The sequence below is a fragment of the Hakea prostrata genome, chromosome 3, assembly GCF_041222555.1.
Source record: "Hakea prostrata isolate BN-2017 chromosome 3, UWA_Hpros_2, whole genome shotgun sequence".
NCBI classification, from domain to species: Eukaryota; Viridiplantae; Streptophyta; class Magnoliopsida; order Proteales; family Proteaceae; genus Hakea; species Hakea prostrata.
This window is the reverse complement of record NC_142602.1, coordinates 72,083,109-72,225,819: the sequence shown is the minus strand read 5'-3', so window position 1 is coordinate 72,225,819 and position 142,711 is coordinate 72,083,109. Positions and strand designations below refer to the sequence as shown.

The 142,711-nt window shown below is 40.1% G+C and overlaps 6 protein-coding genes across 12 annotated transcripts; 2 read left to right on the top strand and 4 right to left on the bottom strand.

Moving 5' to 3' along the window:
• Window positions 1-4,432: 4,432 nt before the first annotated feature.
• LOC149022987 (uncharacterized) lies at window positions 4,433-5,575 on the bottom strand. Its single transcript, XM_089147742.1, has one exon. It carries the CDS (start codon window positions 5,573-5,575, stop codon window positions 4,433-4,435), a length of 1,143 nt encoding a protein of 380 aa, XP_089003868.1.
• Window positions 5,576-8,121: 2,546 nt separating this feature from the next.
• On the top strand, window positions 8,122-11,366 carry LOC149022986 (uncharacterized). Its single transcript, XM_089147741.1, has 2 exons — window positions 8,122-8,961; window positions 9,003-11,366. The coding sequence occupies exons 1-2, from the start codon at window positions 8,122-8,124 to the stop codon at window positions 11,364-11,366; spliced, it is 3,204 nt and encodes a 1,067-aa protein (XP_089003867.1).
• Window positions 11,367-11,893: 527 nt separating this feature from the next.
• On the top strand, window positions 11,894-13,111 carry LOC149022985 (uncharacterized). Its single transcript, XM_089147740.1, has one exon. The coding sequence runs from the start codon at window positions 11,894-11,896 to the stop codon at window positions 13,109-13,111; it is 1,218 nt and encodes a 405-aa protein (XP_089003866.1).
• Window positions 13,112-62,199: 49,088 nt separating this feature from the next.
• Window positions 62,200-64,543, bottom strand: LOC149022984 (dynamin-related protein 4C-like). The gene has a single exon (XM_089150871.1). The coding sequence runs from the start codon at window positions 64,439-64,441 to the stop codon at window positions 62,396-62,398; it is 2,046 nt and encodes a 681-aa protein (XP_089006997.1). The 5' UTR covers window positions 64,442-64,543; the 3' UTR covers window positions 62,200-62,395.
• Window positions 64,544-68,556: 4,013 nt separating this feature from the next.
• Window positions 68,557-117,523, bottom strand: BNS (bonsai). 6 transcript variants are annotated; one of them, XM_089150866.1, is made up of 6 exons: window positions 105,385-105,624; window positions 104,781-105,230; window positions 104,339-104,567; window positions 93,833-93,946; window positions 93,647-93,700; window positions 68,557-70,508 (listed from the first exon to the last, which is right to left on the bottom strand). In XM_089150866.1, exons 4-6 carry the CDS (start codon window positions 93,906-93,908, stop codon window positions 70,447-70,449), a joined length of 192 nt encoding a protein of 63 aa, XP_089006992.1. In that variant the 5' UTR covers window positions 93,909-93,946; window positions 104,339-104,567; window positions 104,781-105,230; window positions 105,385-105,624; the 3' UTR covers window positions 68,557-70,446. The 6 variants fall into 6 exon arrangements, with proteins under 6 accessions (XP_089006992.1, XP_089006995.1, XP_089006996.1 ...); XM_089150869.1 differs by having other exon boundaries at window positions 104,781-105,202; XM_089150870.1 differs by lacking the exons at window positions 104,339-104,567; window positions 104,781-105,230; window positions 105,385-105,624 and adding exons at window positions 117,091-117,147; window positions 117,291-117,523.
• Window positions 117,524-126,268: 8,745 nt separating this feature from the next.
• On the bottom strand, window positions 126,269-137,870 carry LOC149022982 (uncharacterized). Of its 2 annotated transcripts, XM_089150863.1 has the most exons (4): window positions 136,943-137,870; window positions 135,171-136,828; window positions 133,737-133,806; window positions 126,269-127,125 (listed from the first exon to the last, which is right to left on the bottom strand). In XM_089150863.1, the coding sequence occupies exons 1-3, from the start codon at window positions 137,607-137,609 to the stop codon at window positions 133,747-133,749; spliced, it is 2,385 nt and encodes a 794-aa protein (XP_089006989.1). In that variant the 5' UTR covers window positions 137,610-137,870; the 3' UTR covers window positions 126,269-127,125; window positions 133,737-133,746. The 2 variants fall into 2 exon arrangements, with proteins under 2 accessions (XP_089006989.1, XP_089006988.1); XM_089150862.1 differs by lacking the exon at window positions 133,737-133,806 and having other exon boundaries at window positions 126,274-127,125; window positions 136,943-137,869.
• Between the last annotated feature and the right edge of the window lie 4,841 nt (window positions 137,871-142,711).

The window sequence follows — 142,711 nt, the reverse complement described above, 5'->3', positions numbered from 1 at the left end:
AGCTTCTCAGTGAGGTGGCTGTGCTAAAGGGGAGGAATGAAGCTGTTGAGCTTGAGAAAACCTCTCTTTAGATATCCTTGGAAGAAACGCAAGGATCCTTGGTCGGTAGGGAGGCTGAGATTTCCAGTCTCCGAGCTAAGTTAGAGAGCTCGGATCATCAAGTTGCTAAATTGATGAAGGTGGTTGAGGAGAAAGCTCCCTGCGTATTTGAAGATATCCCCCACCAGCTTCGTATTGAAGTTATAAAAAGGTGGGTCAAGACAGTTGGCTGTAGGAAATTTATGACCAAGGTAGCTGCGCTAGGATATATCTATGCTCGGCGTCATACCTACCAAGGCCTTATTGCAGCTTTCAAGGATTTAGATTTAGAGAGATTTCAGAACTTGATTGATCCTGGAATCTATGACGATCTCAAGATTCCCCGACCTGTCTGGTGTGTTGATCGACCAAGGTTTCCCAAGCCTCAAGAGGTTGAAGTAGTTGATTTTCTGGATAACTTGGATCCCTTGCCTGAGGCTAGCAGTTCGGACACCTCTTCCTCAAAAGGCAAAGTAGCTCAGAAAACAAAAGAGAAGCTTTAGAGCTTTGTTCTGTCAAAGTCTTTTTTGTATGTATGGCCTTTTGGCCTTCACTTTATTTTCTGTCTTTGTACTTATACGACCGACCTTGACCTGATCGGTTTAACGTGATCCAAACTGGTTGGACTAGGCTCAAATCGAACTGGTTTGATTCCGAGTTGGTCGGATTGGGCTCAAACCGAACTGGTTTAAGTTTATTTATTCTTTCCTTATCATAAGCCCCCCTTGTTCGGAATGAAGCAATTTATTTAAGATTTCTCAGTTTGATCAATGCTTTTGTCTTTTCGAACATAATAGCTTGATTGTTTGTATTTTTGATAAAGAGTTAAATCTTTTTTGTGCCTAAGTGACTTAGGGCTTTTTGTGCCTAAGTTGCTTAGGGCTTTTCTTCCCGACTTTAGTAGGTCGGTGGCCTAAGTGACTTAGGTCTTTTTGTGCCTAAGTGACTTAGGGTTTTTTGTGCCTAAGTGACTTAGGTCTTTTCTTCCCGACCTTAGTAGGTCGGTGGCTTAAGGGACTTAGGTCTTTTGTGCTTAAGTGACTTAGGGCTTTGGTGCCTAAGTGACTTAGGGCTTTTCGTGCCTAAGTTGCTTAGGGCTTTTCTTCCCGACCTTAGTGGGTTGGTGGCCTAAGTGACTTAGGGCTTCTTCTTTTTTTTTTTTTTTTTTTTTTTTTTTTTTCGATCTTAGTAGGTCGGTTACCTAAGTGACTTAGGGCTTTTCGTGCCTAAGTTGCTTAGGGCTTTTCTTCCCTACCTTAGTAGGTCGGTGGCCTAAGTGACTTAGGTCTTTTTGTGCCTAAGTGACTTAGGGCTTTTTTTTTTATTATTTTTTTTATTTTTCGATCTTAGTAGGTCGGTTGTCTAAGTGACTTAGGTCTTTTGTTCCTAAGTGACTTAGGGCTTTGGTGCCTAAGTGACTTAGGTCTTTTGTGCCTAAGTGACTTAGGGCTTTGGTGCCTAAGTGACTTAGGGCTTTTCTTCCCGATCTTAGTAGGTCGGTTGTGAATTTTAACTTATGTTGGTACTCCCTTGATCATCTTAGCTAGGTATTCTAGCTTGAGCTGTGATGATATGTTGAAACTTCAAAAACTTTATTCAATGGAAGAAAAATTCATAATGTCTGAATCACGGACTACTGTGTGAAAATCTAAACTGAAAGAAAAAAATGAAAAGAAAATTCCAAGATTTGTTGAGGAATTTATACTATTGATAGTATTTCCTCAAGTTGTTTGAATTCCAGGTCCGGGGTATTAGTTGCCCGGTCTCTGGATCTCGCAGCTTGTATGCTCCCAAGGCAACTTGTTGCACTACAATGTACGGTCCTTCCCAGTTTGGAGCAAGCTTTCCTTGATTTGTAGGATCAGAAGCAGATGATTTACGAAGGACTAGATCTCCAGGGAGATATTGTCGCAGTTTAACCCTTGTATTGTAATGTGTTGCAATGCGTCTTTGGTATTCTTCCAAGCGATATTGCACTTTATCTCTGACTTCCTCAATGAAGTCTATGTTTGCCCTCATTCCTTCGATGTTTGCTTCTTCATTGAATTCTTCTTCTCTGATAGATCCGACCTTAACCTCAACGGGAATCCGAGCTTTGACTCCATAAGCTAGTTGGAATGGAGATTCGCCGGTGGTTGTTCTGGCAGTAGTTCGGTAAGACCAGAGTACTTTAGGTAACTCTTCTACCCATCTGCCTTTAGATTGGTTCAATCTTTTCTTCAATCCTTCAAGCATTGATCTATTAGAAACTTCTACTTGACCATTACTTTGTGGATATGCTACAGAGGACCAACGATGTTCTATGCCTTGCTCTTTACAGAATCGTTCGAATTCAGCATTTTTGAACTATTTACCGTGGTCGGTGACAATGATTTTTGGGATACCATATCAATACATGATATTATGTGTGACGAATTTTTTCATCTGGTCGGTATTAATGGATGCCAGTGCTTCAGCCTCCACCCATTTAGTAAAGTAATCGATTACCACCACTAGGTATTCTCTGCTTCCTGTGGCCTTTGGTAGTTTTCCTACCAAGTCTATCCCCCACCTGGCGAAAGGAATTGGAGAGATGGTTGATGTTAGAGGCATTACGGGGGCATGAGATATGTTGGCGTGCGCCTGGCACTTGTCACATTTGCAGACATGAGCTTTCGAATCTTCTTGTATTGTGGGCCAGTAGTATCCTTGCCTTATTACCTTGTCTGCTAAGGCTCTGGCTCCTATATGACCTCCACAGTTTCCTTCATGAATTTCTTTTAGGATGATAGCTACCTCTGGAGCCCCTACACATCTTAACAATGGTTGGGTTAGAGACTTTTTGTATAACTTCTCGTTTCTGACGGTGTATCTGACTGCTCTTTGCTTTACAGTTCTAGCTTCTTTTGGATCTTCTGGTAGTAAATCACTTTCCAGATAATTGATTATTGGAGTCATCCAACCATGCTCGGTCTGTATGTGCATCTGGTCGGTCAGACTGATGCTTGGAAACTGTAATTCTTCCATATATACGACTGGGTTTGCCTCCAATTCATCCGTAGCCAACCTAGATAAGGCATCTACCTGCTCATTTTCTGCTCTAGGGACTTGTTGGATTTTAATGTCTTTGAAGAATTGTCTGTATTGGTTGACCATGGTTAGATATTTAGTCATCCTCTTTTCTTTTCCTGAAGATACTCCAAAAGCGCATTTTTCTGGGTTGAGCTTCTTTTTGTATGCTCGGAGTACCTCAAAGACTTCTGCTAGGTCTTTGAGGTGGTCGGATTGAGATGTGCTCTTTATCAGTCATCGACGTATACCTCCATATTTCTGCCTATCTGCTGCTCGAAAATTTTGTTGACTGCTCACTGGTAGGTTGCCCCGGCATTTTTTAGACCAAAGGGCATTACTTTGTAGTAGTAATTGTCCCTGTCTGACATGAATGTTGTGTGTTTCTAGTCGTCTGGATTCATCAAGATTTGGTTATATCCTGAATAGGCATCCATGAAACTGAGCATCTCATGACCGGCCGTTACGTTGATAAGCAGGTCTATCCTTGGTAAAGGATAACAATCCTTTGGACAAGCTTTGTTGAGGTCGGTATAGTCTGTGCACATTCTCCATTTTTCGGTTGCCTTTTTTACCATTACCACGTTGGCCAACCAAGTTGGGTGGTCGATGGGTTTAATGAATCCGGACTGCTTTAGCTTCTGAGCCTTTGTTCGGATGGCCTCATGCTTTTCCAAAGAAAAATTTCTTCTCTTTTGTATTACTGGAATCGCTTGAGGGTTGATGTTTAGCTTGTGCTCGGCTACTTTTCTGTCTATTACGGGCATGTCTTCTGCCGACCATACAAAGACGTCAGTATTTTTCTGTAGAAATCAGGTTAGACTATTTTTGAACTCTTCTTCTTGTTTGCTTCGATCATAGTTGCCTGATCTTCCCTTGAATTCAGCATAATCTTTTCCAATTTTTCTATTGGTTTGGCTCTTTGCATGTTTTCTTCATCACGATCATCTTTAACTTCGACCGCCATGGTAGAGATTGTTTTTACTCTTTTTCTCATGTAATTGGCGTAGCTCTGCCGGCTTCCTTTTTGATCGGCGGAACATTCTCCTATTCCCTTTTTTGTTGGGAATTTCATCTTCATGTGTAAGGATGATACTACCGCTTCCAGAGTACAAAGGGTTGGTCGTCCTAAGATCATATTATAAGCTTACAAATCTCGGACGACCATAAAATTCGTTTGGATGACCCTGTCTCTGGGGTATTTGCCGATATGAAGATCTAATATGATGGTGCCCTCTGCTCGGGTTGAGGTTCCTGTAAAACCGTATAAGTGCGTCTCACAGGGGATCAACATTTTCTCGTCTAGCTATAATTTCTTGAAAGCTTCTAATGACAAGATATCTGTTGATGACCCTGTATCTACTAGGACTCTATGGACCTCTGTTCCGGCCAAAGTGACTTTGATGACAAGGGCATCGTCGTGGGGAGTGTTTACCCCTTGTTTATCTTTGGATGAGAAGGTGATCGGTTCTGAAGTGACCTTCTCATCTGGTTTCTCAAGCTCGGCATTCCCCACGTATCGTGCTTTTCTTTTCGCTTGTCTACTTGACTCCTCAGTTGGGCCACCGAACACGATAAATATTGGTGGTCGTTTTTTATTGTCTCCTCTTTCCCATGGTCGGGACTTGTTTTGACGTCCTTCTCTGCTTGGAGATCTATGCCTCTTCCTACCCCCTTCTATTTGCTTTTGATCAAGTTGGGTAGGTCGGAGGTATTTTGTAAGCTGTCCTTGAGAGATGATCCTGTCAATTTCCTCTTTTAGCTGTCGGCAGTCATCTGTCCAGTGTCCGTGATCTTTGTGGAACTCGCAATATTTGCTTTTATCACAATTTCCTGGACGAGAATGTAGCTTCTCGGGCCGCTGGAGAATTCCTCGATCTTTAATTTGCATTAGGATTTCCGATCTCCTCATGGCCGGTGACCTTTCCCGTTCAGGTCGACCATCCCTGGTTGGGTCTATGGTCGATCTTCTGATAGGTTGGTATTTTTCTTTGTATGTTCTTGCCTCAGTGGTTGGATGCTCCTTCTTTCGAGATTCGATTGTTTCTGATATCTCTGCTTGTTTGTGGCATCGCTCTCTGAGATCATCATACGTTTCAGGCATGTCAAGCAAAAGTCTTGCAAGTAGGCCTTCATGGCTGAGTCCTTGGTACAAGGCGTGGAAAGCTATCTTTTCATCCAGATTTTCAATCTGCATGGTCAGATTATTGAATCTCGCAAGGAAATCTCTAATGGACTCCGTTTGCCCTTGTTTTACAGCGAACAAGGTATCCTCTCTCTTTTTGGTTTCTACTCCGCTTTGGAAACGCAATAAGAAAGTCCGACCTAGATGGTCGAAACTTTTTATTGTGCCACGAGGCAGAGCTTGGTACCAATCTAACGCTGCTCCAGTCAAGGATGCTGGAAAACTGTGGCACATAGCTGCTTCATTGTGTCTAGAAGTAGACATGATAGATTTATAATGGGTGATGTGATGCTTAGGACACTTCGATCCGTCATATGCCTTGAAGGTCGGGCATTTGAAACCTATTGGCATCTCTGCTTTCGAGACGCTTTTGATGAAAGGATCTTCTTTCAAAATGGCGTATAGCTCGTCTTTTCCAAGCTTTAGCGCTTTTTGACTGTTTCGTTAAGGTCGGTGATGCGCTTGTTCATCTCTTCATCCCGCTTCTTTGAACCATTATGGTTCTTTTTGTCCTTTGAAGCTTTTGCTGGATCTGTGCTGCTTCCTCGATTTCCGTCTTCGTCGACTAGAGGATTCTTCTCTGGAATAGCTTCTTTCGAGGTGTTGCCTCTCTCTGCAACTCCTTTTGAGATCGTTGATGTATCTGGTCGATCACGGGTGGTCGGTCACTCCTGCTCCCTTCGGGACTTTTTCGGTTTTTCTGAGAGTCTGTGTGGGGAGCAATTACGTGTTGCATGGCCGTCCTGATCAACTCGCTTAGGGATGAGATTTCTTTTCTCATCGCAAATTGTTCTTTTTGAACCTCGACAATTTGATGCATTGTCGCGTATTGACTTGCTTGAGGATCTGAAAGAGTTGGAGGATCTTGCTGAATCTGGAGTTCGGGAATTTTCTCCATTCGTGGGAGGTTTGGAATGCCCCCTAGTTGCCTTGGCTGACCTCCTTTTCTTCGTCAGACCCATCTTCGATTACCAAACCTGATCTCGTCTTCATAATAGCTTTTTGATCAGAGTTTCCCACAGACGGCGCCAATTTTTGCTGCACAATCCTGTTCGTCCCTTCAGCCGATTGAACCTGCAAGGATGAGCTTTACCGTGGAGGTCGATTTTTCACCTCCGACGATCTAGTTAGGAATTCGACTAAGGAAGGCAAGAAAGTAATGAACAATAATAATACGAATAGTGATAGTTCTATTCAGCGTACCTTTCTCTTGTGCTCCCTTACCTTTTTATAGGTTTTCTATGTATGAGTTTTGAGTGAGACTCAAACCTTATTTAGGTTGTGATCCAACTCTTAGTCATTGAGTCCTACTCAAACATGAGTAGTTGAGTCATGACTGAATACTGCTTCTTTGGCTAGAATCTTATTCAGATTTACCTTATTATTCAGCCTTTGTACTTATACGACCGACATTGACCTGATCGGTTTAACGTGATCCAAACTAGTTGGACTAGGCTCAAACCGAACTGGTTTGATTCCGAGCTGGTCGAATTGTGCTCAAACCGAACTGGTTTAAGTTTATTTATTCTTTCCTTATCAGTTACTAACAAAATAGGTAGGTGAAGGAGGAATCCTTTCACCTATCTTCTTCCTCCACCCCCTGGAACCACGCCAAAACTATTGTAGGAAATCACCTTGTTGAAAAGCACAAAAATAAAATAAAATTACACCACCATATTTACCCATCTAGCGGTCGTCGGCTCCTTGAAACCCCTCTTTTGGTCGATACGGCGCCTTCTTAAGATAAGTAAATTAGATTGTCTTGAAATCAACCAGTCCACATAATATTTTTCAGAATTAGGAGACGGACCAGATGGATTCGTATTTGAATTGATTAATCCAACCCAAATATTTCTAAACAGTGATGTGATTTGCATGTCACTTTTTCACTGGTGCTCCATTTCTAGGGGTGAAAAAAAACAGGAAAAAAGAAAAAGAATGAGGTTTTTCTTTTAATTATTTAATACTCCCTTTCAAAGATTGTTCCAACTCCACCCCTCCCCCCTCACACTAACCGTGGTGGTATTTTATGTTTTCTTTCTTTTTCTTTTGTGGAGAAGTAGTTCCGACAAGGCAAATGAAGAGGATAATGGGTGAAGGAGAATTCCGCCACCCACCTATAGATTGATAACAATAGAATATTGAGGTATTCTAATCTTATCAACGTATTAAATAACCTAAGAGGCATTTTGGTCCTTCTAAGTTTGAAATTTGAAAATACTTAACAGTAACTAATAGTGTTAGTTTGTGATACGGAAGTTTCATACATAATCGGGTATGACCCAAACGCATTATATGACTGACCTATACTCGTCCCCTTGTCCATCGAGTTATACCCGAATTGGGCTTTGCATGTTATCGGGACATAGCCGACTAAGTTGACCAAGGCGCAATGAACACTCAAACCAATATGGTAACCTTTCTCTTTTAAGAAAGTCAACTCCATCAACGATCGCATGGGGCTAATGATAGAAAGGCGTAATCCCAGGAGATACGATAGCTCCTGTGGGCAGACTTACCAAACACGTATAAGGTAAGTTAATCAGTATAAGATAGGGGATGCACCTCCTTGGTAAGCAATCCAATACACTCTGAGTATAATCTTGTGTAGCTTTTGCACGAGACCTCAATCTGTTCATTATCTAACTTTGCCATCGGAGGCGGCTGCCCAGCACACGAGCCGGCCCACATCTAACCTTTCTTGCAGGACTCATCGTCCCGGATACGAGAGGAGGCTCAGTCGGATCCAGAAGTATAATTGATCCGCATCAGTTTGGCGTCGTTTGTGGGAACGACAAAACTCTGAAGTCATGGTAAGACGAGTCATCGGACTTTCCCAACAAGAAAACACCAGGGATGATCGAACAATCCTCGAGGAGGGGGTTGACCCTTCAACCCGAGTAGAGCAAGAAATACTCCAGGACAACCTAGTTCTTGAAGATCCAAATGGCAAAGGAACTTCAAAGGGTCCCCAGGGCAATGCTACTGTAGCAGATGTAGATGAAATCAGAAAGGGGATGCTCGAGATGCAAGGTGTGTTGCGTAATTTGGTCCATCAAATTGGAGTCGAACAAGGACCAAGATGCAACACTCAGGCGGGAAGGTTGATAAAAGCCTTCCAGACGATAAGAAGCTCCCGACAAGCAAGGCCTATCCCGAGAGTTAGACAAACTCGAGAACAAAAAGAAACTCGTCCCGACCGAAACAATCGCCAGACGAATCCTAACGGAACAAGAATCAGTGCATTGGATCGTATTTCGGTACCATCCAAGACGGGATCTCTACCCCAAAGGAGTCGTTGGGAGGAGGTCGAACACCAAGGGGAAAGCCAACCTCAGCCTTCACGTTCGAGAGCATCCACGTCTCGGGTACATCCCCGAAGAGAAGAAGCGACTATTCACCAACGAAGGAAGGAACCTGTTGAATCTGACAAAGATAAAGCAAGGCAAAATCGACTCCGAAGGCGAGTAGCGGAGGTCGAGCAAAAATTGGAGGATCGAGACCACGATGAGGATCTGGACGTGGTTGACCAAGAACCTTTCTCGGATGAGATTATGAACATGCCTCTTCCACGAAATTTCATCATGCCCACATTCACCCCGTTCGAGGGAAAGATGAACCCGAAGGAGCATATAAGCTACTTTAAGTCAGTAATGACCGTGCTAGGTCGGGAGGATGAATTGCTCTGCAGAACGTTCCGGCTTCACTTAAAGGGCCAGCCATTAAGTGGTTTAGCAGCTTGCAACCCGGATCCATTAACAACTTCCGGGAGCTTGCTCGAAAGTTCATAGCTCGATTCCAAAGCGCAATTGGGAGTAAGAAGACGTCTGATGGCCTATTTGCCATACGGCAAGGAAGAAGCGAATCCATTCAGGATTATCTGGAACGATTCGACAAGGTTGCCATTGAGATCGAGGATCTTGATGATCAAGTTGCGTACAGTGCACTTTGGAGTGGCATCACTCATCAAAGACTTCTGGAAGTTTTGCTAACAGATAAACCCAAAACGTACGGGACACTGTTACACAAATGTCAGAAGCAAACCAGCGTTTATGAAGTTATAAACGCTCGGGTAAAAGCCGATCGGGACAGAAGATCAGATCGAGATGTGGATGAAAGTTCACCGAACGGTAGAAATCAGGGATCTAAAGGTAAGTGGAAATGTGATCTGGTTCGAGTGAATCACACCCCCCTTAACGCAAAGCCATCAGAGATCCTGATGAACACCCGGGACATGAAATCTTTAAGGTGGCCCGAGAAGTTACGTTCACTATCGGAAGATCGGGATATGACAAAATATTGTCGTTTCCACAAGGATTACGGCCACCACACAGATGGTTGTCGGATTCTGAAGTCAGAAATCGAGAAACTGATCCAGCAAGGCAAACTTGGTCAATATGTAAGGGACTCGAGAAAGTCCCGTACCTATTCACCAGAATCAAAGAAAAGAGCCCGATTACCAAGCCCTAAAGAGGCCATTAAAAAAGCAGACAAGGGAAAGGAGAAAGTAGATCGAGAAGAAACATCCATATACGTGATTATGGGAGGCCCGACTGTCGAGTCAATCAGGAGGGCGAAGCGAAGGGCCCGGTTCTTGGGAGCTGTTCATTTGCCTAAAAAGAGACAAAATTCAGCATGCCCCGAACCAATAACTTTCACGGATGCGGGCTTAAACGGTGTTGTAGCACCACATGATGATGCGATAATCATCAAGGTCAAAATAACTAATCGGGAGGTTCACCGAGTCTTGGTTGACACAGGATCATCCGTTGACTTGATCTCATACGAGGCTTTCAAAAGATTGAAGTTGGCTGATGATTTGTTAACCCCGTCATCGACTCCATTGTATGGTTTTACAGGATCCTCCACAGTGGCTGAAGGAACAATCCATTTGGATCTAAAGATCGGGAAGTCACCCCGAGACACACTGGTACGGGTCAACTTCATGGTTGTAAAGGATCTGTCGGCATACAATGTGATCCTAGGACATCCGACACTCAATGCACTTGAGGCAGTCGTATCCCCTAGGCACATGAAACTAAAGTTCCCGACCGAGGCTGGAGTAGGGGAATGTTGTTCAGATCAATCAACTTCCCGACAGTGCTACACCAATTACTTGAAGGAAAAACGAAGGCCAGAGAATTCGGGGACCGCTCTGAATGTTGAAGTCCGAGATGACCAGGATGAAGATAACATGCAGCGAGCTGAGCCAGTAGAAAAACTGGAAAGAATACAACTCAATCAATCTCTTCCCGACAGAGGAACATTTATCGGTTCGGAGCAACCAAAAAACTTCAAAAAAGAACTTACTCGGTTCTTATGTGATAATGCAGATATCCTTGCATGGTCGGCAAGTGACATGCCCGGGATAGACAGGAGGGTAGCAGAGCATAAACTCTGGATACAAAAGGATGTTACCCCGGTCATCCAAAGGCAAAGAAACTTCTCAATAGAGAAGCATGAAGCAATCAGGGTCGAGGTAGAAAAGTTGGAAAAATCGGGTTTCATAAAACCGATTGAATCTCCAACCTGGCTGGCCAACATAGTCATGGTCAAAAAGGCGAATGGAAAATGGAGAATGTGTACCAACTACATAGACTTAAACAAGGCCTGCCCAAAAGACTGTTATCCTCTCCCGAGGATTGACCTTCTGATCGATGCAACTGCTGGGCATGAAGTCCTCATCTTTATGGACGCTTACTCGGGATACAATCAGATCTTGATGAGTCATGATGATGAGAGGCATACCTCATTCATGACAGATCGGGAGAGCTACTACTACAGAGTGATGCCTTTTGGTCTAAAAAATGTAGGGGCCACTTATCAGAGAACAGTAAACAAAATTTCCCAACAACAGATCGGGAAGAACATAGAAGTTTACGTTGATGACATGCTCGTGAAGAGTTTGTTTCAGGCAAGGCATTTGGCAGACTTGGAAGAAACTTTTGATGTACTAAGAACGTACCAAATGCGTTTGAATCCTGAAAAAAAAAGTGTGCTTTTGGGGTTTCATCAGGAAAGTTCCTCGGGTTCATGGTTTCACAAAGGGGAATAGAAGCCAACGCAGAAAAGATCCAGGCACTGATCGAGATGGCACCACCTGTCACGATAAAGGAAATCCAATGCCTGACAGGAAGGGTAGCCGCATTGAACTGGTTTATTTCCCGAGCGGGAGAAAAATGCAATTCTTTTTTCAAAGCTTTGAAAACTACATCCAGTTTGGGAGCAATCACTTGGACAGAAGAATGCCAACAAGCATTTGAACAATTGAAAACATCACTCGGGACAACACCTGTTTTAGCCCGACCAATAACCGGGGAAACTCTCACAGTTTACCTTGCTATTTCACTAACTGCAGTTAGTGCTGTACTTGTGAGAGGGGAAACCATTTAGAACCCGGTCTATTATGTGAGTCATGTACTCATAGACACTAAAACAAGGTACCCGGACATTGATAAATAGGCTTTGACGCTTCTTGTAGCATCACGAAAGTTAAGGCCTTATTTTCAGGCACATCCGATAATAGTCCCGACCAACTTCCCATTAAAAAAGATACTTCAAAGACCTGATGTGGCCAGGAGAATGGTCAAGTGGGCAGTGGAGCTCAGTGAATACCAGATCGAGTTCAAACCAAGAATGGCCATAAAAGCTCAAGTACTGGCTGATTTCATTGTAGAAAACACCCTACCACAAAGGGAAAATCAAACAGCCTCTACTGAAACATCAAACTTGTGGATTCTGCACGTTGATGGCTCAAGTAGTGTTTCAGGATCCGGAGCGGGTTTGACCCTCAGTAGCCCCGAGGACTTCACAATTAGCTATGCTATAAGATTCAATTTCCAGGCTTCAAATAATGAAGCCGAGTACGAAGCTGTCATAGCAGGCTTACATGTAGCCCGAGCACTCAGGGTTCGGGAATTAGAATTCAGAAGTGATTCCCAACTAGTTGTCAACCAAATCAAGGGAGAGTACAGTGCAAAGGACGAGAGAATGGCTAAGTATTTAGTCAAGGTTGAACAGTTCCGGGTCTACTTCGATCGGGTAACTTACCGACAGATACCCAGGAAGGAGAATGAAAAGGCAAATGAACTCTCCCGGCTATCCTTGGCAAATTACAAAAATTTGGACTCGGCAGTTTATATTGAACAATTAAGCAGCCTGAGTATCCAGGAGATAAAAACTTTTGAAATCAGTAACGAGCCCGACTGGACAACACCTTTGGTTCAATATATTCGGGATGATGTCCTCCCAAATGATCCAAAAGAAGCCAAAAGAATCAAAAACCAGGCGGCTCGGTTCACCATCATCGGAGACCAACTATATAGAAGGTCATTCACTGAACCTCTCTTGAGATGTGTTGGACCTTCCCGAGCATGCTATGCTTTAGCAGAGATTCACAAGGGCATTTGCGGCTCACATATGGGTGGAAAGGCATTAGCACAAAAGGTATTGCACTCGGGCATATTCTGGCCTACTGTGCAAAAAGACACTATCGAGTATGTTCGCAAATGTGAACAATGTCAAAAGCATGCCAACATTCCGAAAGTACCAGCAGTTCCCATGATGCCTATCTCAAGCCCAACACCATTCGCAATGTGGGGAATGGACTTAGTCGGAAAATTACCGAAGGCTCCGAGAAGTCGGGAGTACCTGGTGGTTGCCATAGACTACTTCACAAAATGGGTCGAGGCTGAACCTTTATCTTCCATTACAGAAAAACAGATGGAAAAGTTTTTCGAAGAAAAAGTTATATACAGGTTCGGGATACCTCGGATCCTGGTAACAGACAATGGAAAATAGTTTGAAGGAGCAGGATTTAAATCCTTCTGTAAGCGGTACCACATAGAACATCGGTTCGCCTCAGTTGCCTACCCTCAGAGCAATGGGCAAGTAGAAGTCACCAACAGAACACTTCTAGACGGGATTAAGAAGAGATTGGAGGATAATCGAGCACAATGGGTCGAGGAGCTCCCGAGTGTTCTATGGTCATACAAGACCACTGTACGAACCCCGACTGGAGAAACTCCATTCTGCCTGGCTTATGGAACTGAAGCCTTAGCTCCCGTAGAAGTGTTGGCCGGGTCGTTATGATACGACATTTTTGATGAAAGTCAAAATGACCGGGGCCTAAGGGAGAACTTAGACCTTTTGCAAGAAGTCCGAACAAGGGCACAACAAAGGAATCAGTTGTACCAAAAAAGAGTAGCTCAGCACTACAACTCTCGGGTCAAAAGTCGAAGGTACCGATCGGGAGATCTGGTACTAAGAAGAACTGGAGCTTTGGATCCAAGGAATCAAGGGAAATTGACTCCAACGTGGGAGGGACCTTACCTGGTAGACAAAGAAACGAGACCAGGAGCATACCGGTTGAAAGACTCAACTTCGGGAAAACCGATTGATCAGTCATGGAACTCCACCAATCTGAGAAAATTCTATCAATGACTATCTTTTTTAAGATCCACACGGGTTCATCCCGATCTATTTTGCACCTTTTTTAAGGACTAGCACTTTTTATAAAGTTTGAACCGGGTCCTTCCCGTTCATTTGCACCTTTTTTAAGGACTAGCACTTTTTATAAAGTTAAAACCAGGTCCTTCCCGCTTGTTATTTGCACCTTTGAAAAGGACTTACATCTTTTCCATAAAAGATAAAGTTTACTCGGGTCCTTCCCGTTGTCTACTTACACCTTTTTTAAAGACTAGCACTTTTTATAAAGTTAAAACCAGGTCCTTCTCGCTTGTTATTTGCACCTTTGAAAAGGACTTACATCTTTTCCAAAAAAGATAAAGTTTACTCGGGTCCTTCCCGTTGTCTACTTACACCTATATTAAGGACTAGCGTCTTTCGTTAAGAGGGCAATCATCCTCGGGTTATTCCTAAATACCCTTGAAGTCTTTAGTTACTTCAATCCCGAATGGTTTACAAAAAAGCTGCCGCGCATGACAAAGGCAACAAAAGAACAATTCATTCATTCACAAAAAATATTAAATTGTTCGAAAAGACATATGAGTCGGGAAACAAAAGATTTGGAAATATTCAGTCAATCTTCACGGAAGGGCTTGCGGGGAGGTCCTCGAAGCAACCAGGCTCAACCAATCCATCGGTGGACACCTGAGTATCAGCAGCAGTATTAGTTGGGGAATTCCTAACTCCTTCCTCAGCAAAAGACTTCTCTGGACCGACATCCTCAGCGTCTTCCTCAAAATCCCTAGTCTCTTCCTCATTCCCTGCTCCCTCTTCATTTTCCTCTTCCACTTCCTCCTCGGGATGGGGTTGAGGCAAGGATCGATATAATCAGTAGCAACCGGGAAGGGGAAGAATTCAAGTTCGGGAAGACCTTCTGGTCGTGGAAGCTTGAGCTCATCATATATCATAGGGTCCAAAAGATTCTCCAGCTCCTTGGGACGAGGGAGTTTTGTCTGCTCTAGTGCCTTCTTGAAAGCTATACGCAATCCTCTTTTGAAGGCGGGAGTAGCAATGGCCAACGATAACTTTTTGAACTCCTCGGTCTCAAATTATGATTCTAGCACATCCCGCCTGAAGATTTGCGCTCCCGAGGACTTCAATTCTACTAGCTCGTCCCTTAACTGCGCATTCTCATTCCTCTCATCCGCCAAGAGAGCCTCAAATGCCCTCAAGTCTTCGGTAACTTTCCCGAGCTTCTTCTCAAGATCACCGACTTTTCCTTTGTATTTACCTTTGCAAAGGTAAATACAAAGGAAAAGTCATCCCTCTCCTTCTTAAACTTGGCCATTTTTTCTTCGGCCTCCTTCAATTTCTTCTCTGCCTCTTCTGCTCGAGTAATGGCAGTACTGACCCAAACGTTTGACTCCCCATGGAGCTGCTCGGCCAGTGCTAACTGATTGGCCTGGTCCCGAGCCCTGCGAAGAGACTCGGAAAAGATATGGACCGCCCCGGCCACATATCTAAAGAAGAAGTGTTACACGAAGAATAAAAAAAAGGGGGGGGGGAAGAGGAACTTAGGATAAGAGTTACCTAAATCCTTCCGCGAAAAACTCCCTATTCGGGAGATTTTGCAAGTACACCTGATCAGCATCATTAGTGGCCCGATTCAGCCATTGCTCGGCATATCCCGAGTTGCTAAAAACAGTATTGAAGCCGGGATCTCCGGCAGAGGAAGAAGGCGCAACTTCACGTGTAGGCTCGTCGATACGAACCCTCTTTGGAAGACGAGGAATCCCATCCGCCTTTCATTTTTCAGCTCCCGAAGAAGGAGCTTTCTTTTTGGGGATCTTCTCAACCCCGACTGTCACAGCCGCCGCCTCAGTAGCCTGGCCCTTGGGTGCAGAAACCTTGGCTGGCACAGAACCCTGAGTGGGAGCTTTGGTTTTCAAAACTCTAGAGGACGAGGACTTGTTAGCTGTTACAGGTTTTCTTCTTCGGGCCTCGTCCATCTTCCCGAGGGCCATAGCCATTAGGTCATCCTCAGAGATATTGTGACTCATTGCGAAACAGAGAAGATGTAATCAGGTCAGCATAGTAAGTACAAAGGAAAAGTAATAGAAACAAAAACTTACTCAGGGAGAAACCCCATATCTGAAGCACTGACTCATACTCCATGGAATACCCATGGACTGCAAATTCATCATCATCCACATGGTTAATGATCCCGACATATTTTTCCTCCTCGGGATATAGGACGATTGGGGTATTTAAACATTCAATTTTCTCCTTGGGCACTTCCTGGAACTGAGTAAGGAAAGGCTCGGGAGCAGGTGGATGGGAGAGAATCTTTCAAAAGAAAGTTTCCCTGAAAGGAGGAGGAAATTATTTTCGAAAGAAAAAACCAACCACGTTGGCTGTGAGGATGAAGAGAATAAAAATGATGAAACAAGCCGAAGGTCGAGAAGACTCCCAAAGCATGGCAGAAGCCGACGAACCCGATCATGATTCGCCAACTGTTCGGGCTCAAGTTAGACGGGCTAAGCCCGTAGTGATCTAGCACATCAACGAAAAGATAGTGCAAAGGGAGACGCAGCCCCCCGATGAAGGCATCGTAGTACAAGGGATAAAATCGCCTAAGTGGATTGTTCACCCTCTAACTATCAGTCAGGAGAATAACTTGGTATCCCTCGGGTATACCAAAGCTGGACATAAACCTATCTAAATCCTCAACAAAGAAGGAACAAAGGTAAAACTCTGGTCCCGAGGAATTCTGAACAAAATCAACATGCCAAGGACTTAAGGGCTAGGATTTAGCCAATGCCAAGGCAGCAGGATCCAACATTTTACGATCTGGCTTACGGGGAATAGCTCCCCGAAAACCACTGGGACGCTGAAAAGGTGGACATGGTGGGGCTTTCCTACTGGACACTCGGGACATGGAGGGAACGTCTGTTCGCATGAAAGCTTGAGAAGATAAAACTGGAGGATCCCGAGAAGTAGCAGTGGACTCGGGTCTTAAAGCACTCTGAGCGGAAGGAGTGGCAAAATCAGAGGCAGTGGCAGGATTAAGTTTGAACCCTGATCGGGACCCTCCCAAGATTCAACGCTGGGAATGGCCTCTACTTCATCTTGAGCAGATTGAACGACCTGGGTCTGAGCTTCTTGTTGTTCCTTATCCTTACAAAACATCTCGTGTATTTCTTCAAGAAGCCGAGGATCATCATCTTTGGTGGAGCTACGACAGTAGCTAGATCGTTCCTCATCTGAGGATTGCTCATGAAGGTCTTTTAGACGCTCCCCGGTCAAATTATACTTTTTGGTCTGATCACTATCACCTTCACTAGCATATCCCTCATCCCGACGACGTCTTTCCCGATACACAGGAATGGGAACCTTAGGTTTAAATCTAAAACCTCTCAAACTCACTTTTGGCCCCTTAACCTTATACTTCCTCAGGGCCATAAGAAAGAAAAAAGAACTTACTACTTGAAGACTTGGAAGACTTGGAGAGCTTAATCGGGAGCGCTTCTTAGTGGAGAGCAAAGGAAATAGTAAGTCAACAGTGAAGAAGGAAGGTCTCCATTTATACTGCCGGAAGAGGCGTTACATTTCCAGATCGAACGGTTACATCCATTGATGATCGACAGTTCGAGAATGAAGACGGTTTGTCTCCCCGAAGCGCTCATTATGAGCCTACGCATAGCTATTTGACGTGTCACACTTAGATTGGACGAGGAACTCGAGGAAAGCCGTTAACGGCTGACGGCTGGTCACTTCATTGCAGGCATTTAATGCACCCAAGTTAAGTACTACCTCATTACCCAAGTAATGAGAAACGACTCTCGGGGCAAAAGTTTGCTCTTTCATTCATTGGTTAAAGCAAAGCTTATGTGTGAAGAACATCCACCTTTTCCCGAACAAAGTAATGATTGGGATAAGACGGTCAAATCGGGCATTGGAAATTGTCCTCAAGCAAGAATGTCTCCCACTCCCGACTCTATGTGCACTCGGGATAATGCTCGATTGACACCTCAGGCATGGATAGCCACTACTCTCTCAGGAACTTGGTAGCTCTGAAAGGGGTATCATTCCTATATACAGTCGGGATTATACTCGATTGCTACTTCAATCGTGGATAACCGGCACTTCCTTGCTATCCCGCATGTTGTGAACAACGACCGGGATAGGGGGCTTATGATACGGAAGTTTCATACATAATCGGGTATGACCCGAACGCATTATACGACTGACCTATACTTGTCCCCTTGTCCATCAAGTTATACCCGAATTGGGCTTTGCATGTTATCGGGACATAGCCGACTAAGTTGACCAAGGCGCAACGAACACTCAAACCAATATGGTAACCTTTCTCTCTTAAGAAAGTCAACTCCATCAACGATTGCATGGGGCTAATGACAGAAAGGCGTAATCCCAAGAGATACGATAGCTCCTGTCGGGCAGACTTACCAAACACGTATAAGGTAAGTTAATCAGTATAAGATAGGGGATGCACCTCCTTGGTAAGCAATCCAATACACTTTGAGTATAATCTTGTGTAGCTTTTGCACGAGACCTCACTCTGTTCATTATCTGACTTTGCCATCGGAGGCGGCTGCCCGGCACACGAGCCGGCCCGCATCTAACCTTTCTTGCAGGACTCATCGTCCCGGATACGAGAGGAGGCTCAGTCGGATCCAGAAGTATAATTGATCCACATCATTTGGTTGAGACTCACAGGTAATATATTACATTAAGGGAACCCAATATTAATTTATGGTCCACTAAAAAGTCATATGCATAAAAAACTCTTTAAAAAATTAGGAGACACATTAAAGCATTTTTGTGCCTAAAGTACAATTACCATGCTAAATATATAGGCTCCACATACCTTACAAGACATTAAAAAGAAAAACCAAAGCCAAATTGTTTTTCAAACAAAAGATATCTTACTCCTTTTACTTTTTTGAAAAAAAAAAAAAAAACAAAAAAAAACAAAAAAAAAAAAAACAAAAAAACAAAAACAAAAAAAAAAACAAAAACAAAAAAAAAAACAAAAACAAAAACAAAACAAAAACAAAAACGGATGGCTTTAGGACAACAAAGTGAATGATGGTTTCCAAATCTTGAATAGATAACCAGACTCCACTAGAAATTAGGGTTGCAACTGGGCCGGGCTTTTGCAATCCCAACCCTAGCCCTATATGGTTAAATTGAGCCCATTCCCGCTCTGGCCCTAGTTCAGGGCCAATGATTATTGTCCACGGCCCTAAGCCCTACAGGGCCAAGCCAAGCCCATTCCCTCCCTAATTGGGCCGGGTCGGGATGGGTTGGCCTTGATTAGCCCTGATTGGCCCCCATTGGCCCCGATTGGCCCTGTCCCCTAGCCCTACAGGCCAGCCAAGCCCATTCCGCCCTAATTGGGCCGGGAGGGTTGGCCCCGATTAGCCCCGATTGGCTCTTATTGGCCCTTGTCCCCGGCCCCGATTGGCCCCGACCCCGATTGGCCTTGATTAGCCCTAATTGGCCTTGTCCGTAGCTTTAATTGGCCATATCTTTGGTCGTAAATATCAAATGTAAGACAGGTAGTAATTAAAATACATATTAAAGTAATTAAATACTTAAATTCCAAACTTAGTTCTGGAAAATAAAATAGTAAAGATGTCAGCAAATAATCCAAAACTTATATTCAATATGTATTTAACTATTTATACCCATTTAGATTTTAGAGAAATAGAGAAATCCAAATTTATAGGGTTTTTAAATTTGCTATTCGATGAAAATTATGGTTATTATATGTAAGCTCGAAGGGAAAAAGAAAAAGATTTATCTCAATTCTCAATTAATTTGTAGCTTCTAAGACAATGGTCAAACTTCATTCCAAATTTCCAATTTGTCTTTCCCCCAAGTTTCTCTCTCACTCTCTTTTATTCTGTTTTTTCCTTTGGTTTTTCTCCAGTAGCAAAGAGTTAAAATTATTCATGAAATAGAATAAGTAGAGAGAAGAATTGTAATTAAATTTAGGCATATTTGAAAGTCAAGTCAATTATAGAGAATGTCACACAAACTCCTTTTGTAAACTTAGAAACATCAGAGATTCAGAATTCAAAAGGAATCTGATAAATGCAAATTTTATCTTCAAAGTCAAGAACTTAAGCTGTAGGTAGGTATGTTTTCATTCACAACTATTCAATAAATTGATATCTTTATTCAATACAAAAAAAATCATATTCAAAACCTTGTTAACAAGTAAATCGACGATACTTTAGTATTCAACAAAAATTTTTTTCCATAGTTAAAGAAAATGATGTTTTAGTTACAAACATAGCTATATGTTTTTAATATATTTTTTTGAAATATCACAGTAGATTTGTTAGATATTCATGATGGGAAGTTGGGGTATAGATTTGTTAGATATTAATTATTTATTTAATAGTTTTTATTATTTATAATATATTATCTCACCTTAGTCAAAAAACAAAATCAATATTTTATTGAACTAAAAATGACTTTGTTGGAAAAATAAAAATTACCTTAGAAATAATATAAAAAGTGAATTTATAGTCTAATATGATCAAAGTGACTAAATGTCAAAATCAAGACTCATATCAATGTTAGTATGAAGATCAGGGTAAAAATCTAGTACTGTAGTTCATGATAATCGTCAAATTAATATTAAGATTAGAGCCAAAATTGGGGTCAGGATCAGGGCCAAAATCAAATAGATGCTTATTATATTGGAATGAGGTTATAATTTATTTTTATTAATTTTCTACAGAACATGATCATGTTTCTAAAATTTGACACGTGTCAAGTATCCACCTATATGTATTACAATTAATTCCTCTCCATGTGGGTGGAGGGTCCAGAGTCTTTAGACTCAAATCAGGGCCAGGTTCAGGGCCAAGATCAGGGCCAGGATCAGGGCCAAGATCAGGGCCAAAATCAGGGCCAGGATCAGGGCCAAAATCAGGGCCGGGTCGGGGCCAAGATCAGGGCCAAGATCAGGGCCAAAATCAGGGCCAAGATCAGGGCCAAAATCAGGGCCAAAATCAGGGCCTGGGTCAGGGCCAAAAATCAAGGACGGGCCGGGATGGGCTGGGCGGGCCAGAGAGTAATCCCAGGCCCGCCCTTGGCCCTAGTTCAGGGCCAGAATATTTTGGCCCTAACCCCCCTTAGGGCCAAAATCTTTAGCCCAAGCCCTATTCGGGCTCAGGGCGGGCTTAGGGCGGGTCAGGGCCGCCAGGGCCAAACTTGCACCCCTAGTAGAAATCATCAGCATCCATAGCTTCTTTGTCCATGCAGCTCTCCTTTAGGTTGATAACGATTTCTCTACTCGCATAGATGTTATATTTCAATCTTTCCAATATAATGTAAATGTGCATATGCAGATTTTAAGATGCAATCATGCAAATATCACACAATCTATCCACAGCTGGAGGGAGATTTGGATTCTCCTTTTCCTAGGGTTGCATTGAGTGGTTATAACTAACCTTAGATCAAAATCAAATTTACAAAATCCGTACGGTGATTTGGCAAATTAAAGCGGCAGGATAGCTACTTTAACCCTAAGTCTCTAACCATAGATCCAGTAAAGAAGAAGAGTAAAATATGTTTTTAATGATAGGAAACTTCAAGGGGATGCAATTGAAAGTTTTCTGGGTCAAAGGATACGATTCTATTTCTTGTGTAAGAGGGATTTCATTGCAATTACCCGATTATTTGTTGAAAAGGAGTTCACATTCCTTGTGAACCAAGAAACCTAAATTCTAGTAGAAGACAAATAATAATTGAGCTTAATCCGATATTTTGGCTCGACAGTTAATAGAATTAAGAGTAAATTACTGATTGCACGCTTTAGTGAGGCTTAAACTTTGAATTGCACGCTTCAGTATCCTAAATTACAGACTGCACATTCTGAAAATTATGATTGTGGATCATCTCCTCTGACGGGGAGAGGGTGTTACAACTACAAATTATGTAGGATCCACAAGTAAAAAATAATAAAATATTTAAAAAAAATAAACTCCATCACCCTAACCCTGTAAGGACCCCTGTAATTCGTGGTCAACAGCATGATTCAAACCCCAAAATTACAAGTTACACACTTTAATATTCCATCTAAGATTATGTTAAGTTATGAGTAAAATGATCATATTATCCTCATTAGAGTCAAATGACATAAGTACCCCCATCTGAACCCTCCCATACCCAACCTTTAGGTGGGTGAAGATTCACCCATCTTTTACCTGCAGTTCGCCTATAACCACCCTGGCTAGAAAATTTCTCTGCCCACCATCCCCTGTTGGAAAATATATCTCTCTCGGAAATTTTAATTTGGGTCTTCATCGGCACGATTAGAATCTATTGCAAAATACCATGTCAGCATTGCCACATCAGCCTCCATTAGTTTTGATGATAACAAACACGAAATTACTAATGTCCATATCAAGTTGTGATCGTTTAGTTATTATGGAAGTAAGTTGACCAAATCCAACTCTTTGGACCAAACTCACCGGATGTCTAAAGTCAAGGCCAAGACCAAGCCAAGATAGACATGAAGTCTAAGTCAAGATAAGCATGAAGAATGGAGTACAAGAAAACTCAAGAACATCAATGATCATTAATTTAAGCTCAAGCAAGAAGACTTAGCAAATTAAGACTTAAGTCACTTCATGTACACCCATATGTAATTGCACTCAAGTATACACATATCATGTCATTAGACTGACCTAAGACATGTTAGGAAAGTATATGAGGCTTAGGGTTGGCTATAAATACCAAAAACCCAATCAACTCCCTGAATGCACATTACTATATATGCACTTTGTGTTGTAGACGAACGTCCGTCTAATCAAGACAGTAATCCGTCTGGTCACAAAGTGCCCGACGGTAGTTCATCTAGTCACAAAGTGCCAGACGGAATTTCCATCTGGCCAGACGAAAATCCATCTGGAAATTGAAAGCCAGACGGATGTGCGTCTGGTTTAAAGTATGCCTTAACAACTACTTTTTTTATGGATACTTTTCAGACGGAGCTCCATCTGATTCAAACGAATGCCCGTCTAGACTGAAATCTAGACTAAAAATCTGTCAGTTTTCTATCCATTAGGGGTTGGGTTAAGGCACTCAAAGGCCTTCTATATAAGCTCAACTCACCCCATTTGAGACCTTGAACCTTGCCAATTAATCAACTACTCCCCAAGTACTCTCAAGCTCTCAAATTATAAGGAATCAATTGGGTTTTGCCTCTCATCCTCACTCAACCTTGAAGAACATACGAAGGTATTAAGCAAGCTTGTGGAAACCAAGCTTGAGGTGATTGAAGGCATTGGTGGTGCATTCATTTCCATTTGAGCATACTCATATTGCATCACACTCACACTAGAGGTAAAGTGTCTCACCTCTTGTTAGGTGACATCCTTCTCTTGTATATTGCTTGTCCTCAATTCTAAGTCTAGGTAGACTAGAATTGGTTTTGAGTGCTCTTGCCATTGAACAAAAATTGTTTGGGTGCTCTTGCCCATGAACAAAGATTGAAGAGGATACTCTTGCCCTAAGATATACAAAGATTGTAAAGAGTGTTCTTGCCCCGTAACAAAGATTGTAAAGGGTTTAATCTCTACCCATTGTATTGAAAGAGAATCACTAGTGTAATACTCTCTTGAGGCCAAAAGAGGAGTAGACGTAGACTTGCAAAGTCGAACCATTATAAAATACTTGTCTTGTTGTTGATTGTTATTGTTTAATTCATTTTGAATTTTCAATTTACCTTGTATTTCCAATCAAATCGAAAAATTGAGACATCCCACTAGTTGCAACCAATTCACCCCCCCCCCTCTAGGTTGCACCAACAGAACCCAACTGTTGTTTCTTGCTTTTCATTCTCCTCTTTATAAAAGCAATAAATCCAAAGACAAGCTTCAACGTCAAACTCAGAAGCAGATTACAAGTTTCAAATCGGGCAGTATAATTTTCAGTTAGACGAACCTCCTTTCTCTCTCTCTTTCACCTGCTCGCACACACGCAAGCCACTCATCGAGAATTCAAGAATTATGTTCATCTTTAGTTTCTAGGGCAATCAATTTCCACCCATCTATCAGTTGATCATACTTGTTCTTTCTGAAATCTGAATAAAATTCTGAGAAAATGCAACAAAGAAATTTCAGCTATGTGTATTACCATTAGTATCATCCACCCAAAATCCAAGCCCTAACCCTAGCCCAATCGATCCGTAACCCAATTTGTTGCTGACAACCTACGCTTCTTGTCATGGATATAGTGTAAGTGTAGTTGAAAGAAGGTCAGGGGTTAGAATGTAATTGTGAGACATGGGTCTGGGTTAGGGAATATGAGAGAATATAGGGGTAGAGAAATCATACGACTAGAGGGATACCCTAGTCTATAAATGTACTGAGAAAGATACTTGAAAGATAGAGAATGATATTCTTAATCTCTTAACTTCCTCTGTGCGTTTCTTCTTCTTCTTTCCCAATTCCCTCTTCTAAATTGTTGATCTTCCCCTCTAATATCCCTCTGCTCTAAGCTTCAAATACGGGATCGTGACACTTCTGCTGAGATTCTCATTCAGGGAGCTTAAATCAGCGACAAATGTATTCACTAATGGTAATTCAATTGGGAAAGGTGGGTTAGGTGCGGTGTTTCGAGGTATTATTCGTGATGGCAAGTCTATTGCAATTAAGAGACTTGATGCGACTTCTTGCAAGTTGAAACAAAGTTTCATACCCAAGTTGCAAGTTCTTGGGAGTATTCAATTGCCGTACGTAGGGTTACTGGGTTGAGAAGAAGAAGATTTTTAGTTTATGAGTATATGCCGAACAAGAGTTTGCAGCAATTGCTTTTCGTAGAGCCGGTAAGATGTGGCCATATTGAAGGCGCCATTGCAATAGTACTCAAGGCTCCGAAATGCCTCACATGCACTTTTATAAGCATCTCTGCTGCTCACCTTCAACTCCATTTGGCATTGCTAGTTCAAATTTGAGGCGCATCCAACCTATTCATGGGCACCCATGCCACCCCTAACATCCACCATCATGGGAAGATTATACCCATCTACCAAACTCACATTGTAGTTCCCACCTTTGAAGAAATCGTTGCCCTAATCTTTTATATAGAGAGAGACGTGGGCGGAGAGATTTTCCGGCTGGGGTTGGGGTGGTTTTCGGCGAGCTGTAGGTAGAAGATGGGTGAAGGAACAATCCTTTCACCCACCTAAGGATTGGGTATGGGAGGGTTCAATTGGGGCAGTTATATCATTTGACTCTAAGGAGGGTAATATAACAGAATCTTAGATGGAATGTTAGAGTGTGCAAATTGTAATTTTGAAAGTGTGCAATCTGTAATTTAGAGTATTAAAGCATGCAACCAGAGTTTAAGCTCCACTAAACCATGCAATCTGTAACTTACCTTAGAATCCATTCGCTCATTTTTATGTATGAGGTTTGTATGTGCAGATTTTATTCTCTCAATTTCTCTTCCTTTCTTTTACCAAATATTTCTCTTCTTTCAATTCCTTAATTTGTATTATGGAAAAATGACGGATGGGAATCTTTACAGTGTGCAATCCTGCAATTTACTAAAGGTAATTTAATAAGGATTTTAATTGTGACCATTGCTTACTTTATTAGCACTTTTTTTTTTTTTTGGGGGGGGGGGGCAATATTACCAGGTGATATGGAGAGTTTATGATCTGACCGGGTTCATACCTGGTCCGACCCTCGACCCCGGTCGAGACGGAGAAAACCGAATCGCTCCCGAGCGAACCGGGGCCGGAGGATGGCTTGCTGAAGAAGAAAGATTACTCTGTTGCAAGCGTGCCCTAATCTTACTTAACTAGGGTAATCACCCTGATGACAGCAGACTCAAACTGACGGCTGCAGATAATCATCATCAAAGGGATAACTATCGCATAACCTACCGGTTATCTCAGGAGTCCTCTACTAGCCCAAACTAGTAGAAGTCTATCGCTCAACGGATCTTATTGATGAGATCCAACGACTACCCGAAGAAGGCTCAAGTGCATCCAACGAAGGAGATTCGAAGGTACACTCTATATAAACCTCACTACCATACAAGGTGAGGGACGGATCAATTGATCAAAAAGAATACTATCCGAGACTCGAGTTCATATACATCTTGATAGATCCAAACTATCGGCGTCCCGCTATCTAGATCACCTTTCCCGTTTCTTCATTCATTAGCTCTGTGCTTCTAGCGAGCCGTTTGTGATTAAGTTCATCAAGCGACTTAGCCTTCGGAGGTGGACTCCCGACCCCGGCGGTCGGGCCACATCCGACGCTTTTGTTTTTGCGAGGACATCACGTGGAGATCCAAGGGTGAGCAGATTTTGGACGCATCATTTGGCGCCGTCTGTGGGAAAGACTTGAAAAAGCCATGGTGACTAGATCCAGCAGCGACACTGCTGCACAACGCAATTCCGGTGTTCGGATACCACGGGTGAATAATCCAGATATTCCCGGAAAGCCAAAATCCTATCGAGGTGGATGATGGCCGGGGAGGACGTAATCTTCCTCCCGATACAATCCAAGATCAATTGGATCAGGTAAAGATTCAACTCTTGGAGGTGAGCCAAGCACTCCGCTTCCTCACCAGACGAGTGGTTTTACCACAAGAACCGGATCAACACGATTCAGAGAGACGTGCATTGCCACGTGACCAAAGAATGGCTGAAGACCGGAATGTTGATCAGAATTTCCGTGAAGGAGACCGAGGACTTCGGAGGACTGATGATCAACCAAGGCGAGGCGATCGGTTCGACAGGACCACGAGAGAGTACGAGCGATTCAAATACAAGGTTGGATACTGGGGTAAGAACTCACTCACCTCATCGGAAGAACCGTTCGTGATGATCGAGCGAGTTCGTGACGAGAGAAACGTTCGTGAAGGACGGGCTGTTCGTGATGATCGAGTAGCACGTGATGATCGTGTTAATCGAGGCCGTGATCGTATTGCTGAAGATCACCCGACCCATATTGGTCAAGAATTGGCCAACATCAATGAGAAGTTAGGGCAATTGGCTAAGGGAAGAATAGCGAGGATATTTACTCGGTCATTCGGAAGACTCCTTTCTTGAGCCAATTGCGGGATATCGGTTTCCCCATAACTTTCGTTTGCCTACCTTCTCAACATTCGATGGCTCAGGAGATCCAACAGCTCACATCGGCTATTACCAACGAGACCATGGCGGTTTCGAGGTAATTCGATGAAATTTAATGCGGGGTTTTCGGTTCATCTCTAAGCGGAGCGGCACAAAAGTGGTTTTCTAACCTCCCCTCGGGAAGGATCGTAAACTTTGCGAATTGGCGCGCCAATTCATAGGCGATTCCGGAGTGGGATACGGGTTAAGAAACGGAAGAAACCTTGTTTCTTGTCAAACAAGGAAAGAACGAATCGATCGGAGAGTTTCGAAAAGATTCAACAAAGTGACGATGGAGATAGAAAACTTGGATGAGCAGTGGCTGAACCGCTCTATTCACGTGACTCACAAATCGGAAACTCCTGGAGTTATTACTACGGGATATACCCACGACTTATCTTTGAGTTGGTACGGAGATGCGAAGCAAGCTGAAGTCATGGAGATTCCGGATGCGCGCCAAGGAGATAATAAAGTCTCCAATAAGGAACAAAAGGCTCTGACGGGCGAAGCCAAAGAAGAATGTTCGCGATCGGGTTGGAAGATCCCAACCTTGGCGCCAAAGATCCCCGGTAGAAGTGAGTACACTCCATTGAATGCTCCTCGGGCCGATATTTTGAATATCCTCAAAAGGAAAAATATTTTGAGTGGCCGCCTAAAATTCTTTTGAAACCCGGAGAGCGGCGGGATAGGGAAAAGTATTGCCGATTCCACAAGGACTATGGTCATTACACTAATGATTGCCGTCATCGAAGGCGGATATTGAAAGATTGATATCTCGGGGACATCTGTCCAGTTTTGTTAGCGGGGAGAAGGGAGGAGCCACGGGGCCACGTGCGGCTGCCCCTAAAAGGAATCGTTCGGTTAGTTCGAACGATCGAGGGAGGCCCCGAAGTCTAAAAAAGGCAAGGAGGTGATTGAAGCTGCTACTCGGTCACCGATTCTTACCATCTTCGGGGGCCAGAGCCCAAATCATTCGGAGTCTGAAAACCAAATCCAAATTTGTTGGAGCCGGAGAGTCGCAGAAGCGGAAGAAGCTGAATGGTGAAGATTCTATCACCTTTAGTGAAGAAGGCGAAAGAGACGTTTGTTTACCTCATGATGATGCTATAGTCATCAAGGTAGAGATTGCACGGCGGGAAGTGCATAGAGTTTTGATTGATACGAGTCTGCGGCTGACCTAATTTCTTACGAAGTGTATCAAAAATTGAAGGTGGATCGGGACTTGATGAAACCTTCATCTACACACCTATATGGCTTTGCGGGGTCATCTGCGGTAGCGGAAGGATCGGTTGATTGGATCTTTCCATTGGAAGTTTTCCTAAAGAAACAAGCGTCCGAATCAATTTTTGGTGGTTCGAGAACTACCAGCCTATAATATGATTCTCGGGCGACCATCTTTATCCAAGATAGGTGCTATTGTTTCGACAAAGCCCCAGAAGATAAAATTCCCGGCCGATATGGGAATCGGTCGAGTCTCCTCCGACCGGAAGATCTCTCGGCGGTGTTATGTTGCCTATTTAAAAGACAAGGAGGGTCCGAGGAAGGCTTCTGCCCTCCCCATAGAAGTTCGAGATGATCGGGAAGAGACGAGAGATGCAAAGGCCCGAACCGGTGGAGAAGCTGGAGCAAATCCAGGTGTGTACCGAGGATGAGAAAAGATTACTTATGTCGGGTCCGAGCAGCTGGAAGAGTTTAAAGATGAGTTGAAGTTATTTCTTCAACGAGAATAAGGATGTATTCGCAGGGCTGAGGACATGCGGGATCGATCGAGCCATTGGAGCACAAACTCGGATAGACCCTAAGGCGAAACCGGTGATACGAAAAGAAGAAATTTCTCTATTGAAAAGCATGAAGCCGTTCGGAACGAAGTTGAAAAACTTAAAATTCTGGTTTCATAGAACCAATCGAGTGCCCAACTGGTTGGAAGTGGTGATGGTGAAAAAGGAGAATGGGAAGTGGAGGATGTGTACGGACTACACGGATCTAAACAAAGCTTGCCCAAAAGATTGCTACGTTGCCTCGGATTGACCTCTTGATAGATGCTCTGCGAGGATATGAAACTTTAAGTTTCATGGATGCCTACTGAGTATAATCAGATCCTTATGAATAAGGAGGATGAGAAGTATACGGCTTTCATGACTGATCGTGAAAGCTATTATTACAAGGTCATGCCTTTTGGCTAAAGAATGCGGGAGCAACATATCGGAGGGTCAACAAGATTTTCAAAGAGGTGATAGGAAAGAATGTTGAAGCATATGTTGACGACATGTTGGTGAAAAGCTTTACAAAAGCAAATCACATTGCAGATTTGGCGAGGTTTTCTCGATGCGAGGAAACATCAAATGAAGTTGAACCCCGAAAAATGTGCCTTTGGGTCTCCTCGGGCAAATTCTTGGGTTTCATGGTATCACGAGAGGGGAATTGAGGCAAATCCTGCCAAAATACAAGCTCGATTGATATGGAGGCTCCCAAAACCGTTCGGGATGTACAATGTTTGACGGGGAGAGTTCTTGCCTTAAATCGATTTATCTCCAAGTGCGGAGAAAAATGTTTGCCTTTCTTCAAGGCGCTTAAAGACTGAAGGGCGATAAGGAAGCAAAGTGGTGAAGAGTGCGAGAAAGCTTTCGAGGAATTAAAAGAAGCACTTGGACAACCAGATCTGTCCGGACCGGAGAAGGGGAAATATTACAGCTATATCTAGCGACATCCCTTTGGCGGTCGGTGCGGTACTTGTTCGCGAGAAAGATAAAAACGATGGGATTTACTATGTGAGCCACGTGTTGCTAGATGCGGAGACGAGATATTCGCAGATTGAGAAGCGAGCTCGGCTCTCATGATGGCCGCCAGGAAGCTAAGGCCATATTTTGAGGCTCATCCAATTGAGGTATTTACAACTTTTCCTCTTAGTAAAGTTCTTAACAAACCTGATTTGTCCGGAAGGATGGTATCTGGTCGGTTAAGCTAAGTGAGTTCCAAGTGAGTTTTAAGCCCCGAACGCAATCAAGGCTCAGGCATTAGCCAACTTTGTAGTAGAAACTCTGCACCGGTGGAACCCACCATTGAGGATCCCATCATACCAACCACTTGGGAGGTATATGTGGATGGTTCGAGTAATAAAGATGGAGCAGCGCTGGAATTCTATTAAAAAGTCCAGCGGGATTTATTATTCGATATGCTTTGAGATTCGCATTTGATGCAAGTAATAATGAAGCGGAATATGAGGCCACGATAGCGGGACTTCGGTTGTCAAAGGCATTAGCTATTGCGGATGTTACTATTTATAGTGACTCTCGCTATAGTCAACCAAGTCCGGGGGAGTATGGCATTAAAGAACCACGCTTGCAAAAATATCGGGAGATAGTGCGGGCATTTCAGAACCAATTTCGAATTTGAAGATATCTCGATTTCGAGGAATGAAAATTCAGTGGCGGATGAGCTATCCCGACTAGCCAATGCCAAGGAAAAGAATCTAGACCCTTCGGTCTACGTTGAAGAGATAACTTTTCCAAGTTATCATGAGAAAGAAATTTCTTATATTGAAGCGAACGTTCTTGGATGGATCCAATAATCGAATATCTGAGAGATGACAAGTTACCCGAGGATCCGGTAGAGGCAAGGTTGATCAAGATTCGATCAGCTAGGTTTGTCATTGGAATGGGAGACTATACAAAAGATCTTATCTGGACCCCTTATGAGATGTATAGGCCCCGAAGGAGCAAAATCAGCTTTGGTGAGGTTCATGAAGGAATTTGTGGCGCTCACATGGGTGGCGAGCCCAGCCCACAAAATTCTAAGACTTGGGTTATATTGGCCTAAGATCCAAGAGGCTGCTATGGACTACGTTCGTCGATGTAGTAGCTGTCAAATTCATGCTACGATATCGAAGCGCCCGGCGGAAATTATGACTTCAATTCTAAATCCCATTCCCTTTGCAATGTGGGGAATTGATATCATGGGCAAATTCACCAAGGCATCGGGCGGACGGGAATATATGATAGTAGCAATTGATTACTTCACAAAATGGGTAGAAGCGAGTGCTGCTGGCGACAATTCTTGAGAAAAAGTGGAGAAATTTGTGCTTGAATCAATCATATATCGCTTTGGGATTCCAAAGATAATTGTCCTTGACCATGGTACTCGGTTATTTGTCCACAATTTGAGCAATCTGTGGAACATATATGATCGAGCATCGTATGTCCTCGGTGGCATACCCCCAAAGCAATGGCCAGTAGAGGTTACTAACCGAACGCTCTGGAAGGAATAAAAGAAGACTCAAGTGACAAAGCTTCTTGGGTCGAAGAACTACATAATGTATTGTGGGCTTATAGAACTATGGTTCGAACACCTACGGGAGAAACTCCATTCGGGTTGGCATATGGATCCGAAGCATTGCCCTGTGGAGATAATGGCGGGGACGTTACGGGATCGTGAGTTCGAGGAAAAAGCAAATGAACAAGGACTGCTTGATAGTCTTGATTTGTTGGACGAAGTTCGGGCAAAGGCAATAGCACGAACTCAACATTATCAAAGAAGGATAGCGTCTCATTATAATACTCGAGTGAAGAATCGTCGGTGCTTAGCCGGAGATTTGGTGTTGAGAAACACCCTAGCTTCCGACCAGCGTCACCAAAGAAAGTTGGACCCTTCTGGGAAGGACCCTATATGGTTGTGAAACCGGTCGGTTCGGGAGCTTACGGCTGAAGAACATAGATTCCCGAAAGAGTTGGATCGTTCGTGGAATGCTAGGCATCTCAAAAAGTTTTATCCTTGAGGATGATTTCAATTTTGTTCGCGATGTAATCATTTTCAACTCAATCAATGCAATTTTTGGCTTTCAACAAACTATCTTTTGATTGGGGGCATCATACACCACATTCAAGAACAAGATCCAACTATAAGCATCGGATGAAAATTCGTGTGGGTCCTTCAACACTCAACCTTATGGAAACTTTTTGAACTTTCTTAAGTGGGGCATCGGATGAAAATCCGAGTGAGTTCCTTTTGCAAGGCGTCGGTTTGAAACCGAGTGAGTTCCTTCGAGACTTATTGAATTTTGAATTATCCTTAAGTATAAGGCATCGGTTTAAAACCAGTGAATTCCTTCTACTTATTGTATTTCTCCGGAAATCCTTAAGTATAAGGCATCGGTTTAAAACCCGAGTGAGTTCCTCTCGGACTATTGTATTTCTCAAATCCTTAAGTATAAGGCATCGGTTTAAAACCCGAGTGAGTTCCTTCTCGGACTTATTGTATTTCTCCGGAAATCCTTAAGTAAAGGCATTGTTTCAGACAACTAAGACCTAATGCAACGGCGATTCAAGTGGCTAGCAAAGTTCAAAGATAAAGTAATTTCTTATTTCTTTGGAAGATCCAAAGAGGCCGGTATCAAAATAATTACAAGAGCTGGATACAATCTCCGATCAAAGAGGAAAGTCATTACTGGTATTGTTAACAAGTTATACAAGATCGCGCGACTTTGCTAGAATAAACATATGAGTCAACCATTGGTGGGGAGTCAAGGAAAAGAAGAGAAGAAATGAGGATTACAAAAATATTTTGATATTCGAGAAAATCCTCCGCAATTTCATACTCTTTGTCCGGCTTGTCCAGGAGAAGAATGGTCCTCGACCAAACTCGCATTCGGTACAAGCTCGTCATAATTGACTTCTTCCGGCGGAGAATAAGCGAGGAGAGTCTTCCGGATATTGCATAATATCTGGATCGGAAGGTGGAGGATCAATCTTGTCCTTGGTCCGGTCGGGAGGAGGAATACCCGGGTCGGTAAATACTTCGGGATGGCAAACGCGACTATAGGGAGTCGTATCAAAATGAGGATCTTTCCTTAATATTGATTCCCATACTTCGTTCTCACCATCCCGGTACGCCTGCAAGTTATAAGCATTCAGCATATCAACAAAAGGCTTCTTGTGTAAATACTTGAAGGCGAGGCTCTGCGAACATCGGTTGGAAGGGATTCGGGCAAAGGAACGACAGCTTGCCTTTCGGGTAATGTTTGAGATCCTTTAGCTCTGACTTTCCAACTGTCCGCTCCGATCGCCGGATCTTCTCCCTGGCATTATCCAAGTCCGACCGAAGACGACCAATCATCGAATTCTTTTCTCCTGCCACCTCCCAAGCTAGATTCGAAGGCGAGCAATCTCAACATCTTTAGCTTCAGAGATTTCCCGAAGCCTAGAAACTTCATTGCTCAACCTCTCGAGTCTAGTGCTTGCTTCCACTTGGTTGTGGAAGTTACCAGCAAGACTCCTGCAAACAACTTTCGAGTTAGCGAGGAGCGAGAAAAGTAATTTTTCAAAATCGAGAGGATAATGAAGAAAGACTTACATCACCGGTGACTTCGTAAAGACTTCATTTGGAAGTTTGGAAAGAAGCTGCGCTCTCGAAGTCATTCGAGCAGCGGTACACCATTCCAACGCTCTGTCAAACTCGTTTGACACTAATTGAGCGAAGGATGAGAAGGATGAGCTACACCAAGCAAAGGTGAGCTTCATCACTTGTCACCCGACGGCGCTTCCTGGTGGCAAAATCCTCCAACTCAGAAGGAGAGGAGGAGGATGCCAAACAAGCACTGGAGTTAGAAATAGGAGCAGCACCTGCTGGGACCACACCTTCATCAGACGCCAACATAGTTGCCTCGGATGCCCGAAGAGTCTTCTTCGGGGGTGCACCATGAGCTCCCAACGAGCTCACCCGGCGGGAGTGCCGGCAGCACCATCGGCAGCGGGTGATCAAGATCTTCTGGGAAAGGCAGCGATCACTTCGGGCAAAGGAGGCGTAGGGACGGCATCAACGAAGCTGCGGGAATCGACTTGAAGATTCACCGCCCGCGATCGCCTTACGCTTGGAGGATTCACTAGCTGAAACCACCACACTGGCCCCAACCACCACCGACGCAACCCTTTTCTTGCAAGCTTTTGCTCTGATAAAGTTCGGGTTGATCTTGGGAGCCACTATGCAAAACAACAAAAAAACCAGCCGTATCGATCTGAAATAATAAACGGCAGCAACAATGGGAAACCCTAGTTTTCTAAAGCACGACAGACCAACAAACTAAACCCCAAGTATAACTACTGTGCGGTTTACTTCGGGGGAAGTGGGGAAAGAGATGAGAAATCAAAAAACTCACTTGTTCGGAAATGGATAGAGCTGTCGTTGGAGTACGAGGAATACGGAAGCGGGCCGAAGGACGAAAGGTTGCTTTGGCACTTTAGCAAATCTATCTTGCGAAGTCGGGATAGATGGAGAGAACACACGAAGGCTTTAAATAGCCTAAGGTACAAGCACGTGCCCCCCCAGATCAACCCTCGAAATCCAAAAAGCAAGATCAACGGTCGAAGGGATGCCACATGGAAACATGTGGAAGCGAGCACGATGCGAGAGAAACCTCCAATCGTCGCACTTGCCATTAAAATAATGGATGTATTTCCGATTCATTGGAAACAGTGAATGGTATACAAAAGCGGAAAACGTTTGAACTTGCGAAGGGGAAACGTGCGGACTTTGCAATAAATGAAGTAGTGGGGAAGATTAACGCATCTTCCCGAAACGCATCTTCACAATATTTCTATAAGATCATTATTCAGCGAGGAATGAAAAGTGAAGTGATAAGTTTTATCATTAATACTTTGATATTCAAGGCAATACTTCGACAGGAGACAGGGAAATTTTGAGGCCAACATGAATAAAGAAATTTCTATTCATTAAATTGAGGGTACATCTTTACAAAAGAACAACTCCCTAAGCCTTTTCTTCATTGTTGCCCGAGGGGACCCTGGTCGGGATGACTTTTCTCAGGACCATGAGAAGAGCCTTCCTCAAGAGTGGCATCGGCTGAATCCTCTACAGCAACAACTTGAGACTCGGCATGTGATTTCTCCTCTGGAAGTGTCGGCTCGTCATCTAGATATGCCTCATATTGAGGGTCAGCTAGAAAAGGATCATCTACTCCCTGGGCCCATTCTGGGAGATCCATACCAACTTTCCCGAAGACCTCTGGGTGGCATACCTCGCGAAAAGGAGCAGTGTCGAAGTCAGGGATCGTTCCAAGGATCTGCTTCCAAACGTCGTTCTGCCCCATGCGATAAGCCTGAATGTTGTAGAAACCTAGCAATTCGGAGAAAGGTCGCTGTCCAGGTATTTCCGAATGCACTCCTTCCGAAGGTCTAGCTTTATATGCTCAGGCTTGCTAGGGATTGCCAACTTCAGATGTTCTTCGAGAGCCCTACTTTTGATTTCAAGGCTGTCACCAAACAACGTGGCAGCTGCCTTTTGCTTCTGGCCTCCGCTCGGCAGCGAGAGACACGAATTCTCGAAGCTTCAAGAGCTTCCTTGAGGGAGATCACTTCTTCCTCATGCTTTTTCTGCAGCTCCACGGTAGGCTGCGGTCGGCTGGTCTATTTCAGAATTGCCCTTGGCCAATTTCTCTTCACAAGTTTGCGGCAAGGAGCTGGTGCGACCAACCCGGCTCAATGCTTCCATGTGTTGATAAAAGCTCAACACGGCATTCTGGGAAGACGGAAGATATCGGAAGAAGCCATAAGAAATTATGAAAACATAAGTAAGCAAGAAGACCAATACCTTGTAGATTGACTAACAAGGGAGGTATCATCCAGGGGCTTCAAACTCCTGGCGATCGGAAGGAGCAAGGCGAGGAGCTCCACTCTGCGGCTTTCTCGGGATCCCGAGTGACCCTGTCGGTCATCTTCGGGGTCCCTGGGGGATGAAGACCTCCTCACCATCCGCCGAAGCTTTGGATTTTTTGTTGGAGGGAGCATCAATTGTGTCATGCCTCCTCTTGGTTCGGACGGAGGAGGAGACGTTAGCCCTCTCCACCATTGGTTTCTTCCCTTTACCCGAAGCATCAACTACGGGCCCGATATTCCCGATACCCTGTAAGAGGGGTCGGGAGAGGGAAGAGAAGCCTCTTGATCTGCGATCAAGACCCCAGGCGATCGTTGCTCGGCTGTCACAACGGCCCTAGCGGCCTTCACCCTGAGGCTTTCGGGGTTCGTTACACGGGAGCCTTGCAAAGAAGAAGGACAAGAATCAGAATTCAAGACATATCACTTGAGTCAAATCAAAGGATGATGGTTAGAAGCTCACAATGAGCCAAGCCCCGATCTTGAAGGATGGAGTTATACTCCATTTCATATCCATGTATCTCTTGATACCACGGAATGGATTTGATCTTCCCGATGGCCGCCTCGTCTTCTTTGGATAAGGGAAGGCCCCGGTTACTTTCGGACGAAGAAGTAAACCTCCCTCCAGGTGGTTGGGAAGTTAAGATCTGATGGAGGCGCTCGACGGAAAAAGTATCGTTCGCGCCATCTTTTGTGATTAGAAGGGCAAGTTCCTTTGACAAGGATGCTGCCCCTCCAATCAAGTTCAGCCTTATTGCGTTTGGAAAGAAAGACCCATCCGGGAGGATGGGAGATAGAAAGAACATGAAAATGTACAAAAAGAGAAAGAGATGGCGTAATGCCAAGCTCAAAACACAAACCCAAGAAGCCGACGATGAGACGCCGGCTATTGGGGAGGAGCATTCCGGGACAAATGTTCCAGTGATTCAAAGCTGCGGAGAATAAAGGATTAAAAAGGGAAAGCGAACCCCGCTTTCCGGTGCATCTATGTACAGAGAAAATTCACCCGAAAGGGATGAATCAACCCTCTCATCAGGATGGGGAGCCCTAACTTGATAAGAGGAAGGAAGGTCAAAATCTTGGACGGCTGAAAGAAGGGTTTCTCCATTATAAATGGAAGGAACAGAGCCAGGCCCACCATTGGACCCGGAGGTTTGAGGTTGCCTAGAAGAATCAACAATCTTGGAAGATCCGGACTCGAGAAGGACGGAGAAGTTTCGGTTTTTCTTTCAAAACCTTTTTGAGAAACTTCAGCGAACTCTGCGGAGGACGGTTAGGGTTTTGTTATGACTATCCGACTGTTCGGGAGCGGGGAGAGGCAAAAGCATCACTGCTATCACCAACATGGGGTACTAAAGAAGCCCTATCGTCCGCCATTACTCGTTTCAGTAAACTACAAAAAGAAAAGACCGGTAAACTTACTGATTCGGTGAGACGGAAGCTTGAGAGCGGGAAGGTGCGAAGCGGACAACAAAGGTTCAAATTCCAGACGGGAAGAATGAAACCTACGAAGACAACGAACCGCTTTTAAAACTCCCGCACGAGTGTTCGGGAATCTGAACGATCGAGATTGATTCAAAATCAACGATTAGGATTGAAAGACGTTTTGAAAGTTTGAACTCACGAATCCGAAATAGGCGTTCGGAAACCGTCGCTTGGATGACGTGAGCCACGACAGATCAACTGCAACGAAGATACGTGGCCTTACACTCACAACGCTCGAGGAAAAGTGACCACCGCATTAAATGTGATATGACATTCAATGAAGCACGCAGAGATCATCACCGACGACGAACCCGGTTAAAAACCAAGCCCTCGGGATCGACCGAACGCTGGTCCGGGGGCTCGTGATATGGAGAGTTTATGATCTGACCGGGTTCATACCTGGTCCGACCCTCGACCCCGGTCGAGACGGAGAAAACCGAATCGCTCCGGAGCGAACCGGGGCCGAAGGATGGCTTGCTGAAGAAGAAAGATTATTCTATTGCAAGCGTGCCCTAATCTTACTTATGGACTAGGGTAATCACCCTGATGACAGCAGACTCAAACTGACGGCTGCGGATAATCATCATCAAAGGGATAACTATCGCATAACCTACCGATTATCTCAGGAGTCCTCTACTAGCCCAAACTAGTAGAAGTCTATCGCTCAACGGATCTTATTGATGAGATCCAACGACTACCCGAAGAAGGCTCAAGTGCATCCAACGAAGGAGATTCGAAGGTACACTCTATATAAACCTCACTACCATACAAGGTGAGGGACGGATCAATTGATCAAAAAGAATACTATCTGAGACTCAGGTTCATATACATACTGATAGATCCAAACTATCAGCGTCACCGCTATCTAGATCACCTTTCCCGTTTCTTCATTCATTAGCTCTGTGCTTCTAGCAGAGCCGTTTGTGATTAAGTTCATCAACTGACTTAGCCTTCGGAGGTGGATTCCCGACCCCAGCGGTCGGGCCACATCTAACGCTTTTGTTTTGCAGGACATCACGTGGAGATCCAAGGGCTGAGCAGATTTTGGATGCATCACCAGATATCATAATCCTAATGATTATATATAGAGAATTACAAGATTGCGGATAGTAGAAGATGTGAATCCAAAAACATGACAGTGAGCTTCTCAAGATCCTAAATAATTTTCAAATTAAGTTTTTTAAGTCAAACATATCTCTAAAATCTCTTCACTATTCTCTCTCGCCCTCTCCATAGACTAAAATCAAATCCACTACTCTCTCTCTCCCACATAGGTAATTTATTCAGAGCTTCTACCCAAAAAAAAAAAAAGGTAATTTGTTCAGAGTGTTTGCAAATGTTTGGCATTTGTAGAAACTTCGATATGGAGATAATAATCTGTTAGCATCACTTTAAAGTAGAGACAAGGATCTGTTAACATTAAAGTTGGGTGGACGGTGGGAGATGGGTGGAGGAAACCCAAAAAATCTTGTTTACAAACTTAGATGACAGAATATCACATTAGTTTGGATTCTTTTTACTTATCTTGAATTTCGTGTCTCCAATGACATGCCCTTTACAGAGGGATATTTATGTGCAGTAGTGATGGCTACCAGCCACGAGCCATTGTACTCACGCCACGTGTATAAAAACAAATTGACAGCCGTGGTAAAGAATATAAGAGTTGTAAGTGTAAATATAGTTTTCTTTATTCTACAAAATCCAACCTAATCTTTTCAATTTTTTTTTTAAACAGAAAATCTTTGTGCTTGGAGCTTAACTGAAACAAATTATTCCAGGAAAACAAAGGGTTGGAAAAGAGCGAAGAACTGGGTTTTGAGGTTTGTCGAGCACAGTTATCTAAAAAGAAAAAGGTTTGTAGAGTTCAGAAGGGGAGAGAAGCAGAAAAACAATCTTAAAAGTTAAAGCTTTTCTTTAACTTGACGAACGTGCAGATTTCAGGTTCTAAGCGTTAGTAAAGATGGTAATTTTGCTTGGGTCATGTGCCTTAAATGCGCATGACCATCCAGCCGAAATTTCGACCGTCCGATCTGATATTTCGGTCGAGATTTCGATCTCGACAGTTGAATTTTGAGGGTCGAGATTGAAATTTCGACTGGAATTCCGATCTGACTTCCTGAAATGCTTGGTTTGATGGTCATGAGCATTAAATGTGCATGACCCAAGCAAGGTCCAATGATGGCTGTTTTACTTTACACGTTTCAAGTAGTCATTGGGAATAGTTTCTTTTCAAAGCGATACTCGTCACACCTTCATATTTAGCCTATATTTGCCAATCTTCCCATCTTTCATTTTTCTTTTCAAATGCACTTTCTTTTTTTTAGTAAAGATCTTCATTCAACGAGGGGCAGAGGCCCAACAACAGAAGACGACAACCCATCAAGCCATGGGGAGGACAATGGCCACTCGGTCCTAACAGATATGGTGAGTGCCTTCCTAGCTAGGGAGTGGACAAGCCCATTGTAATCCCTACAGAGATAAGAAAAACTACAACTTTTAAATTCTTCTAGTAACAACCCAATATCAAACAAAATCCCGACCAAAGATGAGAGGGGGGGAGATTATGATCTAATAGTAACAGGACAACAGATTCATTATTAGAGTTAATATCTGATGTTTTTGAAACCCAGGTGCTTGCACTCCAACATTGATGATCTGATGTTCAGGGCTTCACCTACACTCGCTTCCCCAAAGGTCATGGGCTCCTAAGTTGCTTGGATTATGTGACCCAGCTGATCCCTAATAGCAAAACCGACACCACCTTGGATTCCATCAAGGGGAAGGGTCACATCACAGTAAATAGTATAAGCCTGCTAAAGTGGGGGTGGGGCCTGCAAAGGGTGGTTATGGCAAGTGTAAGATTAGGGAATCGAAGTACCTAATGCCCAGAACTTAGCCCATACTTTCTTAGCCTGTTCAATCACCTCCTCATGATTCCAAGTGTGTCTTCCAAATGCATGATCGTTCCTAGCAATCTACAGGTACCAACATATATAGACACATAAGCTTACCACCTCCTTCTTCTCCTTCTTAGATGATAAGTCCAGATCCCATAAAGCCTCCATCCATTTATACACTGAGGCAGGTTGATCAATTGGTACAAGGTATGACAATGGGCTTCCAAACCATACTGTCTTTGCAAAATGGCAACCCAAAATAACATGATCAGTTGTTTATACTTCCTCACCACATAACTTGCATGAGGGATCAACCTTTATTTGATGCTTGCCTAAATTCTCCTCTATAGCCATCCCCTCTGTGCGCAACCTCCAAATGAATGACTTTATTTTGGGAACAAAGGCAACATTCCAAATAAGCTTCCACACTTTTTCCGGCACCTTCTCCCACATGTAATTCCTTGAAGAAGATGCATGTTCAGCTTGCTCTTTCTCTCTTTTGTTGACAAGAAGGTGATATGCCAATTTCACTGAATATATACCTTTGCAAGCTAAGCCCCATATCCTCTAGTCTTCCCTCAAGTTGAGACTAAGCTTAATCCTACGGATAGCCTCTTGATCATTCCTATTGAATAATTAATCCACTACAACAAGATTCCAATCCCTGTTGTTTGGAGGAATTAAATCGCCACTTTTGTAATCTTGACAATTTAAAGGTTTCATAGATGTAATCTTAAAACCTTCATTTGTTGGAATCCAAAGACTACCCCAAATATCAATCTTGTCTCCACAACCGACTTCCCACATGAGTCCTTCCTCTAGAACCTCATGGCCTACAAGGGCACTTCTCCATGCCCATGAAGGTTTGTTCCCCACCTTAGCTTGCATAAAGTCGGAAGCGGGATAATATATAGCCTTAACAAACCTTGCCCACAAGGAATCAGGATTTTGAGTTAATCTCCAAGCCACTATTCCCAATAATGCACGATTATGGAGTAAAGGCTCTCGAAACCCCAAACCGCCCTTCTCTTTGGATTTGCAAAGTCTAGTCCAAGAGACCCAATGAACTTTTTTTCATCTTCCCTTGGACCCCAATAGAAGTTGTTGATACTCTTGCGTATTGAGTCATGCACAACCATTGGAATGGAGAAGTGAGAACCTACAAGATGCAATAGATTTGATTAGTACTTCACGACCCGCATGGGAGAGATGAAGATTCTTCCAACCCTGTGTTTTTGCACTCATCCTTGTTGCTAGTTCTTGAAACACCTCCTTCTTGGACACCCCTATCTTCAGTAGGTAGCCCTAGATATTTTGTTGGACCTTTGTTTTGCTTTATTCACAGGATCCTAGCGAACCATCTCCTAAAACGATGTGGGGTGTCAGGACTGAAAGTGATGTTTGATTTCTTCTGATTAATGACCTGTCCACTTGCTATGCAAAATAAATCCACCCCTTCCTTCAAGTTGAGCACTTCTTGGAGCTTCAGATCTGAGAATAGGAGGCAGTCATCGGCAAACAAAAGGTGGGGATGGGTGGGGCCCTTCCCCTAACCCTGATACTACGAATCAACATGTTGGTTTTAGCAACCTCTAGTATCTTACTTAACACCTGCGAACACAATATAAAGATAAATGGTGATAGGGGGTCCCCTTGGCGAATGCCTCTAGTAGGAATGAAAGGCCCCTTTTCCACCCCATTAAGAAGCAAGGTGTACGACACAATGGTAATAGTTTCCATAAGTAGCTCAATCCAGGTGTTACAAAAACCCATATTAGAGAGGGTGACTCTAATGAAGGTCCAACTTAGCCTATCAAAGGCTTTCTGCATGTCAAGTTTGATGGCAACTTGTTTTTTCTTTCCTTTCTTTAAATTTTTAACATAATGAAAGACTTCAAGTGAAATGAAAATGTTATTTGAGATCAGTCTTTCAGGCACAAGGCAGCTTGGTAATGTGAAATAATACCTGCCAAGGCTGATTTGAGTCTCTCCACCATGATTTTTCCAATTGCTTTGATGGCCACACCTCCCAGGCTGATTGGTCTGAAGTGTTCTGCTAGCTCTAGGTTCTTGACTTTAGGAATTAACACCACATAGGTACGGTTTAGATCTTCAAAGAGGATTTTACTTGTAAAGAAGTTGACTATGCAGTTGTATAGCTCATCTTTAGTAGTGACCCACATCTATTGGTAAAAAATTGGTGGAAAACCATCGGGTCCAGGTGCTTTAAGGGTCCCCATCTGATTGATTACCTTGTGTACTTCTTCCATCGTCGGAATAGCACATAATTCCCTATTCAACTCCTCAGAGACCACAGGAACCACACTTTCAAGGGCTTCATTTCTGACATTCAAATTGTCCCCTTCATAATTCACAGCCTTTTCAAAATGCTCTAATAGGACATTGCTTACCTCTTTTTTTGAATTTACCCAGTTTCCTCCCTCATCTTTGATATGCAAAATTTTATTTCTCAGCCTCCTTTGAAGAGTGATAGCATGGAAGAAAGACGTATTCTTTTCACCACTTTGCAACCAAGAAATTTGAGATTTCTGGCGGCAATGCTCCTCTTCCCTCTCAAATTTCTCATTGAGTTGCTGTAATAATGAGTCTTCTTCTGCCAAATTATCAGCTTGAACTCGTGCAATATTGTAGGGCTTCAATCTTCTGGTTCAGCACTTTGATATTTTCCTAAACAACACCAAACTCTAGCTTATTCCATTACCTCAATTCTCTCTTGCAGTTATCCTGCCTTTGAACAATTTTGCACACATCATTATCCTTCACTGCCATGGACCAACCCTCTTGAATTATCTGTTTGCAAGAAGGATGCCTTAGCCACATTTTTTCAAACCGAAAAGGCCGTCTACCACGTATTTTACCACCATCAGAATCGAGTATAAGTGGGTTATGATCCGAATTGATAGCTGGTTTGATGAACACTACTGCATTATCAAATAGGGTTCTCCAAGCTACATTTGCCATTGCTCTACCAAGACGGATCTTAATATTATCAACTCCCCTGCAGTTGTTGGTCCAAGTGAACGTTGGGCCATTGAAACCCAAATCCAATAAGTTACAGTGGTTAAGAACATCCATGAATGCTTCAGAATCTTTTGAAGGTCGTTGGCTACTGCCCTGCTTTTCAGTCCAGACTAGGTGAGAGTTGAAGTCTCCCACACACACCCATGGGTCATACCTGGTATTGCTAATCTGCTTAATATTATCCCATACCTTCTTCCTATGAGTTTTTTCAGGATGTCCATAAACGCATGTTAAGAAAAAAAAATTGACATTCTCATCATTAGTGACTTTAATATCAATTATTCTTTTGTTGGATGATAGAATTTGCAAAGAGAGATGAGCATTCCATAGCATAGATAAGCCACCACATGTGCCTTCAGCTCCTACAATCCATATCTTATCAAACTTTAGTTTTCTCATCATTCTATCCATCCTCTTGCTGTTGCTTTTAGTTTCAATAAGAAAAAGGATGTCAGGCCTCACTTCCTTGTAGAGATCAACCAGAGATCGAACAGCAGGGGGGCTCCCCAACCCCCTATAGTTCCAACTGCAAATGATCATGGCAACCCGTGGGACTGAACCCCAGTCACCACGGGTGTAAGGCCTAAAAAATAATGGCCTTCTCCATTTGCATCAGTAACACTGCTTTGATTTTTCTTTGTGTCCACTTGGCCATGCCTTGGCGTTTTCACCTTGCCTGAGTATTTCTAGGTGCTCAAAGGGGTTGGTTGCAGGGAACAAGAGTGTTTCCCAAGGTGTAGATAGGGGTGGTTAATGGTTTGGTGGTGGCCTTGAATAAGTGGTTAGCTGGGTGTATATTGACAGGGGTTGGGGACAAGGGTGGTATTTGGGTATATTTTAACGGGCCCATTTCCGTTGAAATTTGGTTATAGTTAGGGAGAGAGGGTTCAGGTTCCAATTTCAATAAGGGAATGGGGTGGGTTGTAGTGGGAATTAAAGAGGCCGTGATTGGCTTAGGTTTAGGACACATGTCATTACTTGGATTCAAACAGAAGGTGAGGGATACGGAGGAATTAGTAGGAATGAGTTTTTTGGGATTTGTATTGGTGGGGCCTGCTGGCTTTGTTAAATGTAGTTGGTTTAGTAGGTTTAGCACAATTTGATATTGCTCAGGGTTCAGATGAAAGAGGTCATGGATGGAAAAGGTGTTGGGAGATTGTGCATCATGAAGTTGATAAGATTGCCTAGCAGACAAATGGGATTCATATGAAGAAATTGGTGGAATAAGGAAAGGTGATTGAATTGTACGAGGTAATGGCAGCATAGAGTTGACTTGAAGTTCAGCCACATCAGAGAAAAGGTTTATAGAGTCAAAAGTCGTATGTACCTGAAGAGAAGGATTGGAATAAGAGCCGGTACCAAGTGTGTCAAGACTTTGTCATGGAGTGCTTAGGGTAACCATGTTCTCTTCTCCGGCTCCGGGGTAGGGTTCCGCCATTGCCACTGTACTGTGTTTTCTATATTTGATACAAGCTTTTTGTGACAATCTTACATCAGGGGGGGTTCCCACTTTGGGAGCCAGGTCGCACCCACCGACTAAGTTACATGAATGTTCCTTGCTATGCAACTCCAACGCCTTGAAAAATTCTGTACATCTTTTGTCATCATGCCCTATGAGGTTGCAGTAGTAACAGCCGTTGGAAGTCGTTCATATCTTACGCCAAAGATCAATTTGATTCCATTGTCTCTTCTGGCTATTACTTGGATCCTCAATGGCTTAAGGATATCTACTTTCACTTTGGCTCTGATATATGATACTTTTTCTCCAAATTGTTGCCCATCTACAACCATTATAGTAGAGACCTCTCCCACTTTGTTGCACAGTTGGAGTAAAATCTCACTCTCCATAAAGTCCAAGGGTTCCCCATGAAGCTTGTAAATGATAAGTCTCTAAATTCAAATTCAAATTCAAATTCACCGTAGCTAACTCTATCCTCGATTGATCTTATCTTCAAACGATCAAGAAGAGTTTGAGTTATAGTTAAAAGTATCAACAAGTTGTAGAGTTTGATTGTAAACAAGTTGTAATTCAAATTCAAATATTTGAATTGTAATTCAAATAATATTAATATATATCTCCCACTCACTAAGAGTGTGGAAGAATTGTCTCTCAAACGAAATTCTAACTTGGTATTTGAATTTGAATTTGAATTACAACTTGTTTACTATCAAACTCTACAACTTGTTGACACTTCAACTATAAGTCAAACTCTTCTTGATCGTTCGGAGATAAGATCAATCGAGGATAGAGTTAGTTATGGTGGATCTGAATTTGAATTTGAATTTGAATTCAGAGACTTATCCTTTACAAAGCTAAATCCAGAAGTCACAATATTTAAAGAGCCAATCCTGTGCAATACTCCATTCTTCAAGAACCATTAGATTTCCAGATATTGACCAAGGTCCCTCTTGAATAACATTGATTTTGTCCATGAGATATTGAAACTGAAATAGGAAGCTTCTCTCACGGATTGAAGATATGGAGATGCGACCACTGGGGTTCCAAGCATAAAGAAGACCTTCATACATAGCTTGCTTCTTGAAGGGTTTTCCTTCTATGATAAAACCTACTAGAGAGTTATGTTGCTTCTGGGTAGCTTTATCTTCCTTGCAACTGATGAGCACGACATCATCATCTGAATCCACAGCTTTATTGGATGATGATTGGGAGCCATAGAAAGCAGAAGAGATTAAAGGTGGAGAGGGGAGAAGGGAAGGTTTAGGTGGAGGTGGTGGCAACGATAATCTAGGTTTATCCATGCAGTGAAAAGGTAGTTATGCTGGAACGATTTCAGAGAGGGGCGGATGTGGGGGAGTAAGAGAAACACATATGCTGCTTAAGATAATAATAAATAGCTTACGGTCAATGGCGGAGGGGTGCGTCTTCTACTCATAAACGGCAACATATGTGCTGCCGACTTGAAACATTTGCCAAGTGTTTGCCATTGTCCCCTTAGGTTGTTAGGGATAAAGGATGCACAACTACGAATAAAGAAGAACACAAGCAAATCACACAAGGGGAATTTAACGTGGTTCGGCAAAACCCTGCCTACGTCCACCAGAGATAAAAAGAGTTTCACTATTTCCAGGAAACTACACACCACTCTCACACCCACAAAGTGCTACCCTTTGCTTGCCCCCAATCCTTATCCTCAGGATGGGTTCAATTCCCCAATCTCCTACAGAGATTGATTCCTATAGGTTATCCCACAGAGACTATTCATAGGGAAACCTAAAACCCTAATCCCAATGTAATTACAATTTTACCCCAGTATTAGTAATTGACCTAAACCCTGTTTCAATTACAAATACAACCAAAATCATAATTACATGACACCCACATATTACAAGACACCCAAACCCAACAATCTCCACCTTGGCTTAAATTCTGCAAACCACCTTGAAGAAAACCATTGATGATGTCTCTCTGCAATCACCCGTCTCTGTGTATCCACCACACCTTACCGCATGGCCCACATCCCCTCCAGGGATGATTTTGTTACCACCATCACTAAACCAGCATGGCGCACACCCCCCACCTGAGCTCATCTCCGCTATACACGGATGACCCACATCCCCTCCAAGAATGCTTTTGTTACCACCATCACTAAACCAGCATGACACACACCCCCACCTGGGGTGTCCCATATAGCTCATCACCACTATACGCCATGACGTGGCTCCATATCTCCTTTTGTCACAGTCGGCTCCGAGAGATCACCGCCATTCACCAAATCCAAAGCGAAAGTCACTTGCTTCTTTCCAAATTTGCCTTTGTTTTGTGCCTGAACAACCTGCAAATTCTGTCTACCTGTACCCCTTGCCAAAGTGTCAACTGGAGCTCCACCTGTTTCAACACTACCTGCAAGCCTGTACAATTTACTTGATCCATGGCTTTCATACCCATCAATCAACTTAAGAACCTCACCGTTGATCTCCAAACGAACTCACAAAATCAATACCAACGGAGCGAAATCTCCTCAATCCGTCACTTCCACTGAGTCCGAAACACCCAAAAACCTTTGGAATACTTAACTTCGTACAAAAAACCTTCACACAAAAACCTGTGTAAACAATCTGTACAATACGATCCGATAATACCAAAAAAAAAAAAAACCCCCACCCCACCGATTTTCTCCCTTTATGGTTCTCCTCCACGCCACTCTCAACCACTCAAATCAATGCAATCATTGCATTGCATTGTGGTGACAACAAAAAATCTTAAAAACACCATCAAACAAACACCAAGCAACCCAAAGTCGGATTGATACTTTCTCTCTCTTTTTTTTTTAACCGATCTAACCCAATCAATCTACAAGAAAAAAAAAAGATAAAAAACCACGATCTAGATCCGAGAATCGACCAACGATCAATCCGTTAATTCATCGAAGCTCTCCGTCTCCGGCACCTATCCTCCCCTTTCTAGATCTTTGCACACCTCCGGCGACTATCCACCGAACCTCGCTTTGATACCACTTGTTAGGGATAATGGATGCACAACCACGAACAGAGAAGAATACAAGCAAAGCACACAAGAAGGATTTTAATGTCGTTTGGCGAAACCCTGCCTACGTCCACCAGAGAGAAAAGAAGTTTCACTATTTCCAGGAAACTACACACCACTTTCACACCCACAAATTGTTACCTTTTGCTTGCCCCCCCCCCCATCCTTATCCTCAGGATGGGTTCCCCTATCCCCAGGGATTGATTCTCCAATCTCCTATAGAGATTGATTCCTATAAGTTATCCCACATACACTATTTATAAGGAAACCTAAAACCCTAATCCCAATGTAATTACAATTTGATCCAAACCCTGGTTCAATTAAAAATACAATTAAAATCATAATTACATGGACCCTCATAATACAAGACACCCAAACCCAACATAGGTGTCGGTTAAAATAGTACCACTTCACGTTTTAACTTTCAATGTTTTGTGTGTTGGAGAAGCAACCATGTTGTGCTTTTGTTTCACTTTTTCTGGTGAGATAAATTCATAGCTGCTGGCCGCACAATAGGGTCACCGGAAATGGTACGCACACCGGCGAGATTTCAAAGGAGAGGCTGATGTGGGGGATAGAGAGAACACGCATGCTGTGAAAGATTTTTGTTGGCCCTTTTCAAATGCACTTTGAGGTGTAGTCTTCTATCGTTCTCTTACTTGTTTCGTTCTTGTCCTAATGATAATGGAATGCTGTGTGTTTGGAGTGGCTAGATCCGAAGGGATATGTCTCCTGCCTGACATGAGGGTAAACTCATTTTCAAGTCCAACGACAAATTTGAAAGAAAAGATTAAACCCTCTGAATTCACATTGGTATTCATTAAAAGATGTTCAAATTCAGAATTTTTTTTATCAAAGAATATCTATATCTGGTTGGTAAACAATTGGATTTGCATTCGGATAAATACTTATCGGTAAGATAATATCCAGATAAAAAATTATCTGGTTACAGTAAAGTATTAAGCATTTTTTTTTTCCGTAAAAAGGGTCGATAATCAGTTTCGAAAACCGGTAATCGGTAACACGAAAATCAGAAATCGGAAATGATAAATTGAAAAAAAAATTGACAATTAGTAATCAGATAGTTTATTGAATCAGGTTACTATCAGATAAAGTTCCGGATTCGAATTCAGATACCTTCAGTAAATTCCTGCTGAATATCGGATCGGATTAGTGATTTTGCTTATATGATTTGGATAATGGTGTATTCAAGCCGAATCTGATCCGTTAATAGATTTAGAAAAAACACACATTAAAGCATTTTCAACTGGGACAAGAAGTTTCAACACGTGGAGTTCGACAGGGATCCAACAAGAACCTACTTCCTAGATCTCCTTCATTGTCTTAAACGAGGCTTAACGCATCGTCTAAACCATAGAATAGTGTTTGGTGCTCGACCAAACAGCAACAAACCCACCCACCCAGCCTCCAGTGGATGCGAGCACCTACTGAGATGAAGTCATTTCTACCTAATTCAATGATCACCATGAAACCTCTACTAGTTTGGTAATGATTCTAGATTCCATAGATGTTGTATTTCAATCTAAATAATATGCTGCAAATGGTGGGTTAGTTTAGTGGTTAAAAGCCCAATAAAATGCCGACCACATGAGCTGCTTTAGAGATAACTTCGACCATAATTTAGTAGTTAAATCAGGCTGCCTGCACGAGTCTGAGACTCACAATTTACCTGTTCCATGCATGGAAGCTGTAATAGGTTTACTTTACATTAAGTATAACTAAACAATCTATGAATATTCGTATTTTAAATATTAAAATGTGGTGTCTTAGACTTCCAAAGGTTTTTTTTCTAATTCATTTCATAAATGTAGCAATGACATTTTTTTGTCAAAAAAGTCGTTCCTAAGAACAAAATGCACCAAACGCCCATTTGTTCCACAAACGTTCCCAAACATTCTCAGCTTAGATTTACCAAACAATCAACATTGTGCTCAAACCACCGTTCCTTGATGAAAATGCTAGAAACGATTCTTGGAAAAAATGTTGTTCTCAGAAAAGACTAATACCGAAAGCACACTAATGTTGAATTTTGTTTTAAAAAAACAAATAATAATATATAATATATTATCTTATATAAGTTCCAAAAACTCTATCTCCTTGATTTTGTTTTCAGGACTCTTATTTGATTCTTACCTATAGGACTCTTCTAGATGGAAAGATTTCGATCCAAGGTTTTGGCAATTTGACATATATAAGGTAACCTAATTTACCATATTTGTTTAGTCCCACATGATGGACTTGAAATTCAACTCTAGATTATGATCTTCTCCACCGGATTGTTTCTTCCTAACCCAAAGAAACCAGAGAACCGGGCGCAAGAAGAAGAAAAGAAAAGAAAAACGAGATAGATTAGAACAAAATTAACTAGGATAAAAAGGGGAACAAATTGGAAACGTAAAATACTCACCCAAATATCCACCAGCGATATCAATAGGTTAGTCCCGGTATATTCAACCACAAGCAACAGCGAAAGAGCTAGCGAATCAAATAGTCTTGGTGATCGAGTGAATTCATGATTTCGAGAAAGATCGAAATCCGATCGCGCAACATCTGAACTAAAACGCGTTGCGATTTAAAGGAGATAGTTCGATACAATCGAAGAAGTGGTGTAGAGACGTTGATTACTTGAATACAAAACATGTTTAGCTATTCTCATGAAGTAAACTCACGGTGGTTAGTTGTAAGAGCAAAGCGATAATGGTAATCGAATTTCCCCCTAATTGCTTAATATATGCCTCCACGTTAGTTATCTTTTATGGATGATAGTAAACGCTTGAGGTATGTGAATCGGGCAAAAATAACAAATGAAGTAGAATAGTTGCCATTATGCAATTTAAGAAGCAGTGTACAAAGATGAGCAAGATACAATGTACTCAAACATAGCGGAAATGCAGGCAGTGAACAAGAAACTAGAGAAAATCCTAGTAACTACTAAGAACATCCTATGTAACAGATACTTTGACTTTTTTGGCTATAGGTTGAGAGAGAAAGAGAGAGAGAGTGCAAAGCAAATGTTGCCCTTTTGTTGAGGATACATTGCCAGGACATAGTGCGCTTTGGTCCGCTTGGTCCGCTTAAGCAAGGTTCCGGTATCGAAACCTTGTGGATGCAAAAAATCTCCGCTGGGAGACTCACCCACCACAGCCAGGTGTGTGACCCAGGTCAAACACCGGATTAGTCAGGGCAAAGCCTTGGAAACCGGGGTTGGCAACCAAAAAAAAAAAAAGATATATACTATTAGTTAGTTCCATATATCTTGTAATCTTCCTATAAATATATTTTGTACTCTACTTTCCATATTATTGAAAATATGTTTGTACACTTTATTACATAGTATCAGTTTCCGTCTCGGGCCTTTGCCCTAACTGTTCCTGGAATGGCTTCTGCTCCAAACTTTGTGATGCCTCCTACCTCTGTTCTTTCTTCTTCATCGATTGTCTCCATTAACGTTGTAGCAACTTTGCCTATCAAGCTTACATCCTCTAACTTCTTGCTTTGGAAGGCACAGTTTACTCCATTGCTTCAAGGTTATGATTTGTTTGGTTACCTGGATGGATCTCTACCTAGACCAAATAGAAATAGAAATTCTTCCGCTAATCCTATGAATGCTGTGAATAATTTTGGTAATGTTAGTGTTGTGAGCCCTGGAAATTTTTGTCCTACGAATGCTTCTAGCCATTTTCCTCCTTCTCCTTCCTTTATGAATGAGCCCAAAGTTGTTTTTCAACTATGTCGAACTGAGGGTCATTTGTGTGTCCAATGCCCTCAAAGATTTAATCACGTCTATGTGGGTAAGCTTGTGTGTTCATTGATTCTGTCATCTCTTTTGACAATTCTACTTTTTGGATTTTAGACTCTAGCTCTAATTGCCATGTCACTGTAAACCTAGCTCATTTTGCACTTCAAGAGCCGTATATAGGATCCCAAAATGTGATAATAGGTAATAGAAATGCTTTGAATATTTCTAACATTTGGTTTGTTGTTTGTTCATCATGGTAGTTCTATGTTCAAGATGTCGAAGTTCTCTTGGTGCCTAATATCAAGTATAGCCTACTATTAGTTTCTAAGTTTTCTCAAGAAAATAGTGTTTATTTTGTCATTTATTCAAACTACTTTGCTGTAAAGGATCAGTAGAGTCATCAGGTTGTTCTGCAAGGCAAGGCTTTTAATGGTCTTTATGGTGTCTATTTCTTGGTTCATGGTGATACTTCAGGCTCTACTAATGTTGTTAAGCATTCCACTAACAAGGGTGCTCCTTCAGATTTTATAAGTAATAAAACCTTTTTTTGCATTTTCTACAACTGCTATTGATTGGCATCGAAGGCTAGGCCGTCCAACCCCATCTAGAACCCTTGGCATTTTGAAATCTGTTGGTGTTAAAGGTTCTGTTGTTTTTCCCTCTTGTGAAGCTTTTAAATATTCTAAGAGTCATCGTTTGCCTTTCAAGGTGTAAGAATCTATTAGTCATGGTCCATTGGATATTGTTCATAATGACTCGTGGGGAACATCTTACCAAAAAAAAAAAAGACTTGTGGGGAACAATCCCTTTTGTTAGTTTTGATGCCTTTCATTACTATGTAGTGTTTGTTGATCAATTTACAAAGTATACATGGTTGTACCCTTTGAAATACAAGTCAGATATGTTGGCTGTTTTTCAAAGATTCAGAATATTGGTTGAAAATCACTCCAAGACAAAATTGTGTTCTCTACAAACTAATGGTGGGATAGAGTTTCAAAATTTGTTTAAGTATCTTGCTAATAGTGGCAGTTCTCATAGAGTTTCACATCTATATACCCCTTCACAAAATGGTACAGCTGAGAGAAAGCATAGGCATATCAGCGAATCTAGTTTGGCTTTGTTTCAAGCTAGTCTTCCTCAGATTTTCTGGACTGTTGCATTTCAAACTGCTGTCTACCTTTTCAATCAAGTTCCTCTTCATGTTCTGGACAATAAAACACCATTAGAGGCTCTTTTTGAATTAAAACCTGAATATGAATCACCAAGAGTTTTTGGTTGTCTTGGTTATCCTTGGCTATGACCTTATGCAAGTACTAAGTTGCACCCTCAACCCAAGCCTTGTGTTTTCATTGGGTATCCATCGGCATTCAAAGGTTACATGTGTTATGATCCAGCTACCAGCAAAACTTACATTTCAAGGCATGTTGTGCTTGTTGAGGACTAGTTTCCATATGGTGCATGCTTTGCAAAATTCAGCTTCTTCTCTACCTGTTGAGCGTTGGCTGCCAGCTACTGAGTTGCTTGATGTTTCTTTTGCACCTTTGTTAGCATCTGGGTCTTCTGAAGATTCTCCAAGTTAATTTGGGTGGTTCATTTTGTGTAATTTCTAGTATTAATCCTTGTAATATTTCTGATGTTTTGGACACATCTGTTATAAGGTGTACTAGTGGTTCTAGTTTAGGTGCTCGTACACAGGCTGTTGAAGTTTTTAATAAAAATACCCCCACCCCCATGAGTGTTGGGCCTCCGGGTGTGTTGGGTGCTAATGGACCTAAGGAAGGTTTACTAGCTAATAACCATGTCAATGGTTTAGGTCAAGTGCGTATTTTAGATGATGGGCATGTTAATAGTTTTCCATTATTTGGGGATTAGTTAAATGTTTGTTCTGATGGGTCTGTTGTTCCTAGAATTGGAGATATTACAAATGATCTCTCTGTTGAGGATACGCTTGCTACTGTGACTGTGAAAACCCACTTGGGCATAGTTCATCTACCTTGCTATCAGGAACTGGTCCTTTGCCCTCTCTAGCACAGAATGATGATGCTATGTTATCCTCTCATTCTATGGTTACTCGGTCTAAAACGGGCACTTTCAAACCTAAAAACATGACTTAATCCATTGGCCTCTACAGGAGATGACAATGTTCCCACTACGTATCTTTAGGCAGTGAAATCAGAACATTGGTGTTAGGCGATGCATGAAGAGTTTAACGCCTTGGTTTAGAATGGTTCATGGGTTTTGACACCTTCTTTACCTACTCAAAATATTATTGGATGCAAGTGGGTTTTCCAGGTTAAGAGAAAACCAGATGGGTCTATAGAGCATTATAAAGCTCGGTTAGTTGCACAAGGATTTCATCAAAGGCCAGAATATAACTTTGGTGATACCTATAATCCTATTGTGAAACATTCCACCATTCGAATTATTCTTTCAATTGCCATCTCCAATCATTGGCCAATTCAACAACTTGACGTTTCTCATGCATTTCTACATGGGGACCTTGACGAGACTATTTTTATGGAACAACCGGCTGGTTTTGTTGATATTGCCTGTCCCACACATGTGTATCCATTAAAAAAGTCTCTCTCTGATCTAAAGCAAGCTCCTTGTGCTTGGTATACCAAGCTTACTACTTTTATTGGCTCCTGGATTTGTTGGATCGTGTATTGATACTTCCTTATACTTTTACAAGTTTGTTGATGTGACCATTTACTTTTTTATCTATGTCGATGACATTTTGGTCACAGTGAATAGTCTTTTGGCTATTTCTTCTCTTATTAAATCCTTGGCTACGGTGTTTGCTATTAAAGATGTTGGCGATTTGCATTATTTTTTTGGTATTGAGGCGCTTCGTACTTTTGAGGGCTTGTTGCTATCTCAACACAAGTATGTTACTGATCTTTTGGTTCATACCAAGATGAATGAGGCCAAACCTTTTGTTACCCCTATTGCTTCTGGAGCTCTGTTATCCATCACTGATGGTACTCTCTTGGAGGATGGTATTGAGTGTCGGCATACCGTTGGAGCTTTGTAATATTTGGCTAACGCTAGGCTTGATATAGCTTTTGTTGTAAGTCACATTTCACAGTTTATGCACTCACCCACTGATCTTCATTGGGGAGTTGTTAAGCAGATCCTTCGCTATCTTCTAGGTACTTCTACTATGGGTTTATATTTTTCCTCAACTTCCTCTATGACTATGGTCGGGTATTCTGATGCAGACCGGGTGGGTTGTCCTGATGGTCGCCGCTCTACTATTGGTTTTTGTGTTTTCCTTGGTCATCATCTTGTTTCATGGGGACCTCGCAAGCAACGCACAGTCTCTCTCCTCTACTAAAGCTGAGTACCATGCTATAGCTATTGTTGCCACTGAGATGATTTGGATTTGTTCTTTGTTTCAGGAGATTGGTATTTTTCTTCCTACAGCCCCGGTTATTTGGTGTGATAATATTGGGGCTACCTACATGACTACGAACCCGATTTCCATGCTCATACAAAGCATGTTGAGATTGATTTTCACTTCGTTCGGGATCTTCTAGCTTCGTGACAGTTTTCTATTTGCTATGTTTCTTCAGTTGATTAGCTGGCGAATTTACTTACAAAGGATATGTCTTGTCCATGTCTCTCATTGATTCGGGACAAGCTTACGGTCATGGATCCGTCACGCTTGAGGCGGGGTGTTGAGGATACACTTCCAGCACATAGTTAGTTTTATAGTTAGATATATACAGTTAGTTAGTTCCATATATCTTGTAATCTTCATATAAATACGTTTTGTACTCTACTTTCCATATTATTGAAAATATGTTTGTACACTTTTACCCAACAAACCCTGGAGCCTCAGTGGACAAGATTGGGGCTTAGGGTTCCACAACATATCAAGTTGTTTTGCCCTTAACCTAACAACCAAGTCTCCCCCCCCCCCCCCCCCCCAATTATAGCTAAAGGCCCCCAACGTAAATGGGATGGAGCTTCAATGCTTTGCAATTAATGTGCAGCACTAAGCTGCATGCGCTTCATATGGAACGGATGGTCGAGGGTGAAATCTCAACCACCCAATTTGCATTTTTTTTTTTTTTTTTTACTTTTCAACGATACCTACCTGTAACCAAAATAGAATATGCAAAATGAGTGGTCGAGATTTTGATCTCATGACCCGGGGAGATCGTGGCCATACGCAGCTCAATTTAATGCGCAACACTGAAGTTGAACCCACATAAATGAATGTATTTTACTCTAAATGTTGACAGAGCTATAAAAGGTAATCTTGGGTGTGGGATGGTAGTGGCTGCCTCAGGGACCACGAGCAAAGGTTTGAGAACTCAATTTCAAAGGCCATCTTGGTGGGCCAAAAAGTTGTGATCTCAGCAAGATATCACTGAGGTGGAAAAACAGACCCAACTTGGTGATCCATCCCGGTTGGTTTTGGGGGTATTTTGGGGCTGGAAATTGGTTTCAAATCTATCATAGGCCTTCTAAAAACAATGGTGGTCTTATATTTATTTTTTTTTTAAATGTAAATGTGAGTTCTAGTTTGACAAAACAAAAATCAATCAATTTTTAGAGTGAATCGATTTTTCTAGGATGTTTTTTTAGAAAGTTGCATAGCAGAAGAATTTTTGGTAAAAACACTATTATAATAAATTTAATAAAATGACAACGTCTATCCATCACCTAAACATATTTTTCTAATAATAGGTGTAGGGTTCTTATATAATTCAAAACATAATGGATATAAACCTATAGAATAAATTATAGAGAGTGTGAAAATAATTTTTTATGAACACAAAGGATGTAAATGTAATTTGCACTAAAAAGAGAAAATCTCACAATTAGATTACTAGTTTTGGCCGTAAACCCAAACTCATGATGGGTTGGATTTGACACGGCAGCATAGTTTTGTGACCTCACCTCTAGCCAATGGTTCTAATTACTTCTAAAATTGGTTCTGCCACAAACCAAAACTTTTTTTTTTTTCTCTTTCTGCCATTTCGGTCAAACTACGACTTGGGTTGTTTCCTATCTTGCCAAAATTTCAGTTATTTCTCCAGCCCAGAAAACCTGAGTTCATTATTTTTTTCCAATTAACTTCTCAAAGAGTTTTTGACTAATATTAGCTTGGAAAAGGTTGTGATAAGGTGCAACCAAGGTAGGAAGTTTCAATAAATTTCACCTGAAATTTGGCAAAATTCGCCGAGTTCGCCAAGGACCGAAACGTAAAGCGGGGCGAAACCGATATTGACTGAAAATTGTCAGAAAATCGTTAATTCTCTAACGAACCAATGAAAGTTGCCCAAAACTTCACAATATCTCTTTGTTTGGTTCGAAAACAAATCATTAGAGGTAGAAATCAATTATTGAAAGGAGTTACAAAAAAGAAGATCTGAACTGGGTGAATTGTCTGATTGTTGGAATGAGCAGACTCCGTTTGTCCCTCTCAGTTGGTTTTCATGTGAGTAGGTGCTTCAATGACTTGATTCCGCTTCACATAACTTGTTCTTTGGAGTTCTTCAAGCCTTTCGTCAAACATTTTGGCGACTTCCATGACTTCACCTTCAAGAGAAGATGAACCATGGGCATGGGTTTTATGGAAAGTTGGAATTTGGAAACTCGTTAAAGTTGAAAGTCTCTCTCCTTTTCTGTCTTTATATCACATTAATTAAGGGTAAACCACCTCTCTCCTATCACACATTAATTAAAGGTGTTTCACCTGTCTCCGTTGTGTTTTACAGCACACACCAACTGAAGTTAAACAATTTTTAACATGACACATTATGCACAAGTAAAATCCACGGTACCAAATGTCGGCGACATATCGCCGACACCGGCGAAGCGCCAGTCGCGGGGGGCGCGACACCCCCGGCGACACGACACGCGAGAGCGGCGAAATCGCCGACCGCGAACGCAACGGCGAAACGACGTGCGACGCGAGAAGCGGCGATTATCGCCGACCGGCGATAAAGGGCGAAATGGGCGAATTTCGAATTTTAATTTCTCTCTCTCTCTCTCTTCTCCGAGCTCTCTCTCTCATTTTCGCACTTTTCACTATATCGCCGATCTTGACATCTACGGGACATCTTGCTTCCTTGTTGCCGGATATCCGTTGTTCGCGATCGTAGCCGTTGCACGGATCCGAGAGTTTTTCGTCAAGCAGGTAACCATTCTTATCCAAGTAAATTTTCACAAAATGCATGCTATATGATGTTGGATGATTTTGAAATTAATATATGTTGAATACCATGTGACGATCTACGATTTCACGGAGTCGGAATTTTTTCCGCAAAGTATTTAATTTTTTATTTTTGTGGGTAAAAAATGATATTTTGATTATCTTGTATGATTACTTTTTAAGTGATACGGTGGTTGTATGATGATAGAAAAACATATGTGGAACTCCGTGAGCCGATCTATGGACTCACGGAGTCGAAATATTTTTGACCGAAAAATAAGTTATTTTATTTTTCAAAAAATATCCGAATTAATAAAAATATCAATAATTATGAAAAATGCAAAAAATAGGGAAAAATGGGGGAAATGTTTTGAAAATTATGGAATAATTATATAAGTATTTTTCAACTGTTGGTTGTGTTGCCCATGTGGCTTCATCGCCGGTTTTGATATGGGCAACTATTTTTATAATTATATCATACATGCAATATTCATAATTTCATATATGATTGTTTATATGTGTATAAAGTATAAACAATTATAATGATGTTGTTATTTGTTAATGTTATTTAAATGCAACGATCATCATGCTGTGGTGGGAGTCGAGAGGGGCTGGGTCTTCCCGGGGGTGGACGAGGACGAGGGACGGGGACGAGGTCAAGGACAGGGTCGGGGACAACTCGAGAGATCGCGAGTAGGAGGAGGGACCGACCCGCATGGCAATATTGTACGGCTATTGATGGAGACAAAAATAAAAGCGAGTGTAATTTTTGTCACAAAAGAATATACCGGGTGGCATCGGTAGGTTCAAGGGTCACATCCTTGGGAGTTCAAAGGATGTGACTAAATGCTGAGAGGCCCATCCGGATGTAATCAAGTTACTCGGGGATTTACAAAAACAAAAGGGGAAGAAGAAAGATGATCGAAGGAAAGTCAATAGAGCACTAGATGATGCGGTGCGGGGGCCGTCATCATATGTGGATGATTCGGATGATGATAGGGATGTTGATCCTGTTGATGTGGACGAGAGATCGGGAGGAGAGGGATATGCGGCGGGCCATGGCGAGAGAGCGGACGATTGCACCATCGGGAGCGGGATATGGCCGAGCTAGAGCTACGGGAGCTGGTCCATCTAGGCCTACGGGGGCTAGACCTTCGATTAGGGGGGAGGGGTGGTGTATTTGGCATGTTTGGCGGATCACGAGTCGGCGGGCCCCTCATACATCGGGTTCGGACCGTTCGGTGCCACTACCACGGCAACCATCCGATTATCCACGCCGTCCGGACCCGACCATGGAGCAAGATCCGATACATTCGGGAGAAAAGGGGCCAAGCAGCCCAAGATATCCGGTGCATGGAAAGGTATGGCAAAGAAGGTAAAGAAGGCAATGTCAAAGTGGATTTATTACAATCACATCCCGGCAAACACAGACACGGGGTCCATACTATACGAATATGATTGATACTATTGCGGCGCAGGCCACGGATATAGTGGTCCCAACCCTACGAGTTGATGACCACCCTCCTTCAAGAGGAGAAGCAAGAGCTGCAGGAGTATATTGATAGTATGAAACCCTTTTGGGATACTTATGGATGCACCATCATGTCGATGGATGGACCGGCCCGACGAGAAAGTCCATCATCAACTTCATGGTATCTTGTGATTGGAGAAGCTGTCTTCTTGAAATCGAGTGGATGCTCCGGTCATACGAAAGACCACGGATATATCATGGGTCTCTGCGAGGATGTGATCGACCGGGTTGGTAGGAAGAATGTGGTGCAAATTGTCACCGACAATGGCTCCAACTATAAGAAGGCCGGTGAAGTGTTGATGGCTTCACCGATTATAACCTTATGTGGACACCTTGTGCTGCACATTCAATTGACCTAATCTTTGAAGGACATTGGAAAAATCAGCATTGTCCACAACACCGTTGAGAGTGCAAGGCAGGTAACCAACTTCATCTACAATCATAACGTTGCTTTGGCAATGATGCGGAGATCATGTGGAGGTGAGTTGGTGCGACCTGGTCCGACAAGATTTGCGACAAATTTCGTCGCCTTGAGCGCATGCAAGATAAGAAGTCGGGCCTCGGATCCATGTTTGCATCGCGAGGAGTGGTTTGATTGGGCTGGATCCAAGTAAGATAACTATCTACTATTTCATCTTATAAATTATTATATTTATATTATGAGTTTATGATTATCTTGTATGATATTTATTGTCTATTGACTTAATGAGTTTGTGATAATTCAGCACGACCAAGGGCCCCACAGACACAAATCACGATGATTAGGAGATGGTCGAGTGTGAGACAAGATCCTATAGTAAAGGTCTTGCGATGGTGGACCTCCTGAGGGGACCCACTATGCCACACTGATGCATCCCGAGCGATGAAGGATGCATAAAGGAAAACCTAGAGGACATCGGGCCTAGATATGGATGCACGATGGAGACATCGATGCATCCCCATAGGGCGAAGTAAATATCGGGTTGTTGATTTGTAGTTGTAGACTTGTAGTCTTGTAGACTTGTGGGCTTGTAGAATTGTAGGTATTGGTACTTTGGTAGTTGGTACTAATTTAAGCTTTTAATTATGCGGCATATTTTCTAAACCCAAGTATCAATATAGTCAACATTTAGGGTTGGACACAAACCTATTGGATGCCCGATACGGTGATAACGAAGTTGGAGCCAGATGAGATGGTCCAATCATTTTGCCACAATGAGGTGAGACATTGGGAATTTCAAACGATTAGTGAGTTGTATTAATTGTTTAAATAATTTAGATAACCAATCAATACTAATGATTGTATTATTGCAGATCAAATTGTTTAGAGATGCATTGGGTCTTTAGTGGAGTGGTGACGGGCGAGAGAAACCATGGATCCAGGTTAGATACTATATAGTTAGATCCTTAGGGCTTAGATGCATAAATGTTTTGAGTCTTTTGACTTTTGAGTTTCTAACTTAATGTTGTGATAATGCGGTGAATGGTGGTATCTCAGGCAATAGTTCATCAAACTTACGAAGATTGGCGGGGATCGCTCGGACGCGCCCGGATGTGAGAGGAATGGAGTACACAGCATGATCACTCCCAGAGGAGGAACCGGTTGGGAAGCCGTCAAATGACCTCGATTATCACTATAATATGAGGTTGAAGCGCAATAGCCGGGAGCAGGCTCGAATGAAAGGCAAACATCAACTCGATGATATATTTGATGTGCCGAAGATGACCAAGATCCCCACCGGGGATGTTGGACGGGGTGAGGGAGGACCAACCGGAGGGAGGCGACCCAGAACAGCTCAAGGCGGGGGTAATGTGGGTGAGTATAGGCCGAAGAGGGTCGGGCACATGCGGAGGCGGGCCACGCGAGAGGATTGGATGATGGCACCGAGGCACGGAGGAGCCGAGGACAACACCGAGAACACCGCCAGTCGGGGTGGAGATGATGATGGTGGTGGTGGTGGAGGGGGTGGTGGTGGTGGTGGTGGTGGTGGTGGTGGTGGTGGTGGTGGTGGTGGAGGAATTGGAGAGCGTATACATGTCCACACCGAGACACGGAGCCCCCACCGGATACGGGGAGAGTCATTGACAGCCACGGGATTATGATCATGGTGGGAGTATCACGTGGTGCAATATCGAACGAGGCCGAGCCACCATCGAGGGGAGGGCAGACTATGTTAATCCGGGATGCGGCGAGGCAATGGGGCCATGAGCTGGATGAGCGAGGCTCCACACGGGATTGGCCTACGGGTAATATGGTGTCCCTTCCTCCCGATGGACAGATGATATGGGAATAGTAACCCCTCTAATTCTCGATCATGGGAGCATGGGTCCCCTCCAGCTCGACATGGGAGCAGATGCCCCTCCTCTTTCACAACGAGTCATCGTACCAACAAGGGCATCGATGGCATGCAGAGTTCCGGCCCTATCTCACCCTCAAATTGGAGTTCTCACGGCGGAAGATGACCGCTATAGAAGCCGGTGAATGATTACTTAGACAATTTTCAATATCGTATGAGATGGGATGAGTATGTGAATTTGTTGGGGGGCACAATGGAGACGACCGAGTCGGAGGAATGATCCACCTAGGCAGGACGGACGAGCGAGAGTAGATTTTATATGGTTGGATGACTTATGTATACGATTTGTACAATGAATTGAGACTTTATATGATTTGGTTTATGAGTTTTTAGGTTTTAGTTTGGGGCTCGCGCGATAGTAAGACATGGGTCGATTAAGAACATTAGTTTAGGTAATGTTTAGATCAAAATAACACTACCAATGTGTTTATTAGCCTCAAATAGGCACACATCAAATTAGTCAAAAGACCAAAAAACCCACAAACGGGGTCGATCAGAACCCTACCAAAAGTGCGATTTTGGCGAATCGCCGTGCGCCGTGTCGCCAAGGAGGGGGAAATAAGAGATTAATCAGTCACCGATTCGCTAGTTTCGGCAACCAATGGAAGGCGAAATCTCATCTCGCACCTTGGGTGCAACAACACTAATTATAAAACCTCAAATAGTCTAGAACATCGGGTCCTCTACTAAGAGGTTAAAGCTTGTGTTCCCCTTACATCGCTCGATCACACATATACTTAGACTAATATATCTCTCTGAACCCTAAGAAGGAGAACTAGAGGTGTTCAACCCTTTTTTTTTTTTTTTTGTACGAAGGTGTTCACCCCTTTTTAAATGTATGAAAGGATGTGAAAGAAGCACAAAAGCACAATCCTATCCCAACACGATCTCTCATCCCAAATAATATGAAATAAAACGCAAACCTAAAAATTTTCAAACTATTCTTTCCATTGCAAAGATTTCCCTACATAGTAGCAAACTCTACATAGTAGTAGAACCCTTAGAAGAAAATAGTAAAGCTTCCCCTTGGCATAATAATAGCATAAAACTTCCCAGGTAGTATATGTAAAACATAAAAATACTTAGCATACGATAGTTGGAAACCAGACACCATCATCTCCTATGCCGAAATGGAAGAAACAGAATTCAGAAACCCAAGCTTGGTAGAGAAGTCATTGCTGGGAGGTTCAACCATATCCATGATCTTTGCTACAACCTTCTTTGATTCCCTGAGTAAATTGATACTCTGGTTGAGCCTCTCTCGTTTTGTAGCAATGGAAGGAGATTCTTCCAGCAACCGTTCAATACCACCACTAGCAGGTCCCATCAACTCGGTCACTATCTCCTTCTCCATCTCTTTGTTCACCAGCTTCTGAACACTAAACACAATATGAAGAGCCAAGTAATCCACCAATCTCTGCAACACAGACTCCCAATAAGCAGTAATTCTCATTCTCAGATCAAATGCCTTACCCAACAAGTCCTGATGGTACTCCCTTAGATGACCAATTTCTACCTCACCCACTCCATCTAACTGTATAGTGGTATATCCATTGACCAATTTCTGCAGAAAGGTTGGTTGGTTTGCCATGAACTTGCTCCATCTTGACATGTATTCTGGGTTACAAGTATAATCTGTGAGCTTCTCCATCTCCACAATCTCCATCACCCGTGCAATCGATTCCCCCTTCATCTTCTCCACCAAATTCTGCACTGCCCTTCTCATGCAAGATTGAAGCTTTGGATACCCATCAGCGTGAAACATCAAGACATACACTACAACAGCTCCGATATAAGACCAGATCTTCTCAACAAATTCAACAGGAATATCCGAAATTTCTTTCACTCTGCCCTGTAATATGCTGAGAAAACCAGTGCGAGGAATGAAATTGGGAAGCTCAATCCCTTTCGCTTCCTCTAACACCTTAATTTCATCCACTAAGAACTTTGCCCCTGGGTTGTTGCACTTTTGGTGGAGTTCTTTGGAGTACCCATCGAGCATATCTGCCATTCGAGCTGTGCCATGCATATCCTTCTTTTCTAGGTACTCATCGAACTCACCCCTGATGAAAGTTTTCCTGAGGGATTCTTTTGTAGAACCAATAATCTGCATAAACACAGTCATTGCATCCGTGACATTGGATAAATGTTTGGGCAATTTGTCAAGCTCGGAAACATTGAGGCTCAGCTTTTCATTGATCTTCTTCACAATGCCTGGCAAGCACTTGGAAATACTGGTTGCTTGGATCTCCACCAGCTTCTGGGCCAAAACAGGGATACCCACAATCGATTTGTCGATCTTAGAGAGAAGTGGATGAGATTTAAACAATGTTGCCTCCTCCTCCCTTGCTTCCTCATACGATTCTTCTCCAATTCGATTCCTCACGCAGACATAACCAAGCCCAATGTTGACATCATCAGCAATAATCTTTGCTCGCAGACCTTCAGAACCTTGATCACACTTTGTCACAACAGCCAAGGTCCTTTCCCCGGTCTTGTCCACTCGTTGCGACATCCTGATCGATTCACAGGTGGGAAAATCCACAGTAGCAGATAAGACATTCAAAATAATGCTCTCTTCTGGAGTTATATACTCCATAATTATGTCTGAAATCTGCTCGTAGATGTCTTCAGGTTGGCCACGAACAGGAACCCTGGTAATCCCAGGCAAATCAACCATGGTTAGATCAGGAACACCGATCTTCTTCACAACAAGAGTGAGCGGAGTTTTGGAAATTCCCTTAGACGAACCGGCAATCTCATTGGTGGCATCTTGAATATGTTGTGCTACATGATCTTCATCTGTATGAACTTCTTTACTGTTATACTCCAAGTGAAGTTCAGATTCAGGTGATGAGTGTCTCTGAAGTCGCATTATGAGGGGAACACGAGTACAGATGCCGAGACCTCGAGGTAAACTGATGCCGGCAAGGGATTCAAGAACACTGGATTTGCCGGAGGATTGATCACCCACAACGACGATGGTGGGTAAATCAATGCCTTCTTGCATGACATTGAGTAGGCGTAGTCTGTCGATGGTGTCGAGCAGAGGTCGAATTCGTTCGTTGTAAGAGGTGTAGAGTGGCACGGATGAGATGGGTGTGATCAACTCTGGTGCAACTTCAAGATCATGATCATTTGAGTTTCCCAAACCAAATCTCGCCATTTTGTCAACAAGAACAGAAGCAGATGTCCTTCCAGGGAAGGAACTAAGCAAAGGGTTGGGAATAGTGAATAGAGCAAAGAAATGGGTAGTGACGTTTGGGTTGTAGAGCACTCAGTGGAAGAAGAAGAAGCAGAGAAACCATTTTAAAGACAACTTGACTTAGCCAAGGAGGACTTCTTTTTTGGAAATTGTATTTACACCTTTAAAGTAGTCATTGGGGGTAGATTCTTTCCGTACTAATGGGAGTACTGGATGAAAGTGACATGTCTAGAATAATTATTCTCACACCTTCTTCCTTAGTCCATATTTGCCAATATTTCCATCTTTCATGTTTCTTTTCAAATACCCCTAAGGTGTATACTTCTATCTCTCTCTGTCATCCTTTGTCATTATTTCATAATAACAATGCAATAATTCTATGGTAAACTCATTTTTAAGTTCTACTCATGCAAATCTCTACTAGTTTGATGGTTATTTCTTTGTTTTATGGATGTTGCATTTTTTTATAGATTGTATAGATGTTTTGGATGATAGTATAATGCAAATGCGCATATGTGAATATGAAGATGCAATCTCCTACAAAAAAAATAAAATTTAAGTTGTAATTATTAAAAAAATATAAATAGTAGGGTAATTTGAATATTTTACCATATGGGGTTCGGGTTGAGTGGCTATTGAATTGCATCCAACTGCTAGGTTTACCTTATCGATTATACGTTGATCCAATGCTTGGTAGTTGACCTATCTCTAGTAAAAATGAACCCCCAACCATAGCTCTAGTAAAATCGAAGAGTAAATTCTTTTTTTTTAATTTTTTTTCCTGTCTTGATAAATAATAAAATTTGTTTTCCATGATAAGAAACTTTAAGGGGATGTGATTGAAAATTTTTCCAGTAAGAAGATGCAATTGAAAAATTTTTTGGTAAGAGGATGCCATTGCAATGAGGTCAAGCTCCCAAAGGTATTTACTTTTTGGAAAAAAAAAAAATTTTGGTACTCTTTTTATTTTTCTCTTTTTGAAAAAGAAGGCTTTTTACTTTTCTTTTTGTATTAGACGCTTTACCCTTAGTGATTATTTTGAAGAAAGAAAAAAAAAGGAATGTATGGGTTCCTTGTGACCCAAGAAATTTTTTTTTTTTTTTTGGGGGGTACAAACCTAAATTCAAGTAGATAACAAATGGGGCTTGAATGCTTAATTCGATGTTTCAGCTCAACAATTAATAGAATCACTTATGTGTCGGTAGTCTATAGAGGGACCTTTTACGGTGTGTCTATCGAATCATTGGATTCAAACACGTGTTATATGGTTGATCCAACGGCCAAATATGACTTATATTCACCCTCTAAAAACACGTATGTAGTGAGCTTTTTTTCCAAATTCCACACTTCATGAGATATAAAGATTGAACTTCCTTGCGACTGGGTTTTTTCTTTATCTTCATGAAATTACAATTTTCTCCTTTTACCTTCGAACTTTTACAGCCATTAATGCTGGTAGATATTTGTTGCATTTCTGCTTAGTGAAACTCCCTCAAACAATGCTCTCACCTCTCAACTACATTCTTCGGTAGCTCTATCGCTTCATTAAGCTATGCTCAACTAGTAAAACCATGCGAATTTTAAGATACAATAATAAAAATATCACACAATATATCATTAGAGTGGAGTTTGGATTGAATGGTTATAATGCTGCCTTCAACTAATAGATTTGCCAGTTGCCTTTGTGAACGATTTTAAGGGGATGCAAATTGAAAAAAAAATTGAAATTTTCAATTTTCATAAAGGGACGCAATTGCAATTGTTTTAGCTAAGAGGATGCCATTGCAATTACCCTATTCTTTTCTTGAAAAGAAAGCTTTTCCCTTTCCTTATTTTCCTTTATCAGAAGATTTGAGGCGTGTCATATCCGAGTGTGAAACATTGGGTTCAAGGTTCAGATTCCTTGTGAACCAAGAAACCTAAATTCTAAAAGAAGGACAAAATAATAATTGCGCTTAATCCGATATTTCGGCTCAATCGTTAAATAGAATCAATTCTCTCATTTTTATGTGTGAGGTTCGAATGTAGGAATTGTATCCTCTCATCAATAGAGTAATCTTGCAATGGTAATTATACAATTTACCAAGGGCCTGTTGGGTTACTTGAGTCTGAAGATTTTAAAAATTTTGAGATTTCAAATCCATGGAGTCCTAGTTCATAAAATTAACTGTTTGATTAGCCTGAATCTTTGAAGTGAAATCTATATATTCATCCTTAAAAAATAATTATGAAGTAATGGTTCAAATGTTTAATACTTTTATAGTAGAAATAAAATCTCTGAATTTCACATTATACCCATGAATCTACAGATTCACGTTTTTAGTGTAAAAAGGTAAATCTCTATATTTCATGAATCCAAATATTCACACAACCAAACGGGCATAAATCTCCTATTTGTGAATCCAGAGATTTCAAATCTCGGGATTCATCTAACCAAACAAGCTAAGGTAGTTTCTAATAAAAAATTTAATATCACATGTTACAATGCTAATGATTAACTATAAAGAATTGTAAGATTGTGAATTGTAGAAGATATAAATGCGAAAAATGATACCTAGCTACTCAAGATCTTGCAGTCTATCTTATATCCTAAATAATTTCCTAACTAAGGTTTTTAAGTCTAATCCATCTCTAAAACCTTCTCAGCTATTCTCTCTCTAACCCTCTCCATGGACTAGAATCAAATCCACTACTACTCTCTCTAAGTAATTTGATCAAGAGTGTTATATATTATGATGGCATTTGTAGGGGTGCAAGTTTGGCTCTGACCCACCCTAAGCCTGCCTTGAGCCCAAATAGGGTTTGGAATCAAGATTTTGGCCCTGAATACAAATTAAGGCCAAGGGCAGGCCTAAGAGTACTCTTTGGCCAGTTGGGTTTGTCTTGGCCCATCCCTAACTTTTTGCCCTGACCCTAACCCTGATTTTGGCCCTAATCCTGACCCTAATTTTGTCCCTTATGCTTGATCTTAGTGAATTAGGAACATGGACAAGGATATGGCCAATTAGGGTAGGAATGGGCTTGGTTTGGCCCTATAGGGCTTAGAATCAAGGACAATAATCATTGGCCCTAAATTAGGGTTAAGGTGGGAATAGGCATAGCTTAGAATATATAGTTCTGGGTTTAAGATTGTAAAAGCCCGGCCCAACTGACCCTGTTGCAGCCCTAGGCATTTGTATAGACTTTGTGGTGGAGACAAGAATTGGTCAAATAATCCAAGTATGTTTGCACACTTTATCACATTAATTTGGACTCTTTTAACTACCTTGAATTATGTGCCCATTAGGCATGCCGTATTCTCGAGGGAATTTTAGTTGCAGATAGTTATCGAATCCATATCACTTCTCCATTGAATAGCACAACCTGCTTCTCAATGTTTCTTCATCACACAATATAAGTGCAATCCATGTAAGATTCACTAGAAGTCCTACCTCTAAATCACCTCTCCATCGAGTAGCACATATTGTCTCTCAACATTTCTTCATCACATAATAGAAGTGAGATCCATATAAGATCCACTAGAAGTTCTACCTCTGAACTATTTTATTAGTATTCATATGAATCAGACACAGAAACCCCCCCCCCCCCCCCCCCAAACCTTTTGCATGATGAGAAAGTGTCGGGGAGGTGATCCAAACTCACTGCCAGCCACTGGTCGTTATGATCACGCCCCATGTACCCAAAAAATAATAATAATAATAATAATAATTCAACAGATGTGAAAAAAGAAATGCAGGGGTTTAAGGATAAATACATTTTATTTTTCCAAATCTTGTGCATGGATCTTGAGTGAATATGCCTGGTTTCTTGAAACCTCTTTGGCACAGTTCTATCACCCATGAATCCATGACATTCCACATAGAACTTCAACTCATGTTTGAGTGCTATGGGATGTCAATATTGTCCAGATTAGAGTTTGATTCTCCTCCTACTAAACTAGTTGCTACCCGACAAGATTCTGAACCCGTATTTTCCAAATTATCAAAGCAGGAGGTTTGCATTTAGAGTCTCAAAACCAGAACTGAAATTCCAGATTTCAGATCTTCTCGTCAAGATGTTTATAATTTTTTTTTTTTTTTTTTTTTTTTTCCTCCTTCCCGATTGATTCTTATGTTTATGTGTTTTTTTTTATAAGAAAAAAGATCATTGAGAACAAGCAACCATACAAGCAGTGACATTTGCCTTACATAATTGCATAAGCCAAAGATCGGGCAAATGCTACTTAGTCGGGAGCTCAACAGACGAGAAGTCTGCTACACAATTTGTAAACGTTGGAGCAAAACAGAATTGACAAGAATCAAAAGATTATTAAAATTTAAAATATCTTGGAATAATCTTCATAATAAGATTAGACCTAGAATTCAAATGGTTAACTCCACTGAAGTTTCAGCAACCAAAAACTCGAATCACATGAAATTTCACAAGAAAAGGCCGAGATCTATCTACCAGCTTCATCTCAAGTTGATTGTTCTTCTAACGTTTGTTCACCACACAATCTATTACAATATCCCTAATGACAATGCAATCGAGATTCCCAATTTCATTTTCAAGGTGAACAAATGGAGATGAATTGACCCAGAAATTAGGGGAAGAAACTGAGCTTCAAGAACAGGCTAGACATGTTCTGTCAAGCGAACAAAATCAACAGTAAACTATCCCAATATTTGAGAAAACACATTAGAGGCGCTCATGCTAAGTCCTTTGTCGCATGATGGAAGTCTCCTACAAGTCTTCCTATTTCTGTGTGTTACAATTCCATGAAACCCCTCTGTGCCATCTCCTCTAACATATGTTGCAACCGATTTAATTGCAGGTGAAGAAACGATTGAAAATTGATGAGCTCAATCAACAATTGAAGAACCGGACCAAAGTGGTGGAAGAAATTGCAAGATAAGAGAAAATTTTATTCCTCGAGCATGAATCGATAAAGCCTTTACCATCGGTGAAAATGACGAAAGATTTATGGGTATTTGGATTTGTAGCATATACAATGGATATCTATAGTTTACCAAAATAAAAATGTATATTCAAGGATAACCCAAGATAAGTATACAAAAGCACAATCACCACAACACTAAACACATATTCACAATGACCCCCCCCCCAAATGTCTCTTAAATTTACTCAATAGGTACACTCCATTAACAATTTCTGTTAAGCCATGATTAGATAACTATATAATACCTAAATCATGCATAATCTGTTATGAATTTATAATGTTGCCCTTCGTAAAATATAAAAAAATCCTAAATTTCATCTTCTTTCTTCCTCCATGAGTTCCTTCTTTCCTTTGTTTGCCATTTTATATTGTAAAATATAGAATAATACAACCATGGACTATAGTCGTCATTTTCTCTAGCCAACTAACAATTCTAACAAAAGAATGGTTCATTATGAATTTGACATAGTTTCAGAATGTCTATGCATTTTAATAATTATCTACAGGTATCCCTTAAACTTCCCTTTATTTGTATACTTATAAATAAGGATTATTTATTCTTTCTTTTTTTTTTTTTTTAATGAATAACATATAGATATTTTAACGTTGTATCTGTATTATGTGAGTGGTGCATGATCAAGTGTTAATCTTTGATGTTAATAGTAAGTTTTCATAACAAGTTTATCAAACATCATGTTCTATAGTTGTTCCTTTTCCATTCCTGGTACAATTTTATCAAACACCTATTTCAAACAAAGGAAGGTCTCCCAGTACAGAAAAATGTATAAACAGTTCTACACAAAAACTAGTCTCCCGAATGGAACCAAATACACACTAACCACTCAAATTTGGGAACAGTTTCTGTGTTCGACTCTCGTTATGACGTATACATTAACAACAATTCAGCATCAACCAGATTCAGGGAGTTTGAAAACAGGAATGAGGAAGATTAGATCAGGCAAGAGAGAGTTTTTAACATCATAACCTTAAGGAACACTAAATCATACCCTTGTAAAGCCGGGAGACATTATTGTGTGCATAAAGCAAGATCATGCCATGTATCTCCATCAATTGGCTTAGTTTCTTGATCTGATCAATAAAAAATAAATAAATAAATAACACCAGCTAAAAGTAATGACAAATAAAAAGAGAACGACATGGTATGTAACAATCTGTCAAAATCAGTTATATAGGAGTGTTACACAAAATGGACACAGGTGGTCATAATTATTAATCATAGAACACTTTAGGGCTCCTAGGGGCTCTCTAATTTGCTTTCTTCCATCAGTAATCATTTTATGTGATGATCGTAAACTGGTTTGGGGTATGTGAATCAGTGGCAAATAATGACTAAATGAAGCAGACAGTTTGGCATTATGTCAGTTTAAGAAGCAAGCGTTACAAAGATTACCGAGCATAGATATCAATGTACTCAAAACATAACCAGCAAATGCATGTGCTACTGAACAAGAAACTAGAAAAAAACCCAGTAATTACTAAGAATATCGTATGTAACAGATACTCAAATTTTTTGGCTACGTGTTAAAAGTAGCCTTCCATGAAAAAATAATTCCTTCTACCATGTAATGAAGGAACTCGAGCTAGATTTTGGGATCAGATCTTGTCTAGAAATCCTAGAGGGAACTCCAGTTGATGTTGCTAAGGATAAAACTGTAGGTCAAAAAGATTATAAGTCTGCTGTAGAGAGAGAAAGAGCAAAGCAAATGTTGCCCTTTTACCCAACAAACCCTGGAGCCTCAGTGGACAAGATTGGGGCTTAGGGTGCCACAACATGTCAGGTCATTTTTCCCCTAACCTAACAACCAAGCCCCACAACTATAGCTAAAGGGCCCTAATGAAGACACGCAACCTGTAAGCTTACTACCATATCAAAGCAGTGCTAACACTCAACGGTGCTCATAGATCAACTCAACCATCGGCAGAGTAGTCCATGAAAAGCTCGGCCACCAATTTGCTGTGATTTTTTAAACTGCTATGTTTACATAGATCTCATTATTTCTTCATGATTGGTCTGGTTTATTGTCCTAGTGGATCTCGTTCAATCTAGAACCACATCAGATCGGTCCTGATCCTGATACCCATGATTAGATACCAACCAAAATAAGACCAAAGCAGAACATCACCAGATTCAGGTGAATTCAACTAGCAAAAATTCCAAAACTAAGAATTGATTCAGTCCTAGGTTGATATGAGCACAACCAAGAGCCAATTAACCAGGAGCTGTTCTATACAGGCAATTCAAATGGGTAAAATTTGGGTTTTAGGTCACAATTAGGTTACTTGCTCCTGTTTCTGAAAATCCTAATTGCGAAGGTCAACACCAGAAAGATAACCTTTGTTAAGTAGGTCACAATAACATAAATGTGTCTTTACTCTAAATGCTGACAGAGCTGTGAAAGGTAATCTTGGGTGTGGAATGGCAGTGGCTGCCTTAGGGACAACAATCAAAGGTTCGAGAACTCAATTTCAATGGTCATCTTAGTGGGCCAAAAAACCAAGATCTCGGCAAGATATCGTCAAGGTGGAGGAAAAAATTCCTCCCATCTCGACCCAACTTGGTGACCCATCCCCCTTTTTTAGGGGTACTTTGGGGCTGAAAACTGATATTCCTCCAATCTTGACCCAATTTGGTGGCCCATCTCGGCTGGTTTTAGGGGTTACTTTGGGCTGGAAATTGGCATCTAGCCTCTTTTAGGCCCTTCTAAAAACAATGGTGGCCTTATATTTATGAAAAAACAACTGTAAATGTGAGTTTCAATGCAAGTGAAGATGCAGACTTATAAACCATAAAGTACATATGATTTACTTAATATATATGTATACAATAAAGATTGGATTCAAACAACTATTATATATTGTAAATCATGCATGCCCACATGACAAGTTTGATAAGACTCCCATGCGTTCATGTGAACTTGTTTTATATCCTCTGTGTTTAGAAGACCTTCTAAACTTAGGTCTGAAACCACTAGTTTGGAAACTCTATATATGGATATTCAACTCTTCTATCTTTGCTGCAGATATTGTAGGAGGGTTGTCAATGAAAAGTAGGAGGTGTTCTCGCCAAAACTCCAATTAAAAATTCTAGCAAATAGATTGAGTTGAGATATCTCGACTCTATCAAAATCTGCTCTTTTTAAAAAACGGATTGGACTGAGATCTAGAACCAAGATCTTGACTCGACTGATATCTTGGCCGAGATATTGGATTTTCCAAGTTTCGCTCCCATCTCATCTTGACTTTTGGAGAAAAAAAACAAGATATCTTAAAAGAACAAGGTCTCATGAGTTCTCGAACCATGACCGCAAGGCACAACATATTTATTTTCGCTCACTTTAATGGAGTTTGCTCTAATAATGTGGGAACTAACGGATGGAGTTTGTATTGATACATCTTTGGGAATTACGAGGTTAGCCATCTCAAATTCAAAAGATATTGTGCATTATGTTTCTAAAGGTAAAAGAGCCCATTGGAACTCGTGGTATTGGTGGAACTCTTTCTGTAAGCCCATTCAATCAGTATCTATTCCATTTTCACTAAGTCAAGGAAACTAATAGGCTATAGGCTGGCTGGTGCTTGTGCTAATTCTGTCATTAGCATCCGCTCTAACTCTAAGTCCACAGAGTTTGTGTCATGCCTAGACCTAGTCAAGATAGCAATCAAGGATGATGATAGTCGAATTCCTTTAATTAGAACACAATAATTTTGTCCTTTCTTATTGTTTTATTTAAGGTTTTGAAAGACCATAACGGATCAGTTATGGTTTGAATTTGATTTTTGATTCAAGTTTTTTAATTCAATTTTTGGATTCAAGTTTTTAAATTTGAATTCAAGTTTTTAATTTTGAATTCAAATTTGAATATTGTAAACACATCTTATACAATAGCCATGTTTATGACTTACCCATCAAGGTAAGCAACCTACTTATCAAAATTAGAGTTTTTCTTTGCATTTTTTCATGGTATTAGACCTAAGGCTTTGAGATTTTTTTTTCCTTCTAAAAACACTACATTTTCAATGGCCACTGCTAACACTCCATTCCCCATCTCTCCAACCTTGTTTCTGTCAAACTTGATGGAGCAAATTATCTCATGTGGAGCGAACAATTAGAATACATTTTTACTACCTGTGATCTTATGGATCATCTTGATGGTACTGGATCAATGCCAAATCAAATTGTCACTACTAGAGGAACTCAAACGCCGAATCTAGCATTTCAAACCTGGAAAAATAATGATCATTTTGTTTGAGCATGCATCAATGCCACCCTCACACCGTCTCGTTCTTCTCATATTCTTGGCCTTCAAACAACGAAAGATGTATGGGATTCTCTTGCACAACTTTTCCAACAACAGTCCGTTGCTCAAAGGACTTATCTTCGCAGTGATTTGCAGATGATCAATAAAGGAACGAGCACAATTACGGACTATCTTCACAAAATTAAGTCCATTGCTGATTCTTAGCGGCAATCAATGACAAGGTAAATGACTCTGACTTGGTAGCATATACATTAAATGGTCTTGATTCGGATTATCTCATTTTCATCATCAGTATGGAAAATATTACCCCACCCGTTACCTTTACCGACCTAAGGGTCAAACTACTTACTCATGAGCAACGGTTACGCCGTGGTTATGGGAACACCCAATCAATCTTAACTGATTCTCATTCCCCTACTGCATTACTTGTTACAAATCAGCCTAAATTTAATTGGCCTAATAATAGTATTAATACCTATCCACCCAACAACCGAAACCCACCTAGATCTTCCGAATATGACATATGGTTGGATCAAAGGACATATGGTTGGTAGCACCTGAATCCGGTATCCACTGTGCATCATTCTATGGTGTAATGCATTGGGTATTTAGGATACCATGTAAGCCAGCATAAGGAATGTGAGGTGGTGGATTAGGATTATTTTAGCTCTAGGCATAACGGAAATAACATCTATTGGCCGAATGGCCTTGCTTAGCACATATTTGACATTTGAAGGAATTAGTATTAAAGGTGTCTTGGTTTGGTCGATTATAGGAATTTTGAGATCTTGAAGGGCCATTGGATGAATTTCGAAAGTCAGATCTAGGTGGGTTTCGGTTGTTGGGTGGATAGGAATTAATACTATTATTAGGCCGATTAAATTTAGTCTGATCTGTAACAAGTAATGCAGTAGGGTAATGAGAATCAGTTAAGATTGATTGGGTGTTCCCATAGCCACGGCGTAACCATTGCTCATGAGTAAGTAGTTTGGCCCTTAGGTTGTTAAAAGTAACGGGTGTGGTAATATTTTCAACAGTGATGATGAAAGTGAGATAATCCAAACCAAGACCATTTAATGTATATGCTACCAAGTCAGAGTCATTTACCTTGTCATTGATTGCCGCTAAGAAATCAGCAATGGACTTAATTTTGTGAAGATAGTCCGTAATTGTGCTCGTTCCTTTATTGATCATCTACAATTCATTGCGAAGATAAGTCCTTCGAGCAGTGGACTGTTGTTGGAAAAGTTGTGCAAGAGAATCCCATACATATCTTTCGTTGTTTGAAGGCCAAGAATATGAGAAGAAAGAGATGGTGTGAGTGTGGCATTGATGCATGCTCGAACAAAATGGATCATTCTTTCTCTAGGTTTGAAATGTTGGATTCGGCGTTTGAGTTGGTTTAGTAGTGACAGTTTAATTTGACATTGATTCAGTACCATCAAGATGATGCATAAGATCACAGGTAATAAAAATGGATTCTAAAATGTTCTCTCCACATGAGATAATTTACGCCATCAAATTTGACTGAAACAAGGTTGGAGAGATTGGTAATGGGGAAGGGAGTGTTAGCAGTGGCCATTGAAAATGTAGTGTTTTGGGTAAAAAATATTCTCAAAACCTTAGCACTAATACCATGAAAGAATGCAAAGAAAAACTCTAATTTTGATAAGTAGGTTGCTTACCTTGATGGGTAAGTCTTATGTATTTATAAATAAACATGGTTGTTGTACAAGATTCGTTTACAATATTCAAATTTGAATTTAAATTCAAAACCTGAATTCAAAACTCAAATTCAAACCATTATAGATCCATTATGGTTTTTCATCCCCAACATCCCAACTGAACGTAAAACCTACAAATCAGCCTCAAAAGACCCAAAGTGGATTGATGCAATACAAAAAGAATACAAAGCCTTGATAGACAATCAAACTTGGAACTTGGTGCCTTATTCCAAGGGTATGAATATTGTAGGCTGTAAGTGGGTGTACAGGATCAAGACAAAAAATGATGGTTCCATTGAGAGATACAAGGCACGATTATTTGCCAAGGGGTTCAATCAGCAGACAGGAATGGACTTTCACAAAACATTTAGTCCAGTTGTAAAGCCATCCACCATTCGGACAATATTAACCGTTGCACTCTCAAAGTCATGGCCAGTACATCAACTTGATGTGAAAAATGTCTTCTTGATTGGCAACTTAGCAGAAGATATTTACATGGAACAACAACAGGGGTTTGTTTCCACATCTAAACCAACACATGTTTGTCATCTACAAAAAGCAATTTATGGTCGCAAGCAAGCTCCACAAGCTTGGTTTCACAGATTCAAAACATATCTACAAGGAGAAGGTTTCAAGCAAAGCGTGGTAGATTCTTCCATATTTACACGCAAAACCCAAGGTACAATGACAGTATTACTATTATATGTAGATGTGAAAGACCATAACGGATCTGTTATGGTTTGAATTTTATTTTTGAATTCAAGTTTTTTATTTTGAATTCAAATTTGAATATTGTAAACGAATCTTGTACAACAACCATGTTGATTTATAAATACATAAGACTTACCCATCAAGGTAAGTAACCTACTAATCAAAAACAGAGTTTTCTTTGCATTCTTTCATGGTATTAGACCTAAGGCTTTGAGATTTTTTTTTTCTTCTAAAAACACTACATTTTCAATGGCCACTGCTAACACTCCATTCCCCATCTCTCCAACCTTGTTTCCGTCAAACTTGACGGAGCAAATTATCTCATGTGGAGCGAACAATTAGAATACATTTTTACTACCTGTGATCTTATGGATCATCTTGATAGTACTGGATCGAAGCCAAATCAAACTATCACTACTGGAGGAACTCAAACGCCGAATCCAACATTTCAAACCTGGAGAAAGAATGATCATTTTGTTCGAGCATGCCACCTCACACCGTCTCTTTCTTCTCATATTCTTGGCCTTCAAACAACGAAAGATGTATGGGATTCTCTTGCACAACTTTTCCAACAACAGTCCACTGCTCGAAGGACTTATCTCCGTAGTGAATTGTAGATGATCAATAAAGGAACGAGCACAATTACGGACTATCTTCACAAAATTAAGTTCATCGCTGATTCCTTAGCGGCAATCAATGACAAGGTAAATGACTCTGACTTGGTAGCATATACATTAGATGGTCTTGGTTCGGATTATCTCACTTTCATCATCACTGTGGAAAATATTACCCCACCCGTTACCTTTACCGACCTAAGAGCCAAACTACTTACTCATAAGCAACGGTTCGCCCGTGGCTATGGGAACACTCAATCAATCTTAACTAATTCGCATTCCCCTACTGCATTACTTGTTACAGATCAGCCAAACCTTTAATACAAATTCCTTCAAATGTCAAATATGTGCTAAGCGAGGCCATTCGGCCAATAGATGCTATTTCCGTTATGCCCAGAATCGAAATAATCCTAATCCACCACCTCACATTCCTTATGCTGGCTTACATGGTACCCAAAATACCCAACACATTACACCACAAAATGATGCCCAGTGGATACCGGATTCAGGTGCTACCAACCATATGTCATTTGATCCAGCCATGCTACAGCGATCTGCCACTTACAAAGGAGAAGACCAGGTTTCAGTTGGTGATGGTAAGAAACTCCCTATAACTCATATAGGCTCCTCAACTTTGAAAACAAATTCAAATCATTTATCTCTTAATGACATACTCATCGTTCCCCAATTGTCAAAGAATTTAATTTCCATTTCTCAACTTACATCTGACAATAATTGTTCTGTTGAATCTTTGCCATGGGGTTTCTGTGTTAAGGATTTGGAGTCAGGCATCACTCTATTGAAGGGTCCAGTCAAAGATAAATTGTATTCTTTCTCGGCTAATGTTGTGCCTCCTTTGGCTCTTTATGGAAATAAAGCTCCTTCTGATATTTGGCATCGCTGGCTTGGTCATCCTTCTTCTGCAGTACTTACTCATTTGAGAAATAGTGTCTTCTTTAATTCTTTTGAAACACTTAGATCCAATAAAATTTGTGACGCTTGCCAACTTGGCAAACATCACAAATTACCCTTTTCTATTTCAGTTAGTAGAACTACTCGACCATTACAGCTTATTCATTGTGATTTGTGGGGTCCCACTAAAACTTTGTCAATTAGTGGATTCAATTCATATATTATTTTTGTTGATGATTTCAGTCGATTTACTTGGTTCTATCCTTTGCGATTTAAATCTGATGCAATTTATTGTTTCAAGCATTTTAAAAATATGGCTGAAAATTTCCTTTCTACTTCTATTAAATTTTTTCAAAGTGATGGAGCCTTAGAGTTAACAAGGGGAGCTTTCAAAAACTATCTTGATGAATGTGGCATTGTATCCAGGATTTTATGTCATCATACTCCAGAACAAAATGGAGTTTCAGAAAGAAAACACAGACACATTACAGAGATGGGTTTATCTCTTATATTCCAAGCTCACGTGCCCAAAGAATATTGGTTAGAAGCCTTTACTGCTGCTGTCTATTTAATAAACCGGTTACCTACACCAGTATTGCAGGGAAAATCTCCTCATGAAGCACTGTTTGGCTTCAAACCAAATTATTGTTTATTGAGAGTTTTTGGCTGCCTTTGTTACCCCAACTTGACACCCTACAGAGAAGACAAATTATCGCCAAAGTCCAAGGCTTGTGTCTTTCTTGGTTACAGTCTCTATCACAAGGGATAAGATGCTTAGATAAGGACACTGGCAAGGTATATTTATCCAGACACATTATTTTTGACGAAAAGGAATTTCCCTTTTCAAATCCCCCATCACACCAATCATCAAACAAACCACCAGTTAAACTTATTTCTCTACCTGTTTTCATCCCACACACCCCACCAAATGTGCCTCCACTCACTTCTCATTCTTCTTCACCTATTTTAAACAACCAACCATCACAAACAACCCCTACAACATCATCACCAGCCATATTAATGGCAAATCCAACCCAAGATGTTAATCAATCCCCACCAACAATAGACCAACCACAGCCTCAACCATCTCATCCTATGATTACTAGGAATAAAACAAATTCCGCCAAACCAAAAACCACTCTCTCTTTACTCACTATTAGACACCCAATACCTCAAACCTTTCTTACCACCATCTCCAACATCCCAACTGAACCTAAAACCTACAAATCAGCCTCAAAAGACCCAAAGTGGATTGATGCAATACAAAAAGAATACAAAGCCTTGATAGACAATCAGACTTGGAACTTGGTGCCTTATTCCAAGGGTATGAATATTGTAGGCTATAAGTGGGTGTACAGGATCAAGACAAAAAGTGATGGTTCCATTGAGAGATATGAGGCACGATTAGTTGCCAAGGGGTTCAACCAGCAGGCAGGAGTGGACTTTCATGAAACATTTAGTCCAGTTGTAAAGCCAGCCACCATTCGGACAATATTAACCATTGCACTCTCAAAGTCATGGCCAATACATTAACTTGATGTGAAAAATGCTTTCTTGAATGGCAACTTAGCAGAAGATGTTTACATGGAACAACCACAGGAGTTTGTTTCCACATCTAAATCAACACATATTTGTCATCTACGAAAAGCAATTTATGGTCTTAAGCAAGCTCCATGAACAAAACATACCTACAAGGAGAAGGTTTCAAGCAAAGCGTGGCAGATTCTTCCATGTTTACACGCAAAACCCAAGGTACAATAATAGTATTGTTGTTATATGTAGATGATATAATATTGACAGGAGCCAATGAAGCTGCAATTCAAGAGGTTATTCAAAGCCTGAGCAAAGAATTTGCAATGACAGATTTAGGACACTTACATTACTTCTTGGGAATTGAGGCTAATCGAAGTTCAGATGGTCTTTTACTCACTCAAAGTAAATACTCCATTGATTTATTAAAGTCTACAGGAATGGAGACTTCAAAGCCATGCACAACCCCAATTGCGTTGGAAAAAGTTATCATCAACAACGAGGTTATCCTCACCGATCTAACACCATCAGACAATTAGTAGGAGCCTTACAAATCTGACGATCACTAGACCAGATATCTCCTATGCAGTCAATCATGTGTGTCAGTTCATGCAACTCCCACGAAGATCATCTACAAGCAACAAAACGATTACGTTATGTCAAGCACACTATTGGTGCTGGTGTTCTCTGAAACCAACCCAACTCTTTCATAGCCGCTACACCGATGCGATTGGGAAGGATGTCTAGACACATGCCGATCAACTAGTGGGTTTGCACTTTTCTTGGGGATGATTTGTTATCATGGTCTTCCAGAAACAACCTACAAGATCTAGATCAAGTACGGAAGCTGAGTACAAATCCCTTCTGTCACAAGATCCGAGTTACTATGGCTTTCTTATGTTCTACGTGATTTGCAAGTACAACTCCAAGAGGAATGGACATTTATTGTGATAATGTGTCTACAACACAAATGGCCGCAAATCCGGGCTACATGCTCGCACAAAACATATAGAAGTGGACTATCATTTTGTCCGAGACTTGGTTCAGAACAACACCATAAAAGTGCACTTTGTTCGGTCAGATGATCAAATTGCAGATGTATTTACTAAGGGCTAAACATCACAAGCTCTTCAAGCATAGAGACAAACTCGCACGCCAAGCGAGTTTGAGGGGGGATGAAAGACCATAACGGACGTATGGTTTGAATTTGATTTTTGATTCAAGTTTTTGAATTCAAGTTTTTAATTTTGAATTCAAATTTGAATATTGTAAACGAATCTTGTACAACAGCCATGTTTATTTATAGGGATAATTACTATTGCCCCCTTGTACTTTGGTTTTATTACTAATCAAACCTCTTTCTTTATGAAATTACCGGCCCCCTCACTCTAACGGTGTTAAGTGGTTGTTAACATCAAATGTGTAATGTCTATTTTGCCCTTCATTAAAATTAAGAAGTTAAAAAATATGACATTACCTTCATTTTCAGAAACTATATTGAATGTCAATTATATCCTTAAAATCTTATATTTTCCAATAAATTTTGGCTTTGGTGGGACCACACACTTTATACAATGGTTAGCATATATTTGGAGATTTTCAATTTCCAACTTTGAATTACATTTGATATTTCCTAATATTTTAGTTTCTATTTTAAGTTTTATTTAATCACATATTTCCTTTATTCGGCAATTTCTTTTTAGAGAAGAAAAATCAAGTCTTTTCTTTATTCGGTAGTTTCTTTTTAGAAAAGAAAAATTAATTTAAAGTTAATTTTTCCTCATAGTTAATTAAGGATAATATAATAACTTGCAAAAGAGTAAATAAGTAAAAAGATAATTGTAGGGTTATTTTTGAGTTTTTGAAAAAATATATAGATGCCACATCATCAGTAAACTAACTGAGCTTAACGGAAGGGGGCATTAGTAATTTTAGACAAAGTTAAAGGTTGGATTAGCAACTTTAAAAAGTAAAGGGGATAAAATAGTAATAAAATCAGAGTACAAGGGGGCAACAGTAATTATCCCTTATTTATAAATACATAAGACTTACCCATCAAGGTAAGTAACCTACTTATCAAAAACAGAGTTTTCCTTGCATTCTTTCAAGATGATATAATATTGACAGGAGCCAATGAAGCTGCAATTCAAGAGGTTATTCAAAGCATGAGCAAAGAATTTGCAATGACGGATTTAGGACACTTGCATTACTTCTTGGGAATTTAGGCTAATCGAAGTTCAAATAGTCTTTTACTCACTCAAAGTAAATACTCCATCGATTTATTAAAGTCTACAGGAATGGAGACTTCAAAGCCATGCACAACCCCAATTGGAGTTGGAACAAAGTTACATCAACAACAAGTTATCCCCTACCTGATCCAACACCATATAGACAATTAGTAGGAGCCTTACAATATTTGACGATTATTAGACCAGATATCTCCTATGCAGTCAATCAAGTGTGTCAATTCATGCAATCTCCCACAGAAGATCATCTACAAACAACAAAACATATTTTACATTATGTCAAGCATACTATTGGTGCTGGTGTTCTCTTGAAACCAACCCAACTTTCTTTCATAGCTGCTTACACTGATGCAGATTGGGTAGGATGTCCAGACACACGCCGATCAATTAGTGGGTTTTGCACTTTTCTTGGGGATAATTTATTATCATGGTCTTCCAAGAAACAACCTACAGTATCTAGATCAAGTACGGAAGCTGAGTACAAATCCCTTCTTTGTCACAAAGATCCGAGTTACTATGGCTTTCTTATGTTCTACGTGATTTGCAAGTACAACTTCCAAAAGGAATGGACATTTATTGTGATAATGTGTTTGCAACACAAATGGCTGCAAATCCAGTGCTACATGCTCGCACAAAACATATAGAAGTGGACTATCATTTTGTACGAGACTTGGTTCAAAACAACACCATAAAAGTGCACTTTGTTCGATTAGATGATCAAATTGCAGATGTGTTTACTAAGGGCTAAACATCACAAGCTTTTTTCAAGCATAGAGACAAACTCTTGCACCTGCCAATGCAGAGTTTGAGGGGGGATGAAAGACCATAACGGATCTGTTATGGTTTGAATTTGATTTTTGGATTCAAGTTTTTGAATTCAAGTTTTTTAAATTTGAATTCAAGTTTTTAATTTTGAATTCAAATTTGAATATTGTAAACGAATCTTGTACAACAGCCATATTTATTTATAAATACATAAGACTTACCCATCAAGGTAAACAACCTACTTATCAAAATTAGAGTTTTTCTTTGCATTCTTTCAGGTTTTTTGCTTTTGTCCAAGTTTTATGGCCTTGTGTGGTTGTTTTGTCCAAGAGTAGGTGGCTTATGTCCGCCCCCCCCCCCAAAAAAAAAAAATTTGTATCGCTTATAATTTTGCTAGATCCATAAAAAGTGGCCAAGGTAACCAGCTAAGTTCCTAGTTTTTTGTTTTTTCAGAAAAAAAGGTTTTCTGAAAAAGGGGTTATAACAAAAGGCTTATGATGGATAGACAAGGCTAGGGTTTAGATTCAGATGTCGTAATGTGGGAATTGGAATTGGAACCAAGTCTTGGATGATTTGAAGGTTTGGTTTGTGCTATAGGAATTTGGGGACTAGTGATTGTTTCCCAAAGATCGATGAAAATTTAGGGTTAAGTATGTAAAAATATTTGGGAAACTCCATGTAATGTTTGGGTGTTACGGGTTTAATGTTTATAGGATTAGGAGAAGATTGTTTATTTTGGGAGAGGTTCGAAGAAGATTAGGTACTGATTTGGGAAGGTACTTACAGGATTTCTTGGGCAACAGAAGTTCTTGAACAAAGAATGATTCTTTGTTTTGTTTTGGAATGAGTTGGGCCTTAGGAGAAGATAGAGTACTTATTTGGGAGGGGTTACACTGACAGGATTTCTTGGGCAACTTGACTTCTTGTAACAAAGAAAGATTATTTGTCCTCAAACTTGAAATTAAAGGAGAGATTTAAGAACCTGAACGAAGGCTTCAACACAACCTCTCAGACCTTCACACCAAGAAGTCAGCTGGAACATGGTTGTCAAGGCGACCAAAATGGATAAGACACTACGTAAGTGCCTTGGAGATAAAGCAGCGCCAAGGTGGCAATACGGCAAACAAGGCGTTTTAGTGTACATTTTGTTAAGTACAACTAATTTATGTGGCACAAAAGTATAGCAAAAACTGATATAGATATACTATAAGATAAACAAATATTAAAAATCATAATCATGAAAGATTATCATAAAAAAAACAAACATGAGTTCATCTCATCATAAAAAAAAATACAATAGCAATTAGCAACATAATGCAATAACATTATAACATACGCTCATAAACTATAAAATTATAAATATGAAAATAAAAGTAGTAATTATACTGACTTGTATGATAGTAATTATACAATGGATTCAAGAACATTGAAAAATATTTATATTACAAAATATAAATAGTTCATCTTATATATTAAGGGGAAAGAATTTTTTTGTCGAATTAGGAAAAAATACACATGATGTGGCCTATAATATATACGATTGTCAGCTTGCTGATCAACAAAAGCATCCAATTTTTTTAACCAATTCTTTTTTAAGTGAACAAATAATTCTTGAATCCAAATCAGAATTTAATTGTCCTCTTTTTTTTACTGAATTGATAAATTAATAGATCACAGTATCCTAAACAATTCTCCATCCAATGATTCTCGAATCCAAAATAAATAACTTTTTTTGGACAAACAAAATAAATAACTGTGATATCCGCATATGCTTTTGCAGAATAAAATTTTGATGTTTTGAAAGAAAAAAAATCTAGGTACAACATGTCAAAATGTAAAAGCTTTAGCGCCTAGGCAGCAACTCTTAGGCGATAAACCAGCTGAAATCTTGTTAAAAGCACGTTGGCGGATGCTTTGATAACCATGCACTAGATGTCTAGATCAAACAACTCCTCCATCTATCTTGATCACACAAAATACAAGGTATTCTAGAGGAAGAGAAGGCAGCCTACAATAGCAAAAATTTTTTGAAAATTCTAAGGTTGGAAAAGAATCCTCTTTATTTATAATATGGCCTAAGGCCTAATCCTGATTACCTAGGAGCGGAAAACAATCCCCCTATCCTTGGCCAAATTACATTGACAATAAATAAAAAAACTCCTACAGCACAAAACCCCAACTTTTAGTAAAATCAAAACAGGGACATGTGGTGATAAAGGAGAAAAAAGATGGAAGGGAAATTAGGGGCTGCCAAATTAATCACACCCCCACCCCACAAAAAAAAGGAAAGAAAAGCCTTCCCTCTCCTCTTACAAATAACCCTTTATTATATAAACTAATTTGCAATTACAACCACAAAGAAACTCCTAATCTAAGTAAGAAATTAAGAATTACATAATCAAAAAAGGAAACAAAACCAAACACCTAAACACTAGAAATAGCTACAAAATAAAAAGTGACACTGCTACAATTCTATTGTAAAACTTCAATTCATCCAAAAAGGTGGGGGGGGAACACTCTGCCCACAAGCTGGGGTGTATACAAGTCACGATGGCCTAGCTTGGGACATTCAAAAGGAAGGTCCAAACAGTGGTATGGTAAACATATATCCTACTTGACTGGTAATTGAAACAAACAGGGTAGAAATCAGAATTTTCATAACATCTGCACTGGCTTAGTGATAGGAAAACGTAACTCCTGAAGCAATGACTTTACCCACATCAGTTTAGAAGTATACCAAAAAACCATGGCCATACACTCAACTTCAGCACTACACCTTTTCAAAGTGAGTGTATCATCACTGGCACTAGGTCAATCAGCATCAAAAAACCCAACCAAACAACATTTTGATTAGGTCAATAAATAAAAACTTTTCCAGAGGCACTTTTTAGTTAATATAGCACAAGACACAGCTTCCAAATGAATTTCTTCAGTGTTCGCATAAACTTACACACTCTTAATAGAAAAGATATATCTGGACGATTAACAGTAAGATTAAATGAGTTGACCAATTAATCTCCGATACCAATGTACATATGTATAGTGAGGTAACTGCATCAAGAAACCCAGTAATCTCAGTCAAGTACAATTTTGGATGGTCAGAAACTACGCCAAAAATTTCAGCCAGATCCAGTGGATCGATCTACTTGCAAGGGCATATTCTTAATGCCACTAAGAAACCTCAAAAGTAATCAATCAATAGGACTTTCTAGTAACAGACATTGCATATTAGCATGATCAGATCAACCTTCAGTGATAAACCACAAGTAATAGAACCGAAAACATCTGATTAAACTAACTCCGGCATCAATTAGAAAACATAGAATAAAGCAATAAGATAAAATATTTTCTTCCGAAATCAATTCAGAATGCCAACCAATACGGTAGAATAGTGATGGAATGAAGATCAGAATTTTGTCCTCTCGATTTTGAGCAGAAGACTGGATGAGACCAGGAATTCTCCAATAGAAACAGAATTTGAATCTCATTCACAGGCTAGAACAGGAATAACTTTGATAGTCTTCAAGAAGAAATCAAAGAGAAAAGAGAGCAGAACAAGGGCTTCTTCCAGCAAGGATTTGACTGGCTTCAACACCAATCAATTCCTTGATTCACCACAAGGAAGAGCACTGCTTCACTTGAGGTAAAGAATGTTAGAAAACAAACATTAAATAATCAAAACACCAGCTGAACTTGAACAAAGAAAAGAGAGAAGAAGAAGAAGAGGAGAGATGAAGAACTAGTAGAAGAGGCTCGTGATTCTTGCTTAAGAGTCTAGAATCACAGAGCCCTTTTATTTATAGCTTCTAATGAATCTAATACAACTTGAGAGACAAGTAATTGTCCCCTAAAAAAAAGAAACAAAAAATTACAACTTCAGTAACTTCCTAGCTCCTAAAATAGAAAATTTTGAATATAGAAACTACTACCAAAATAGAAATTATGCTTTCTAAAAACTCCCAAAACTTATGTAGCAAGACTCCAACATTAGAAATAGAAAGTAGAGTAGCATCACTAGCATATACTATTCACGTGAACAGTAACACAGATTTTACTGTTCACGTGAATAGTAACCGTGAACAGTAAAAACAGATTTTTTACTGTTCACGTGATTAGTGTCGTGAACAGTAAATAGCCCAAGTGTATATACTTCAACACTCCCCCTCAAGCTGGAGTGTACACAAAGAAAACTTCAGCTTACACAATAAGAATAAACTTGAAAAGTAGCACCAATCTTGAATCGTGTAGCAATGGCAGATGTCGATAAACACTGAGAAAACTTCACCCAGAAGATAATCAACACCAACTTAAAAAAAAACGTTAATTCTTCATGTCAATAGAACCATCCAATATTGAGAACAATCGACGATGTTGAAGACGAACAAAGTCCATAAGTATAGCAGGATCAAAGACACTATCCATATAATGCCGGTAGTAGGGAGAAATATCCACGCTAAATCTTCAAAATTGCAACTCCAATGTCCATAAGTATAGTAGGATCAAAGACACCATCCACACAATGTCGGTAGTAGGGAGAAATATCCATACTAAATCTTCAAAATTACAACTCTAATATCCATATAAATGCTTCACAAGAAGGCAAGTAATAGGCAAAGTATAGGTAGGTAAAAGGCAATATTGATTACTGTGGACCAAGTAGGTAGGTAAAAGACAGTATAGGTTACTGTGGACCAAATAGGTAAGGTAGTATGGGTTACTATGGACCAAATAGATAAGGTAAAAGACAGTATGGGTTACTACGGACCAAGTATGTAAGGGAAAAGATAGTATAGGTTACTGCGGACCAAGTAGGTAAGGTAAAAGACAGTATGAGTTACTGTGGACCAAATAGATAAGGTAAAAGACAGTATGGGTTACTGCGGACCAAGTAGGTAAGTTTAAAGACAATATGGGTTACTGCGGACCAAGTAGGTAAGGTAAAAGACAGTATGAGTTACTGTGGACCAAATAGATAAGGTAAAAGAAAGTATGGGTTACTGCGGACCAAGTAGGTAAGGTAAAAGACAGTATGGGTTACTGCGGACCAAGTAGGTAAGGTAGTATGGGTTACTACGAACCAAGTAGTTAGGTAAAGGACAATATAGGTAAAGACATGTAATGACATCGTTGTAGAATGCTATAAGTTGAGAACAAAGATCTTCACAAATAATATCCATCAGCACATCTTGAGTAGACATAGAATAAGGTACCATTCTCCCCCTCACGTGTAGCATTACACATGGACAATTAATGATGACCAGTGACAAGCATGTTAAAGTATGAACACAAAAGAAACCCAAGAAGGAAAAGTATCAGCCACAGAGTAGTGTATTATTCACCAATAAAGTTGTGGATATTGATTAAAGTACTTCTTTACCCAAAAGGAGTTAAATATGAGACAAAGAAGATGGTTGGAGTTAGTCTTTGATTATGACTGTGATATCCAATATCACCCTGGTAAAGCAAATATTGTTGTTGATACTCTTAGTAGAAAAAGTAACAAAAAGGAACTAGATTTGAATGCTTTGAGCAAGTCATTGTTTAAGTCAATTTTAGATTTTGAATTGGAAGTTGTTTCACAAAGTTCAGATGTTGTGCTTTTAGCCATGACAGCAAGATCCACCCTTAGGGATCGAATTATTGCCTTGCAAGATTCGGATCCGAAATTGAATGAGAAAATAGATAAGGTTTCTTTAAATTCTGATTTGGACCCTGATTTTAGTATATCTATGGATGGTGCCTTATTGTTTAAAGGAAGACTTTGTGTGCTTGCAGTTGAAGAAGTTAAAAAGGAAATTTTGAAGGAAGCACACCAGTCGATCTTTACAATACATCCAGGAGGTACGAAAAATTATAAGGACTTGAAAAAACATTTTTGGTGGATTGGATTGAAGGCTGATGTAGAAGATTTTGTAGCTAAGTGCGAGACTTGTCAACGTGTTAAAGCTGTTCGACAACCCCCGTCTGGATTATTGCAGCCCCTACCCTTACCTGGTTGGAAATGGGAGAACATTACTATGGACTTCGTGACTAGCTTGCCTCAAACAAGTAGAGGTAATGACATTGTATGGGTAATTGTTGATAGGTTGACCAAATCAGCCCATTTTATTCCTATGAAGATAACTCATACTATGGATAAGCTAGCTAGACTTTATGTTGACAATGTTGTTCATCTGCACGGAGTGCCTGTGAGTATTGTGTCTGATCGTGACCCTAGGTTTACTTCAAGATTTTGAAATAGTTTGCAGATGGCCTTGGGAACCCAATTGAATTTGAGTATTGCTCATCACCCACAGTCTGATGGACAATCTGAGCGGACAATTAAGATTTTGGAAGATGTGCTCAGATCTTGTGTTGTTGATATGAGTGGTAATTTGGATGAACATTTAGCTTTGGTCGAGTTTGCCTATAACAACAATTATCAGTCGACGATAGGCATGGCTCCATTTAAAGGTTTATATGGAAACACTTGTAGGACACCCCTATATTGGACCGAAACTGGAGAAAGGAAAGTGTTAGGTCCGGAAATGATTGAAGCTACAAGTGCGATGGTAGACATGATAAGAGAAAGGATTAAGTTTGCTCAGTCAAGACAAAAATCTTATGTTGATAGAAGGTCAGATTTGGAATTTCAAGTTGGCGAGAACGTTTTCCTGAAGGTGTCGCCTATGAAGGGTGTAATGAGGTTTAATGTTAAAGGAAAGCTTAGTCCTCATTACATTGGACCTTATGAAATTCTTGAAAGGATTGGATCTGTTGCTTACCGTTTGGCCTTGCCTCCGTCACTCGCTGAAACTCATAATGTATTTCATGTTTCGATGTTTCGTAAGTATGTTGAGAACCCGGATCACAAACTACAGCAAGAACCTGAAGGACTTTGTGCTGATCTATCTTATAAGGAAGAACCGACCAAAATCCTAGATAGAAAGGACAAACAGTTAAGGAATCGAACCATCCCTTTGGTGAAGATTCAGTGGAAGAACCATACCCTTGAAGAAGCATCTTGGGAGAAGGAAGAACACATGAAGGAGAAGTTTCCTCATCTTTTTGGAAGTTCAGGTATGCTTTCAATTTCGAGGACGAAATTTCTTTTAAGGAGGCGGGAATGTGAAACCCGGCCATAACCTTAACCCGGATACTCTATTGTCTGAAGGTCCGAAGACCCGAAGTAGAAGTGAAAGTCAACTATGGGCCATATTGGTAGAAGATATATTGTTCGACTCCGAACCTATGGAGATTGGCGATGATGCCCCATACTTGAAGACAGTGTTGGATTTAGAAAAGAGACTACGCCTTGATGAAGAGAAGATTGGTTGATGACCATAGAGCTTGGTTGGATACGATTTGAAGCCATTTTTCAATGCTAGGTAAGTTATAGTATATGTGTTTAAAGTTTCGTTTGATTCCGAGTAGTGAAAGGCCCTCAAATCCCTGATTTAGGCTTTGTTGTTAGCCTGGGTCGACTAGGCCAGTCTATTCAGCCAATCGACCCAAGGATGCTGAACTCGAGCAGAATTTGCTATTTAGGTTATTTTCCTATATATACCTCATAACTTCGTGATTTTAGTATCCCTAGCCTCCAAAACACTTAGAGAACGAAGGGAGCTCATCTCCAAGCCTCCAAAAGTGTTGAAGAAGACCAAACCTTGTAAACTTGCAAGTTCTCTCTCTTGTTCTTCAATCAAAGGTTAGTAATCTTACTTCTATGATATTGATTTATTCTTTCCATGATCTTTCTCTTCTTTAATCTGAGATTATGAAGAAGATGTTGCATCTCTGCAATTGTATCTTCTACAATCTCCATTCATTCTCATACTATGATCATCATAATCAATTCTTACCATGATTCTTATGTTTTCTACATGCATCTATGATCATATTCTTATTTTGATTTCTTCTAGCATTATAGATGCCTCTCCATGATTTTCCATACCTCTGATTTACTGTATTCATGTACTAGAATGAGATCTCATCATCTTTAGTTCATCTCTTTCATTCATAGCATGTTTTCAATGAAAACCATGATTTTTTACCAAAATAGAAAAGTATGATTTCAAATTAGTAAGTAATGGTTTTAATCGTTGTTTGATGTCTAAAATATGCTTTTTAGTCTTAAGACTACTGTGTTAGACATTCTCTCCAAGTTTCGTAGCATTCTGGATTGTATAGAATAGGTTTCGGATCAAAATATTGTTTTTGGATTCGGATTTCTCTTTGGGCAGATTGCATGGGTCGACTAAATCAATCAATCCACAGTGACAGAATTGGATTTCTTCGTCCGTTTCGATTGATGCTCATTCTTTTAGGACTACTTCCTAATGACTGTATGATGTTATTCTAGGGTTTGTTGCTAACTTTAGATTCATCCTCTTGTCCGTTCGAAATATATTCGAATCTATTTAAGGTAAGGAAAGTTGTTACCGTATTAACATAGATTGCATAGATTTAGTTTCTATTTTGGGAACTACTTAGATTTGCTACTATTATGATAGTTTCTATTATGATATGAATGTTGTAAGTACAGTAGGATCTTATTTCCTTATTTACGTTATGTACTTGATCATGTATGAATATTTACTCATGTATATTGTACGTTTATTTGATCTTGTTTTATTATACTCTTTCATATGATGAGATATCTGTCGTGAATGATATGACTAAATTGGGATTGTGATTGTTTAGGTATGATTTGGGATTGGGGAATGTCCTTTTGACATTTTTGACCTTGGACATCATTGGGAATAGTATGGGATATTTTCAATGTTGCGCTTTGACACTTTCCCGGATTATTGGTTGTCATACCTAGGACTTGTCTAGCAGTGTTGGCTAGGATATTTCCCTGTTATATCAGACCCGATTCGAAAGGGTATTGAGACCGAACGACATGTGGTAGCAATGGGGATTCATGGATGTTCAAGACCGGTAATCAACCCGTGAGAAGACATGAATCACATTATGGGGGCCATTTATTGGTAGGGTTGCATATGGATAGACTTGGGCTCATGGGCGCTCAAGACCGGTAACCAACCCGTGAGAAGACATGAGAGCTTCTCGTTTACTATATGTGGATGACCTATAGGGTTGATGAGTCCGTATTTGAGAGAGTCGGATACACTGACTCTAGTGTGAAGGATACCAGAAAGGATCCCGAGAGGGGAGGAATGGACGTATCTGGATCTGAGTTGATATGACTAAGTAGATGACTTGCATTTGGCTAGGTTTTACCCTGACATGCGTCAGTACTTAAACAAAACGGTGATGTGAGAGAGAGGTGACTTAATTCCCATCCATGGATTGTCCAAGATGGATGAAGGACCCTTTGCCAACCGAGGATGAGTGAATTGAGACCTACCCAAAGAAGTACGGTGCTATGACTTAAAGCATGTCTGCCTATAGAGACCAACATACATAGAGTTAAGACTCATACATGCATTGTCTGTCTCATATCATATCACATTATGCTTTGCTTATGCTATCATGTTATTTATGCTATTATGGAATAACTTGCCTTATTGGGTTTCTTTTGAAACTCACTCCTTTTGTACAATATCTTTTGTTAGATTACTCTACAAGCATTAATGACTATGAAGGCCAATATGAAGAAGTGCAAACCGAAGAAGCGTACTACATGCAAGGTGTTGGCAACTATAAAGATTATGTTAATGATCCCTCGAGTGATCATACTTCGTACCATGATTAGCCCTACCGTGAAGTGGGAGCGTGATTGATGAAGTCTATGTTTATGAAGACGTTCTTTATAAAATAGAATAGACTCTAGCTTAGTTTGATTATATCTTTCCTTCTTGTCTTTAGAACCAGTTGTGATTTTCTTTTGACTTTCGATCTACATTCCGTGTACTCGTGGAGTGAGATTCCGCCTCACTCTACATTTTGATTATATATATCTATTGGTATCATTTCCGCACTCTGGTGATTATCTCGTTACTTTGTTTTGATTCATTTAAATAATATTGTTAACCTTGATTTAGTCTTGTTCTTGATTATATTATTGTGAATGTGGGAGGTTGATTTTCTCAATACTGGATCTTGTGGACTGTAGATCACACACTCGGGTATGCCAGATAGGGTACCGGCTGGGTGGATGTGACAGAGTGGACCACAGAGTAGTTTCCTTCTTGCTAGGGTCACAATAATCATCACATCGAGATTAATCACATCCACCCACGACCCGTATCTGCATACCCGAGTGTGTGATCTACAGTCCACAAGATCCAGATTGAGAAAATCAACCTCCCACATTCACAATAACGGAAGAAGTAGTAAAGCAAGAAGGTAGCAGCAGAATTTTTCAGAAGAGAGAAATTCAATGAAACAGGAGTACTAGTATACGACTTGCAACTAAACTTATAACACAAACAATGGAAGACAATACTTAGGTCTTGCAATCCGAATTATGGGCATATCTTTGCAAGAATCAAGAGGAATCCCAAGACATCAGTATAGTGCAAATTGAACTTCAGATTTGCACACAAAAAAAGGGTAGTAGCAGCCTCAGTTGAATCAAATAGGTAGACATATCCCCAGAAAGCTTAGGGCCTTTTTGTAGTATTAATATATAGATACTTGGTGCTTCAAAAGTTAAAGAAGAAGGACAGCCATGCACAATTACTGCAACGAAGGTTGGGGCTGCCCTAGATAAGAAAAAGGGGGGGAAAAAAAGGGAAAAAAATTGGGCAGCCAAGAGAGAGAAAACGGTCCCTAAGTAGATTAAACTTGCTCTGATGCCATGTTAGAAAACAAACATTAAATAATCAAAACACCAGCTGAACTTGAACAAAGAAAAGAGAGAAGAAGAAGAAGAGGAGAGATGAAAAACTAGTTGCAAAGGCTCGTGATTCTTGCTTAAGAATCTAGAATCAAAGAGCCATTTTATTTATAGCTTCTAATGAATCTAATACAACTTGAGAGACAAGTAATTGTCCTCTAGAAAAAAGAAACAAAAAATTACAACTTTAGTAACTTCCTAGCTCCTAAAATAGAAAATTCTGAAAATAGAAACTACTACCAAAATAGAAACTATGCTTTCTAAAAACTCCCAAAACTTATGTAGCAAGACTCCAACATTAGAAATAAAAAGTAGAGTAGCATCACTAGCATATACTGTTCACGTGAACAGTACCGTGAACAGTAAAAACAGATTTTTTACTGTTCACGTGAATAGTGTCGTGAACAGTAAATAGCCCAAGTGTATATACTTCAACAAAGAAAAAATAGATTTCTTAAACTGGAAAATTATTGGGAGCTTATGAGCTTCAATTCTTTATTGCAAAATCCTCAATTACAGAGACTTTATGGGGAAAGGACATGATTAAAAAACCAATGAAGCTGCATAGAATCACTATCTTAAAAGCATTTCAGCAAATACAGGTTTGTTGTGTAAAGTGTAAACTGATTAGATCTAGTATGTCAATGTTTAGAACATACTAGTGTCTTCAGTATCATCAGTCCGGGGCTCCATCACGGGTGGCAATAAAAGATCTGCAACATATGGACATCCATATTAAAATTTCCTCCAAGAAAAATGCAAGATAAGAACAATCAAAAAGGAGAAACAAAAATACTTAAGGATCTGCCAAGAAATAATTATAAAGATGTAATGCAGCAGGATACCATCATCTGGAAGTGTGTCTCTCATCCATTCTTCATCCACAATATCTATTAGTGGGCCCAGGCTTAGCTCCGCCATATTCTATACAAATATTTTCTCGACTCACGAATATATAACTGAAGAAGGGAAAAGATAGTCATTAAAATGCAAAGATTTTTTTTTCCAAAAAAAATGCAAAATATGACTATCAAAGGTAATGCTTGTAGGCTTCAGCAGAATTAAACCATTAAGATTGTGACCATCTACTGATACACAACAATCTCATTCAAACCTTAGGTCCTTCCTCAACCTAACCGAGTTTTACCTAGAACCCTTTCTTAACCTAACTGAACTTATTGATTTGTCCTGGATCCTGAGTATTGGGTTCTAGTTGGTCTCCTACCAATCCACAATTATATAACAAATCTTCTGTATCCACAATTACTGTGCCAGAAACTGTTCTGTGTTGAGAAATCAAAAGAATCAGATAATCCCATTAAAGTAAATAAAAATGGCTTCTCTAAATACTTATGTTGATGAATCCCACATCTTACCATGTGGAGGCTTGACGTGGCCACTATGGACTGCCTAGAATATAGTTTGGGGAACCATTTTTTCAAAATCGACTCATCAAACCTAGATTGCATTAAAGCCCCAATGGCCACATTGAAGATCCCAAACTCAACCTGAGCCTGATGAAGTCCATCACCCTAAATTCAGGGCCAACCAAAATCCTTACTTTTAACAACAATGACTACCTTTTTCTTTTTTATGAAAGCCTAAACATGTTCTTCCACATAAGAAAAATTTTAATGAAAATTATTATGGGTTTGCATCACTCCAGTGCAGTTTAATATTTTTACTGAGGAAAGCAAAACAGGCAGAGGTAAAGTTCTCGATAGTCGATACTAAAGTATTCTGATCACTTGGGAAGTAAGGAGAATTTTGTCAATTTTCAAGCAATGGCAACATCTGTAAAAAAAAATCTCTTTTAAGATGTTGTGATAATTTTACTGAAGCTCAAACCGTTTTCCCTTGTTTTCTTTTTTCCACTCTGGTTTGATAATTTGGAGACGAGTGATGTTTAGCATTTTGGTAAAAATCTGTCTTCTTGGATATCATTCCCTAGTGCCTAGAGGTCTCTAATAACCCTTTGTTTGTTACATATCTTCTAATGTAGATCAACAACCACAGTATGTTGTACCAAGTTTAACCAATAAAGGCATCATTTGTAGGATTGATATGCAACACTAGAAGGGGAATGAATTGAGACTCAAACAAAGACTCAACAACTACGCTGAGGAGAGAGCAAGCAGCAAGAGAAATCACAAAGATTTGTAGTGATTCAACAACTTGGCCTACATCCACTCCCAAAAACAATACTCGAGACTAAAAAGGCTTTTCACTATCTCAATTGCTTTACCCAGTTGCAATAATACCCTTAAAAAGTATCTCTTGCTCGCAGCAGCCAGAATTTCTATTTTAAGTAAGATTCTTCTTCTCTAACCAGTCACTAGGGCTTCGGTTTAGTAAGCAATAGCAGAGGTCGTAGGATTTAAAAACACTGATTCATGGTTTTTCTTTGGGTGGGCATTGGATCTGTTGTAGCAACACACATGGTAATGTTGTCATTCCACATGTTCCAAGAACAACACATAAATTAATATTCAGAAGAAATTTCCATTAAGAACCAAAAAAGGACCAAGCAACAAGGAATATCTAAGGAAGCTCCTTCTAGATGTAGTAAAATTTAAGATCAGGACATTTCATAGTGCAAATTTGTTTACCTGGAAAGTATGCACCCACTTAGCATTAAGATCAAAAAATCAGAAGTTCAATAGAAACTGGAAGTAATCAAGGTTCCTAGTTGCACAGCAATTCTTAGCATTAGAGTTGGTGCTTACGCATAGTCTAAAAAACAATGTAGAAGATCTGGCCCAAGATTGGAAAGTTCAAATGACTGTAACCGGATGCAACGTAATGATCAGCCCCAGTAATGTTAAGCATTAAAAATGAACCTAAGTTCATTAGTCACACGGATATTCTTCTCTAAGGTAACAATTGATTAATGTACATGGGGCAGGACACAAATAGTGTCATCTCTCATAAAACTTCACTGAAATAAGTACTCTTTAAAGCAGTCCAACTGAACGTATATGAACTTAACTTCTCAATTCCCATTCAAGGTAGCTGGTTCTGAAATTTGAATGATGAAATATAATTTTGCAATTCTGCAATATGTTTCAAGGTATAATAATAATCAGAATTCATTCAATTGAGTCATCAATTTGACAATGCATTAGACTCCCTTAGCACTATCCAGTTGAATTTCTCTGCAGGGCAGTCTGTTTTAAAGCCAGTTCCCAACCTCAACAATGCTCCTTCAAGTCGTCAACTAAAGCATACAACCTCCATAAATTCAAGATCTTTATTTACTTTATGCCTGAACTTGTTTTGAACTTCCAATGAAATTACTTAATAGTGTAAGAACCCTATGAAATTATCAAGGAATACCCAAACACAAATTTGAGAAGCAAACAAGTGCAAGTTGTAGGATAATTATAACATCAAAAGTTCCAAACAATCGTATGAAATGTATAAAGAAACATCCAAACACAAATACGAGAAGCAAACATGCACAAGTTGATGGATAGTCATAACATTCAAACAACCTATGAAAACACCAAGGTTTAAAGTATTGTGTATCGGTAATGTATCAGTCGGGTGATTTGAAGAGACATTTCGGTTTTCATCGTATAGTATCATCAATACATATTGATGGGTGCAGAATTGAATAGAAATTATCAAAATTCATATGGAAAGTCTAATTTAGACAAAAACAATACATAAAGCTAATACATAATCATTTTGTCATGCACCTATTACTTAAACATGTGTACTTCAAAACAATAGATATAGCTAATACATAATTATTTTTTTTTTTCTGATTGATCAAAGGGAGATGTACATAAGCAGGTTCAGACACACTTCATATACATAGTATGCTTAACCAACAAGGTCCTGAGACCTCTATGGCCTCCCTAATGTCCTTAACCTCCTCTTCAACCACCGCTAATCCTACCCGCTCTGCTGTCATCCCTCCTTCTACCATCAATCCTATCTCAACTCCCTCTTCTGCTCCAATGACTGCGCCTGTTCTTACTCCTGATAGAGCATGAAATTCCCTCTTCTCCATCCCTAATCCCTCTACTTCTGATTTCGACCTCACCTTCATCCCTTCTCCCTTTGACAACCCAACCCCCTCTGTCAGATGCCCCACATCCTCTATTGTCAATGGGATTCACAGTTGGAAATCTGCTATCTTTAGCCAATTCCTTGGCCCCGTCCCTCCCCTTGGCATCCTCAAAACTTCTCTCGCCAAACAGTGGAAAGCTCAAGGCCTCATGGAAACTTACCTTCTTGGTTCTGGAATTTTTCTATTGAACTTTGCCTCTCCTAACTACAAGACTGTGCCCTGGAAGGCTCCCCCTAGTTTGTTGGGAAATCTCCAATCTTCCTCAAACCCTAGTTTTCTATATTGCTTGGTGGGGCCCACATTATGGACATTTAACTAGGGCATGTGACAGTTCCTTCCTTTATCAACCTGTTTATAACTACTAAGACAAAATGCTAAACTAGACATTCTCAAGAACAAACAAACAAACTGTTTGACAGTTTGACTCATAAACATATGTACACAGTCTAAAGTCATGTCATGTTTACATTTGACCTTTCAACAATGTCTAGTCAAGAACGTACATTTGCAAAAGAATATATATATTCATAGTCCAATTATACAAACATCAAACGTAATAAAAGGAATGTGAGTTTACATCTTTAACTTTAAAGGCATTGACAGGTGGCAACACCCTTACCTTTATCATGAATCTGAGTACCTGTCAACATTTACAATAATGAGCTTTGCGGCCCAGTAAGCAATATAGACAACCATGTAATTAAGTCAGGCAGTTCATCATGCATCAATAATCACATCAAAATCATATAACATCACACATTCCAATTTTTCCTTTCGTTTTCCTTTTCCTTTATCCTTTTCTTGTTCCTTTTTCCTTTTCTTTCCTTTTTCCTTTTTCCTTTTTCCTTTTCCTTTATTTTCATTTATGTTATCTGACATTATAGTCTTGAGCCTCGGCAAATCCAGAGGATGCACATTTCTCTTCACCACCGAAGTGGCTTCTGTCTCTTCACCACCGAAGTGGCTTCTATCCCTTCACCACCAAAGTGGCTTCTAGGCATAAGGCCTTGTACACCTCGTGGATTGCCATCGGCACAGACTCATTCTTTTCACTTTTCAGTCTTGCTTCATGCCCTCCCATTTGGGTACATTAAGCACCAGGACTTACAGAAGCCATTACATTTTCTTTTACTCTTTTCATATTCAATTCAGCATTGCGTTACCATGCTCTGTCTATCTCAATGTATCTTTTTCATTTCAATCATCATTCAGTCTCATCTGAACACAGTTCATGCAATTCAATCATTTAAATATGAGAGCATGATAATTCTACATTTAACAAGCATGAACATTATTTCAAATTCATGATTAACAGTTCAAGAATACTATCAGCATTCTAATTCAAGCAGTTCAATCAAGTCATTAAGCTGTCATCCAATCCAATGCATTTTTGTTTAATACACAAAAACATATAGCATGCACTTTCCATAATTTACATCAACGAATAAATAAAATAGATTTCATGTCATCATGTGAATGTTACATGTCTACTAAATGGAATCACCTACTTAACATACATAGGTTGGTCAATATCACTTAACTATCTCTGTTCCATGTGTGTGTTTTGACCCTGGTTCCGTTAAACTCCGCTCTCCCACCCGTACCTCAAGTAATTACTGGCTATTTCGAATATGCGGGAACCAACGGGAGTTTTTCCCTTTGTATTTTTATTTTCTCCTTCCTACTTTCTCTCTCCTCTTTCTCTCTCCTCCCCACGGTCTTCCTCTCTCTCCTCTCTTGTCTTTCTCTTCTCTCTCTCCACTTCTTCTCCACTCCTTCTCTCTCCTCTTCTCTTCTCCCCACTCCTCTCTCCTTTCTTCTACTCTTCTTCTCTCTCTTCCTTTAATATTCTGAAAACACACAGGTATTGTCTTTCTCTTTCTTTTCTCTTTTTCAATTCTCTCTCCTCAAGGCCTTTAATGGCTGCCCTTTACCTTCTCTATTTCTCTCTGATTTTGGATTCTTCACTTCACTTCCACTCCTTCTCTCTCCTCTTGCTCACTTCTCTTTCTCTCCTCTTTAATTGCTTTGTACTTCTCTTTCTTTTATTCTGTCCATTTCTTTATCTTCTCTATCCTCCTTAAAGTAGCTTCTAACTGTTTCTGCAATCTGAAACCTTTCTTCTCTCTCCTTTCATCTCATGTCCCACGCACAAAGTAATAAGAAAAAATATGTTTTTCATCTTAAATTTTACTTTTCACACCTCCTCCTTCTCATTTCCTAAAAATCTACCACATCAGGTGAGAGAGAGTGGGAGGTGTCATTCCCTCCTCTCTCTCTCCTCTTTAATCGGTTAAGGATATATATATTATATAATAATATCTCATATATATATATATATAATTACCTAATGGGCTTTTGTATGGGTTTGTGGGCCTGCTCTATTACTTACACAGGGCCCACTTTGGGGTGTGAATATACATACCTCTGGGTTCAGAAATTTACACTGATCATTTTCTCGTTTTTAGTTCAGTCTAATTTCACTGTTGTTGAACCCACAAGTGATGTCTGACCTCGACCAAATGTCAATTGGATCTAGCCTCATTTAAGCTATCCTTTAACCACACTCAGATCATTTGATTAAATCATCAAACCAACCATTAGGATCATTTAATAATCTTAAAGACTGACACATTTACACATAATAATAAAATATTATTAAAAAACGATGCGGGCATCACATCGGGCCCCTTCGTCGCGACTCCGCAAGGTCGACTTTAGCACCCTTACCCTTTGGATCAACCTCCCTGGACTACCACTTGAATTTTAGAACAATGATTTTCTAAGTCATATTGGATCTGCTATTGGTAGGCCTCTTTGTACTGACACTAAAACTCTCAAGACAAAACGACTTTCATACGCTAGGATTTGCATGGAGTTTTCTACTGGGAAGCCCCTCCCTCCTTTCCACTTTATAAAGGATGATAACAATCTTTAGTATAACCAAGTTATTGCTTATGACTGGGTTCCAATTTGCTATGATCAATGCTTCTCCTTTGGCCATGATTTCAATGCATGCTCCCCAGCCATGAATGGGCTCTCGAGTTTCAACTCAGCCACAATCCCGCCTCATTTGGAAGACCGAATGCACGTTGAAGTCTCTACTGCTCCTATGCTTGTCCCAATTGTTCCCTCTGCCGCTGCAACTATTATCTTGGCTTTTCCCTCCACCACTAAAACTGATACTCCTCCCTATACTTACCGGAGAAGAAGACAACGAAGCAAAAATAAAACAGTTTCCAATGAATTGCAAAGAAGTACTAGCTTTGCAAGTCTACCTGTTGTCGAAGCCTCTGTGATGGCCAATCTACCTGCTGTTGAAGCTACTGCCTCTGCCCAGATTGTTGTTTCATGCATAGCTATCGATGGTCCTTTAGCTTCCGACCGATTGCTGCAGGTACCTCTGTCTCTAACCTCAGACTCTAGAGCTTTGACTTTCCCTAACCGTGAAAACCTAGGTAGAGATTGCTCTATCAATTCCTTGCTCCTTACCTCTTTTCCCCAAATTTCTTTTAGCGTCAAACCTATCATTAACGCATTGGCAATTGTCCTCCTGACCCCGCAACGGTTGATGCATTTAATTCCCATATCAATAACTCTAGTCTTTCCAATCTCCGCTGGTCGGGCCACCTTCTCTCATGGTATAACGGCATAACTATAGGGTTGGAGATGCCAAAATTGCTTTGAAACTTTATTGTTTTCTAGTCAATGATTCTTGGCTCCCCATTTCCTTGCTTCCCATGCCTCTTCCTCCCCCTCTAGTCTCTCTAACCACTCTCCCTGCCTTGTCCATCTCCAACCTCCTTTTGGCCTAAACCTTTCAAATTCTTCGATATGTGGTCTTCTAACTCTTCTTTCCTCCCCACTGTTAAAGAGGCTTGGGAGAAGCATGTCCATTGTCACTCCCTCCCCCCTATCGCTTTCACCCGCAGGCTCCGAAACACTAAGGAAGCCCTCTGTTCTTGGAATTCTTCCATGTTTCAAAATCTCTTCTCGAGTCTCCTCTTGTTGCTCTGACCTCCTATGGGTCCAATTGCTCCTCCAAGTTGATCCCTTCAATTCTTCCTTTGCGGAAAATGAGAAGGTCTTTTCCTTGGAGCTCTCCACCCTCGTCTCCCAAGAGGAAAGCTTTCTTCGCCAGAAAACTAGAATTAAATGGCTTGAGCTCGGGGAGCTAATACCACCTATTTTCATTGTTCCCAAAACTTGCCACAACTTCAATACCATCCATGTCTTTCTTGCTAGTAGTGGTTCTTGGATCTTTGACCCTCCCAGTATCAAGGCTGAAGTTGTTTCCTTCTTCTCCAACCTTCTCTCTCCCCCCTTCCCCCCTCGCACCCCCTCCCCTTGGCCTCCTCAATAAATTTATTGACCCCCCTGCTTCTCTCTGTGCCATCCCCTCTCCTGATGAGATCCTCCTTGCCATTCACTCCCACAAACCTAACTGTGCTCCGAGGCCTGACGGCTTTACTATGGGCTTCTTCTCGCCTCTTGGGACTTAATCGAGGATGACCTTATGAGAGCCATTCGTAGTTTTTCCTCAATTTGTCTCAACTTTCTTCCATTAACCAAACGTTTCTCTGCCTCATCCCCAAAAATTTGGGTGCTTCCTCTCTCAGATTTCCACCCAAATTTTTTTGGTAACCTCATCTACAAATTCTTTTCTAAGGTCCTAGCAAATTGTCTCAAGAAGGTTATGCCCTGTCTGGTGAGTGCTAACCAATCTGCTTCCATCCCGAGTCGCAATCTCGCAGATAATTCCTCCTTTGTGAGGAGATTGTTAATGGGTTTGACAGCGTATCCACTTCCCCTGCTGCCCTCCTGAAGGTGCACCTCCATAGAGCTTTTGATTCCATTTGTTGGGACTTTATCAGTGATGTCCTTTCCGCCATGGGATTCCCGCTCTCCTTCATCCATTGGATTGAGATTTGCATCTCCACTCCCCATTTCTCCATCATCACTAATGAGTCCCCTGCTGGGTATTTTCCCTCGTGTTGGCATCTGCCAAGGTTGCCCTCCCTACCTTTTCACATTGGCCTTAGAGGTCCTCTATCATATCCTCTAATCAAAAACTAACCAACTCCTCATCTCTCCATTCCCAAATGCAAATCCCTTAAACTCACTCACCTTGGTTTTGCTAATGACAAAATGATCTCCTCTAGCCTTAGGGTCAATCTTGATAAATCTACCCTCTTTCTCTCTGATGTCTTTGATTCATTGTGCACCACCCTCCTACATCTCGTTGGCTTCAAGCTCGGTTCCTTCCCTGTTGTCTACCTAGGTCTCCCGCTTATCCCTAGTAGACTTACTCGCCACCACTGTTCTCCAATGTTTAATCACATCCGAAAGAAGCTCTATCTTTGGAAACCAAGCTCCTTTCTTTCATAGGTAGAGGGTGCTCATTCATTCCATTCTACAATCTTCTTACCTCTATTGGTGTGGCATTTTTGCTATCCCTGCTATAGAATCCCTTTTATGTGCTTTTCTTTGGAAGGTCAAGACTCCTCATGTTTCCTCCACCCCATTAGTTGGTCTAACATCTGTCGTCCAAAATCTAAAGGAGGCCTTGTTATTTGTCGCATCCAAGACGTCAATTCAACCTGTCTCCTTAAACTCATCTGGATAATTGTTTCCAAACAAGATTTCATTTGAGTTTATTGGGTCTACTCCTATCTTATCAGATCTAAGTCTTTTTGAACTGCCTCTATCCCTTCAAATCCTTCCTGAGTATGGAGGAAGCTTCTCCTGTTGAGACCGCATGCTCTCTCTGCCATCTCTACCCATATATCCTCTGGGCTTTACCACCTCCTTCGGTTGGATCCGTGGCATCCGATGGGTATTCTCTTTACCCATCTCGGCCCCCGTACTATCTATGAGACCTGCATCCCCAAATCCACCCCCCTCTCCACTTTCGTAACTGATGGCTCTTGGTCTCCTCTCCCCCACCCTAGTCTCAAATAAATCTAGGACTTGCTCCCCACTCTCTTGGACTCCTCTCCCGACATCACTGCTTGGCTTCCCTCTCCCACCGAATCTTTCTCTAGATCCTCAGCTTGGAACCTTCTTAATTCTCCTTTCCCCAGCCCCTTTGCCCCCTTGGTTTGGTTTAAGGGTCACATGCCTCGCCACTCTGTCACCCTTTGGAAAGCCCTTAACCTTGCTCTTCCCACCCAAGCCTTCCTCATTAGCCGTCATATCCCAAGTAACCCCAACTACATCCTTTCTTGGAATGGTTCAGAGGACTTAGAGCATTTGTTCTTCACTTGCCCTTTCTCCCGTTCCCTTTGGGCAAAAGCCCTAGCTTTCATTTGGCCTAGTTCACGGCGCTCCTTTGGCTTTGCTCGAGATTGGTCTTGGGTTTTGAGAAACTTTTCAGGTCCCTCCATTTGTGACCGAATCGGTAAGCTAGTCTTTTGTGCCATTGTCCACCACTTGTGGTGGGAACGCAATATTAGGAGATGGACTTCCAAATACAGCTCTTTAGGCATGATTTGGAGTGCCATCGATTTTGATGTGTCTACTAGGCTTTTCTCTATCCCCCATCCCCTAGTTGTTACTACCCCCAAACAAGCTCATTGTTGTCTCTTGAGGTCTTAGCTCCTCTTTCCGGTCTCCTTCTTTAAGGTTTCCCCCTTTTTGTTTCATCCGTTGTATTTTTCTTGGCGTTTAATTAATTATTTAATCATCCCAAAAAAAAAGGATCCTGATGAACTCCTAACTGTACAAGAGAAACAAGGTGTTTAGCATCTATATTACTACTTCCAATACAAAAAGAAGGGTGCAGTAGTTGGTGCACAACTGACCGGTTAAAAACCAACACAGTATTGACCAAGTGTCATTGGAACCATCAAACCCTGAAGCAGAACATAAAGGCATTCCATAAAGCGAAGGGAACCTACTTAACAAGGTGGCACAAATCAGATCAAAGCCATGAACTTCTAAAGTAATTAGTCCACACTGCTAGTTGCGTTAATTCCAGGTCATTCTGATCTTATCTGTTAAAATTCATCAAACATACTGGTCCTGAATCCCAGTGGGATTGTCCATGTATATCTACTCATCAAGCAAATCCAATAACTCTCTCTCTCTCTCTCTCTCACACACACACACACTGACCCACCACCCAACGATCACAAAAACCCAAGACAAATCTAGGTCTGGGCAAAGCATATCACAAAGAGCTAAACAATAGCAGAGGAAGGTACCAACAGAAGAAAAAATAAAGAAAAAGAAATAGGTGTGGGTAGAATAAGAGAGACAGAATTCTACAGACCTGAAGCAAGCAAGCAACTGAATTGAATGATGTCTTATGTAAAGCTAGTGGGGTTTATATAGCACTCTGGTAGTGTCCTGTAGACGAGACTCGAGAGAAATTGAGAACGTATTTCAAGATCCAAACAGAGTTGTCAACGACCTACTCCTTTAACCTTCTCCAATTACCAATCGAACAACCAGATCTCTCCCCCTCTCTGTAGCTCTCAAGTGCTTGACCTCACCACTGCCTGGCTTTTTGAAAACCAAACACGAAGTTTCATAACAGAAAATGACAAGTCTATAACACATAAACTAACAGTTCTACTTATGCTTCATCAATAAAAGACTCACAAAGTTCATCTCTTACAGAATAGAGAACAAAACTTCTAGTCCTTAAGACCTAATGATCAGCAACAACGACACTTCAAAACACCTAAGCATGTGTATGTTCCTGTACTTACTGAAGAAATCTGTGAGCGTAGCAAAGGAGACCTGGGCTTGAGTCGCTTGACCTAGAGATTGGAATGAGCAGCAGATGGAAGTTGAGGTTTAAAACTTTTAAATGTGAAAACAGCGGAAGAGGATGAGCAACCAATCTGAAATGAGAAACCCTTTAAATGAGAAACCCTTTCTCCCCCCTTCTGCAACTCGTCAGGAAACTTGAAGCCACCCCTATTTTGAAGTAGTTCGATATGTATCGCTTGTACTGCTATGTATCGGTTCCTATTGCCCTGTATAGATTTGATTCATCTTGCTCTCACATCCTCTGACACTCCTTGAGATGGAAAACTAGCAGAAGTGTCTTCACACGAATCTTGTTGTCCTAAGTCTGGGCTTGCTTGAAATAGTGGCTAATTGCAAATTTATCATTCTGCGGTAAGCCCTACGACGGGAGATGGGAGTTCAAAACCCTAAAAAAAGGTGGGAGATGCAAATCTTGTAATCTTTAAATGTCGTTCTGAGAACTCTAAAATAAGATGGGAAATGGGAGATCAAAACCATAAATAAAATAAATAAAAAAGTAAAAACATGGAAGCTTACAAACGGAGCGCTCTGAGAACCCACCTTTCTGTCGTTCTGTGTACATTCGTTCTCAGGAATCGAAACCAAAGGTTGAAGAGAGAGCGTCGTCCTTCGCGTTGCCTTCTCCTACGTAGTTCTCTCTCTTTGAATTTTTAGGGTTTGAGAATGAAGAAGACGAAGTTCAGAAAGGTGAAGCTCCTTCTCTTTCACGCAGCTCTCTCTTTCCCTATTTTGAGCGATTTTGAAATCTGCAAACAGTTTTGTGCTTGGGTTTCGTCCGGTCGGGTGGAACAAGGGTTTAGTTCCAACTGTTGAACCGAACGGTTCAACGTTTTACTTAGAAATAAATAACACATGATATTAATCAACTTCAATAATTTAATTTGGTGTGCTAGCCAAATCCAGAGTATTCACAGCTTAGTGTTGCACATTAATTGCGTAGAACTAAAACATAACACTCTTTTTTTATGAAACCTTCTTGCAAAGTGCAACCAAACTAATCTATTGAATTATAAAAAGAAAGCCTCCAAATGCAAAGCATTCAAACCATTCTATTATTGACTGTGGAGTGATCCATACTAGCTCATCCTGCAAGTATGATTATGTGGTCCTTCGTTTACCGCAGCTACAAGCCTTTTACTCCTCTTGAGATGAATTTCAGAAGGATTTGATAAGTACCATAACCACAATGGATCTATTGATTCTGTTACGATGGAATTGGAAGAAAGGGAAAGTGTATAATTCATTGAAGCAAAATGTAAAAAGAGATGCTAAAACTCTCCAACTCCTCAATGATTTAGATAGGGAGCTAAAAACAACAAAGTGGGGTTCTATCATCAAACGTGTTTTGCTTTAGTGATGCGCATTAATGTGCAACACTAAGCTGTGAATGTCTCGGATGAAGCCACATCACCAAAGCGCATCTCAATCCTTGATTAATTACATGTGATCTTTCAGGACATTTAAGTGAACCAAACCTCGTAAACCGTTCCGGCTCAATAGTTCCAAACCCATTTTGGACCGACTCGACTGACGGAACTGAACCTCTCTCTCTCAAACAGAAATTTCAAAATGCCAAATCGAGGGAAACATCCTTGTTTTCTTTCGTTCTTCTTCTTCATTCTGCTGAAGTGCGAACAAGAGAGAGAACTTAGGGTTCCTGCATCTTCATTCTCAAATAACTGAACAAGAGAGAGAGCTGCGAAGGACGGCTGTCTCTCTTCAACCTTAAGCTTCAACTCCTCAGAACGATTTTGAGGTGGGTTTCAGAATGCAAATGTTGTTTCCATTTTTCAGTTGCTTTCCTGAATGCATACTTCCTCAATGGTTCTTCATTTTTCTTTTGTCTTTTCTCATATTTTTATTTAGAAACATTGGTATATAATATATTTTGATGACAAGGGTATGCTCTTTCATTCCTTTTCTTTTTGGGTCCATTAGTGGAAGAAAAAAATTGGAATTTCTGGTAGTATGTAGACATTAATGAGTTGTCCAAGACCAGAACGCTACTTGTCTAGAAAATAGTGGAAAGCTTTGGAAGAGACAGCATTCACAAAACATAATGTAGGCTATAGACACCTATTTTTATGAGTCAATATAATGCCAATATAATGCCAATTCATTAGCAATTTATTGGTGAGAACCTTCATGCAATAACTGTGTATTCAAGTTTCCTATTACAAGCATAGTTGTCATGGTGTTGCCTAGGCGTCTAGGCAACAACTATATTGAGGTTAACCCGAGGGGTGGCTCAGTTGGCAAAGCCCAACGCTTCCACATAAAAGGTCAGAGTTCGAATCCCCTCGGGGCCAGGGGCGAAGCCTCGCCTATATTAATTATATAAAAAAAGCGTCTTGAGGATGTAGGCGTGGTGCGCGCAAGCTGGCCCAAATGAACCTCATTCCAAAAAAAAAAAAAAAAAAACTATATTGAAGTTGCTTTTGCATCACCTTGTATACTTGCCGCAATTGACTGTATGCTATATCAGTTTTTGACACTATACGTATATGAGTTTATATCAATTTATGTTTATTGCATTAATATAAAAAAGCTCCCTTGAGGATGTAACTCGTGGTGCACGCAAGCTGGCCCGGATGAACCTCATATAAAAAAAAAAAAAAAAAAAAAAAAAAAATAAAATGTAGAACTCATGGTAAAAAATTCGAGGGAAACTCAAGTTTCGACCGGGTGAAAATGGGAAACTTAGGTGGAAACTTGGGAAATTTCGAGGAAACCGAGGACTTTTCCGTACAAGTTTCGACATCAAGTTTTGACAGGTTTTAGAGAGTATTTTGGGGTGGGATCCTGTATTTAAGCTAATTAGACTATAAAGAATACATTTGTTGTATTTTGTTAAAAAATCAATGTAGATATGTCATTCAATGTACATAACATCAATGTAGAGTTGTCCAAAAAGTACATTATAAACTTAACTACTTAAGCACATAACATTCAATATATAATTTCTAACTTCAAAATAGTTGACAATAAAAGGAAAATGCAACTTAGTGTTAAGAGGAGTGCCAAGAGTGGATTCATCCTGTAAGCTGAGTAGTACTATGCCAGTAACATCCTCTCCTCCAACCAACGAACATAGATATCCCATGACATTTAATGCCTATGGTTGTCAAGTTAATCGACAACTGTAACTTTATGAGTCTGGTCATCAATATGCTTAAGATAACCAACCTGAGGGAATACGCACTTTGGATAGGGAAGTCCTAATGGAGGGGCTTTTGTCGTGGGTATTAGGGGAAACATGAAATAAACAAAAAAATTAAAAATTTGGGAAAACTACAAAATTTATAGGAAAATTTCCCAAGTTTCCACAAAATTTCCCAGGTTTCCACGAAATTTTTCAAGTTTCCACGAAATTTCCTAGGTTTCCACGAAATTTCCCAAGTTTTCCACGAAATTTGGGAATTTTTTTTCCTCATGAACCAGCTGGTCCAACTGAGTTGAACCAAGTTTCGATAGGTTTCGAGGTTTCGACAAGTTTCGACAGGTTCGATCGAAACTGAGGATTTTTTTTCGGTCCCCATGAGTTTCGTTTCGCATTTTCCAAAATGAGAAATTTCGGTGGAAATTTCGCAAGTTTCGATGGAATTTTGTTCTATGGTAGAACTAAAGTTAAGAGTAGTTTGGTCCCTAAACTACAATGGAAAATCGAAACAAAGGACATAAATTAGAAGTAAATATTTTAAGTCAAAACAGTCACTAGATTTGATAAAGCTTGGATTGAGTGATGCTTGAATCTAGGTGACACAATGCTTCATGTCTCCATTGATTCCATGGTTAAGATTGAGAGATATGATGCTTCACCAAGAGAGGAAATTTTTCAGACAAATAGTGAGCAATTTGTCTTCTACATTGGATCGGATGTGAGTGTGATAGACATGATCCTATGCTTCAATTTGAGATAATTTCGATGGATGGATCTTCACTTATGGAGGTTGTTGAACTTATAAGGTTTCGTTTAATAGAGATGTCAAGTGATGGATGGATGAATGGAAAAGATGGAATGATTTTTTTTTTTTTTTGGTCAACAACATGAAAATTTCATTAATTAAAAGCATCCAAAGACAAAGGCTTGGAGAGGAACAAGTTTGGGGAAACAACAAAGAAAGGTGGAAACCCTACCAATATCTAGAGAGTTTAAAAAGATTAGCTCCCCGAGCTAAATAGTCAGCAAAACTATTTCTAGACCTAGATATGTAAGCAAATCTAATAAAGGTGAAATCCAACGCAATTGTCCTAATTTCACAAACAAGGCTTAAACATCGCCAATCAAGAGAGGTACTAAGACCTTGAAGAGCTTGAATGGCCGGTTTAAAATCCTAGCTAATATGCACCTTCGAAATTCCCAAACCTTTTGCCAAGCCAAGAGGAGACCATCTCTAATTGCCTCCAATTCCATCAAAGCTGCTGATGAACCTTCATTTCCAATGCATTGTGCTGCCACGAAAACCTGTTGAGCATCCCACAAAATGCATCCTCTACCGCCAAAAAAAGGTCTAGAATCCCATGATCCATCGACAAAAAGATAAAATAATTCCGAATCATCATCCATGCTTTCCACTCTATGCAAAGGGTATGCTGCCCTAGTGTCTCCATGAGAAGTATTAGTACAAAAAGATTGAATTTATGCACATAAAGTATGAAAAGATGTGAGTGTATGTCTTAAGGAAAGATTATTTTCATTAAAAAGAATGAAATTTCTAGATTTCCAAATACACCACATAAGAGAGCTCCACACTTGATCTAAATAATTCAAATTCCCATATTCTTTAAATTTATCCGACATAAAACATATCCACATCGAGCCTAAGAGGAGACATTCTGCAACATTCTTTTGCATGGGAACAAAATAGTAAAGCATGACCAAAATTTTCAATATTCTTACCACATATAAGACATAATGGGGTTATTAGAGCACTATTTTTTTTTTGGATATGAGGTTCATCCGGCCAGTTTGCGTGCACCACGATTTACATCCTCAAGGGAGCTTTTTTATATTAATGCCTCCGAGTGGGGTGCGAACCCAAGACCTCCCCTAGGGAAGTTGGATCTTTAACCGCTTTGACATACCACCTTTGGCGTTAGAGCACTATTTCTATGAAAGAGAGATTTTCTTATAGCAAGCACCTCATAAGATGTTCTCCACAAGAAATGCTTAATCTTTGGTAAGGTAGGAATATTCCAAATTCTGTTCCAACAAAAAGGTGGTGATGATGATGATGAAGATATATTACCTTGGGAGTCAAACATTGCCAAACATTGGTAGTAGGCTGATTTTACCTTGAAAGTTCCTTGCTTTGATTTGTACCACACCCTAGATGGGAATTGTTAACATAGCAGCAACCTCCAAATGAGAAAACAAACAAGCCAACAAATCTCTTTTCCAGTGAAGATTTGACTAATCAATCAAATCATGTACAAGTGAAGGCCCATTGGCTTGTGGGGGACTGGATATATATTTGAAAGGAAGAGAGGGAATCCATTGATCATGGTATATGTGAGTATGTAAATCATTTCCAACCTGTCTAATCAATCCATGTCTTAGCACATCCCTCACCATTAAAACACTTCTCCAACCCCAACAGCAATATGATGGTGGTTCAACCTCCAAAATGGATTTGCCTTTAAGATATTTGGCAGACATTACTTGTGCCCATAGGGAATCCATAAACCCAACAAGGTTTGTGAGACAGAAGAAAAGTAAAGATGTTGTTGCAGCAGCACAAGTAAAACTTGAAACAGCAGAAGAGAGAGTTGGGAAGTCAAGAAATATAGTGTTGGGGGACTGGTTGATTTGGTCCTCTCAATCTGTCTCGTGCAGCCTAGAAGTTCAGCTCTCAACTAGCAACGTCCAACCTAGCCCATCCCAGCCCAGCCCCACCTCAAAATCATTCCATTTGTTTGGGTTTTCAAAGTGAATAAAACATGGTCGAGGAGAACAAGGAGCCAACTTTCTTGAGTACTATTTTAGATTAGGGTTTTATTCTAATAAGAAATCAAAATTTCAGGACTTTTTGGAACCATTGAGGAAGTATGCATTAAGGAAAACAACTGAAAATGCCTCTACAGAGCTAATTCATTGGTGCTAGAAGGTTATAGTAGTTATCTTTATCTATTGAATGAAAAATGGAAACAACATTTGCATTATGAGAACCCTAAAAGACCTTTGCTCGCGCTCTGATGAAAAATGCTCTGACGAAAATAACTACTTTTCTCACTAGGTTTCGGCATCTTCATGACTGCCAAGAGGTCTTCTCCGGCGCCTCTCCGTGGTACGTCGTCACACCCAAGTAGTAATACAGTCAAGAGTGACCAACGTCCCACTTGGGCAGGACTTTTCAAAGGCAGCAACGTAAGGGAAGGTGCTCAGCCTCTCCCCTACATTGCACCAAGTTTTATTTATGGAGAAAAAATGGCTCTATGCAGGAATTCTTTTGTTGACAATGAAATTGCTCGATGGGAACGAGCACTTGTGGGTTTCGTGCTTGGCAGCAAACCTCCCTTCTCTCTGATGAAACAATTCGTCAAGGAAAAGTGGAGTCATGCGGGTATTGTTGAAGTATACGGTGTTTCAGGAGGGGTTTTCATCTTTGAATTTCTAGAAAAATTTTCAGGATTACAGATTCTCAAAGAGGGTCCCTGGACTATAGGTTCAAAACCTCTAATCTTACATCCCTGGACGCCTGAATTATCTCTTACTTGCTGCGATGTTAGTGAACTGCCGCTTTGGGTGCGTTTTCTGGGTCTAAACTTACATCTCTGGAGTGACAAAGGACTTAGATGTTTATCAAGTTATTTGGGACGTCCAATTTGTGCAGATCGCTTTACATCTTCCAAACAATGACTATCATATGCTAGATGTTGTTTCTCTATCCGGGCATCTGATGGATTACCAGATAAGATCAAGGTAGCAATGGAGAGTGGTAGTTTTTTGGAACAGGGTTGAATACGACTGGGCGCCTCATCTTTGCTCACATTGTAAGATGTTTGGGCATAAGGACGAAAATTGTATTGTGCTTCACCCTGAGAAAATCCCATATGTTCCCTCACCTCCATCTTCTAATCCAAATACAAATTGTCCCTTTGTGGGTAATGGTGGTGATTGGCAGACTAAACGATGCCGTAATCGCGGTACTCAACTACCAAATGTTGTGACTGATTCGCAACCTTCAAAGGGTGTTACAACTGTTCCAACGTTGAATTTGACGAAATCGAATTCTTCAACCTCAACGTTGCCATCTAAGGCTCATCATCCAAATGAACTTGATTCTCCAACCAGCCACATTCTAGCGCTTCCTAACCCATGTGATTTTCCACCTCTTCCTGCTACGAATCTCAAGAAGTCTACCCCATTGGTTGACAAATCATCTCTTGCTTAGGAATCACTTGATTCTACTTCACCAGCTGGTCACTTGCTTGATCCCAAATTTGTGTTGCTTCCCTTACGCGTGGAAAAACTTTCTATGGCACCTATAATTGAAAAGTGGCCTTCTTCTTCTTCTGGTCCGACGGCCAAACGTCAGGTTCTACCTGCAAGTCTCCAAGTGAACTTTTCTCCATCGTCCCACACTCTTGCATTGTTAAATGATGCAAATCGTTTTTCCATATTGGATGAACCTATCTCACATGAAAATGCTAATTACTTGCCAACTCTGTGTATTCGTGATTGTAGTCCAAATGGGGGACATGGTGCAACCCCTGACTTTTTGGGCACTAGCTACTTCATGAAATTTGCAACTTGGAATATAAGGGGTCTCTGCGACCCTGCTAAACGCAGAACAATGTTGGATTGGGTTGGGCACAAACAAATCATCTTGGTTTCTTTGGAGTTTTAGAATCTCATGTCCGAGAAACAAACTACGAACTATGTTTTTGAATGTTTGAACCAAAATGGCGTTGCATTCACAATTACTCTCATTCCGAAAAGGGTCGAATTTGATGTCTCTGGAATACGATGATAGGTACTGTGGAACCTCTGCTTATCACCTCACATTCGGGTCACTTCCTCCGACTCTACGGATTGTTTTGATTGCATCCTCATTTATGGCTTACATTTTATTCCTGATCGTCGTCCACTCTGGACTTCTTTACATCAGATTCTAAGGGGCTCCCCATGGCCGACCATCCTCATCGGTGATTTTAATTCTATCTATTTACCTAGCCAGCAAGTGGGTGGGGTAGCTGTCACTGATCCTCGTACTCATGATTTTGCTCTATTTATTCAACAATCAGGGCTTCTTGAATTAAAACAACAAGGTAACTTCTTCACGTGGTCTAATCGATCTTCTGGTGATGCCCGTATTGCCACAAAAATTGACCATGCTCTTGTAAATAACATTTGGTTGCAACAATATCCATCATTGGTTGTGGATTTTCAAAACCCTGGAATTTTGGATCACTCTCCAGCAGAGGTTGACTGTGGTCTTCAACCAAATGGGATGCGTGGGAAAACTTTTTGGTTCTTCAATCATTGGTGTGAGAACTTTGAATTTCTGCCATTGGTTACAACCATTTGGAATGCTCCTATCATAGGCTCTCCTATTCATGCACTGTTGATGCGTTTGAAGAACTTGAAATTGGCCTTGAAATCTTGGATTCGCACCCATGACTCACACCTTGACCAGCAGCTTCTTTCAAGCTAACAATAAATTGCAGTCCATTCAACATCAATTTTGCAATGCGACATTTCTGTATCTACATTACAGACAGAGAGGGAGGCGGTTTCTTCTCTACAGACTCTTCAGACACTCCATGATCACGAACTTCATCAACGTAGTAGTGAACGTTGGCTCAAAGATGGGGATGGAAACTCTTCCTTCTTCCATCGCTCGATCCAAACTCGTAGAAATATAAATCGTATCCTCTCGGTGACCTGTTTGGAGGGCGACCTGATCTCTGATCCGAACCATATTGTATTTGAAGCTGGTCGTTACTTCGAACATTATTATGCTGGTTCAGCACCAACTATAGCCGGTCCTTTTGAAATCCGAGCTTCTAATCGCCTATCGGAGCCCATCGTGGCATCTCTCGTTTCTGATGTGAGTGCAGAAGAAATTCGACTTGTTCTTTTCTCAATGGATTCCAATTCTTCTCCGGGCCCTTTAAAATGGCGTGGAAAATTGTGGGTGATGATTTATGTGCTGCAGTGCATCACTTCTTCCTCGATCCATATTCTCTTCCTCATCAACTAAGGCTATCTCGAATCACTTTGATTCCGAAAGGTCACTCTCAAGAAACTTTTGGGGATTATTGTCCCATTGCGGTAAGTTCAGTTCGGTATTATACCGAGTTATTGCCAAAATTATTGCAAATAGACTAAAGGGAGTTATGGCAGATTTGATTGATCACTGTCAAACTGCCTTCATGGAGGGTCGCTGTCTTTTCGATAACATTCTGCTATGTTAAGAATTTTTACACAATTATCATCGAAAACACAGGATCCCTTGTTTTGCTGCGAAAATTGATCTTCAAAAGGCATATGATTCGTTTCAATGGAGTTTTCTCTTCACTCTATTATCGAAATTGAATATTCCTGCTCGGATGATTATTTGGATCACACAGTGCGTAATAAATGCTCGTTATGTGATTGGGGTAAATGGATCGGAGAGTCTGCCATTCACAGTAAATCATGGATTACGTCAAGGATGCCCGTCTCCCCTTTTCTTTTTAATCGGTATTACAAGGTGTTTACAGACCATCTTGGTTCGATGGCGGAACAGGGTCTTTTCGAATATCATCCTCACTGTGTAGTATCTCAAATTACATCGATTTGTTTAGTAGACAACGTCTTTATTTTTGGCAAAGCATCTGAATCTAACGGGTTGCATCTGGCTCATCTTGCTGAATTCTAATGAAATTTAAATTGCTATTAGTAGAATCAAATTTTAGGAGAAATAAAGAACAATTAAATAAAAAAAATTATGCTTTATGAAAAGAATACTAGAAAAATCGGGAGTGTGAGAGAGATGAATAATTTGAAAAAGAGAGAGTGAATACTTGATAACTATGGAGAAGATTTAGGAAAATTTCAATGTCTGTTAACTACTCCAATACTTTGTAAGACGTGTGAGTAAAAAAAAAGAGAAAAAAAGAAGAGATTCATGAGAAAATAAATAGGAATGAAAATATGAGAGAGAATATAGGGAAAAATTCAGGGATCGTGAGTTAATTTATAATAAAATTTAACCTTTTATTCTTCTCTCTCTCTCTCTCTCTATATATATATATATATATATATATATATATATATATATATAGAGGATTTTGCATTCACTAGAAGAGACCCTATAGGTATCAGCCGTCCACAACTGAGAAACACTGGTTATATTGGGAAAAAGCAAGAGTAGAAAAAATAAAATAAAAATTTAGAATTAAAAACTTGAAGAAAAACAACCAAAACACATTAAATATTGAAGGTCATCTGACCATGGGTAGAGGAATCCATGAATGAAGCCATATTGCACAAAATGGACATAATAGAATCGTAAGCACAACAATTTAGATAATAAGTATACATAACATGCAACAAATACCTTCACAGGGTTGATCTACAGAATATGTATTTCATTCACCAGCTTCAGATGGGATGGATTAAAAGACTTGAGAACAGCTATAGCAGATCAAAACCATAAAAAAAAGTGGGAGATGGCCTAAAATCCATAGAGCAGCTAGTAGCAGCAAGGCTTCTTTGTGCATCAAAATTCCTCAAACTCAATTTTGATGTTGTAGCCACTCACATATAGATTTAAATTAGCCTAAACCAACCAGAATTAATGAACCAACAAAACTAAATGTGGAAATTAAACCAAAACCTAACTTAAAGTCATAGCCAGCATACATGATCATGCTTATATATGCATGGGAATTGAAAAATTAAGTTATCTATTTAAGACCACTTTTTATCCAAAAACTTGCACGCATACAATGGATAACATACACTTTTTCTATTTCATTTAAGACATTACTGATCATGTCGCCAACCAATCAAAAATAAAATCCCATATTAATCTAGCTAGCAGAAATTACGGGGTCGAACTACGGGGACTAAAATGCTAAGTTACTAAGATTGAATTCAACAAAACCTAATTTAAAATAAATTTGAATTGTTTTTATCCTACTTAAGAAAAACACAAAGATATTAAACTATTAATCAATGCAAAAATTATGAAAACGTGAGGATCTTTGGGATTTCGAATCCCCAATGCTCTTCACTAACTGATACAACTCTATGCTTCAAAACAAATGAAGGTCTTTCCTAGATATGCGCTATCTTCGCAAGACTATCGTCCTTTGCCGAGGCTTGGCACGCTTAATTTGCATACCTATAGAGCATCTTTGGCCATATTCAAACACACTAAAAACATCAACTAGAAGATATAGAACAATCAAATTAATGAAACAAGCAATTGTTCATCTACCTCCCAAAGAAAAAAGGAATTAGCTACACATTATAACAAAGCTCATAAAACAAATAAAGATGAAATTTAGAGAGAGGGTTGTGGTCTTATTCTTGCACAATGAGAGAGAGATGAGAGTCAAGATCCGTGTTTGCTGTCCTTTTTTCTCTTTGTGGCTAGCTTCTCCTTTTTATATATCCCGCACACAATGAATTTGTCATTTTTACCCATCAATTTGACATTTTTTCGTTTAAACTCTGGGAAAACTCAAAACTAGAAAGTTGTAGATATTTTCGTTATCTTTTCATGACATCTTAAAACTATAATCCGAGTTCGTACGAGAGAGATATGCTCAAAATACCTGTTTACATGATTTTCAAATCTTATTACCAATTTTGTTCATTGTACCTCAACTAGTTTCCAATTTGGCTAAGATTCATGCTCTCATTGCATTAATTAAGTTGGATCTCAACATTCATGATTTCTTAGGCAGCAAGTTTGAATCCCATGATTTTATTTTAATTAAAATTCTCTAATATCTATTATATTTGCCAACTTTGCTCCACATTATCTATAGTAACTAAAATCACATTATTTCTGAAAAAGACACAAAAATACTCAATTAGTTCTCTTTTAATTAACTAAGTATGGAAAAATGAATCAAATAAATAATGATAAATGCATGTTTATCAATTACCAATAGCCTCGAACCATTTTTGACTGAGTTTAAATTTGTATGAAAGAAAAAAAAAAAAAAACACTAAAAAACCTAAATTAGGAAATTTCAGAAGCAACAACATTAAAGGACGAGACAACTTGTTCAGTGGAGGCTTACCAAGGAAGCGAAATACAGGAAGCCCTAAGCTTTCTTCCTTTTTTTTTTCCTTCCTCCCTAAAAAAGAGAGAAAATATGGAACCAAATCGTTAGAACAACTCAATGAGAGATCAAAACCCTAAAACTTTGATGAGAAGAAGACCTTCCAACGTTATATGTATCAAGTTTTAACAGAAATGAGAGATAGTGTCAAGGTTGACCTTTGTGTTTGTTCTTGCAAACAAGTCGAATGAAATCGTCCTTCGCGTTGTAGGAAGCCCTAAGCCCTCTCTCTCTCGTTCGTAGATTTCAGAATGAAGAAGCAGGAAGCCTTAAGCTCTCTCTCTTTTGCTTGCACATTTGAAAAAGCTATACCGTCGTCGTTCACAGCTCTCTCTATCTCATTCAATTATTTGAGAATGAAGAAGTAGGAACCCTAAGCTCTCTCTCGTGTTCACACTTCAGCAAAATGAAGAAGAAGAAGAACGAAAGAAAACAAGGCCATTTCCCTCAATTTGACATTTTGAAATTTCTGTTTGGGAGAGAGGTTCAGTTCGGTCCATTGAGTCGGTCCAAAATGGGTTTGGAACCGTTGAGCCGGAACTGTTTACAAGGTTTGGTTCACTTAAATGTCATGAAAGAGTACATGTGATTAATCAAGGGTTGAGATGCGTTTCAGTGACGTGGCTTCATCCAAGATGTTCGCAACTCAGTGTTGTGCATGCATTAATTGCGCAACACTAAAGCAAAATGCGTCATCAAACACAATTGCATTTGGGTCGTGCTTCAATGTTGCACAATTAATGCGCAACACTGAGTTGCCTATGGTCTAGATCAATTCTGGACCACCCGTTTTGGTTTTCTCTTTTTATTTTTATTTTAAAATTTATTTTTATATTATAACTACACCCTTGAAACTCAAAAAAAAGGAAAAAAAGAAAAAAAGAAAGGGTGGTTGAGATTCACCACTTTAGATCTGAACCGTAGGTAGGTCAATGCCGTGCAGCCAAAAGCATTGCATTTACCTCCTTCTCCAGGTTAAGCATTCCTATAATTTATTTTGGGATGTAGCAATCATTGACCACCAGCTTAATCCACTATTGCTTGAACAACATATTCGTTTCTAGTTCTTTAACAATAAACATTTCCAATTCGATACTGCAAAAACTGGAGAGCATTGTTGCCAAATTCACCAAAGATCAACCAATTCCAACCTGATTGTTCGACAAGTTTCATTGGTCAGCCATATGAGTGGGCAACAATAAGATTCATACAGACCAAATCCATTGATGATCATCAACATTGTTATGGCAGTTGTTAGGAAATTTATCTCGTCCATTTCTCACAAGGAGATAGACCATCCATTTCCTTGTAGATGTATGACATGTGTCCCAACATCACATCAAATGGTTGAAATCCATTTATAAGTCCATCAAAGAGTTGTGATTAAATTGACCTCAACCTTTTGATGTGATGTTGGGACACATGTCACACATCTACAAGGAAATGAATATTTATGACTGGATATTAGTCCTGTCAGAGAAATTTATCTTTTCATCCATTGGCTTACACAACAAAATTCTGCAATTGAGATGGGGTATGCAGATCAATATTGCACCAGACAGGGATTTCACGAAAGACAGATCTGTTCTCGGATTCCAATCCTAGAGATTTCTGGCTTTATAAATTTTACAACAGTTCCCAGATGCATAATAATGGGAAGCAAAATGATGATGTTTTACTTGACTCTTTTGTTTTTTTTGGTAAATAACATCTTCATTTAGAAGGATAGGCACAAGCGACAGCTGAGGCATCCAAATTGACGAGGTCCTAGAGCCAAGGAGTGGAAGCGGGCCAAGCTATCTCACTCGAAAGAGATAGGGCCCTCCTAGCTAGGGAATCAACACATGAATTGCTTTCCCTATAAATATGATGGACTACACATTCAATGAACTTGGCTTTGAGGTACATAATATCATCCAGAATCGGTCTAACTTTCGGGGGGCCAGGATGGAGACAGTCTACCAAGTGGCGGGTAAGATCTTGATTGTCAGTTTCAAAATGCCCTTTGTCATGACATTCGCCCAATGTGAACAACATGCTATCCCTCAAGGCCATAGCTTCTGCAACCAACACCGATTGGGAAGAGGAAGGTTTCGAAACCGCCAATAAGCAATCACCCCTTTCATTTCGAATAATGAAACCCAAACCACACCTATCACCGTCCTTCTTCATGGCTGCATCGGAATTTCCTTTGACCCAACCGGTGCTTGGGGGAGACCAATTTGGTTGTCTCACCTATCTACTTACCACTATTTTTTATTTGATGGGATTCACTTGCAGATACTCTCCTTGGTGCCTCATTGCACGTTCAATAACTTGATGAGGAGATGATACCTCTCTATTGAAAAGTAGTGCATTTCGGCCAACCATAACTCCCAGAAAATGAAAGCCGCCATGGATGTCATTTCCTTTATCAAGCCACCCTCTCCAAATCCAATAGATTTCCATGAATTAAGCCATTCATGGAGTTTAGCTTCCTCTCCTTGTGGAGAAGTAAATGAAAGCTGAGACCCAAACCATGTTGCTCCGACAAATGGACATGAGAGAAATATGTTGCTCCGGCCAACCATGTTTTGCTTGACTCCACAACAGTGATATATTAGTTAGGGAAAATATCTCAAGAACACTATGTCCAACTTCTAAATCATTTCATTATTGTTGCATCCGATCATAAGCAAGAATGAGAGCGGAAGAATGCCCCATTCGATTAGTTGAATCAATGAAACTGCCGCAGCAAGAAGTTCAGCAACTTGCTGATGACATGCTCTTACCCACACGGTTGGCCCATACGAAGCAGGTGTGCCATTGCACAAGCTTGACATGGCGGAGGTTGGGCCAGTGAAGGGTAAGAAGGAGGAGTGTATAATGGGTGCGAGCGTAAACAGTGAAAGAAGGGGCGGTGGTTGTCGGTAGGGGAAGGGGTGGTGGTGGAATTTCCAGTGGGGTGTAGGTTGTATACACAATGAGTGAGGGGTTGGGTTCTATTTTGCCCCACAAGGCCCACGACCCACAGGGAATTTTTTTATTTTTTTTTAATTTGAAAAATTAAGTGAGATTTGTAAACTAAAACAAACTTAAATTTTCCTTCACCCATGGACAAAATGGTCATTTCAATCTCAAAGTTAATAGGAAAACTAACCCTGAGTAACTTTGTAATATTCCAAGTTCACTAGATTAGGCAACATATAGTATTGGCCAACTAAGTGAGCAAACAAGAGTTTGGCCCAACTTAAATGGACTTAGGAAAAAAAAAAAAAAAAACTATCTTTAAACATTTGCACCCGTTTCTGAGTAATTTCATCTGGATTTCCCTAAGGTTGATTCAGGTCACTTTTAGTCCAATAAAAAAGGGTACTTTGCATTTTCCTCCCATGTGGTATTCAAAAAACACCAATTAAGGACATATTGATTTTTTTCACGAATAAAACTCTCTTATATATTTTTAATCCATGAAGTAAACTTGTATATATATTTTTCTTTTTAGTCAATGGTTTTTTAAATTTCAAATTTACAAGATGAGACCTAGTTGAAAATAATTTAGAAACCCTTAAAATGTGAAAAATTGTTCATTTATACCTTTCCATTCCAATTACATTTACCAATTTGCCAAGAACAAGAAACTGCAAAAAAATCCTAAAGAAGAATAAGAGGAAAAGCCAACGCAGAGCTGTTCTAATGGTTGAAACCAACACCTCTTAGTGAAGAGGTCGTTGGTTCAACTCTCGTTGAGGCATATTAATATCTCCATCCCCGGCTTAATAAAGCCCCTTTGTACCAAAAAAAAAAAAAAAAAGCAAAAAACAAAATGGCTGGTGTGCCATCTGAATCTACAATGCACCCTTCATGGATTAATTAAAACCCTTGATTGTATAAAGAAAAAATTATATACGCAAATATACTTCATGGATAAAAAAGATATAAGTAATTTACTCATGAAAAAAATCAATGTCTTTAATTGGGGTTTTTTGGATACCACAGGGGAGGCAAACGTGGGGTTTCATTGTTTTTGGACTAAAAATGACCTGAATCAAACTCAAGTCCGGATAAAAGTTACCTCCTTTTTATTTTTTTTCAGATGAAAAACACATTCACTTTATTTTGATAAGTATTTGATTTCACTTCTTAGTTCTTAGTACAGATATAAAGACTATTACACTCTTTATATATAATTGGTGTAAAAAGACGTGGTCTACTCTTTTCAATAGATTTATTTTTAAGTAGGCAACTTTTTCATGTTATCCCTCTCACCTATCCTAGGAATTGCTTCAGTCCCATGCAATTAATACACAAGACCATCCTGCAGCCGTTGGATGATCGCCACGTAGTCAGAGTTTAATTCCCAACTACTCGTTGCTTAAAACAACTAAAGTGAAAAAGAAATGCAACAAATGGGCCAATGATGGGTTAATCAAGTGGTTAAAAGACTCACCCTCCCATGGGGAGGTTCTTTGTATATTAGTAATTTAGGCTCTTTTTGGTATCAATTCTCATTCTCTATTGTGCTTATTTAAAATAAATGAGTATAATAATTCATTTTTTGTCAAAATGAAAAATGATTTGGTGACTTTTATCAAGAATAAATTATGGAATGAAAAATAAGTTTGGTATGTCAAAATAAAAAATTGTTAAAAAATATAATGAAAATTGATATTAAAAATCTCTATTAATCAAAATATTAACGATTAATTAATTATAAGAAAAATGCATCAAATAGAAAGCATTGTAACCTGGAGCAAGCCAGAATTGGAGATTCACAATCTCAAATTGTCGATTTCTTTGACATTTTATAGGAATGAGTATCGGTGCTATTTAAGTCACAACAACAGATGTTGGTGACGTCTGTCAGCTATTCACCGAATTTTTATTTAAACGATTGTGAAAGAAAACGAAAGGCTTAAGTTAATCACATTTGTTTAAACTTGAACAAATTACATACAATATAGTTAAACACTAATTATTAAAAATATAATCTTGTAACACATTTCAGACGTTTCTATTAAATATTAAAAAAAAAATGAGATGGTCAAATACTAGATAATCCATGTATTGAATTTGAATATTTGAGCTAGAACATGATTGATTACCAAAATAAACTTCTCCCACATTCTTCCCCGATAGGGCACTTGAAAACTATCATTCGAGGTTTCATCTAGCGCAAGACCCTCACAATATCATTTCACCTTGTCCACATGGACACATTGATCCTTCACCTTTTATCAAACTATACAATAAGTGGAAGTCAACTGAAATATTAACATTATGTACATACGACATTAACTAACACTTAATCTTTGTCATGGATAACCCAAATTCATCATTGATTCAAAAGAATCTTGGTGGATTTGAACCACCATCCCCTTGAAACACGTTCATGTTCCAAGTGCTCTACCAATTGAGCTAAAGATCCATAAAATAGAGTTGTCCAATAAAGATGCAATGTTGGAATAAAATGAAATATAAGACAAAATAGTGACAAGAAGGGAGAGGAATGTATCCCGTAGAACCAAAAGCCAAGGGAGCAGGAAAGCTGTTGAATGGCAACAAACAAGACTAAGGGAAAAGGCAGACGGGAGGTATCTTAGAGATACCCATAGGTGCTCCTCTCTATATAAAGAGAGGGGGACCAGGAACCAGACGCCAAAAGCCTGGTTTCTATCAAGGGGAGGTGCGAGTTGACGCCAGGCAAACCCCCCGCTAGGGGGCGCAAATATCTTAAGGAAAAGTCGAATGCGCCCAACCACCGTGTTCAAGTTCTTCTTGTTGTTATTGTATTGTATTCTGGATGACATACGGATGCATAGTGATGTTACCGATTTCCTCTTCAACTTCAACAAAGACAAGGATAACAGATAAGTTCTATTTCATCTATTCTATAGTCTTGTACTTGCTGCCCATCTAATGATTTCCAACATGCAATAAGACTACTGTAATGTTTTTGTTGCCCCAAGAGCTAATGTTACACTTAAAAAGAAAGAAGGGGGGGGGGGGAGATGATAGGAGATTCCATAAAGCACCTGCAGCTCTGCAGCCCCTCTGAGACTAGTTTCCAAACTGTGAGTAAGACTTTACAATCAAAAGTTAAGTGTTGAAACTCATAAAGCTAAGCAATAAGCACAATTTGACACCACCAAGAAGGATATGAAAATTTTTAAGTACACCCACTAGCTTCATCCTCCCCTACTTCCAACCTTGGAAGAAAATATAGCTCTAGTGGGTAGATATTGGAAGAAAAACTAGATCACAAATTTAAATAGCTAAGCAGCTAAATGCACTGGTGATTACCATAAAAGTGATCCAGTCACAAGATGCACAAGAATTTATCCCAATTCTTGATGTTTAAACATACTAAAACTTTCCTATAGGCTGTAAGGAGTGTAAGTGAGTTCAAGTAAGGCAAACATTAGTCTGAAATCAATCTTGAATAGCTTCTAAAGCTTGTCAAAATGACAAAAGAATTATAATTTGTTTTAGTATCAATTCTCATTCTCTATTATGAGATTTTTTCAGCAAGAGAATTAGCTGTAAAGGAAAGTCAAGGATGAAGGCAAAGGCTTAGCATAGGGGAGTCAGATGTACCCCTGCAGAAAATATGGTTAGAACATAATAAAGGGACAGAAGGGAAAAGAGATCAGCAGGGCTGTGATATGGGAGAGGAAGGAAAAGGGCTAATGGGAAGCTAGGCTGTTGTGCAAGAGGTAAGAAGAGAAGAAGACAGTAGAAAAAAGTAAAGGTAGAATTCTGGCAGAGGGTATTGCCATAGGAGTATGTGGGGGAAGGAAAAAATAAGGCAAGAAGATGGAAGAGGTAACAGTGGTACAGCAAGGCTGTCAATATGGTGAAAAAGGGACAGAGATAACAGAGTAGGTAGCAGCACACTACCTTAAAGAAGAGGAGAAGAAAAAAAGAAGACGACTTTTGCACAAGCAAGAGAGATTGAGGGGAAAAAAGAGAAGATGAAAGAAAGTGTTAGAAATCAAGTTCTTGAGAACCTAAACAGTAGCTGAGACTGGAAGAAGGCTAGCATCTAATGCGTAATTATGATCTTCTGAAAACTATACTCCACCCACCAATTGGTTTGATCTAATAAATCAAATATAGAAATCAAAATTAAACTACAAACACCTTTCAAAACCATGACTTAACAGTCTTACAAATCAGGAGGTACATATAAAAAAGTATCCTTATTCTAAGGAAAAGGAGTTGAGAAAATTTTCACAAAACTAAATATGAAAGAGAAAACTGCTAAAGCCAAATGGCTGAAGCAACACAAATAACTAAGATTAATAAAATGTGTTTTGCTATCATGGTTTGCGATATCATGGCGATCATCTTTATCTGGGTGATTGATGTCAATATACTCTAATCGTCGATCAAATTTAACCTTCACTGTATTGTGTCCTGGTCTAAATTTTCCCAAGAAGGACATGTACTACTCCTAATACATGAGAGAGACTTTTATATAAACAAACCCAATCAACTTCTCTGTAGAAGCATGCCTTACCTTTCTCTCTAGCTGTCTTTGCTTTTTTTTTTTCCTTTCGTGTTCTTACGAAGCAGATAGAAAAAGGAAACCAAGCCCATTGCTTAGCAATTTTAAACCCAATTTGTCTTGACAACTAATAGCCTCTGTTTTGCATTTAATCCCAAACCATATTGTTCAATACAGTGCACAAACTTCCCAAAAAAGTTGAAACAAAAAACAGATATGATCGTGAGATCCTACCTTGTACGCTTCTCTTGTTCTTGGAGGTCTGATAAGCACAACAAAAAACAAAACAAAAACTCAAGACCTGAAACAATATTAGAAATTGTTAGAAGGCAAAAAAACGGGTGAACCCAGCAGATCAGACAATGCACCTTTTGTGATAGTCTACCCAGATTATTTTATTTGGGAACAAAATGCTACCCTTCTTAGCTACCTGAATCCCGTTGGGAGAGTTTCTTGAACAGAGGACTCTGAATTGTGCTTCGTTTCTCAGACAAGTTGCGGTTTGAAAATTCAGACAGAAGAAGCCTTGGAGTTGTGCAGAGTTGTTTCAAAAGCTTTTAGCAACTCAGAAAGAGCTCTTCCGTTGGGTAAACTCACTGATGTAAATCCTCTGGCTCAAGATTTTCTCGTTGTTGTCGTTAGAATAAGGGAGGAAAAGAAGGAAAGAGAAGTAGCAGTAAGAATCAGTGAGAATCCTTGAGACAGGGAGGTTTGAGAAGCCACCGCGAGTTTGAGAAGAATTTTTCAGAAACGAAGAGCATGCTTTAGGGTTTGAGAGAGTTTGAGAAGGGATTTTATAAAATACTCTGCATTTACTATTGTACCTTCTTCATAATTTTAAAATTTCAAGCATACCACCGCATAAATGATGAGGATGACTTCTCACCTATAATCGATAATGGACTTTTAATCCATTGTGAATTTTGAAGGTTTTTCTATTATTTTAAATAAAAATAAAAATGATAATAGATGCCAAACCAATTAAAACAATGAAAAAATCTCATAATAGACAATGAGAATTGATACCAAAAAGAGCCTTAGTTCCAAGAAAAAGAAAAAAAAATGAAAAAATGCAACAAATGGTCGAGATTTAAACCCTAGCAGGCAAGCACGACCATCCAATGGCCGTAATTACACAAGAGCGAAGCAAAACCCAACCTCTTTCTTTTCAAATTTCAATATAGAAACTCTGTTCCGAAACTGAAAGTTTTCATTTTAACATCCTCCAAGAAATGCCTTATTCTCTACATGCAATAGATCTCAAAGTTTATAACTTCTGAGCAAGAAAGGATTTTACAAACGTAAACAAGAGTAAGATCTGAAGAGTCCGAGCTGACTCCACAAATAATGACTTCAGCATGCAAGAGTCCATAAAATGAAAGAACTAAGTAACAAGTAAAATGAGCGAAAAGAAACAAAATTTGCCCTCTGAAAGATCTGCCAGACTTGTTTTCAACTAGTGGCGAAGTCTCTCTAGGTCCAGAATATCTTTTTTCAGAAACTTCGAACGATTGAATTCAGAGTTATGAACTGCTGAAACTAATATCAGAATCGGAATTTTTATGCAGAAACGGATTCTACGAATTTTAGAAACTCTGCCAATGGGATGCGAGACTTGCCAAAAGAAAGAGAAGAGGAGGAAAAAAAAAAAAAAAAACCGTGAATAAATTACAAGTTGAACCCAGACCGTCAACGTCCTGCTGTGACGAACTAGAAATCTTCATCTACAAAGTTCCATTTTGTATGGTACCTCCATTACTTGCTTCAATTGAGTTACCCAGCCCTCAGATGAATTTTTGCTCTTAATAGCCACCATTTAGTGGTCTACCCACTGCAACTGCATTTTAATAGAAAAGATAAAAGAGGAATAGAATGTAGACAATGACCCAGGGATATCTAAATATTTCTGTTATTTCTTGATCCACAAGCATTACATAGACATCTTCGCGACTTACACACATAACGCATTTACTGAACTTGCCAGCTTGAACTAAAAACTGGAGAGAGGGGAAGGGAAGGAAGAGCTCCTAAAGTACTTCTACTCTGTTCCTGCCCTCTTTCCTCTATTGGGCCAATATCCCTACACAGCCTACACCCACCAATTCCATCCTGATATCTCCTGCCACTGTTTCAGCTAGAAGATTTCTTATGAGTCATAAGCATCAGTAACATCACTTGCAAACTCAGAAGGCTTAGATCATGACATTCATGCAAAAATGAGAAACAGTAATTGTTAATAATACATCACCATCAAATTAAAGCCCTCCTATCTGTGCATGTGCATTCTTTAAAGGCTAATAAGGATTGAACAGAACCATACTGAGATGTGGACCGTGTTTGCAGACATTCATTGCGGCTTTCACCTTAGATTATTATCATGACAATGTTTTCATGAATTAACTGGTCATATCCACTGCACTGACTCAAAAGAATCCAGATCTGTTTCAGGTGCTATCATGGAGTCCCAGGGAAACACTTCGATGTCGGCGTTTCTTTGAGCAAACCTGAAGATAAAAAACATAAAACGAGAGACCAATTTAGAGCCATCTCTAAGGGAAAACGCAGGTCAGCAATCATGGTAAGCAACATAAAAAAAAATCAGGTATGCAGTCAAAAGTAAGGACACACAATGGGAGTGCACTGTGAGATCACAAGCAGAGTTTCTCTGTCAATGAGTTAACCCATGCGTCCGTACAATCTAGACAGTTAGAAAAAACAGTAGTGAAAGTACCATACAAGTGAAAGAAAAGTACAAAGTGTGACTACAAGAATAAGCATTCCATGAACCAACCACAGATTTACGTGAAAATAGATCTTTTCGAAGATATCAGAGAAACTTGAGCCTTTGTCGCATCAATAATTGTAGTTCGCAACAGCCTACAACCTGTATACTAACAGAGCATTACAGGACAAATGTACACATCAATTATGATGTTCTGAAAGTTGGGGTGTCCTCAGAACGTTCAAAAACTGTTGACTTCTCAAGTGTTTCAACCACCAAATCCAAGGTCCTAGCCTCAAGGTCAACTAGGTCAATCATCAGGCAATAAATCAAAAAGACCCACATTCTGAAAGGTATATTAATATGCCAACTTTTAACAAGCGAACAAGAGACTGACGCTTGCCAGATAGACTGGTTCAATGTCCCCCAACCCAGTTCAGGGGTCCAATGGCCCAAACCCCTTGAGGCTTTCCAAAAAGGTTCTAGAGAGAGTAAGCTTCCCCTCACAAGAGGATTATCTTCTCATCATAAAAAGACAACACCTGTCAACTAAGGACCACATTTAACCTAACTGAATACAGATAACCCTCCCTCCCTTGCGACACCTAACCCAGGTAGGATTAAAGGCTCATACACCATGAATGAATGAAGTGTCTCTTCACCATTGACGAAGTATCACCATATGGATCCTGCCAAGGGCTACTGTACCGCTCTTTTATACATTGCTCTATTGACCAAACCATACAAATAAGAGGTAAGGCCTCCCAATTTTATTCGTTAAGTTCAATAGTTCTCTCAAGAAATCTCTCATGACGGTTGGAGAGAGCCCATTGTCCAAAATATGACCTGAGCATCAGAGGGTTACTCCTGGCTGGGACCTCTAACATGTCATTCTTCCTGTGACGGTTGGAGAGAGCCCGTTGTCCAAAATATGACCTGAGCATCAGAGGGTTACTCCTGGCTGGGACCTCTAACATGTCATTCTTCCTGTGTAGGTTATATAAGCAGTTTACTGAATCAGCTCAGATTGCTCAGCCTAAATTCTACAGATTGGCAGACTTTGTCCAGATCCAAGCTAAGACGCACCAGGCCGAATCTTGTGACAAAATATACATCCAACTTGCAAATAGACCAACAAGGCACCAACCATGTAACTTACAAGGTCTACAATAAGCAATAAGAAATACAAAAGCAAGTTAAGGTAATAATATAGAAGGAAAAGATGAGGAAAAACAGTCACAGGCATGGGCAATCAAAACATCGATGTGAAGCTGGTACAAATTCTAGCTAGTTTATTTTTGGTTTTGTTTCTATTTGTTTATGAGATTCAGGAATCCTCTTTTGTAATTATAAACAGCATTATGTAAAGGCTGTGGGAGGGGAACTTACAAGTTCGATAATTCTCTTCAGTCACCCCGTTCCCTTCATCATGTCCTACTCACTATCACTTCCATCCTCTTGACCCTGATGTTCTAGGATTTTAATCAGTTACATGGTATCAGAGCCAGGGGTCAGAGCTGTTTCTTTGCTTGTTTAAGACTACTCTGCTTTGAAGGTTAATCAAGAGCTAGTTTAATAGGTGCAGCATCCTTTGCTACAAACTACTACAGATTTAAAACCCTAGCTAAACTTTTTGTTGAAACTAAGGGTTTAGTACCGCAACGATCAAATGGAAAGTTTCCCCTCAAGCCCTCTTTGATTATTGAAGACTGGTTCTACTATAGTTTGTCCAATCAGTAGATTCTACTTGACTGCAATTTGGTATTTCTCCTCCTCAAAGATTTGGTTCTCTTCAGCTTGTGATTTACTTATTTGGGGTTTTCGACCACTAGTTGTTCTCAGACTGATTTCTAGATGTAAAGGCTGTTTTATCGCATCACCACTATTTGGTGTCCTATATCTTCAGAATTTTAGACCAATCAGGTGTGATTTAGCCTTTCTTTTCAATTTGGGGTATAACACTAATTCTAGCACTTTTTGTTGGTTCAGTCCCCTTCTCTCTCTCCAACCTCAAAAAATCACTTGGTTTTTGAGGTTGTTGCTGATTTGTTAAAGAATCAATTTGAGTTGAGCTTCGGTTTTCTTCCTTGCTGCTCGAATTCTAGAACTACCAGATGTGATTTAACCTTTTCTTTTCAATTTGGGATATCAAAGCTAATTCTAGAAATTTGTATTGGTTCAACCCCACCTTCTCTCTCTTCAACCTAAACAAATCAATTGGTTCTTGAGGTTGTTGCTGATTTTTTAAAGACTCAATCCTTGTTGAGCTTCTGATTTCTTCCTTGCTGCTGGATTTTTTTTGGGCTGTACACTAATTTGTTTCTTTCGGGTTCCCAAACCCCAAACCAGTCCTCTTTTTTTGGTTTCCCAAAGACTAATTATTGGGATATGATACAAACTGATTTACTACCCAGGGTTTTAATATGTTACACTGAGATTGTGGATACTTTGCCACAAGTAGCTAGTCTGGATCAAGACGAGGATTTCTTCTCAATGGCGGCTTTCCTCTTATGATTGCATCAGGGCACCCTCATCTTAAGCCTCCCTTCCCCATGATTCTTGAGGAAACTATGAAGCACTCTGAAGAAGTTAGAGATTTGGAATTCGGATGGCCTTACCATCTATATATCGGACAGCCCCACAGTTAATGATCTGCCACACACTACCTTCCCTCCCAAGGAATGGGAAAATTTCCCATTTGGTCCTTATATATTCTTTCTCCTTGGCTCTCTATCTAAGGCTTTAGTGCTGCTTTTTACTTTCTTGCTATTTTGGCTTCTAATTGGTCTGTTGGTTTTGGTTTCTTTCTATTAATAATTTAATATACTAAGTTTATGCTAACCATTAGAAAAAGAAGTGAAGAAATAGTTGACATTTCTTGTCTGATTAAAAATACATAAACTTCCAAATAAGGATGGCTTCTTTCCCTACTCCCGCCCCCATTTCTGGATTTAGAAAGGTACAATCAAGTCTTCCAAACCTTGATAACTCACATAAGATAAATTCATATGTAAGGAAATATGTAATAAAATCCCCATCCATTACTTAAAAAACATTAAAATCAGTAGCAAATATAAATCAAATCATCAAAGATGTTAATGCTTTTGACAGCAATATTCATACTAATCAATCCCCCACTTAACCAGGGTAAGATTTCAGAACTTTGGATACCGGAATAAGGTGACCAGTAATCAAGGAATCTTTCCCTGCAATTCGAATGCATCGATATATTATTCTATACGTCTGCACTGTAGTTGTTGCCATGACCCTAATGGTCCAACACTCAGGTTCAGGGTAGAGAGATAAACCTTCCATATTGACCGTGTGATGCAGATCAAAAGAAGAGAGAGGTTGGGGGGGGGGGGGAAGTGATAAAAGACAAAGAAAATGCAGAAAGTACAAGATAACAAGCTCAATGGCTTAACTCTGTGGCTGAGAACCTCACTCACCACTATAGAGCTTATCGCCTTCATTTTCTTACCAAATTGACAAGAGGCTATAGAAGAACTCCAAAGAGGCTGCAGCACAATCGTTTGTGCACGGTTAAGGGAAGAACAAAGATCATTCAAATCAAGGTTTAAAGTATCGGTATCGAGTATCGTATCGGTCAGGTGATTTTAAGAGACGTATCGTCCTATATCGAGTATTGTATCGCTCTGGCTAATGTATTTTAGTGTCATTCAATGGAGAGACGTATTGAGATGTATCGTATCGGCTGGGTCAAATATGGATACGTATCGGCTAGTATCGTATGGTATCGTGGGATACTTTAAACCTTGATTCAAATTAGAGTTTTTTAGCTTATGGTAAATTAGAGAACACAAGTTAAATGAGTAAAAGATATTAGGATGGTACTTAACAATCCACAATCACAACTAGATACAGAGTCTAGTCACCAGTAGTCTTTAATAAGTTGGGGCCTGTTATTTTTATAGCTGGACTAAATAACACAACAAAGAGGACAAAAGAATAAGATGAAGAATTATTAGTGGTCTGTTGGGTGCTTCTTCCAAGAAATATATCTACAGAGTAGGAATAAGCAGATGGGTGAAATCCTAAGCATAGGAATATTTTATGATCCTACCGGACACACCTTGACTTCCTTGGGAAAAACACAACATAATACAGCCAGTCATTCACAATAGGCACCGTTACAAGAAACAAACAACAAAAAAGATTAATTATATTGCAATCCAAGAGTGTCAGGTAAAGGTAGAATTATTGTATAGCTTGGGAGCGTTTGTTAGTAAGGTATGCTCATTAGGCCACAGGAATAATGTTTAACTTCTTCACAAACCAATTAAACTCGGATATCAGAAAAATCGGACATATTTGGACAGGTTTAATGCTTACCCTACATAATAAGCAATCATAGAAGCCTATGTGCATTATAATAATAAAATCCCAAGAAAAATTGTCCATGACTTGATAACTCTAAAACCCTCAATACTGCAGTGCTAATCTCGACTATGGATTCCAGCAGGAGATCAGCTTGCTACAAAATAACAGGAATAAAGGACAAACCAGATATGGAGAAATTTAAATAACTTCTCAAGAATTTCTCAGATTGGTCCGAAATTCAAATTGATAGCTCAGTTATCAGGTCAAATGAAATTGTGTACTATCCAGATCTGATAGCTGGATCTCAAGATATCAGGTTTTCCCATTCTAACAATGAAACTAGAAAGTAACCAGAAAATTCAAAACCATTGTAGAAAACATTTAAGATCATAACAAAGTTTAGAACAGCGTTGCTGATTTAGAAAGAGAATCTGACAACTATAGACAAAAAAAGAACTAGCAATTAAATGTAGAAAGCACTCAAAGCAGATACTGAAATCCCCTGATTAAAGAAACCTAGCTGCAGCAGGAATTGAAAATCAATGGAGATTTATGTTCTGAAAGAAAAGTGAAACCAAAACTGGGAGAAAGTAACAATGCCAAATTAAAGAAGAATGAAACAGAACTATAGACGACATTTGACAGGATAATATTAGGCAAAGAGAAACCATGAAAGCACAAAAAATGTCAGCCTCAGGTTAGAAGGCATGCGGCAAACCAACCTGGATTGACGGAAGAATGAATATTTAAAAAGAACAAAACAAAAAAATAAAAATAAAAAGAAAGAGAGAAAGACAGAGAAAAAGAATTTAATAAGAATTTCACCTAGTTACATGGTTAAAATACTACTAGCAACCCCAATCTGGAACCTAACCAGCGCTTACAACTGAATCTCACAACAGCTGAACAAACTTGAGTACCCCAAGAGCCACCAAATCTGAATTCTACAGATGCAAGCATGTATCCACAGGTCAAAATAAAACAAAGCATCTTCTTTATTTTGCAAACCTGGGTAGGGAAAACTTCTGACATATACTAAAATAAAATTTCAAATAACAGACTCAATTATACATGAAACTCCTCCAGCCAATAGCGTTCTAGAAACAACTTGACAACAAGAAGCGTTTTAGCTGAATGAGAAAAACCTTAATAACAATAAAAATAAATAAGGAAAAAACAGCCCCTAAAGGCAACATGGCACACATGCCTGGACAAAGAGGGTGCAAAATGACTTGCCCTACCCAATATAAAATGCAAATGCAGAAATCCTGCCCCAGTTGGTGTTTCCCAGCACACTACATTGGCCCCTGTGCTAGTTCAGGAGCCACACCATTTCAAGGAATCCTCTCCCAATGAATAAATAAGACTCCACAGAAAAGCTCATATTCCTACCCCTACCTATCTGTTAGGCCCATTAGATCAAAGGCCCAACACATTTGTAATCCAATCCAAAGCTTTTGGAAGCTAACTTTTTTTATTTATCTGTATAAAATATCTGGGGTTCGAAACAAAATAAGCCACTCCATAGCTTGAGTTGGTAGTGTCCTAAACCCACATAATAATAAGGAAAAAGACAACTTAACTTGAAGGAAATTCTATAACACAGTGCTTTTGAGGGACGGAATCCCAAATTGACTAAAAAATTGACCTTTCCCAACCGTTTGATGTAACTTAAGTATCTAGTGTAACAGGCAAAATAAATAAAACAAACCACCTGGTGACACATTTGAGCCAGTACATGTTATCAGACACGTGCATGGAATGACCCATGCAGCTCCAGAGGGAAAGAGAAAGGACCAGAAGTGCTAGCGTCATTTTGTACGCATATGTGGTCTGGGTGCAGGTACACGCTCCGGTGCCTGAGAGGGTGGCGTTTATTTTCTCATACAAAGAGACGGGGGGGGGGGGACTCCTAGAAACACAGGAGCTGAACAAACACTATACCAAATGGCAGATCCCCAGAAGATCCCAAAGAACTGAAAATCAGAACATCGTGAATAAGAGCAATGGTTCAAATAAACTATTAGTCTTGGATCGGTTCAGAAAACTGACCTAATTTTAACTAGGTTGAACTGCAGAGTCTTTTCCTTTCTTTTGCTGGAACTCTGCATTGTTCAATCCCCTTATACGCAATATCAATTTGAGGCATCCAGCAGTCCATGACAACAATAAAAAGATTATAGCAAAATTGGCCATGTAATTCAAAATTACATCTTCAGGAACTTAGAATTAACTTCAGGGCAGGGAAAAAAATGTTGCAAAGAGGTTGAAACATTTGGTACATCCAACTGATTCAAGACATCATGTTAGTTCTAGTATCTCATTTGTTCTGTCGCTGTTGCAAAGCAGAAAACTTATGACTCCCATTATGTAGGGCATTAACAAATATTAATTCCTAATAACAGGCCTTTTTCCTCACTCCAAAATTCTGTATGCTGTGCTTCTATAATATTCTATCCCACCCACCACATCACCCAATATTCCCCATGGTAGAAGATCTCACTCGCCCTAAAAAACCGAGATCTCGGCTGAGATGGCGAGATCTCGGCCAAGATGGCAAGGTATGGCATTTTTTTGGCGTCAACTCATTGGCCCATCTCGGTGGGTTTTAAGGTCCTGGTTGGGCTAAAACTTGGTATTTAGCCTATTTAAGGCATTTTGAACACACTAGTGGCCTTGGATCTGTGAGAAAACAACCCTAAGTATGATTTCTAAGTCTACCCATAGTATGAAATCAAAATACTGCAAGATTAGGGAATGCAAGGTTATACAATATGTAATATAGAACATTTAAGGCATATAAATGAAAAACAAGTGTATCAAATACATCAAATATAAATGTCATCAAAATTCTATCCATATGAGTATCACAATCACAATCTCGACTTTTGAGAATAGAGTGATAAAATGATAAAAACATTAGAAGTTCTATATAAATCATTAACACATAAGTTCATAAGACAATTAGAGAATGATTTATCTTCCTTTGATGTTGTAGATGTGCTAAGAGTAGTTGCAAGTGAAAATCCAACTGAAATCTGCAAAAAATGGCAAAAATTGAGAATTCCAATGAGATCTAGGGTGAGATATCGTGAGATCTCGAGCGGGGTATCTAATTTCGCAGAGCTTGATCTCTATCTCATCTCAGTTTATGAAAAAATTGAGATATCTCGCGAGATCTCCCTTCATGATTTATCCCCTAAAGTGCGGACTATCCAAAAAAATAACTTGAAAGATAGCTTGGAGGGCTTGTCCAAATAGTTTTTATGAGCTAAATATTGTTGAATTTTAAGATATTAATTGCAAAAATGTCATAAATTGAACCAGATAATGTTCAACATAAATTGATCGAAACCAGTGCAATAATTGATTACCAATTTCAAGCAACAGAGTCAAATGACCAATACCATAGTAATGTGATGCAAATGTGTGAGTGATATTTTGTACATATTGAAATAGGAATAACAGTAACCTTCTAGCACATACCTTTGTAGATGCTGGGGGTAAAGAAACCTGCCTAATAGTCTTTCCAGGTTCAGTCAGCTGCCGAATCTCTTTAAGTTGTTTTGCTATATCCTCTAACAGTTGCAGCTGTATTTTCTCCCTTTCTCTGTGCTCCGTAGGAAAACAAAGATTCCCTCTTCCCTCTTGCACAATCCTTAACCTTTCTCTTAGCCATTCAACTTCAGTGTCAAGTCTCAGTCTTTCATTATCAACTGCAGACATGGAATTCCTCCGCAAGTTAAAAGGAAAAGATTGGCGATGTATGTTATTGATTGGAGGCAACTCAGCAGTCAAATCAGAGAAGCTTCTATGAAGGTCACTTTCAGTTGCTGCCCTGCTTGTACTCGGTTGATCACTTGAAGAATCAATCCTACTGATACGGATACCAGAGATGTCACATGGAACACCATGTATTCTAGACCTGTTTGAATCTGTACCTACCAAACATCCTTGATGTTCTTCTCTAGCTTCCTCCTTTCCCAACTTAGAACTGTCATCAACCACATGAACATCATAAAGACTTGGTTCAGCCTCAACCTTAGAGATGTGTTGATCACTTCGTCCTCGATCTGAATTTTTTACATGATTCTCGACATCTTCACCGTCACATGGAAAATTGATTTCAGTACCACTAGGATTTTGAACTGCTTCCATTTCAACACCTTGGCATTGTCTAGCATCGTCCTTTTGATCCTGTCCTTCATTGCCAGAAATGATAGTTTGCCCAAGCAAGCCATGTTTCGGAGGGCTGTTTAACTTATACAACTTGGACACTGTCTCTTCTATCTGCCCTTCTCCTTGAATAACAGAAGGTCCCTCATCCAATGATACCATTCCCTTCTCTTGAATCTCTTGGTTACAATCATCAAAGGATCCTGGCACTTGTGGATGGATTTTGTCAAAACTCACTTTCCCTTGACTATCACCCTGTCCCATGAAGTTTGCATCCTTGTCCCAGTCCGACGATGGTACTTCTTTCACAAAAGCGTGAAAGGAATTTGGTCCTTCAACAGTGTGTGTCTCATGACTGGTTGATGTTTTTACATTTTTCTCTACTTCCCTTTTGTCAATAGATTCACAAATCTGCTGCAGCATCCCCGGATCCTCATTCGAATTCAATGAAAAAGTACACTTGGGTGCTGATACTTTCACCGCATCATTCACATTAACTTCCATAGGCTCATTGTTCATCAGAATCATCTGCCTATAAGTTTCCGCTTCCTTCTCCAGAAAGTGCTTCTCCCTCTCTCTCCTTACAATAATCTCTTTGAGAATGTCCATTTCCTCTGCATCATAAGCAGATTTCTCTTCAACCATTCTCAGATACTGCCTTGCTTCCATCTCTATTGATGCCTTGTCCTTTTGCAGACGAAGAATCATGGCCATGGCTTCATCAGCAGCACTTGCAGCAGCACTTCGTTCCTTCTCCAACTCAAGGTACAGAGCAGCACGAGCAGCTTGCTCTTCTTCAAGTGCTTGTTCCAAGACTCTAATCACATTTTTCTCATCCTCACCAAACCTCAGATCATTTCGAACATTGCGAACAAATTCTTTATCAGATAATGCACCCTCTTCCATGATCCTACTCTCACCAAATGATTCATTCACTTCAAAGCCGTGTACGCTTTCTTCTCCGTTAACTGAAATTTCAAAACGTAAACAATAGGATTTCATACACTGCTGTAAACAATGTACAAATTTACATACAAATGAATATATTAAACAAAGGCAACGACTTCGAAAGGCTCACTTACCTCGGAAGGCAACCCTAGCAGAACTCGTGGGCACTGAACCTTCTTCAGAAATTTCATGACCAGCTTCACTCATGCTGTAAGGGGAATGAGAAACCCAAACAGGCGAGGATTTCTTATGTTCAACAACAGCTTTGCGCCGGCGGCGCAAACCATACTTGGGCTTGCGACTCACGATTCCCTTCCCTTTACAATCGTTGCGGCTGTCGAGTGAAGCAGCAGAAGCCATCAATCTAAACCCATCCAGTTCATTCTTATGCGACAAAGATCCTCTCCTGCCATCGGAGATGGAACTGCACGAAGCTTCTTCCTCCATCTCATGAGGTCCATCACAGTGTTCTGTGTCGCCCAATAATCTAACCCTGAACTGGCACTGTTGGTCATTAATCTGTATAGAGTCGAAGGGGAACTTGCTTTTCACGGATAATTGAACAGATGAGATTCGACGAGGAGGGTAGTCAACAAGAAGTCTCTGCAAACACTTACCACCATGAGGATCACCAAAAAGACCATTGCAGGGACACGGCAAGTGCCAACCGAAGATACCCAGAAATTTCGAGGCAAAAAAAGCAAGGGTAGATCCACATAGCAGAAGATAAGCTAATCCAAGATCAAGGAAGGCTCCGACTATTCCACAGAACGTCCATGAATGAATCTCGTGGCAAGCCATTCGAAAACATGAAAGAATCACAAGAGAAACCCCACCTAGAAATGTTTAGTCGTAACTCGTAAGCAGTAACTCCCTGGCCCAAAAAGGAAAGACAAAAAGAGAAATCGGAGAGGAGAAGGGGATATCAGATACTGTTGACGACGAATAACAGATTACAAGGAAAGAAGAACCGACATCTCTCGATGCTTGAGTTGCAGAGAGGAGAAGTAATCGAGGTAGTCAGAACGGTCACATACTCACAAAATGGTCAGCTAGCCGAATTAAGTTAGGTCGGGCAGCGGGTTGCGGGTAACGGGCAGCGGGCAGCGCTTCGTGAGAGTCGTCAGACTTAGCTACGGTTGGCGGTAAGGCGGTTCTTGTTCGAAACTATCGCCGGAGCCGGAGGTATTCTCGCGTGAGTCATGTGTTACTTTCGCTTTCTGCTTGTGGGTCCCACAGTAACCCGCGTGATAAGCATCCGTAACCGCCGTCTACTCAGTTTTATCAGCAATAAGTGCACGTGGGGGCTGAACGGATTCTGATCATTGCAATCTTGGTCACGTGGGGAGATTACGAAGACAAAGATATTTTTTTAATTTTTTTTTAAAAAAAGGTAGCTTGTTATTATTGGGAGGGAGTTAAATTACAAATATAGTATTCGAGTGGGTGCGAACCCTTTGGGACCTTCCCGTGGGAGGATGGGTCTTTAACCGCTTGATTAACCCGTCATTGACTCTTTTTTTTAAATTCTTTTGTTCACCATCGAACCAGCCAATGACCGTGAGTTATGGGCCCACGTAATGAGGGAGGGGTAAGTAGGAAGATCCAAAGAGGGAAAATGAATTAGAGGGGAGACTTTTATGGATTTCCTCATAATGTATGGTGAAAAAATGTAAAGGAAACATAGACCTCTACCCAATAGGATAGAAAATCCGAACTTAAGGTATTGAGAGATAGAGATTCAAACTTAAGACCTCTTTGATTGTATTACTTTCACATAAGAAGCTGTTAGCTATAAAAAATCATTTAAACTTTGCTTGGTTAGAAGAGATGAATTGAAATAAAGTAAAAAAATAAGTCTTTTGATAACTAAATGAAAAATGCAATACCAAAGTGTTTGGTTGTAGATGAAAAAAAAAAATATATACATCCAATATATCAAAAAATTATGGATAAGTGGATAAGAACATATTCATCCTAGGTATAAAGGCAAAAAATCAATCTCATACAAAAAGGAAAATGTAAGATTTCTTACCAAGATTGCAGGACTTTATTTTAGACAAGTTATTCATTACATTTTTCATCCCTTGAATAAAATTCAAAATTGCCAGCTCAAAACCCCTTTTAGACTAAACACATAAAATTTTCAGTTATGGGAAATTAGTATTAATAAAATAGTTTTTCTTATGGTTTATATTCATCTCTTTCATTCTATCATCTTCTTTGTCGTCTTTATAACCAGACAAATACAATCCAAATAGTCTGAAAGAGTTTCTACTTTCCTCTTTCTTTAAGGTTCTCATCCATTCTAAGTTGAGAGTCAACCCGATACAACTGTCATATCTTAATTCTTCACTACTAAGCCTCCTCATTTCTTTAGTGACTGTTATGGTCATTATGGTTCAAGCCAATGAACTGGAGCAGATCGTTTGGACCAAGCCAAGGGTACAAATCTGATCCAAAGTGGTTCATTTGATACTTCTCAAACATGTCACTTCTCGGAGGAGATACCAGTTGAGAAGCTGCAAGGAAGACCATGCAGTGGCACACAACTGTCACCATGCTACTTTTCGGCTAAAGTAGCATTGATAAGAGATTCGACATATCTTTATCCGAATGTCAGTCACAACATTTAATTCCGCATTGAATGCACTGTGAATCATTAAATGCATATTGCTAATGAGGAAGCTTTTCATTTGTCCAAAGCCTGCCTTGAGTACTGCATACCCACGTTTTGTCTCCCCAACTGAGGACTGATGTCACATCAAGGTCAACTTGATGTTGATCCCTTGATTCACCTGTGAGATCTCCATCAGTCCTAGAGATCACACGGTCTAGCTTGTTGAACAAGCCACTCCAAGAAGTCATCACCACTCTTCATCTAGGCCATGCTCATCATAGGGTTAAGAAGCATCCACTATCACTTGAGGTATGGACCAACTATATATACCATCACTATGCCTGAGCAAAGGTAGGGCTTGAAGACTCCAGCCATTACTCTCCTGCATTTACTACTGAAGGACATTATCTTATTCATCTCCTTAAGCATTTATTGGAGGTGTCTTCCCGTCCCTAGAGGCGGCCCACTTTCACCATTATTTTGGTCTCAGGAACCAGACCCGGATCAGGAATGAACCAGGGAGCTCCAAGAACATTTTCACTACAACATTTTGCGCCGTTTGTGGGAAATGCTAACAAAAAAAGTTCTATAGCTTTTCTTTTGTTAGAATACTTCACTCATTGTGAAAGATGGCTAGAGGAAACTCAAGATATAGAGTTTGTAAGTCTCAAGAAAATCCCTAAGTCAAGAAGAAGGGGGCTAGCCGAAGGGCTGGAACTTCAAAAGATACGCAAGCCTTTGTGGAGCGTGAGCATCAATAGACTATTGCTGAGTTGCCTGTTGAGCTCCCCCTAGGGAATCACTCCCACTTCTACCCCAGATCCTGTACAACGGGTGGATCTGCACCAAAAGATGCTCGAGATGGTGGGTTCCTTCCAGTCAATGGTTAACCAATGGAGTAAGCTACTACCTTCCTCTGTTCCTGCTACCGTTTTGCCTGGAACAACGAATCCTTTTCCTATCAACATTAGTGACAAGACCTAGGGAAATGAAGCAAACATGCTTCACGCTCAATGGGCTAAACGTAAAGGCAAGGGCAAGGCCAAAGTGGCGGAGGAAGATGGAAATAGATATGTCTTTGACAGATTGGGGACCCATGCAGACAGACATTCCTTTCCAGGAGCTGTTGCTAACCAACCTCAAGCATCAAAACCCAGGAGAGCGTTGAAGGAGCGTGTGGCTGAATCTAGGGGACCACTACCTGATGACAGGGTCCCTAAGGCTTTAGAATCCGTTCGAGACGAAAGCATGTACCGTCAAGTTCAGGACATGAACGAAAGCCTCTTTCAGCTAGGTAGAAAGGTTCCTGGAGAAGTTCAATTGATACTGAGCCAAGATCCTTTTGTACCTGAGATCATGGTTGCGCCCTTATCGGTAGGATTCCATACCCCCACCTTCACATCATATAATGGGACAATGGATCCCATGGCACACATCAGTCATTTTACATCTATCATGACTATGTGTGGGGGAGGGGACCCCATCAAGTGTAGATGTTTTCCAGCTTCACTGACTGGGCCTACAACCACGTGGTTCTCTTGGCTGCAAAGGCACTCCATTCACAACTTCATGGAGCTGGGGTATGCCTTTGTGGCTAGTTCAAGAGTGGAATCAAGAAGGACAAGACAGAGGACAACTTGCTTTCCCTAAAGCAAGGGCATTCAGAGTCTATCCGAGACTTCATCTTTCGTTTTAATAGCATCTCCATCATGATCAAAGACCTTGATGACAAGGTGGCCTTCATTGCTTTCAAGAGGGCTGTGACTAATGAAAAATTAGTCACATCTATTGTAGAGAAGAAGCACAAGACCCTAGCTAAGTTGCTGGACTTGGGGTATGAGATGGCCATGGTGGAAGAAGTGTTGGAAGCGAAACGCAGCCACTATAGAGATCAGGATACACCTACCATTCGAAAGACTCCTGAATCAAGCTCTAAGCCACGCTTCCAGAAAAGGGACCCAAAGCCCAGGCAAGAGTGGCATGGCAAGCAGGTGATGGAGGAGGAGGATGAAGCGTTCACTCCTTTGAACAAGTCACGATCTGCAGTTCTAATGCAGATCCGAGACTTTGAAGATTCGGGCTTGCTGAAAACCCTTGGTAGGTTACATGCATGCCCTCAAAATAGTGTTGATATGGCAAAGTACTACAAGTACCACAAAGACATAGGGCATCATACTAATGACTGCTGCATGTTGAAGGTAGAAATAAAGAAGCTGATCGCTAGAGAGCATTTAAATCAGCATGTGAAGGCCACTCACCATGGTGAGGCCTCACCTTCGCTAAGAAGGCACAACAATTCTCATTCACATGATAGGACTGAGTCAAGGGGGAAAACTCCAATGGCGCCTAGGGATGAGGACCTTCCCAAAATCAATACAATATTCAAAAGACCCACTCCCGAGTCATTAAGGCAAATAAAGCAAGGAACACGTGTTATAGGCGCTGTTGAGCCTTTAGCAGTTACACTCTTTGTTCAAAGTGAACCAATCACTTTCGCCGAGAGGGAGCTCAATAATGTCTACACCCCTCATGAGGATGCCATCGTGATCAAGGTTAGGTTGGCCAACCACATGATATATAGAGTCCTAATTAATACTGGATCATTAGCAAACATTTTGTCTCTGGATGCTTTCCACTTGCTTAATATTGACCAGGAGGCACTCCAACCAACTGCAACCTTACTGTATGGCTTCGCGGGAAGTTCCACCACTGTAGAAGGAAACATACAGTTGGAACTTTCCCCCAACAAGTGACTTTGCCCACCATGTTCATGGTTGTGCGCAATTTTTCAGCTTACAACATCATTCTGGGTCCCCAACGCTTACTACGATGGGGGCTGTAATTTCTCCCAGGCATATGATGATGAAGTTCCTAATTGCCGAGGGAATGGGAGTTTGCAAACTGACCAAAGGGCAGTCTAGGACATGCTATCATAATTTCATCCAGAAGCAACCGACAACTCCACTTGCAGGAATCACTCTCATGATCGAAGTACATGACAACAGAGATGAGAGCTTGATGCAACGGGGAGAACCGGTTGAGAAGTTGCAAAAGGTGCCTTTGAGCCTTAATCATCTGGAAAGAGAGACCAACATTGGTTCCGAATAGCCATAAAGCTTCAAATAAAGGCTAACTACCTTTCTAGCCAAGAATGCAGATGTCTTCGCTTGGTCAGCTGAAGACATGCCTGGGATTGACCGTAATATTGCTAAACATAGTTTGTGGATCAATAAAGGAGCTACACTTGTATTTCAAAGAAGGAGAAACTTCTCCATCGAGAAGC

Excerpts from the sequence above, each read along its gene's own strand:
- LOC149022987 (XM_089147742.1), bottom strand. The coding sequence starts at position 5,575 with ATGTCTACTTCTAGACACAATGAAGCAGCTATGTGCCACAGTTTTCCA.
- LOC149022986 (XM_089147741.1), top strand. The coding sequence starts at position 8,122 with ATGGTAAGACGAGTCATCGGACTTTCCCAACAAGAAAACACCAGGGAT. Across the intron at positions 8,962-9,002 it reads ATATAAGCTACTTTAAGTCA|AACGTTCCGGCTTCACTTAA; the intron begins GTAATGACCGTG and ends ATTGCTCTGCAG.
- LOC149022985 (XM_089147740.1), top strand. The coding sequence starts at position 11,894 with ATGGTCAAGTGGGCAGTGGAGCTCAGTGAATACCAGATCGAGTTCAAA.
- LOC149022984 (XM_089150871.1), bottom strand. The coding sequence starts at position 64,441 with ATGGCGAGATTTGGTTTGGGAAACTCAAATGATCATGATCTTGAAGTT.
- BNS (XM_089150870.1), bottom strand. The coding sequence starts at position 93,908 with ATGGCGGAGCTAAGCCTGGGCCCACTAATAGATATTGTGGATGAAGAA. Across the intron at positions 93,701-93,832 it reads AGACACACTTCCAGATGATG|ATCTTTTATTGCCACCCGTG; the intron begins GTATCCTGCTGC and ends CATATGTTGCAG. Across the intron at positions 70,509-93,646 it reads TGATGATACTGAAGACACTA|ATCAAGAAACTAAGCCAATT; the intron begins GTATGTTCTAAA and ends TTTATTGATCAG.
- LOC149022982 (XM_089150863.1), bottom strand. The coding sequence starts at position 137,609 with ATGGCTTGCCACGAGATTCATTCATGGACGTTCTGTGGAATAGTCGGA. Across the intron at positions 136,829-136,942 it reads TGCTAGGGTTGCCTTCCGAG|TTAACGGAGAAGAAAGCGTA; the intron begins GTAAGTGAGCCT and ends TTGAAATTTCAG. Across the intron at positions 133,807-135,170 it reads TACCCCCAGCATCTACAAAG|GGGATTGAACAATGCAGAGT; the intron begins GTATGTGCTAGA and ends ATTGCGTATAAG.